The sequence below is a fragment of the Periplaneta americana genome, chromosome 3 (assembly GCF_040183065.1).
Source record: "Periplaneta americana isolate PAMFEO1 chromosome 3, P.americana_PAMFEO1_priV1, whole genome shotgun sequence".
Lineage (NCBI taxonomy): Eukaryota > Metazoa > Arthropoda > Insecta > Blattodea > Blattidae > Periplaneta > Periplaneta americana.
Genome location: NC_091119.1, coordinates 33,645,300 through 33,766,215, shown reverse-complemented (window position 1 = coordinate 33,766,215; position 120,916 = coordinate 33,645,300). Strand labels below are relative to the sequence as shown.

Here is a 120,916-nt window from a genome sequence, read left to right as displayed (position 1 = left end):
AACTTAGAAGAGTGAAGATACACCAGTATGTAGTTATATTATACAGTACTTCTTGAGATAAGAAGAGTTCGTTTTATTATGGAAAATCATCCCATATTAAAAAAAAAATACCCGGAGAAATGTTCGTATTTACATCATATACATTAATTTGAGAATTAAGTACCGGTATGCGCACAATGTGTAACAACCAAATTTCATATTTGTATAGTAATTACATTTATTTACAATACACTATTACTCAGCTTCGTACTTACACGTATAACGAGATTCAAGTTTTGTGCAGTTTTAACAAAATGTCTCTGATTCCTATTTAACAGTCCGTGGGTAGCTGTCACATATCAAATAAACCGCGTAACAATCTTTCAAAATCTTATTCATCCTATGACACAGAATACCAAATTAAAATATCACCAAGTAACATCGTAATCCTCTAAATTAAAACAAACTTATTGTGAGTGATAAAATTACTTATGTCTTTGTGCAATTAATGCAATTCATGTAATGAACAGCATATATTTAATAATGTCATTTCAAATAGAGAATATACATTTTAGTTATCTTTTTTTGTTGTGTTGGCTACAATAGGGAATGTTTGACTGCTTTCCATTAGAGCGCTCGGACGGCTTCGGAACATCTGCATTGTGATTCACAGTTCCTTGCAATCTTGCAATTATGTGGCGTCTGGTGACGTCATAATGAAAGTAAACAAATGAATGTTGTTTGTAAACGCAAGGTTCGAAGAGGATTAGTGTTGCATCGCTCATGTGATTATAAGAGGCTGCAATGTTAGAAGAAATTTAAAAATGGTAGTTTGATCAAGAGTAATGTGACTGAAGACAAAAATGTTGATTTCTGCATATTAAGAACCAGTAATTTTCGACGATAATGTTTGACAGTCTACGAGATAAGTTTCAAACCGTTCAAGAAGGGATTACTGCAAGGTTTTTCTTTTATTAAAATTTATTCTCGACGATGACATTATTGTAGTTAAAGTGGGTTGAATTTTTATAAATAAGTGGATTTATTTTCAGACTACGAGACGATGTATATGTAGATACATTGATTTTGGTAAAATTACATGACACAAATGCCCTTTCAGGAGAACTTACACAGTATTATTTATACCAGTATTTCATGTCCTATTTCATCATCACTAGCTACAGGCGTAAATTCAGGTGGAGGATTCACATCTTGGATCTTTTCAGACTTGGTATGTCTTAGGAGTCTAATTACAGATAATATGTATAAAATATTTTGACATCCATTAGCTGTTTGGAAGCAGTAGTAGTGAGATAATGTTTAACCTACATAGGCCTACTGTTGTGATGCCAATAGTGAAATCTTAAGTTTTACCTATGTAATCGAAGTGTACCCCAAAATCCGCGTCCACCGAGTTGTTAAGAAAACGAAATTCCTGAAGTAGCCAGTTGTAACATGATATCCATAATATTAAAAAGAGATTATATCAAATGAAGACTCAGCACATGCCGGTACCGGTTGACGTGGCAATTACTGGATAATTTAGTTGTTGATAGATCATTTATTTTAAAGTGATTGCATTATCATACAGTAGGGAAAAAATTGATACGCCTAATGACAAATAATAAGTCTAAGGTACAGTTCTCAGTAGGGTTGCCAGGATCTCAAATTAAAAATAAGGAACAAACTTAGGACTACTGGTACTGACTAGAGTAGGTGATTACAGATAGTGGAGACTGATGAGGAAATATAGGCTATTTCCTTTAATTAAACACCACAATTAAGTTTATTGCTTCAACAAAACTTGTATTACTTAACTTTTAAGATATAATTTGCCAATTAGGCATAGGCCTACATATGCACACCTCACAGCTTGCAATGACTTGAAACTGATCAGTTGTCATACTTAGGGACCTACTGCTCTTACTAGCCATCTTAACAAAGCTTTATTGGAACCAATAAGTTTTTCTTTGCCAATGAAATCAATAACGGAAATGCATCTTTCAGCAAAGGATTTTGGAATAGACACTGACGCACTTGAACTGCCAACATAGAAAACAAAAAATCACACTCAATCGCTTTCACCTTCATCTTGACGGGATAATAAAAGCCTAAACTAACCTAACCTAAGTGCGTCGGTGTCTATTCCAAAATTGGCGGAAGTCGCTCAACGCTCGTCTAACCAATATTCGTTCAGTGGGCGGTGGATACTCTACATTGACCATAATAACATTTTTAGTATTGTAATATTTTATTTCATAAAAGTTTAACAAAAAGCGTTTTCCTCTAAAATTACACTCCTATTCTCAAATAATTAAAGAAAAAGGAACAAGTGCACAATACCGGAGTGGCGAATTTACTCGGAAATTAAAACGAAATTACAATCCTGTTCTCTTCTCCTCCTCCTCTATCTGTCATATATTATCATCTATTTTAGGTATATCTTATATTACCCAGAAATAAAAAAATTCTGGAATATGCAAAACTTTTTTTGACCAGTGCATTTGAAACTTCGGTTATATTATCATCAGATTTGACTAATAATACAAAAGTTCCCACTTCAATATCCGCAGAGATTAATTCATCTTTTTCCTTGAAAGAAACTACCTGTTGATTCATCAGTGTCTGCACCATGCACTAAAGAATTCTTACAAACAGACTTTGAAGTCGAAGTGATGATACCTATCAAGATAATCATATCTGGCCTCCTTGCTTGAAAAGAAAGGACTAGCAACTTTTCCTTCTTATATGGTAGATTTAATGCAGTGTACTTGTGTTAGGCCTATCCCTTTTATGGTTGTGGCACTTTTAAACGTAGGTATTTAAATTGAGTCTTCCATGAAGCATTGAAGTAATCAAACACAAAGGCAGACGTTAGGTCAAATCTAAAAATTTGCGGTTGACACACATTGTAAGTAATTTTATTGGTACCTAGTTTCCTAGTACCCGGTACTCGTTACATAGGTCGTTTTTATGTTTACACAGTGGCTCCTTTCTGAAAAGAATTTTAATAATTTGTTACTAGATGTGATTCTAGTCAATTTGTACTATTTTTTGGTCCAGGGAAAATATACATCTTTTATGATTATACAACAATGGCTGACTTAACAGCTTATGTAACGAGTACCAGGTACTAGGAAACTTTCATTTTTTATTTTATTTCTTGCTTTCTAATTTCAAGAATTTTAACATCTTAATAAATACAATGTTTACGGAAAATTTCATGGAAATGTCGTAACTAACGCTACAGGTATGCAACTCACGTTACACACTTTCAGATTTTAAAATAGGGTCTTATATAATACTAACAATACATTTTTTTAGTTATGATTGAAGATAAGAATGAGTACTAAGAAGACTAAACAATTTAAGAGATAAATGTGATTATTAACACATGTATGGAAAAAATAGGTTATTTTTGTAACTCACGTTACGCGGCGGATGTATTTTAACTCTCATTATAAAGAAAACAGACACGTAATATTCAAGTCTAAATATGTCATGATTTACCTTAGGTCAATATCTGACTGTTTATAATAATATGTATATAATATAAATCTCCGAACCAGGTAATTTTGCACACTGAAAAATGCTTGTAAACAGGTAACTTACAGCAAATAATCACCAAACTAACTCGCGGGAAAATAAATGAATAACGAATTTCGAGAAGAAAATATATTAATGTTGTGAAAGTTCGCGTCATGCACTTCAAAGAAATATGGAAATTTCAGACAACATGATAATTTTAAAATTCAATGCTTTCGTCCTTAATTTCGTGAAATGACCCATAATAATCCATAATATAATAATTTTGTAGCCATTTTCTTTTCCCTGAGTTTGACTCTGACTTACTGTACCAACGAAGTTTGTTTTGACAAAAACTGGGCAGTAATAAATTATAGTAAAATTGGATATTACTCTAGGAACATTTTTAAGTAATGTGAAAATCATTTATTTTTTCCGATTTTGGGGGGGGGGGGAGAGTCCGGAAAGGGGTAGCTGCTGTATAACAAGGGATAATGTTTGCTTATAGTTACGTAATTAATTTCGTTGTAAATACACAAGCAAAAATAATATTGCTACATAGTTAAGTTTTTTTCCTTTGGTTTTAGTAAACATCCCTATAACCGAATTACCGGTATGTATTTATTTATTAATGGTGAATTAGTGTTGTTATTAAATCTAACAAGTTCATTATGAATCTAACTTTGAATCTATGCAAGGAAATATAGTTCAGTTTAATTATGAAAGGAAGTGAACTTGTCTCAGTACTGTTTACTAGGCCTATATTACAAATAGACAAGTTTGTATTTTGCGATGTAAACAAGCGAATACATTGAAGTAAATTCTCGTATTACTTACTTACTTATGGCTTTTAAGAAATCCGGAGTGTTCATTGCCACCCTCACATAAGTCCGCCATCAGTTCCTATCGTGTGCAAGATTAATCCAATCTCTATCATATCCCACCTCCCACAAATCTGTTTTAATATTATCCTCCCATCTACGTCTCGGCCTCCCCAAAGGTCTCTTTCCCTCCAGCCTCCCAACTAACATTCTATATGCATTTCTGGATTCGCCCATACATTTACATGCTCTGCCCATCTCAAACGTCTGGATTTAATGTTCCTAATTATGTCAAGTGAAGAATACAGTGGGTGCAGTTCTGCGTTGTGTATTGTGTGGTTTCGTAACAAGTTGTTTTTTACAGTGATGGGTTGTTAGCTCTTTGCCCAATCCCCAGCTAGAGGACCACCTCTTATGGGCTGTCCACAACTGCTTATTCAATATATTCGCAGTTATCCTGGAGGCCGTCTTCTCTATCCGCAACCGGACACACCATACCGTGGTGATAGGGACTCACAATACATGGAAATTCTCGTCTAGTGTGAGAAATAATTCTTAAAGAATATACTGCAAATAATATGATATTCAGTAGAATAAGGCTTCTTGCATTATTGATATCAAACACACTTACTTCTTAGGCTATTAACTATCGAGATTCAGTATCAAATTCTCATCTTATATAGTTCCTCGTCTCTAGTTTCTTACTTTGTGGACAGCAGATGCCTCATATTTCTTGGCAGCAGTTTCTTGATGTTCCCTGCATATTTCTCTTATGCAGAAACCTCTGACAAAGTAGGAATCGAAATGTAGAATATGGAGGCAAGTACATTAAGTTGGTAGTTTGCAGTGTCCAGTTACTATTTAACATATAAATTAGTTCGATAAAGCTATCAGTAATGTACCATTTAATGATTAAAATTGAATAACGTTTTCCCATAACTCCAGTGGTAAATTTTTGTGACATTTCTTTTGAATGCAGTTTCAGAGGCCTATCTGTAGCTGATCCTCCAAGACGGACACAAGTTGATAGCAGCACAGTAAATTACAATGCTGGAGCAGATATCCTGCACAAATATCAAACACAGTGGAGTGAACTTCACAAACTGGCTGAAGAAAATGCTCTTCGAGCCCAGGTAATAAAGTATAATGGGGAAGGAGAAGGAAGTTACAAGAGATTAATCTGCATGTACTTTAATCTTTCATTTGTATGGATATATTGATAGGGTTAGGAAGTCAATACTCTAAAAAGGTCCTTTAATATGCATGGATGGAGTTATGCCCTTAAAATGTGCAAACATGCACTAAGAATTGAAGCGTCGGCTGGAACAACGTTGTACAAAGTTACATTTGGTAAAATTTACAGGAGCTGAAAAAATATTTGTGAATTCTGCATCTAGGATTCAGCTATTTCAAACTATGGCACCTAATACTGCATTTCTCCTGAACTTGTTTTAACCCATTGGGTACAACGTTGTTCCAGGATAGCAAACTTTTGGGTGGACAGATCTCACGTATTGCATTGATGGACAGTTGCAAGCCAAGGTGTATAGCAAGGTAACATGACATACACATGGAAACACGCCGAATGAAAATTTTGTAACTTACAATGTTGTTCGAGCTGACACTTCAATTAATTAAATGTAGTATTGGATCTATGTAAACTTATTTATTGTTGAGAATTGCTTGCTTCTGTCTAAAATATGTGGAATGAATTGCAATTTACGACTAAAAAAAAAAGTGCCATATACTCTCTATGGTAAATTGTGCTTTACTCTTTCAAGATATTCTTGTAATGAGAAAAACTCCTTTCGACATCATAGGATGGTACTTAAAAATGATAATTACTAATTACTCCTTAGAAAGAAGGGAACCTTAGGTATGTCCAAAGATTTTTCTTAGACAATATCTCGTAGATATTCAGGATTATTTGGATTATTTTTTCTTTTGTTTCCTATCCTGCACTATCCAGAATGAATATTAAACTGGATATAATATTAAAAAATATATATTGATTTAATGAATGGTTCAAGGAAAGACCTGGTGTTTCAAGTGTTGTTTGTAATGGCTGCAGGCAGAGAGAAAAATGTACCTTTATAAAGCGAAGATATCCTTAAAATTCTTCATTTGATAGAATATTTTGAGCTATTTCAATTAACACAGCATCACTTGAGTCCATAAATTAATTACCAGGGAAAGGATTTATATGTAAATACATATTTACTTATAAAGCTAATATAATTTATATTTTGCATTATCTTTATGTTTCACAATGTGTAGGGTTGAAAAATCCTACTTTTATTTTCCATATTTTTCCATATTTTAGAGTTTAGTACATATTTTCGTTAATTTCCATATATTTTCCATATTTCATATAAAACAGTCCATATTATATTAGGTTTAACAATAAAACAAAACAAAATTCCATTAACTTTTAAAAATACATTTCAACAATAGAGATTTAAACACATGTTCAGTAATCCCTTTAACATCAGAGTTATTTGAAAATTAGCAGTCCTATCAACAATGGGAAAGTAAGTTACAAAACTGTATTAATTTAATTTAAAATTTTTAACAGACTTCAGTTGTGCAGCTCAACAGTTAAATGCCAGTCAGAGTACACATAGGTTCAGTTTTGTAAATCATACTATAAAGACGGTAAATATGCCAAAAGTACGTCATTCAGTCAATTTAAAATCAAAACTAACAAGTTACATTTCAGAATTTAAAGAAGATGGTTTATCAACTGACAATAAAATATTATTTTGTAATTTGTGTCAGTGTGCAGTATCATCTACACAAAAGTTCCTGGTGCAACAACACATTACAACTAGTAAACATCAGGCCAACAAACAACTAAATTCCAAGCAGAGACAATTGTTTTTAACACAACCAACAACATCGAATGTAAGATCTGAGTTTAACATCGACCTGTGCCGTTCTCTCATCTCTGCTGATATTCCTCTCTACAAACTAAAGAATAAGGTCTTCAGGGAATTCCTTGAAAAATATACTCAACATACAATCCCGGATGAGTCAACACTTAGGAAGACGTATGCTCCATCCATCTACGATGAGACAATACAGAAGATAAGAGATGAAATTAAAGATAGTTCAATTTGGGTTTCCATTGATGAGACTCCCGACAAAGAAGGTAGACTTGTTGGTAATGTAGTTATCGGTTTGTTAAGTGAACAATATTCTGAACGAATTCTTTTACATTGTGATGTTCTAGAAAAGTGCAATAACAAAACTATAGTTAAACTGTTCAACGAAGCTATGGGTATCCTGTGGCCAAAGGGTATTATGTACGATAATGTGTTATTCTTTATTAGCGATGCTGCCCCTTATATGGTCAAAGCTGGACAAGCATTATCTGTTGTATATCCTAAATTGACTCATTTTACTTGTGTGGCGCATGCATTTCATCGTGTGGCAGAAGTGGTCAGAGACAATTTCCCTAAAGTAGATTTGTTGATTTCATCAGTGAAAAAAGTATTTCTCAAAGCTCCCAGTAGAGTTAACGTGTTGAAAGAAATGTACCCTGAAATTCCATTGCCACCAAAGCCAATTTTAACTAGATGGGGTACATGGCTAGAAGCAGTTGAATATTATGCCGAACATATAGACTCTATTAACAATGTTCTCCTTGCATTGGACTCTGAAGATGCAGTCTCAATTGATACTGCGAAAACAGTTACCTGTGACATAAGTGTGAAGAATGACTTAGCTCACATTCAGCATACATTTTCATGCATCATAAAAACGCTCAAAAGTCTCCAAAATAGGCACCTTTCACTATCTGAAAGTTTTGAAATTATAAATAGTACTGTGGAACAACTGAATCGTGGTAGAGGTAAAGTTGCAGATGCAGTAAGAGCTAAGGTGGACACTGTACTTTCAAAAAACCCTGGATATGAAGAACTACAAAAGGTTGTTGCTGTGATGAGTGGTGAATCAACAGTGAAGATTAACTTGGACTTATCCCCAGCAGACATTGTGAAATTGAATTATGTACCAGTTACTTCTTGTGACGTCGAACGCTCTTTTAGTCAGTATAAATCTATCCTCAGAGACAATAGAAGAAGATTCACTTTTCAGCACTTGAAAGAAATGTTTGTAACCTATTGTTATGGTAACAGACAATAAAAATTGTGTTTTGTTGAAACTACATTGGAAGATAAGGTACGTCCATTATATTTTTTGTTTAGTTTGATTAAAATGTACCAATATTTAACGTACATAGTCATTTTTTTATAATTTTAAGTCCATATTTAATTCCATATTTTGGTAAAAATCCATATTTAATTCCATATTTTGGTAAAAATAACTACATATATATTTACATATTTCATATATTTTTAGTCCATATAAATCCGTTCCCTGTTAATTACATTCCGAACTAACTGCAGCTGGTTAGCATAATCCAGTGCAGCTGTTAACCATGACCCCCAATGGGTTAAAACAAGTTCAGGAGAAATGCAGTATTAGGTGCCATAGTTTGGAACAGCTGAATCCTAGATGCAGATTTTCACAAATATTTTCTTTAATAACATGGATACTAACTTATCTACTGTAGGAAAAAATAGTCTCATTGTTTCCACATTGTGATGGAGAGCATGAAGAAGGCATGCTAAATGAATACTATGAGGGAAAATCATCTGGTGTATGACAGTACATTAGTGAGAAGGGAAGCTCATTAAGTAAACAATACATTCCAGGATCTGATCCTATGTAAAATCATAGCATGGAAATCAACAATCTGAAATGAAGACAACGTGATTTTATTTTTTTATTTTCATGCTGCAAAATGACAGTGTTAGAAACTCATGAAAACATAGTCTTTGTGACTGTTTGATATATTTATTTCTAGTTTTTGTTTCCTGTTTCATAAATAAGGTGTAAACCAACCTAAAGTCTCATTTTTGATATTATAAAACTTTCATTTGTTTATCAGTATATTATGATCAACACAGTAAAATGCTGTAGCCAGTTCACAAAACATTCCTCCAAAATTAATTTCAAAATTAAATAATTCAGTACTTCATACACCAATTGAAGGGCTTCATTCTCTCTTTATTTTATTTGTTTTTTTTTTTTAAGTCCAAACTGCTCAAAAGTAATATGTTTTTGTATTTCAAATAATAATATAATTTATTATAGGCCTATGCAACATTCTTTAACACTTTTGAAAATGTTAATAGTGATATGGGTTTGTAACTAGCAATGTTACATTTATCTCCCATTTTGTACGACATTGGTTATTCTATTGCGTTTTTGAGTCTTTCTGGGGAAATAGCACAGTGTATTGACAAATTACATAAGGAGCTTAAAGGAGAAGAAATTATTTCAGAACAGCCTTTCAGGACTTTCTTGGTATTTCGTCATATCCAGATACGTTTTTTGCTTTTATACGTTTAAATAACTACTGACAATCTGCATAATCTTGAATGTTTAAGTTACTATAAATTGAGAGTTTAAAACGTTCTTAGTGTGTTATTGTAAATGTATTCCATCAGTTTGAATTGAAATATCGTTATTTGTATTTGTCATTGAGAATAACTGATAAACTGGGTTTTTCCAGACATATGTTGAATGACTTTTTTCTTTGTTTTGGTGTGGAGCACTCATTCCCAAAGTTTGTTCCAAGTATTTTTGTTACTTGTCCACTTGTGCGTGTCTCTCTCTCTCTCCCTCCCCACCCTCTCCTCTCTACCATTTAATTCCTAGTATTGTGACAAGAAGCGCTCCCAGCGGCAAAGCCAACTGTCTGCAGTGCCACTATTCTGTGGCTGTGGCTACGATTGAAGACCCCATTTATATCTATTATTCAGAAGCAGCAGCACTTCTAAAAGTGGCCTCATCTGATCCCAGTACGAAAATGAGTCGACTGAAAGTAGTGTCAGTTGTCAGTGGAACACACTATATATATATATATATATATATATATTCAGCCAATTCACAATAAATTTGTTGCAGGAGTTGGACAATGTGATTGGCTGCCTGCATCAGAAGTTCGAGAAACAGTGGACCGATGTGGGTAACATTGGGTCAACCCTAGCATCTGTCCCACAGCTGCTTTCCAGTGTGCAGCAGTTGATGGAACAGATAGGTATATTCCAAACTAACTATTATACACATTTCGTCGGTTTCTTGGTAAAAGTGACCAAGTCCAAAATTGAAAATTGTTGGGAAAAGGCATGTAAAGGTTTAATGATCCATCCAAAGATAACTATTCTTCTTTAGATGTTAGTAACAAGTTATTTTGAAGGTAAATGTGCTATATTATTAGTTTTTAATATATAATTATGTCTTAAATTTTCATAAAGGTTGGATGCCTTGGAATGTGACTTGGTCACTTTTACCAAGAAACCGACGATTTGTCTGCTACTTTGGAAAATGAACATAATAAGTTCACTATCAATCTTAAATAGTGTATATTTATAATTCCTTCAAGGTACATCATCATAGCCACCGGCGTGGGTTCGATCCCCGCTTGGGCTGATTACCTGGTTGGGTTTTTTCCGAGGTTTTCCCCAACCGTAATGTTGTTGTTGTTGTTGTTTTCTAATGCCAAGCGTTTGACAATAAAGTCATTTGACCTCATGCACTCCAATATTTTTCAAAGATATTATCATGGCCAGCCAGTTACAGACAAACATATCGAGGTCTACCTCAGGGCGCTGTCCTCAGCACAACTTTATTCAATATTTATATAAATGACTTACCCTCCCTCCTAGAGGAATCAAACATGAAAACAGCACTATTTGCAGATGATATAGTTTTGTGGACTTCTGGATCTTACAGACATAGAGACAAAATTCAAAATTCTGCTCTTAAAGCTCTAAATCAACTATATGAATGGAATACATCAAATTTGATGACACTCAATTTAAGCAAAAGTAACTACCAAATATTTTCACTTGGTAAAAAAGAAAGAGAATTCAATATCCAATACAATGGCCAACACCTTCCTAGGACTTATGAATCCAAATATCTTGGAGTTATTTTCGATAGTAAGTTAACATGGAGCAACCATTTGAAATACATTTCTGAAAAAGCTCGTAAAAGATTCTCCCTTCTAAAAAGACTAGCAGGAAAGAAATGGGGATGCTCTAGGAATACTTTGAATACTACATACAAAATGTTTATACAGCCAGTGCTGACATACTGCGGAGAAATTTTAATTACTTCACCTTTCATAAACGAAATAGAATATGTTCAAAACCAAGCTCTCAGACTCATTACTGGTAGAATCAAAACAACTCCAATAGATTCTATGAGATTCCTCACTAATATTAACAGCATCAAAATGACAATAGAAGAAAAAGCACTGATTCAATATGAAAAACTTATTAGATTACCAGGAAACAATTGGCATTCATACAGTCCTCTCTGTAGATTGAAAACTCAAAAAAGTTTCATATCCATTGTTCAAGAATTAAAACAGAAAATCAATATCCCGAATTTAAAAGAAAACCTACAAATTAAACCAAACCCTTTAACTCTATTAAATATGGAATATAATCTAAATTTAACAGAAGAAATATTGAAATCAGAAGTAAACACTGAAATACTAAAACAATTGTCTTTAGAGACAATTAATATTAGATACCCTCCACAAAACTGGCTTCATTTATACACTGACGGATCCTTGATCTCCAGAGAACAAGGTGCCGGTGCAGGTGTTACGTGCTGTCTCTTCTCACTTTATAGATCTCTTGGGTATGGAACAACAAGTTTTGATGGAGAAATCATTGCAATAAGTGAAAGTCTCAGGAATCTTCTATGCCACATCAGTAAATTTAGGAATGCAGTTATATTGTCAGACTCCAAAGCAGCTATTCTATCAATAGTCTCTAAACACACACCTTCATCTCAAACAGCAGAAATAACTAAAATGCTCTCTCAATTAATATCACTCAATAAAAGAATTGTATTCCAATGGATACCATCCCATTGTGGAATCCTGGGAAACGAGAATGCGGATGCTTTAGCAAAGGGCAGCACTGCTACTTACAGACCTGTTACTAAATCTACGTATTACTCTGTAAAAAGATTTATTAAATCTACATACTTAGACTTCAACAAACAAAATTTGATAACACAATCCCAAGGGAAAAAATGGAACTCTCTGCATCAAAATCCACAGTTAATTCCCGATTTACCACGAAAATCGTCTGTAGCTGCATTTAGATTGGCAACAGGCCATGATTGTTTGGCCAAACACCTGCATAGAATTGGAATATATCAGTCCCCTAACTGTCCATTGTGCAACCCAACCGTAATGTGAATGCCAGGTAATCTATGGCAAATCCTCGGCCTCATCTCGCCAAATATCATCTCGCTATCACTAATCTCATCGATGCTAAATAACCTAGTAGTTGATATAGCATCGTTAAATAACCAACTAAAATAAAAAAAATACATTATCATTTGTTGAATAACTACAATATTGATTTTCCATGCCAGAGACTTAGGTTCAATTTCTGATACCTCCAAATGAAATTTGTTAGAGTTGTGGTAGTTTTTGAGGGTCACTCCCATTTCTCCATAATAAACCATATTGTTATTGTAATATTCCCACAGATATGACGAACAGCAACATGCATCATTTATACAGCCATGAAGTTTCCCTTCTTCCTGTCCCTAAGGCTCCATTTCATGGAAGCAGTTATTGATCTTGTAAAGGTTGAGTTAGGAACAGGCACGACCCTCTATTTCACGACCAACGTTTCAAAGAAAGAAAAAATACTACTGCCATGTTATGTATTTTGTGGTGTGCATTTAAAGTGTAACATATACCAATATTATTTATATCATCACTGTTACACTTGCACAAGAACCTTGTCCAATGTGGTGAAAAGAGTTCGCACCTGCATTTATGCTGGAGGTAGATATTTCCAGCACCTCTTGTGAAAGATATTGTATTTGATTGCAATATTACAATCATTTTCGTATTTAATTATATGAATAATTAATTCTGATGTACGCTTTTCAAGTAATTTCTTTAAATAACCTTTATAATACTTTTCTCGTAAACTGGAATTTGTGAATAGCATGAGCAATTTTTTTTTTTTTTTTTACAATATGTGATATTCTTTGAATTAACTTCTTCATGCAGCTTAAATCAAGCCTCATCTGGGAACATCAAGAGCTGAGAATTCTTGAACAGTGAATTTCTCTGAAGTCATTTGCAATACTACAGTTTCACAAACGTGTATAGAATGCACAGTACTTATTTATACAGTTTAAATTTCAATAATTTTGTTACTGTGAGCTGCTGATTTGCTAATGATCATTTCCTGCGATAGAAAACTAAGGGACTTCCTTGGTGAACAAACATTCCAGTGCAGCTGGACATGTCGAGATTTCTTCTTCTTCTTCTGATCTAATATTGAGCCTATAGTTCTCAAATCGTCCACATACCTGTGAACAATAACACCACAGTCTAGTATATACAGCTCAATACGTAGTAAATATGCATCCATAATAGTTGCTAACCACTGGGATCGCCTCATTACAGACAAAGCCACCGGTGTGGCTCAGTCGGCTAAGGCGCTTGCCTGCCAGTCTGAAGTTGCGTTTGGGCGTGTGTTCGATCCCCGCTTGGGCTGATTACCTGGTTGGGTTTTTTCCGAGGTTTTCCCCAACCGTAAAGTGAATGCCAGGCAATCTATGGTGAATCCTCGGCCTCATGTCGCCAAATACCATCTCACTATCACCAATCTCATCAACGCTAAATAACCTAGTAGTTGATACAGCGTCATTAAATAACCAACTTAAAAAAAGAATTACAGACAATGCGAAATAGTACCTGCACAGTCTATTGTTCCTAGCACCCTCACAACTCAAGCTTCGTGACTGTATATACTTGACTGTGATAACACTATGTAACACAACTACCCACAGAAACTTTATTCTGAATTTTCTTTGCACTTTTCTTACATATTTTTTTCTAACGTTTATGTCATAGATAAAAACATGTTGAGTAACTGAATAAATCACCATTCCTATTGTCTTCGGGATTATTGAAACTAAGTTAAACTGTACATAGGAAATAAAGCAGAAAACAGGTCAACCTCATTAAGACAAGACAAAACACGATTAGAAGAGCAGTCCTGGACCCTCAGTTTATCTTCACACTTATGACTCTTTCACTGAGCACGCAAAGTCTGCTTTACAGTTAGGCCTGTGTAGTACAGGCTCATTTTCATATGCGAACACTAGCCAAAGCAACAGTTGTTATCCTGCTGTCCATGTATTCTATCTTGTCAATTATTATAATGTGGACTCTGCCTTCAGTTAAATCTTAATAATATTATGCTCTGGAAAATTACAGGTGCTCTTCAAGGATTATTTGAGGACGTAGAAGGGGCTTTGTTTCAACTAGAAGACATGGTAGAGACACAAGACTTACAAGAAAGGCAGCTGGATCATAGGTTCCAATTCGCTTTATACAAAGAGAAGAAACTGAGTGAACTTGAAGCTGTGAGAGGTACAGTAAACCATAATAATTCTGCCAGATATAATATACAGTACTTTATGTGGTGAATACTCTCTTGTATTGTCTTTTTCTCTCATACAGAGAATTCCTTAACTGAGAAAATATACGTTATTATTCTAATGCCTAAACATTTAGCGATATAGCCAATAGTTTTCTTGCACTCCAGTATTTTTGAGAGGTGATGTCATGCTAGAACAAAGTTGTGCATCTCTTGAGATGGTCTGCAGTATATTCATTACTATACTTCATTTCAATTGCAAGAATACAGTTTAGTGTGTCCCATTTTGAGCTATGTTGTAGATCATTTACTATTAACCATAGTGCACCACGAGATACATACTCTAGCAAAAATACTGTAAAGCCTCTGTAAAGAAATTGTAATCCAGTGGATATCCCCACACTGTCAAATTGCAAGAAATGAAACGGCTTTCTTGGAAAAAAAAATTTAACGAACATTACAAAAACTACCAACCATAACTTGAGTAGCTTAATATCAAAGACGGACATCTGTCGTCTCCATAGTTTTGATCTAGAGGCAATTTTTTAGTTCACAGTGTTCTTTGTAATATTTAACACAATTTATTTTACAAATGTAGTGTTAGAGTTTGCATATGGTTTCACTATAACTGGAAAGAGCATGAAAAATTGTATAAAAAACCGCGGCTATCTAAATTTCGATTGAGGTCAGATGTCCGTCTTTGATATTAAGCTCCTCACTTGTCCTTTTATAATACGAAAATCTGGATCAGACTTAAGTGAAACCCCTACAATGAAAGTGACTTCACCAAATGTATATTATTATCTTTCAGTCAGTTCATATTCTCTTTGCAACAGTGAGTGCTGCCTTGCAAAAATGTGTAACAGTAAGCATTTTAATTATCGCTTGTGTTTATTTGACAAGGCAACAATGAGTGTGGATCTAACGTTATTTTTCTTTCAGTTTTCATTGCGACATTGTTGTACCTAGCTAAATATTTCATATCGCAACATATCAGTACAACCAAACACAAAAATGCACTTTCCAAGGCTACTGGGAAGAAGATTTCTTTGCTTCCAACAGTAATTACAACATTGAGTCGAAAATCTCAATTTGCATTCGACTTATGTACAGCTTTTCTTGCTGTCGAAATCCCTTTGTAGAAAGTGCAAGGTTGTGGGTCTAGTGCAAGGTTTTTGTAATTGCCTTTTATTGCGTATTTTAACTGTTTATAATGCCTTTTTGCCTGCCTATTTTAGCTATTTATGATGCCTTTTTGCCTGCGTATTTTAATGATTTATAATGGCTAAACTTCCGGTCTCTGGTGATGATAATGGTAGTATGATAATTAAATTGGTATTATTCCTTTTGTGTAAATTTTATATTGAAAATTTCAGCCAATTTAGCAACTGAGCATGCAGACAAGGTAGTTCAGCATGAACTGAGGCAACAGAAATTGCTGAGAGAAAGACAAGATGCGTTTGGACAAGCCTTCCAGCAGGATGTAAAGGAGTTCAAGCTCTCTGGCTCTCTGCCTAGTAAGTACACACTTGTATGTAAATAAGTGGCTTATTATTCATAGTAATCATACTCCCGTTTACACTTTATATACAGCGAACATACGAATTATTAAATAAGCGTTATTTTTAGAATATAGAGAAAAGAAAAAAATAAAGGAGTTAGTTTATAAGCAGATGAGATGCATGAGAGATAGAACTTTCGTACTTTCTGTTTGTCATCCACACAGCAGAGTTTCGATGTGTTTGATCTAAATGTTGTTTTCTAATGCCAGGCATTTGGCAATAAAGTCATTTGACCTCTTGCACTCCAATATTTTTCAAAGATATTGTCATGGTCAGCCATTGAAGCACAGACTTTGAGGTGTTCCGAATCCATTTCTTGATTAGAGTTGCACAATGGACAGTTAGGGGACTGATATATTCCAATTCTATGCAGGTGCTTGGCCAGTCATGGTCTGTTGCTAATCTAAATGCAGCTACAGATGATTTGCGTGATAAATCGGGAATTAACTGTGGATTATGATACAGAAAGTTCCCTTTTTTCCCTGGAGATTGTGTTATCAAATTTTGTTTGTTGAAGTCTAAGTATGTAGATTTAATAAATCTTTTCATATAGTAATATGTAGATTTAGTAACAGGTCTGTAAGTAGCAGTACTGCCCTTCTTTGCTTAAGCATCTGCATTCTCGTTTCCCAGGAGGTGAACTATGCCACTGCTTGATTTGTTAGGAAGGAGGTGACTGGCCATTACTAATAGAAAGACATTAAACTTACTTACTGGCTTTTAAGGAATCCGGAGGTTCATTGCCGCCCTCACATAAGCCCGCCATTGGTCCCTATCCTGAGCAAGATTAATCCAGTCTCTACCATCATATCCCACCTCCCTCAAATCCATTTTAATATTATCTTCCCACCTACATCTTGGCCTCCCCAGAGGTCTTTTTCGCTCCGGCCTCCCAACTAACACTCTATATGCATTTCTGGATTCGCCCATACGTGCTACATGTCCTGCCCATCTCAAACGTCTGGATTTAATGTTCCTAATTATGTCAGGTGAAGAATAGAATGCGTGCAGAGACATTAAACTTACTCCTCAATAATCACATTATTTGTAGCATACTTCTCCTAATATGACAGTATAGTGTTTAGCCTGTGTACTTCAGGATTAATGCCCTTTTTCTCTTTATATGAATGTGACCTCTGGTAGTTGTAGGGTGAGAAAGTGAAATTATAATCTGTATTTGTGTATTTCAATGGATTTTACATATGAAGAGTTTGCGGGAAAAACGATGAATGTCACATTTCTGTTAAGGATTAGATAATGATCTAAATGAGTCTATAACTGCAAGATGTAGTGCTTTTCTATAGAAAATAAAGGAAAGGATTACTGTATTCTTGGTGATAATTCTCCTTTTTACCATTTTTAATAGGAACAACATTAAATTTCGCAGTGATCCATTGAATTAGATAATGACATCAACCTTAAGAAAACTGTGACATTCATCGTTTTTCCCGTGAACTCTTCATATCTGAATTTTTTTTTTTTTTTAGGTGTTGGGTGAGGTGTAAATTTATTTCTTAAAACTCTGCGGAAAAAGCCTAAATGTCTTTTCAGCATAGGAGAAACAAGATTTCAAAGAATTCTAGCATTGTGTGTTATTTTCAATTAATGTTTCAGATAAGAAAAAGCCCGGAGTTGATAGAGGCCCTTCTTTAGAGGAAGTGACATTGGAGCCAGCAGACACAGAGGAACTGGACAAATTTCTGAATGATTCTGAATAATGATGCTGTGCAACAGATTGATGCCAGTGCCCAGAAAGAAGCAAAGTGAATTTATTCGTGTTGACACTCTTGTTCATATCTAGAGAATTTATAAAAATGTACAAATGGCTATTTCATTCTTGTATTGAGACTTTATAGTAATAAAGTTAAGCTCTAAGCATCATGTTAATTAAAGTTCATGAGTTTTTCTCTTCTCCTCCTTTCTTCTTTTTTCTCTTGTTTGGGAGGGGAGAGGTTCAATGTATGACATCAACACCAGCAAAGAATGATCACTAGCGACGAGAATTTCATGCACTATAAAATCCCAAAATATGCATGCATTCATGCACTATCAAACTATAAAACATGCATGATCAAGCGAAAAATACATTAAAATATGCACTTTCATTTTTGTTCCAAATTTATTATTTCAATCCATTTCACTTTTTTTTTTGCGCAGTTAACAACTAACATCATTTCTAAATTTGTTTCTATGAGGCTCCTGTGTTTATCAGTATGTTTTTGTAGGCAGAGAATGACCTAGCTACATCACAAGTTACGGGTGCAAACTTGAATGAACCTTTTTCTGTTATTTAGTTTTTTTTTTCTTTCCCTTCTTCAATCCTGATAACTTTAGCTAAAGTAAGGGACATAAAAATCGAAAAACTGATATGTACACTCAAAACCATTAAAACATGCATTTAAACTGAATATAATGTATATTATATGCATAATTAAGCTAAAAATTGCTCAAATATGCATTATGCATGTTTTTATCCCCAAAAAGGTCAAAACATGCAAATATGCACGGGAAAAGTACACATATTTGGAACCGGAAAATAATGAAATGGATAAGTACTAAGGCCATGTCTCAAAGCTCAAGTCCATACTACACACTAGTGACCAGCAACTAGATGACTTGTAAACTACACACTAGGCAGCTTTGGACATGTATGCTTGAAAAATGGCCTTCTTCATAGACTATTTTTCTAAAATCCATGACATCACGGTGCAGCGCTGAATTAAGAAGGCAGTGTCCTAATGCAGTTTCGTTTCGAGTTATGTGGAAAAGATAAGGGCTTAATATATTACAATAATGTTTAAAACATTGTACAGAAGGTACTAACAATGTCAGTGTTCAAAGTTAACGTGTTATTCTACATTATTTCACTTCCAAAGCATTTTCAGATTTCATAACCCCAATTGCTGATGAGGTATCCATGTTTGTTTAGTGAACAAATCTGCAATTAAGCAAGCATTTTCGTTTACTACCTACTACGGACTTGATTGCTATGCACTATGCAGCTTTGGATCATGACTTCTGACGTCACATCCGGCTATTTAGTCAACAATCTAGTTCACTTCAGCTGAAAATGTAGCTTTGAGACACGGACTAAGTTTGAGCTATGTGCTATGTTCCTATAAAAACATGCATTTGCATGGAATTCTCGTCTCTAATGATCACGGTGTCTACTGGGAACGAAAGTAACAAAATGTAACTCATTTAAGCAATATTGTTAACGAAAGCAATGAATTTAAGTACTGTGGACTGTCTGCTAGACTGCTCCCTGTTTTCCCTCTTCTCTATTTATCATATTCAAGCCAATTCCTCCATTGCTTTGGTTATCTTTCAGTTTTGACGAGACCTGCATCACGAGAAGGTCACACGGGTTATCTCAATTTTTTCTCAAGTGATATTCAGTTCAGTTGGTTTGAAGCGGTCTCACAGACGTACTATAGCAGTTGCGTGCGTGTATTTCACATATTTTCGTTATTTCTTTTAATTTTTCGGAATGTTGTGTGGTATAACTATGATCTCTACATGTAAACAAGACAGAAAACCAGGACCTTCTAGGCAACGTGGTTTCCACGTTTGAAGAGAAAAACAAATATCCAGGCTCTCAATTGGAGTTCCTATTGGCTTGGAGTGCTCCAGGAAAATTTGTGTGTTTGCACAAAGAGCATCATGATGCACTTGGGAAGCTATGATAGGTAGCAAAATCCTATCCGGTTGCGAATACCAGCTATAATGGCTGGGGGGATCATCGTGCTAACCACACGATACCTCCATTCTGGTCGGATGATCGTCCACCTCAGCTTCGGCATGTGGGCGTGAGGCCAGCAGCCGGCTGGTCTGTCTAGGCCCTTCATGGGCTGTAGTGCCACATTATTATTATTATTATTATTATTATTATTATTATTATTATTATTTGGACAAAGATTGAGTGGTCCTTCGAAGCAGTGCAGTGTTATAAAAAATGTTGTGTGCTTTAATTTTTTAAAAACTGCAGAGTGAAAAGTATATTTTTTATACAATAAGCATTTTCTGTTCCAGAAAATTGAACAAAATTATTTCACTGACATGTTTAAATGTAGTAAATATTAGCATTACATTCTGAATTATTATTCTGATAATATAAAAACATGATAATCGTTTAATAAGTTTAAAAATGAAAATGTTGGGAAAAGAGCAAGTAATGCATCTGGCAGCTTGTTTTCTGCAAGTTTCTTCTTAAAGCATACTTCTTGTGATGTCATCTTGATCTTCTGGGTCAGAAGTGATTCCAGTGTTGATGTGCCTGCACTGTCTGATGTTTTTTTCACAACAATGAAGAAGAGTCACTGTGAGACTACTTAAAACACAAATTTACTTTAATATTTTATACTTTGTTTGCCCACTTTCATTATAGAAGTCTGCAATTTCGGCCCAATTTCCATGTATTCTTGATCCCTTTATAATGTAGTCCAATTCATAACTAAATTTGGAAATCTCTGATTAAAATATTCAAGAAATGAATATAAAACATTTTTGTGTGAAATATCTACAACATTTGAATGGTTAAGAAATTCATCTCCAATTGAATATTTGTTTATATGTTTTTTTCTCTTTTTTTTTTCGGAAGATATATAACATGTTTTTTTTTTTTTTTTGCCGTGATAACTTTGCTTATCCATAATAATTTTCCCTTTGGTAGTAATGTCATAATAGCGAGAGGAAATCCGTAATAATTATGGACAATCTGTAAGAGAAAACAAAAGAGCTGATGAGCTAGCGAAAGCAGCAGCCTCCAGAAGCGAAACTCCGACCTACACTTTACAACCGATATCATTTATCAAGAAACAAATACAACAGACTCATCAAAACTGGAATACTAGATGGACGACAAGCACAACTGGATCATTAACAAGAGACACGTACTTCCCAACAATCCACAACCGACTCAAAAGCCATCACTTCAAACCTACTTTCGTATCAATGCAGTTTCTTTCGGGACATGGGAAATTTGGAACTTACTTTGACAGATTCAACATTCCAGCAGACATCGACTCTACTTGTTCCTGCCGTGAAGACCTTCATAGTGTGAAACACCTTCAGTTTCACTGCCCCATTATTGAAGCAAAGAGATATGAACTAAAGGTACATCTCCTGGACTGTAACACCGAGTACAAGACACCACTATGTGAAGTGATCAAAAAACCCTGTTGCTACAGAGAATTTATAGATTTGTTAAACTTCATCTTTAAAAGACTGTAGAGCTATTTTTCATCATTATATGTTTACATAAAATAAGTAGTAGGCTATATATACATAGTATACCATATAACCAAACTAAAACCCTAGCATACCGCTTGGTAAATTAGGGTTCTATTGCACGGATATTTAATAATAATAATAATCCGTAATAGATGGCAACTCTGAATTATAATCTTCTAGCAGAAGAAACTTTGTTAGCAGAAGAAATGTTGTATTTGTTCCAAAATAGTACATTATGCAACGAGCCTATAATGAAGGTAATTAAGAAGTGAGTATGGATATTTATGAAACGAGCGCAAGCGAGTTTCATAATTTTCATACGAGCTTCTTAATTACCATTATAGGCGAGTTTCATACGACTTTTTATGCTCGACCATATTTCTAACTTGATATTATTAATTTTATTGTATCTGACCTGGAGCAATGTTCTGTATGTTGTGAGATGTGCGCAGACACGAAAGTATTGATTTTTTCCGAGGAACAGATGTCCACATTGACCTTGCTAGGCCATAAGAACCTACAGAGATAGCATTGAAATTAAATTAGACATTGAAAAACGAGATGACAAATTGAATTTATTTGAATATTATTTACAATTAACGCTAATTATTATAGTAACAGAACATAACCTTCTGCGACAGTATTGGATTTCCAGCCTCCGTGACTTTTCGCTAATTCTCTTTTGATTGCATATCCGAGAATAATCGATACTTGCGGTTTTATAACGGTAGAAAGCTGACCTGTCATTGGCTGAACAGTTGTAACCTGAGTCGTCATTGGCTGAAAGACCTGACTTTTAATGAGTAGGTGTACTTTAATGACATGCATTAAAGGTCTGCTACCAGGTGTATAATTACTACATTTCGGCATGGTCGAGCATAAATACATAAAAGATACACAGAACTTAAGTAAAATTGTTAAAAAAAATTTGGTACTGTATTGAGATATTTTTTACAAATTTTAATACACATAAAATTTCTAACAAGACATAGTCCCTTCCATATATTAAAAAAAAGTAACTTGCAAGGGAACAACACTGTCTATTTATTTCATGTGCTAACTAACAAGAATTCTCGTCTTGTAATCAGTTAGAAGAGAGTTATGTTGAATTTAATGAGATTTTTTTTCTTTGGGTCATTAAACATGCAAAGTTAGTCTGTAGCCATTCATTTTGGTTTTCTGAACTTTCCACCACCACCTCCAGTTTTCGCCTTCTTATTAGCTGCTTTCTTGTCCTCTACCTGAAAGAAAATGTGACGTGCTTCTGTTAGATATGCTATTTTACAAATATAGCAACCCAAGAATTATTTTGTAATAAGTACTTGTGATGTTGACTAATCTGTTTCAAAAATATCCTCATTTAGAAATGGTTAGGTATGCATTTTGTACTTAATAATTTGGCTCTGAGTACTGATAAGAATATGCCATTTTCTTTGAAATAAGACGATAATGTTAATATCCTGGACTTGAAACACGCAAATGCCAGATTCGATCTAATTTTCATTACAAAAGATCCAATAGATGGCAGCAATCCAATGTAACACTCTAAACATAGTCAGCGGTCACAAAATTACTTTGAATTTAAAGAGACTATAAATAAAACCTAACTTTAAAACAATATAATATTAAGTGTAACTAAATTAACCTTACAAATTATATTCACACAATATCACACTAGCCTCAATCATAAATATAAAATAGTTTATTGAAGTTCAGAAGAAGAAAAAAAAAACAAGTGACATAAACTTTCTTGGTATAGGTTTTAGGAGTTCTGCAACAAGTAGTTTATCATGCTTCACCAGAATCTAGTATATACAGTAACGAAGCTCAATACGTAGTAAATATGCATCCATAGACAGTTGCTGACCACTAGGATTGCCTCATTACAGACAGTGCGAAATAGTACCGGCACAGTCTATTGTTCCTAGTACCCTCACAACTCAAGCTTCGTGACTGTATATACTATAGATTGACAAATCGAACGGAAACCCTGACCGAGTTACTACATGAGTGCTGGCTGTCTTGGGGAGGAGCAAGTGAGAAAGCATGGGGGGAAGGGAGAGAGCGCTATGCACTGTACTTGCAGGTCCACTCACAGTTTGTCAAACCTACTAACAAAAGCATTAAAAGATTGACTAGTTGCCTGCAATGCTAGCATAATGGAACCTTCCTAGCCGACAGTCGAGGCAAAAATGAAGAATCCGTTATTGTGGTAATACTGGAGAGTGGTTCTTCTATTGGTCGCGATGCCCACACACACCCTCTCAGATATTTACGTGGTGATTGGTGACTGAATGACGAGGAGCGAGGGAGAGAGAAGAAAGAAAGAGAGAGATTCCAGAAGTTGGCGTGTTTTACAGGGTTTCACTTGAAGTTGTCAAACTATAGACTGTGCTATCACATTTATTTCTGTTTGTATTTGAATTTTTTTTAAATTAAAATACCGTATATACGCGAATTCTCCACACCATCGAATCTGCACACCCTAATTTTAGGAGAGAGAGGAAAAAAAATTAGCTGTAATTTGTGTTTTATTTACAAGAAACTAATCCTACATAATGAATAGGGATCCAATGTTTGAAGCAAAGTGGTACCAATAATATTTCAAATAATGCATGTACTCCAGTTTTTCTTCACTAAATTCCAGAAAAACTATGTGCGAAGTATTCACATACCGTATATACGGTATATCTACAAATAATGTCATTTATTATCCACTATTATCATTATCCCACTCGCTGGTATCATAAAAAAAATGAGGACATAATGCAAGAACTTCAAATAGAACCCATTCTGCACTTCATCAGCAAATATCAACTTCAGTGGAAGGGTCATCTCGAAAGAATGGATCGATGCAGAATTCCAAAAGCACTGTTTCATTACCATCTGCATGGCAAAAGATCTCTAGGTCGTCCGAAGAAAAGATAGACTGAAAATTCTAGTTTGAGATCGTAACAGGCCACTCAGCCTAATACTTGTTAGGAAGACGACGATTATCCACTAAAATAGAAAGATACACTCTCATTTTAACAATTTTGTGATTTGTAACACCATTATCACTTTTATACTTACTTTTACAAGTTTCGTATTTTAACACCTTTGAAATAGGGGCAGTGAATAGAATATTTTGGTCAAAATAGATCACCAAAAGACGAAAAAGAACTATTTACAACACAATGGTCAAAATCATACTAACATATTGCGCTCAAATATGGTTAACAGAGACAAAAAAACAGATATGGATGCATTAAGATGATCTATAGGAATATCAGTGTATAAGATGTAGAATGTAAAATGTTTTATTTTTGCTGACAGAGTTAAGGTCATAGTAGGGATCCCATTCATCCCGTTTTACTCGGGACAGTCCCGTTACAAAAAGTCCCACCGTCCCAAAAACATTTTTCGGGATTGGAAAATGTCCCACTTTTTTTCGAGCTCAAAACCGGACTTACTTGTGAGTATCCTACCGAATATTAGAGACAGATTACAATGTTCAATCGCGATTGTGTCTGAGCATCACATATTATCGATTCTTCGTACAAATATGGATATGGCAATGATAGCATCCTGACCGATATGTTCTAGTATCTGTGATGTAGTATGTAAAAACCAATTTTAGTATCGTAAGTTAATGTGTGTTGAATTTTTCAATGTAATGTTGAAAAAGTCCAAACTTCTTGAACAAATCACAGTTCTTGTAAATATAATATTCATTGTGAATCTACTGCAGCAGAAAAAAAATGACTGTGCATCGACTTCAGCAGAACGTTCAACATAATATCTGTATGTGAAAAAAAAAAAAAAAAGGCAAGTAAAAATTACTATGCTGTGATGAAAATAAAAGACAATTAATTAGTTCAGTAGTACAGGTACTTCAGTTTAATAATTAAACTTTAATTAATTAATAATGCTGAGATATTTTCCTTTTTTTGTGTGTCCCGCTTTTTTACAAAATGTCCCATGTTTTTAGGTATTTTTCAGATGTCACGGTTTTCAAATAAAATGTTGTTATTTTCTAATGCCAGGCGTTTGACAATAAAGTCATTTGACCTCTTGCACTCCAATATTTTTCAAAGATATTATCATGACCAGCCAATGAAGCACAGATTTTGAGGTTGTTATACCACCAGCATTCCATTGTAAGATGTTTAGTTGATTCTGTACCATTAAAGTAGTCCCCGCCCGACGATCTGATTGGGGGACTATTTTACCTCCGGATAATTTTACCTTAATGGTACTCATTTCATATTGGAGCAGTTAAATGACAAGTTGTAGCTGATTTAAGTGAACACCATATTTTAACGTTTTGGTGGCTACTTCATTCACACACAACCCCCAGAATGTCTGGAGGACCACACCTGCTGTTGGTCGACGGGTCTATTGGACCTAGCTGGGAGATCTTGTTGATCACCAGCTTTCCCTCCTTAAGCCACTGGAGGACGATTTTAGTGCCATAGCAGGTCAGCACTAGGAACAGAAAAGTAGAAAGAGGAGGAAGGAAAGGGAAATGAACCCCTAGGCCTCGAATGCTCTAATCCGTCGGGGTCGAAGAAAGTAAGAGTTCAGTCAGAGGACTGGATAGGAAAGGGTAAAGAGGGAATTAGGTATTGGATAGAGGAAAATTATACCAAATTCAGTCATTAAATCATCAAGCTGACCAGTGCTAATGGATGAGTAGCCCCTCCCTTTAGTTCAGCTTGTAAAACTATGCTTACTAACAGCTGCACCTCGGGAAGGTAGGGATGGCACATTGAGTATTTGTCCAGGTTGGTTACTTAAAGCCTTCAATGGGAAGGATTAATGGCTCTCCCCCCTGTATCCGACAGATACCCTTTTGCAGCCTTTTCAAATAAAATAAAATGGGAACCCTAGGTCATAGAGCCTCTCTTCCACTCAACCAGCCTTAATCAATACAATAGTGACATACATCCCATGCATCCCATTTGAGATATATTTTCAGAGAAAAAAAGTGCAATATTATATGCCAGCAAATACAATATTTAATGAAGATAGGTAACAAAGTTTATTTCAAAAGATACTGTAAAATTAGCAAATGGAAATAAAAATGTTGTACAACTCATATTACCTTTCTTTTGCTGGCTGCGTTATTGGTGTTAGGTAGAACTTTAAAGAAAGTGTCAAGCCGTCCCTGGGTAGTTCCACTTCGAGCCTTGGCTAGCTTCTTTGATCCGTTTCTCACTCTGTCCTCATTGAAAGCCTTGTCTCCACACAAATATTTAACAAGGCCCTCCTCATCTGGATCTGACCATTTCAACTGGAATTCAGAATCCGTATCACACAATGGAGTGTAAAAGCAACGATTTTAAAGAAAAAATATAAATAAACACATAGCCTATATACAGTATACAAATTAACCTCAACTTTCTCTGGATCAGTAACTTCTGGTTCTATAAACAGCTGTCGAGCTTCTTTGTACATCCAGTCATCAGCAACAGAATACTTCTTTTTATCGAGATTCTTTAAAATTGTTTCCAAATCTCGGTGTTGTTTAATCAGGTCAATGGCTCTCTTCGGTCCAATGCCCTTTATACTATCACAGTAGTCACACCCCAATAAAATACAAAGATCGATGAACTGTAAATGAAAAATTTTGATAATTATAAAATTCGATTGTAACAAACAATGGACATTCAGTAGAAACAAAAACGTAGAAGATAATAACAGAAGTTCTTTTGTAATAAAGAAACTTCAATAATACACTGTCACACTTTACCTCATTTTGAGAGAGTTCCAATCCTTCAAGAACTTTATTTAAGTGGAATTCCTGAATAGGCATCTTGCGAGCTTCACTGAATGTCATATGACGCAAGAGAACACTCGAGCCAAAAGTCAGGGCGTCCATATCTTCTGTTGCTGTGGCGAACACTTTTCCTGCCTTCACCATTGCAGCACATTGTGCCTCTGCTTCACAAGGAGCCTGAAGAACAAAGCACTCTTTTTTTTTATTTTATTTTTTTTTTATTTCAGATGTTATACACAAGTGGTCTTGGAAAAGGCAACATTGCTTTTGAATGTGTAGTCTCAGTTTAGTTACTAAGTTGATTAAACTAGGAAAGGTTGGTGCTGCTGCGGTCATATACAAACAGGGCTCAGTAATACATAAAGTAAAGAGAAGATTACATGAAGCATGCTCCAACAATCAAGCTGAGCAGTTAGCGATATTAAGTGCATTAAATCTCATCAATAGTGAGCAGATGGAACTTGAGCAGAGGAAGATAGCTATATTCACGGACAGCCAAGTAAAACTGGCTCTTCTAAAAAACTCCTCAAACCATAATAATACGAGGGGGATCCAGGAAATAACGACCGTTTTGTTGTAATAATTAAAAAAAATATATATTTATTTGAAAAAACAAAGTCTGTTACATAACTCAAGCTTCCTTTACTTCTCTACATAATCACCACCTACATTTAAACATTTGTCGTATCTGTTCACTAGCTTTAGAATTCCCGTGTTATACTCCTCTGCCGCCAGTTCATTAAGCCAGGTGTTCACTGTCTTCTTCAACTCTTCATCACTTCCAAAACGCGTACCACCCAGAAAGTCTTTCAGCTTAGTGAAAAGGTGAAAATCGCTAGGAGCAAGGTCTGGAGTATAGGGCGGATGATCAAAGATTTCCCAACCGAATTGATCCAGCAATTCTCGAGTTGAAGCAGCAGTGTGCGGGCGGGCGTTGTCGTGAAGAAGCACAACTCCTCTCGAAAGCATTCCTCGCCTCTTGTTTTGGATGGCTCGCCGTAGTTTTCGTAAAGTCTCACAGTAACGATTTGCATTGATCGTAGTGCATGAAATCCAGCAAAAGAACACCTTTGCGATCCCAAAAGACAGTAGCCATGACTTTTTGTGTTGAGAGAGTCTGTTTGAATTTTCTCGGTTTCTTGGGTGATGAGGGATGATGCCACTGACGTGATTGGCGCTTGGTCTCTGGGGTGTTGTGAGACACCCAGGTCTCATCACCAGTCACAATTTGATCAAGAAAGGCGTCTCCATCTGTGTGATATCGCATCAAGAATGTCAATGCTGAGGCCATTCTCTGAGTTTTGTGTTGGTCACTCAGTTGCCGTGGAACCCATCGTGCACAGATTTTTGTGGTAGCCAAGATGTTGCGACACACTTTCACCAAGCAAAGAACGAGAAATGTCAGGAAAGGCAACATGCAATTCGTCGAGTGATGTGCGCCTGTCTTGCAAGATTCTGTCGTTCACTTTAGTCTTCAGGTCTTCTGTGATGAGTGATGGGCGTCCGGGTCGAGTTTCATCGTGGACATTTGTTCGCCCATTGTTGAACATTTCGCACCATTTTCTCACATTTCTTTCATTCATTACAGTATCACCATACACTTCTTTCAATTGCCAGTAAATTTCTGCAGGTTTCAAATGTCGGGCATTCAAAAATCGAATCACACTCCTCACCTCACAGTCGGCGGGATTATCAATCACGTCGTTCATTTTGAAGTAACACAAAATGCACAATGGCGACTTGTTGCAACCAGTACTCACAACATTATGAGAACACATGTTAAGGAAGCCAGTTGACCTTCAAACAAGGAAGGGGAGTCAGCTGCGTGGCGGGTATGCGCGAACGGTCGTTATTTCCTGGATCCCCCTCATATAATCGAGATAATACGTGAAAACATCAAAAGCCTAAAAGAACAGAACTTCATTATCCACTTCGGATGGGTCAAGGCTCATGCAGGAATAGAGGGCAATGAACTCGCGGATAAAACAGCAAAAGAAGCAACAACAGAAGATGGCCTTGAAGTGGCATACAACAGGAAACCTAAGACCACAATTGTAACGGAAATAGAAGAAGAAGGGTTCAACGAATGGGAGAACGACTGGAAAAACGCACTTAAAGGAGCTATATGTAAGAAGTTCTTCCCGTCTGTACGTCAGAGAATGAAACAAAATATTACGCTGACAGCAGAAGTAACCGCCATGATCTCAGGCCATGGAAAAACCGAGGCATACCTGCACCGTTTCGGGATCAAAGACGACTCAACGTGTTCATGCCTTCAAGATGCACAAACAGTAGATCACCTAATATACTCGTGTGTCAAATTGAATAAACAAAGGGATATAGGCCTACTGAAGCAGGGAATATATATAGAAATCAAGATAGATGGCCAGTGTCACATGAGAAACTATTGTTAAAACACTATAAGGGATTCAGAAACTTTGTTCAATCAATAGATTTCATATCACTGTAAATATTGTAAATAGTGAAAAAACTACTCTACTTAAAATTAGTATTAGTATTCAGTAGTAGTAGTAGTTAGATATTATGTTAAAATAATTATAAGCAATTCACCACCTTTATTAAGTCAATAGACTTCACGGCAGTGTATTATATTGTAAATAGTGAAAATTCTACTCCAGTTAAAATAGTATTAGTATTAATAATTTGAAATAATTCATAAACTCTATTCAGTCAGCTGACTTTACATCCTTGTAAATACTGTAAATAGTTTACTATTAGTTTTTGTTTTAAGTTCCGACAGAATGTAAAAACAGTGTAGCAACAAAAGTGTGTAGTATTGCATTACTGCAATGGAGCATACTGAATAAAAAGGGGACACATTTTAAATAATAAAAAAAAAGTTGATTAACATTACTATGCTACAATAGTTACATAAAAAAATATAAATTTATACAAGCAGCCTGAAAGCAAAGCACCCTTGCACTTCAGGCGACCTTGAAACAGATACGCAGAACTTTATGCATTAAGGTATGTATTTCTAATATAGCAAGTATCAAGTTTGCCCTGATATTACTATAACTATGACAATGGTATAATACAAAATTATAGACGTACAAAACTTGGTGCCATAAGAAATATTATAAAAAGAAAATATGGAAAACACTGCTAAACATTTATAAAGCTTTAACTATCTAGAGTTATTTCACAGACTGTTAGCAAATTCGCATAAAAATAAAAAAATAATGTGGTGATTAAAAGAGTGGCCAATGGAAATTAACTTCTAAAGAGTTAACAGTAACTCGTAAGTTGAAAAAGCAATCAAAGGCTAAAAAAAGAATCTCCATATAGTATAACATGATATGATACACGACAGTGCTGTGATTCCTTCATTTATGCTCCTTGCAAGCCTGCCTCGACTCACTTATTCTCTAGTTCGCCCTCCACATGGTAAATCTTAGAGAGAAGACGTTCACTCTCCCTCTGCCTTCCACCCTTGCCTCTCTTGTTTGAGAAAAGGGAGATCAGCCACCCAATAAGAAGGAACACAAGCTACTGGGCATGCTATTTTTTCCCTGTCGATATTGCATCCCCCTACCAGTTCAATTTAAGTCTGCAGGAGGCGCTGTCATAGATAGTTCCCCCCCCCACTCGACAGCCCGGTGTGACGTCACTAGTCATGTGACTGAGGAGGCACCCTATAAAAACAGTTGTTCGAAGTGAGAGAAGTCAATTGTTTTCACTGTCTGGATGTGCTCACATCTCCTTCCCGATGTTAGCCTCTGTTCCCTACATCTTACCCTTGAAAAATCCCAAATTCATTTCCCCCATGCTCACCCCGACTTGCTCGACTTATGTCGCTCCTTCGAACCCCTCTGCTGTCGAAAAGTCGCTAAGCCAGGCTAGCTGATCCCTCGACAGAAGAGTTACCCATTTCCCCGCTCCTGGTATCGCAAAGTCGCTAAGCAAAATTAGTTAATCCCTCGATTGAGAGAACTCATCTCGAACCCAGTTCCATTTCTGTCTTGTTTTCCTCCTCCTCCCATCATGCCCTCCAGGCAAGCCTAACTCTCCTATTCAAGCACTCCTGTTACCCCTGTCTCCTTACACACAAATTCTACCTCATCGTAACTCTTAACACATCGGCGTCTCAAGACAAATTTCCAAATTATCAATTTCTATCACGACTCTCTCATTTCCCCTACCCTAGAACTAGGGAAAATCATTTAATACTTTTCTTGTTATTTTTCAAGAAACAAATATTGTTAAAACGGTCTTCCTTTTCTTCACTATAACAACATAATATATCACCCTTCCACAAGCTTCAGCCCAGCTTGTCCTGTCACTCCCGTTTCCCCTCTCTCCACCTCGACTATACACCAGAGGGATGTCAATGGAGACCGGCGCACAACAGGATTTGCTAATTTCCTGAGGGATTTCGAAAACATATTCGAAAGCATAATTTCAATAAAGGCTTTATTCAACTTGCTTGTTTTTTCAGACTATTATTCAGTGCACTTCAGTTTAAAAATGTTGATATTTTGTTTTGCAATAATAAAATAACGGAGTTTCAACAACAGCTGCAAAAGAAAAGGAGAATTTCGAATCATTGTGGTTTTCTATTCATGGTGCAGTAGAACAGTAAGAGATGATTCAAATAAAAAGGAGGCAACTAAACAATGATTTACAGAAAGACCTCTTGATAGATTTTATTTCAAAATCATTGATCATATCAGCAATCAGATAACAATTAGATTCGCATTATTTGAAACGTTGCAATATTTTGATTTGCTAATCAAACAAATTGGCTTACTTTGCTAAGAGAAAAAAGCTTTCCTCATGATCTATTAAAAAATTGCAGAAAATTTATGGCAGTCTTTTTAATTTGAACAAACTTCAAAATGAACTACAGTATATGTATGATATGCTTCCAATGAAGGATCAGACACAACACCAATTCAGATTGTAAATTACCTAATGTACACAAATCTGTGAACAGATTTATTGAAATATATGGGTACAAATTAACTATGTTTATCGCAACAATTCCTTCTACAACAGATATCCTTCTCGTCATTGAAGAGGATCCACTTACTCTGCCGTGCTACTCAAAACTCAGAAACACATTATTAATTCAAGCCACATCTCCAATGAGAAAGAATTACTTTCTAAGATGCGTGAAAAGAATAAATCCAAATTCTTGAAGGCAGTGAACAACGTATTAGGAGAAAATCCACAAACGATTAGGGAAAACACGGGAATTTTACTTGAAGCAAGTAAAGAGATAGGTTTGGAAGTAAATCCCGAAAAGACAAAGTATATGATTATGTCTCGTGACGAGAATATTGTACGACATGGCAATATAAAAATTGGAAATTTTTCTCTTGAAGAGGTGGAAAAATTCAAACACCTGGGCGCAACAGTAACAAATATAAATGATACTCGGGAGGAAATTAAACACAGAATAAATATGGAAAATGCCTGTTATTATTCGGTTGAGAAGCTTTTATCATCCAGTCTGCTGTCAAAAAATCTGAAGTTAGAATTTATAAAACAGTTATATCACCGGTTGTTCTTTATGGTTGTGAAACTTGGACTCTCACTTTGAGAGAGGAACATAGGTTAAGGGTGTTTGAGAATAAGATGTTTAGGAAAATATTTGGGCCTAAGAGAGATGAAGTTACGGGAGAATGGATAAAGTTCCACAACACAGAACTGCACACATTGTATTCTTCACCTGACATAATTAGAAACATTAAATCCAGACATTTGAGATAGGCAGGGCATGTAGCACGTATGGGCGAATCCAGAAATGCATACAGAGTGTTAGTTGGGAAGCTGGAGGGAAAAAAACCTTTGGGGAGGCCACATAGATGGGAAGATAATATTAAAATGGATTTGAGGGAGGTGGGATATGATGATAGAGACTGGATTAATCTTGCTCAGGATAGGGACCAATGGTGGGCTTATGTGAGGGCAGCAATGAACCTCCGGGTTCCTTAAAAGCCAGTAAGTAAGTGATCAACGTATTTATCCGTGATAAAAGAAGAATAGAGATTGAATTCACAACCGTTATCTTGCCCAATCACAATTCAATTCCCAGGGATAACGTAAGAAGGTGATGAATTGTTATTGGGCAAGATAATGCTGAGTCTCCACACATGTGAGTTCGCCAATGCAGTGTCAATCACAACCTTATATCTCTCTTACTACAGAACTAATTCCCTTGGAATAACCTACCATCCACAAAGTTTTGTTTGTGTTTGAATTACCTGGTATATGGCTCAAATGAATCTACTTCCTCATATAAAACTTCTATCTACTATCCATAAAATGGTGTCTATTTTTGAGTCACCTGGTAATTGGCTCAGATGAATCCACTTCCTCATACAAAACTTACCTCTATGTATGGAATCCCCATCAAAGTAAGTAGCTGCTTGCATTCATCAGCATGGTGTTTGGTCACTTTAACCAAACGTCGATTGAATTTGTCTACTTGCTCCACATCACCTATAAAGAGAGAGAATTAACACTGAAAAGAGTCGAGTACATAACTATCTGAATGATAATTTATTTTAATCAGTACCAGTTGCAGAAGACACAGTCCTGCAGTATACTGCGTGTTCAGTTCAAAGTGTGTCATGGCTTGCTGTATGCCGTCATGTGGCTAGTCGTTGAGCCTAGAGAATTCAATCTTCCTACACTTCCGCAGAGATGTATTACGTATGTGCCAGAGAAGTTGCCTAGCAAGTACGGTGTTCATTCTGAAGAGTACTTACCAATACGTACGGGAACACCTGTAGTGGCAGGAATGTGAACTATTTGGAAACATGTACTGAGGTGAGTTTTTTCTTACTGTCGGGATATGTGGAGAGGGTTAAGACGATTACTTACATATTTGTTGACATTAATTTCGACGGTCAACATGGACACGGAGCATTTGATTTGTGTTGTGGAATGTTGCCGTACGCAACCGATGATAACAAATACCCTGCATACGACTTGCCTGCGCAAAACACAGTTTGAAAGAGGTTATGGTAGCACACAGACTTTACAGACCGCCATCTATTGCTACGACGTTCAAGTTATACCGTACACATTCTCAAGTTCAGATTGAACTCCTTGATTAATAGGCAACTTCTCTGACATAAAAGCTGAAACTCGCTTCAAATCGCTGACTCACAACAGTGACGTCATGACACACTTTGAAATGAACACCCAGTATATTGACTACACCCCAACTCTGGCTACTAGCAACAGGCATCTATAATGAACACCGATCAAAATATCTCTCATTTCTCGTGAAAAACAACAACTGAATAGACTACAATGGACTTTATGTTGTCGGCAAGCAGCTGGATACATTAAGAAGATTGACTGATAATTTATTTTAGTGTTACAAAACATAACATTTTAAAAAATAGTCTGTTTTGGAATAAAAAGCTTTTGGCCTATTATAGAGCACTATGACTTATATGCCTAAAATCCAGGTAATAGGCCAATGATACAAAGGAGGAGAGTTCAGTCGGCACCGTAAATCGGGTCTCGGCATAGCTCAGATGGAAAGAGCACTCAGCGCGGAAAAACTGAAAGGTCCTGGGTTTGATTCCCAGTGCCGGAACGAATTTTTCCCCAATAATAGGTACCTATCTACATGTTGACTACATATAGTCTTGATTATTCAATGAGGATGGTGAGGCCTCATACATGGATATATATTTACAACAAGAGTTTTTGATTGAGAACAATGCAGGGACGTCAATCTTGTCTAAACGTTTTGGACTTCAACTGAGTTTGGCATGCCCCAGCTAACCTAATCGTCTATACAAGGCATAGGCCTACAGGTAACTGTAGTGTGCAACTATAGATCAGTATGTACAACAGTGACTCAAATCGATAGGGTTGATGCACCAATAGTTGACCATTTAGTGAAAGTATATATACAATATAATTTTAATTAAAGGATATTTACAAATAAGAATTGAAATTATCAGTAATGATTCCCTTAAGGTCACACAAATGAATGGTACTGGAAAATGTAGGATACATATTAAATGGTTTGAGAAAAAAAAAAAAACATTCTTGAAGCAATGCGTTAACTCACCAGTAGCTGACCACTGCATCCCAGTTGTTGAACAGTAATGTTCCAGTACTTGACCAGAATACATATTTGAAGATTACATAACAATTTAAGACATTATAAAGCAACTAATTAATTCAGTCACTATCACTAGGTTACAAAACCTTTCAGTCACACAAAACAACAGTATATAATACAAAAATTTGCTTAGACATGAAGGGCTTATTTTTCTTTCACATCAATTTTACTTGGGAAACGGTAACGAATTCTGTCCTGTGTATTTTCAGTCATAGGTTGTGGTAGAACAGTTATAACATCATCATAACCTGCTACAAAAATATCATCTAACTGTAATTGGAAAACAACAAGTTCAGAACTTACAGATTTACAACCCATAACACTCAACTCAGATTTATTTTTCATTTCTTGAACAATGCAGACATATCTAAGGGATGGTATTTCTTTTTCCAGACATGACTCTGACCAATACAAAAGCTCCTGGAATTACATTTTTCTTTGTAGCTGGATTACCAATATACACATTGCTTGCCTCATCATCACTAGTTGTAAATACACTGTCATCTGAGGTATCTTGCAGTTCCATAATACCATCTTCATCGGAAGTTTCATTCTCGTCACATTTTTTCCTCTTGTTTTTGTTACTGGTGTAGGCTTATCTTGGTTTAATTTCATCTTCAGTGTTCTTGCTTTCTTTGCCTTTTCCTTTTGTTACTTCTCATCTTCCTTGTCCTTCCAGTATTTCAACCATTCCGAAGAGGTCGCAGCATGAGGTAGTCGTAGTTTCTTTCTTGTGGTTTTGAATTTTTGTGGTGATTCTGTTGGCCAAATAATGGTGTTCGCAAATGCAGGACTAATACCTTCTTTTGTTTTGGTTGCTGTTGAAACTGGTGTTGTAGTAGGCCTAGATGGTGTTGAAGGAGGAGTTTTTGAAGTAGATGGCATTGAAGGAGGCATTTTTGAAGTGGGTGGTGCTGAAGTATCATTTAAGTCACAGCTGTCAGATATCCCATTTCCATTTTTTTCCTTTTGAATTTTATTTGCATCGGAGTTGTTCATATCAGAGTGGTTTGCCTGCTGCATAACTCTCTTCCGAAGTTTAAGCCCTAGATTGAACAGTTCCCGTGCGGATTCTTCACCATTCCAAGTTCCTTCTCCTTCAGCTTCCCTGAACTCTTCTGCCCTTCCTGACTTCATTGCTGATTCGAAATATAGAAGGTGCTCAACAGAAAATATGGTAGGTTTGCAGGCAATAATTCCTCTTGCACCATCAGAATGCCGAGATTCATGAGTCACACATCTTTCATAATCCACAGCATCTGGAGAGAATAGGTATAGACCACATTTTTGGAAACCATTTCTTATGGTATCTGCACTGGCTCTCTCTTCTAATGCCTTCTCCAGTAATGGTCCAAACAGTGCTCAGGTGATATAGTTAGGCCGTGTCTCAAAGCTACATTTTCAACTGAAGTGAACTAGATTGTTGACTAAATAGCCGGATGTGACGTCAGAAGTTACGATCTAAAGCTATGTAGTGCATAGCAATCAAATCCGTAGTAGCTAGTAAACGAAAATGCTTGCTTGATTGTTGACTTGTTCACTAAACAAACATGGATACCTCATCAACAATTAGGGTTATTAAATCTGAAAATGCTTTGGAATTGAAATAATGTAAATATAATTTAGAATAACACGTTAACTTTGAACACTGGCATTGTTAATATCTTCTGTACAATGTTTTAAACATTACTGTAATACATTAAGTCCTTATCTTTTTCCACATAATTCATAATGAAACTGCATTAGGACACTGCCTTCTTAATTTAGTGCTGCACAGTGATGTCATGGTTTTTAGAAAAATAATCTATGAAGAAGGCCATGTTTCAAGCATACATGTCCGAAGCTCCCTAGTGTGTAGTTTATAAGTCACCTAGTTGCTAGTCACTAGTGTGTAGTTTGGACTTGAGCTTTGAGACACGGCCTTATTATTTGTTTTCCACTTCCATTCTGCTACTATGTTTGACCAACCTGCTTTTAGACTTCGAAAGACAGACACATCTGCAGGCTGTAGTAGATGAGTTGTGTTAGGCAGGTTCTCCTCTGCTTCAGTCAGAATGGAGGAAGGGCCCATCTTCTTCTCTTCGGGAACTTTTCCTTTTATTTTATTAATTAGAGTGGAATGTGGCACACCATACAATCTTGTTGCCTTCCTTATACCCTCCCCCTCTCGCACAGCCATGGTCCCTTCTGGATACTTCAAAATTTTCTGTGGTGCCATGGTTTGTTTGTAAGGATAGAATAAACTGATCTAAACAATTACCAATATGGACAACAACTGGTACATCAAGCAGTCCCAGTGCTTGACCACTGCTGGTCAGCTTATGGTAACATGCTAATAAATCCTGTACCAGTACTTGTACACATAACCTATAACACTTAAAATAAATAAAATTGATATTCTTGAAAATTTAGGCACTTCTGGAAACTATTAACTTATATTTAGCACAACAAGCAAAACAATACTTACATTTTTTTCTGCGGCTGAAGCTTGATATTATAACCTTGTGCTCGACCATGTGCTAACTACAGCAGCTCTCAGTACAGTACACTCTACATTTAAACTTCCTGTATGAATGGAGATGTCACTTCTTGTTATTGGGTGCATTTAATACATTCAAAGCTATGTTCAGAAAAATGATTCCTGAAGGAACAGGTACCTAAGACATCTGGATACTTAGTTAAAATGGAATATATATAACATTGGTCAGCTACTGGTGCACCAACCTATACGGATTCTAAACTTAACCCAAATCATGCTTAAGACTATTAGATATTGAACCTACGAGTCTTGTAAAGTTACGTACCCGCTTCTTCAGCTTTCTCTAGAGCTTTCTGTGCTTCTTCTCGTCTTTCTGCTCGTTTGGAAAGTTCTCCAGACTTCATTTCCGGTGGTTTGCCATCAAACACATACACTGGCTTAATACCGTTCTCCACAAGTCGTATTGTTCGATAAAATGTTCCCATCAAGTGACTAGAGAGAAATTGCAATGAATATATCACTTCAGTGTAATATACAAGCCCGGAAGACTTTTACAGGTTACTGGTATTTACACTAAACTCACCTTGTTGTTTCTCCATCTGCTGATGTGAGCTGAGCTCCTTCGTTTCTGACAGCAATGAGAAATTGATATAAACTCATAGAAGCATCAATTGCTACTTTTCGACCTGAAATAATAAACTAGGCCTAAGTTACAAAGGACCATAGTTAATAAATTTCATACATACTGTCACTATTTACATCTATTTATACATACCAAAATAGTGTTTTATTTCGCTTTCTTTCACTGCTGTAGGTGCAATGTCTGCAATTAGCTTAGAAAGTCCCAAAATACCCATTCTCCTTGTTATAAAACACAAAATCCTTTTAATAACAACAGACACAAAAACAACAATTTCCCGCGGTTTATCGCATTGAACATTGACGGAAATCACGTATCTCGATCCATAATCAGTGCATGAAACAATTGTATCAGAATATCCCACGAATGTAATAATTTATGAAAACAATAGTGATATACGGACAATAATGCTAAACAAGTGATGCTATGTATTCAATATCTTCTTTTGTCTCTTTCTAACTTTATGTGGAGTATTGTCATACTTGTTTTGAATTATGACTGTTCACATCATAGACAAACACATCAGTTCATCACACAATGACAGCATAAAATACCAATCGTTATTGTCGATTATTAAAGTTATTATTACTGAAAGAGCTATAAAATTAGAGTTATTGTTTTTAATAAATTAGATGTATTAATAATTAATTAATTTTTTTACATTGAGGGAATGTTTGCTAAATATGGGAAAATTTATTTCTCTTAGCGTAAATTTTCATCTCGAAAGGTTGACGATCAAATGATTGCGGCCAATTTCAAAGTTTAAAATCATTCGAATATTTCGAATCGTGGGTTTTTAACAAGTCTATTATTTGAATGATGTTAATCATAGAACATATTTGTAAGCATGATTTAAGTTATAGGTTTTATTTATTCCTCAACTACAGAATTATAAAAACTATAAAATGGTTGAAAAAGAGGTTGACAGTACTAATAGGAAAACAAATCTCAGTGTGGAGGAAGTATCCTTATTATGTACTCAAGAGAAAAATAAACTTGCATCTTGGGGGCTTCCAGAAGGAATATTGAAGGTATAGTTACTTTTTTTCAAGTTTTATATCTATAAATATGGCCGAACTGTATGTAAACCAAGCTACATAGGTGGACCAAGAAAAAAATACATAAATACAACTTGTTACAACATTCCCATTTCGAATTGGTCTGTTAAGGGAGTACTTTTTGGAGCACGAGACCTTGTTACCAAGTTTACCTTTGATTTGATGAAATTAAATTTCTAGTTTCGACATAAATAAAATTCTGATGCATATAATTTACTCAAAGATTCTGTACAAATAGTAGGCCTACAGTACCATTTACTGGTACTGGTACTGGTAGTCTTTGTAATTAATTTCATATTTCTTTTATATGTCTGCTTTTGTTATTTTATTATTATTCATTCTGCTATTTGTTATTCTTTTCATGTTCTACTTATGCGTTCCTGTGTTTAAATGATTTTGCTCTACTTTCTGGATCGCCTTGGTCAACCTTAGTCGAGGACAGAGGATTTCAATAAATCAGTATAGCAAATATAATTTTAGGCCTAATAGACATGCCTTAGCAGGATAATTGGCCTAACGTACTCTTATGTTGTTCATGCTCTTAACACTCGTGCATAGCCTAGGCTTTTTTGTTTATATTTGTCACTAGCTGTTTCCCCTTCTATCTACTCTACCCACTCTACTGCTCCACAGACTTAAGTAACTAATAACAGTGATTTATTAAGTGTTGAAATTATTTTGTAATATATTGGTAGGGTTACCAGATGAAAAAAATTAGTGAAAATCAGGACAATTTCTGAAAAAGCAGGATTTTCCATAAGAAAGCATGATTTGATAACGTGGCACTTATTTTCAGTATTTTATATAAAGTAGATTATTAATCTTAGTATAACGTTGATACAAAACTGCTAATAATGATTAATTAATGTAACTATTTAACTGAACTTATGTTACAGATTATAAATAAGCTTATAGGCCTACCTTGTTTAATTTCCTGATTGTTGATAATTCTTTGATGACCCAATTTGTTTGAACAACGAATGTTGTCTTTAGAAATTCACATAAGATAGATATCTTAAATTAAATTGTACAAATATAATTTCTCCAACGGACTCCAGACATAGACAGTTTCTCTCTTTGGTTCACTGAGAATTAACGAGAGAGAAAAGTTGGACAATTTTTTATTTTCTACAAAGCACACTGCCTGGCTGGACATAGGACACACATCTAAAAAACAGGACATGTCTGGTGAAATCCGTACAGTACAGCTGATAGCCCGATATATTGGTATTAATTACACTGGCAATTTGAGCAGTTCTGAAAATAAACGTTGAATTTTTTTTTAATTAAGAAAATTTTAATTTCATAATCAGTGGAGTTATGCCGTATTTTCAGTATGTTAGCTAAAAATTTTAACCCAGTGTCGTGGCATCAAGGTCTAAGGCATCATGCCTAGGACTCGCATTAAGGAATGCGCACTATTTCGAGTCCTCATAGAGGAAGAAATTTTCTCTTGAAATTTCGGTTATTGTATGGGACTGGTGCCCACCCAACATTGTGATGCATTTGGAGAGCTACAATAGGTAACGAAATCCAGTTACGACAACCAGCTGTAACAACTGGGAGGATCATTGTGCAAACCACACAATAGGCCTACCTCTGTTCTGATTGGATGATCTTTCACCTCTGTGAAAGCATGTAGACGTGAGGTCAGCAGTCGGCTGGTCAGCCTTGGCTGTAGTGCCACAGATTAATTAATTAACTTAAAATTTTAACAGTCTTCTTTTGGGGGAACTATTTAATTATGCAGAAAATAAAACTCTAAAACTATTTCATAATTATAACTACTGGTATAGTAGACACAATCATATGGCATTAAGGTGATGAGATTAATGAGGATTGTAACATATTGTGAGTAACATGCATTTACAAATAAGGTACATGAGTTTTAATGTAAGGTATGAGTGAAATTTGGATCAAATTTGATCGAAAATTCAATTTTTTGTGTTAAGTTTAAAAAAAATATCACATACACTAACACCAGGAAATGTCTAAAAAAAGAAAAGAACAAGAAAGTCTGAGAGAGTAACATATGGAGTTGAACAATTTGAAACATGTATTAACTTATAGTTAAGCTTACGTGAATATTTTTTTTTCCTTATTTAAAAAAAATTCTGCTTATTGCATCATAGCCTATAAAAAGTTCCAGGTAGTCCTTTTGAGACAAAATTTTGCAAGTAAGTTAAGAAAAGTATAAGGACAAGAATAGTCATTGTGTTTTGATGCAAATGTTACGGAAGTCCACATTTTAGATGTTTAATTACAAATTATGATTAATTATATTTAATTCGATTATGAAAAGTCAGATAAGAAAAGAAAATTCTACATGCCAAACTAATCAAGATACATAAAAAATTGATATGGGACTGGATCCAGGGCTGGGGCTGAGGTTTTAAAAATATTACTCCATAATATTGTGATAGTATATCACAAATCCAGATGAGATGTTATAATTTTGTTATAATAAGCTTTTTAAGATCCAAAATTTTTAATTCCTTACATTTTATCCAACAGCGTTATGAAGCATCTGGAATTGTGAACATGTTTCCATGGCAGGTTGAATGTCTTTGTAATCCGAGAGTTCTTGAAGGTGGAAACTTAATTTATTCAGCACCAACATCTGCAGGTATGTTACCAGTCTTACATCATGTCCCAATGGAAATAGGCGTATTATTTAGCATATATTAATTTTGATAATGACACTTTTTTTTAAACACATGAAGTTAAGAAGCAAGCAACAGGTTTTCATTGTACATAACCATTATTAATAGTAATAATAATAATAGTAATAATAATAATAATAATAATAATAATGTGCGTAGGATTTTGTCACTATCACAGGTGATGTCATTATGTATCTTGTAAGCTCTCAGTGATTTTGTTCTTTGCTGACATCACACATTTATGATATTTATTACATATTTCATTATAGCGTTCACAGTTACGTTTTCGTCCTGTTGATGATAATCTTTTCGGGAGCAAATTGTCTGGTGGAGGAATTTATATATGTACTGCTGTTGTGGTCTTAACCTGCCTTAGCTCGTAGTCTCATGGCATTGGTAACAGTAGTAGATTAGTCTATGATGCAATCTTTTATTAGAATTATTTCTGTATGAGAATATTCTATCTTTAACTTCAACATAGGATAGCATGGTTTCAAAATTTTTGGGAACCTCCGCAGTAGTAGATTAATTAGTCTATAATGGACTCTCTTATTTGAATTATTTCTGTATGAGAATATTTTATCTCTAACTTCAACATAGTTTAATTCCTATCGCATAATTATTTAATTGTTTACAGGTAAAACACTGGTTGCTGAGATTCTTACTATTAAAACTGTTCTGGAGAAGAAGAAGAAAGTTATTGTTATTCTTCCATTTGTGTCGGTTGTACGAGAAAAAATGTTCTACTTTCAGGTACGTGTTGATATATATATATATATATATATATATATATATTACAACTTTGTAATGGAGATTCTGAGTATTACATCAATTACTTGTGAAATAATTCTAAATTGATTAATAAAATTATGTAGTAAAGGTGATGAACAGTCATTGAATATGTATTTTTGTGTGTGTGTGTGCGTGCGCACTTCACTTATGTGATTCGAGTTCTGCATATTGCGAATAGATGGCAGAAGTGACCCATTTTGAAGTTGTACACCACATTGGTGGTCCATGCTATGCATGATGTGTATCTGGGGACATTTATGTCGTGTACTAGGGTGAGTGTATGTGTAAGCACAGTCGACTCTACTAGAAGGTCTGGAGTCTCAACTTGGCAACACTGTGTTGTCTGCTCTTGTCAGTCATACTGCTGTCATACTTCACCAAGTGAACCAAAGAATTTTAAAGTTAATATCAGACAAAAACAGTTAAAAAGTTAATCATACGTTGTACAAGAAATCTGTATAATACATTACTAATTATAGATAGATAATCCGAAAGTTAGAATTTATAAAACAGTTATATTACCGGTTGTCCTGTATGGTTGTGAAACTTGGACTTTCACTTTGAGAGAGGAACAGAGATTAAGGGTGTTTGAGAATAAGGTTCTTAGGAAAATATTTACAGCTAAGAGGGATGAAGTTACAGGAGAATGGAGAAAGTTACACAACGCAAAACTGCACACATTGTATTCTTCACCTGACATAATTAGGAACATTAAATCCAGACGTTTGAGATGGGCAGGGCATGTAGCATGTATGGGCAAATCAAGAAATGCATATAGAGTGTTAGTTGGGAGACCGGAGGGAAAAAGACCTTTGGGAAGGCCGAGACGTAGATGGGAGGATAATATTAAAATGGATTTGAGGGAGGTAGGATATGATGATAGAGATTGGATTAATCTTGCACAGGATAGGGACCGATGGCGGGCTTATGTGAGAGTGGCAATGAACCTCCGGGTTCCTTAAAAGCCATTTATAAGTAAGTAATATACTCGTACATTTGCAACAAAGTAAAGTAATCCTTTTATATATTTTTAAAATCTTGAATAATGTCAATTCGTAAAAGAATGGCTGTATTTTAATGCAAGGATTCGTAGGAGGTATGTAAGAGAAATGGAAATTACTTGTAAAAATGGTCACTACTCAAAATCTTTACTGGTTTCCAAGTTATGGCGAGTTAAACAAAGGAACGTCTTCACTTGGTGGACTACTCACGAATCAACTTTTTATCTGTTGAAATCTCAACGAAAAATTCTTTCTGAGTCTTCTTGTACTTCGACTTGAATAATTTACCCATCTTGAGCTGTTGTAAGTAGATGCATATCATCCACAGTGGTAAATCTCAAACGAGATACCATGTTTTAACACCGAATTATGCCTATGGTAAATTTCATTCACATCTACATTATTCTGCTAGAGATAACGGGTGCACGATTGAAATAATGTGAGGGTGAATGGCTCTGATTGGCTCTTTCATCAGTGACGTCAACATAGCATTAACGTTTAGCATACAGTGAGAGTGCAAAAACTCTCTAATGTAATGTATTATTAAAAACCGTAATAAAGATAATACCGTAAACTGGGGTTACTTTGAACACAGAGGAAACTTTGACCATTTTTTCAGAAAATCATATTTAGGTTTCTACATGCTGCAGTTGTTATAGATGGAGGTAAATTTGGTCTGAGAATGGTTTATGATAATTTACCTCCATCTATAACAAATGCAGCATTTAGGTTTCTACATGCTGCACTTGTTATAGATAGAGGTAAATTTGGTCTGAGAATGATTTTGATAATTTACCTCCATCTATAACAAATGCAGCATGTAGAAACCTAAATATGATTTTCTGAAAAAATGATCAAAGTTTCCTCTGTGTTCAAAGTAACCCCAGTTTAGGTAATGGATCATGCCTCGAGCTGCCAGGCGGAAGCTTATGTACAGGATGATTCACAAAGATCGTGCAATACTCTGGGATCTGGTTTCTGGCATTATTTCAGATCACTCTGTATGTGTGTATATGTATTTGTTTATTTATTTGAGCGTTAAATGTACCTTAATTTATTGGCTATGATGCTGTTACAGAAATTAAGGTTACATACATTTTTGTGACACTCTTCCAACCACTGCACTAATATTTTTCGTAGGAACGTAAATGAAAATGTAAATACAGTGCATAAAATTTTTTTATGGGGTTTACAGGACTTGTTGTCAAGTAGTGGTGTGCGAGTGGCAGGATTGATGGGCAGTCACAGTCTTCCTGGAGGCTTCAAGAGTGTCGACATTGCCATCTGCACTATTGAAAAAGCAAACAGTCTTGTTAACAGGTAATGCTCTAGAACTGTGCTAGGCATTGGTTCTGAGATTTGTAGGTGCAAAGGGCATCGATTTTAAAGGATAATACAATTCTTAGCATGATTTCCTTGGAGAGGGACGTAAAATGGGTAGATCTGTGTCGTAAATTATTTATGACATGTAAATAAAGGAACCAAAGCAAAATTCGTCATTCATCTCTTGTCCACATTGAATTTCGACACTGAAATAGTTCAGCTCAAATAAAATAGAAAACTTCATTTATTAGATTGGTCAAAGAGTAGATAATACTTTTTGTTGTAATAACTGTGATTATGTTGCAGGTTGCTAGAGGAAGGCTCTCTTTATAAAGTTGGGGCAGTGGTGGTTGATGAGCTCCATCTCTTAGGTGATCCATTTCGAGGTTACCTATTAGAGCTACTTCTTACCAAAATCCTCTACATGTGTTCCATGTGAGTGTTATACATATTTGATCTTATGTAAGCTTATCTCTGATATAAGATATAAAGAGGAGTTTGAAGGTTATGCCAGATGGAACCTCATGGAGTGAAAACTATGATTTGTGTATTGGTATATATCTCACTCTCTAGTGTTGTGGTGTAAGGCATCATGCCTGGATTTGCGTACTGGAATGAGCTCTGGTTCGAGTCCTCATGAGAAAGTAATTTTATCATGAAATTTCGGCCATTGTATGAGACTCATAATTGTGATCAATTTTGGGAGGTACAGTACCGATATGTGGCAAAATTCTATTTCGAAAATAGAACACGGGCACTAGAAAAAAGGCGAGTGGGGATAAAAAGAGAAACCAAGAGTCAGGAAGTGATAGGGAAGAAAGTAGTGAAAAGAATAAGGGTGCGAGCGTAAGTGGAAATCTAGTTAGTATATGAAAGGGAAAGTGCCCGGAGGGGGGGGGGGGAATAAAAGAGGAATAGAAGAAGAAATAAATAGAAAGCCAGAGATAGAAATGAGGCAGAGACGAACAGTAAAGAAAGATCAGAACCTGCGACAGCTGAGGATATGGCAGAGTTATTAAATATGATTAAAAAATGTGGGGATGTGATCAAAAAGTGCTAGTAAAGTGGAACGGTTAAAGATCGAGAAGTATAGGGAGAGAGGACGTGTATAATTAGAGGTATAGAGATAAAATATAAGTATTTATAGGAAGTGAGAATAGTGAAAGAATTAAGTGTAAGTGGAATAGTGAGGAAGAATTAAGTGTAAGTGGAATAGTGAGAAAATGAAAGTGAGCACAAATAGGAACGAGTGAAAATAGTGAAAAAGGGTTAAGAAAAGTGAACAAGTGACAGCATAAACGTTGGAACAGGAAATGAATCTAAGAGAAAGATAGGAGAAAAGGTCAAAGAACAAATAGGACAAATAATTCAGTATGATAATTTATAGAGAAAAAGTGAAATTGAGATTTTAGTGAACAGTACTTAGGGAGAGGAATAAATTGTAATAAAATTGTGAACTTGATAAGTGCACCTAGAGGTGCAGTATTTTATTTAACGACTCTTTCAACTGCAGAAGTTAATTCAACATCTAAGTTTAACATGGCAGAAAAATGGTCGGCATATTTTGCCTTGGACCATATGATATGGGACCGACAGATTTACTAGAGGAAGCTATGTAACAATATTCTCGCCCTTACAAACCCATCATCTTCTGCCAGGTTTGAACCCATCTCAGATCCACTGGCTAACATGATAATTAAAGCGTCGGCTGGAACAACGTTGTAAGTTACAACATTTTCATTCGGCGTGTTTCCGTGTAATAATGTTGTATGTCATGTTACCTTGCTATACTCTTTGGCTTGCAACTGTCCATCAATGCAGTACGTGAAATTTGTCCACTCAAAAGTTTGCTGTCCTATAAGAACAACGTTGTACGTGTACACATTTTTGCAGCTCCTGTAAATTTTACCAAATGTAACTTATAACGTTGTTCCAGCCGACGCTTCAATTATCCTAGAGATGTCACACACATTTGTATACATGCTCTACACCCTCAAGTTATGTGTACTTCAGACTTTGTTTTTATTTATATTTTGGAGCAGAACAAAAGTATAAGAATTTGGTTCGAAAATGTTTCAGTTTATTAGTATTGGTTTCTGTTAATGAAGGAAGAAAAGTGTGAAGATTCAAGTCGTGGGTATGTCAGCTACTCTCCCCAATTTGTCACTCTTGGCCACATGGCTTGGTGCTGATCTCTACCGAACAGACTTCCGTCCAATTCCTTTGAAGGAGTTTCTGAAAGTTGGTCCTACTGTGTATGACAATCAAATGAAGAAACTCTATGATATGAAGCCATCCAAATTTATTCAGGTAAGTTGAGAGATATACTTGTTTGAAATTTCTTTTTATTTCCTTCTTATTCTTCTTTCTCTTTATCTCCTCTCATTTTCTTCTTCTTTTCTTCTTCTAATGTTGAGACAGAGAATTTATTATTATACTTTTTATGCATTTTAACTTCTCCTCATCTGTGATCCAAGTGATGGGATAGTAGGCTACAAATTCAAGGGAACCAGGTTGAATTCCTGGAAGAGAAAAGAAATCGAAAATCTGTATATTTTTTCACAAATGTGACATGATCCAAGAAACAGACGAAGTGTATGCTAGTTCAGAGAATTCTGTTGTGAAGTGTACAATTCATTGTGCTTACTATTGGCTGAAAGGTGAAAAAATGTTGGAATGTAGAAAAACAGAAGGAACTACATAGAAGAATTTTTTTTGTAAATGTATTAAATATTTTCTGTAGTGTGTGGTCTTTGTTTTGAACTATAAAAGTTGGAGATTTATACTTCGAAGAGGTGAAAAAATTCAAATATCTTTGAGCAACAGTAACAAATATAAATGACACTCGGGAGGAAATTAAACGCAGAATAAATATGGGAAATGCCTGTTATTATTCGGTTGAGAAGCTTTTGTCATCTAGTCTTCTGTCAAAAAATCTGAAAGTTAGAATTTATAAAACAGTTATATTACCGGTTGTTCTGTATGGCTGTGAAACTTGGACTCTCACTTTCAGAGAGGAGCAGCGTTTGAGGGTTTTTGAGAATAAGGTTCTTAGGAAAATATTTGGGCTAAAAGGGATGAAGTTACAGGAGAATAGAGAAAGTTACACAACGCAGAGCTGCACGCATTTTATTCTTCACCTGACATAATTAGGAACATTAAAGCCAGACGTTTGAGATGGGCAGGGCATGTAGCACATATGGACGAATCCAGAAATGCATATAGAGTGTAAGTTGGGAGGCCAGAGGGGAAAAGACCTTTGGGGAGGCGAGACGTAGATGGTAAGATACTATTAAAATGGATTTGAGGGAGGTGGGAGATGATGATAGAGACTGGATTAATCTTGCTCAGGATAGGGACCAATGGCAGGCTTATGTGAGGGCGGCAATGAACCTCTGGGTTCCTTAAAAGCCAATAAGTAAGTAAGTAATAATAATAATAAAATAATAATAACAAGGAGTATCCTAAATTAATGAAGCATGGTCACTTAAAATAATGTTTAAAGTAAATCTAATTTGTATCTTAACCCTAAGTTCGAACTAAGACCCACGAGTGTGACAGGTTCATACCTGCACAAGTACCTTTCGGCACTACACTTATTTCGCTGTCAACTCACTCACTGCACTGATTCTACCTGATTTCACTAACACTTCTAACCATTTCACTGTTCAAATACTTTGCACAGCCACTTCATTGACACCAACACACTTCACTTACACAAAAGACTTCACTGACACAAAACACTTCCTCACTGATAGAACACTTCAAATAACAAGATATCAATTACACCCTTTAAGTAGTGTGTATGATATACTACCGTCTATTAGTAAAGTCCTTAAGCCTATTTTTAAATACATTTTTGGTTATTGGTAAAGCCTTTAGTAAGTCTGCAGGTAAAGCATTCCAGTCCCTGATAGTACGATTGAGAAAAGAAAATTTCCATTATCCGTCCTCTGTCTTCTTTCCCTCAATTTATATGAGTGGTCGTTCCTTGAAGAGTAATTTGGTGGCTGCAACCTATTTTTTATTTCTCTCCAGGCAGGCTCACCTCTGTATGTTTTGAACATTGCGCATAATCGAATTCGCGTGAAGAGAGGTCTGAGATGAGTGGGTCATGAATGAATCATGAGACAGTAAATTTGCATGTTGGTTCCCCATTAGAGCTGGTGACACCTTACTACCAGAGAGTGTGCTACAACAGCAACTGTTAGAACTGTTTTTTTCTTTTAGTAACAGTACAATAAACTAGATTAGTTGTGTTTTTTTTCTGTATTGATAGGATGACCCAGACCATGTAGTGCAGTTGTGTCTAGACACGTTACTGCACGGCCACTCAGTGTTAGTTTTCTGTGCCACCAAGCAGTGGTGTGAGAAGTTGGCACAGCACATTGCACAGGTGTTTAGGAAGATTGGTAAGTTATGTCATCAGTTATTACTGGATGCAAATAGTAATTAATACTTCTTACTTAAAGTTAAGGCTGGTTCACAATAAACCGGAAACGAGAATTGGAACGAAAACGAAAACTGTAAAATTGTTAAAATATGTATATTTAAATCTGAGCATTCACAATTAACGAAAAGCTTGCCGGAGCCTGAGATCGGGAACGGAGAGTTGGCCAAGTTTCAACTTTGGCGTTCACGTTCCCGATCACAGCCCACTAGATTCATTCTAATGCCATCTAAAAGCTATTTTGTCGTATATTTTGTAGCAAGAAGTCCGTGATATAACCTATGCATTATTTTGTTCTGTGCTATGCATCATGGAGCAAGTTTTATTTGATGAGATTCTAATATTGAGTGTTGAGGAAAATCCTCACGTTTACGATAAGCAGCGCGCCTCATATAAAGATGAGAAAATGAAGGAGAATACGTGGCTTTCAATAGCTGTGTCTTTGAACACCGATCGGAAGCGAATCATATTTTATTACTGTATTAGTTGTATTACACACTACATATTCATGCTTCAATTCAATAACTACTGTTGTGTTCATTTTTGTTCTATTACAAATGTTTCTTCTCTAATTATTTTACGTTATGGTAGACTTAAAATAGGTTGTGATAATAAAGATGCATGGGCATATTTATAGTACCGTACCTAATGAAATGTTTCAGTTGAAATTTCGAAGTTGGTTAACCTGTGTTTATGCTGGCTGCCTTGTACTCATGAGAGAACGCCATTGGTCAATATACACAAATAACATCAGAATGCGTAATATCGACTTTACATATCGTTATTGACATACATATCGATATGCATAGTCGTCTACGTTCTCGGTTTATTGTGAATAAAAAATTTTCATATTCACGTCCTCTGCTTCTCGTTTTCATTCTGGTTCTCGTTCCCGGTTTATTCTGAACCAGTCTTTAGCATGAAAACGTGTTTAATTAATTATTGAATCTTAATCTTAATGTATTTTTTTATTATTTCTTACTTGTTTATTAATGTTCTTATTTTCTTATATGAATTTTCGAAGTGAAGATGAGCGTTGTCATGAAGGAGGATGTTATCATTAGACAATTTTCCACATCTTTTGAACATTAATTACATATTTCATTGTACTTTTCAAAATGCAACTATAGTATGCTGTATTCATTGTCTGTTGATCTAAGAGAAGATTGATCAATAACGGCCTCAAAACCATACCAATCATCTTTTTAAATGTGTCTTTCAAATGGCTACTAGACTGTGCTTCATTAATTAAAATTGATTAATGTCGGCCCTTCTGCATCTAAAAAGCCATAGTCATTGTATTTTTGCTGAAATTATTTTACTTTAACCATTTTTAATGTTGGCAAATCTGAATGTTTTCATTCCTTACTTGCAGTCTTGGTTTCAAGAGTGTAGTGGCATAACCAAAGCTCATTGATTGTCATAGTTCCACGCGGGAACTCGTGATCCTCTTGGCTGTAACACTGGAAATGTTGGGAACGAAATTGTTTTCATTAGTCAGATTTCTTGGCAACCATCTTGCACACACTTCTGAAAAACTTTAGATGTTAGTGAATATTTGCTTAGTGCTACTGATGCTTATATTTATTTTCTTGGCCAATCCATAGTCACTTACTCTTGCTCGGTTGAATCTTTTGTTCATTGAGTTGTAGCATATCATCATCATCATCATCATCATCATCATCATCATCATCATCATCATCATCATCATCATCATCATCATCATCATAAGTTATGATCTCAGTGGAGAATTTTCCTTCCATCTTTTTCTTGATCGACCTAATTATTTTTTACCAGCTGGTTGGTATAGTACATGACCTGGTATTCTATTCGAGGATATTTGATGCAAGTGGTTGAACGATTTGATCTGATTGCTTGCTGGAACAAACCTAATATTGTCATATAATTTCTCTCAATATACCATGAAGTTGAAGTGTGACTGTAAATAAAAAATTATTACTGCTGAATGTTTGTGGTATATCAGGTTTTTCAGGTAGTGAGATGAGTTCACAGATACGTGAACAGTTAAACTCTGATGCAATAGCTGAAGCTCTGGAGCTGCTGAAAAGATGTCCAGTTGGTCTTGATAAGGTCTTGCAATGCACAGTGGCATTTGGAGTGGCATTTCACCATGCAGGTAAATACAAAACATTGTGACTTACAAGTTCCATAATGAGCATATTCAAATAACACGCTAGAAATTCCACTTCACACATCATCTCTGTATTCCTCATCTTTCATTGTTACTACCTCTCGTCACTGGAACTCTCTGCTGCCTGAAGTCAAGGGCTGCTGAACATTGAAATCTTTCAAATCCAACTTAGAAAATTATCTTATGACGAGTTGCCAAACTAACTTACTATTATGACAAGTGTTGTATTGCATGTTTCCACGTATTCACAATTTTTTTTTATGTTCTAGTGATATTTAACTTATTTTATATTTTTGTTTTCGTATTTCCCGATAATGGTATATCTATAATGTGATAACTTGAGCTATATTTAATCATAATTTTCCTTACTGTGTGTACCAAAAAATATTGTATTCATTGTACACTTTGTACTGCACTATTTTATTACTGCTGCTGCTGCTGCCGCCACCACCAATAATTGTCTTATTTTTTTTTTTATACTTTGTAAGTCTAATTTATTTTGACTGCTGTTCACATTCTATTATGCTTTTTCCTTTCTTTCTATATGTTATATATTATGTCTGCTTTTCTACTCACTTGTTTACATTATATTATTATTATCTTATTCAGTTTTGTGTGTAAAATTGTAGTGTACTTTGTAGATTTGTATTGTTTTGTGTAACGCACTTTTACTCCTGGTTGAGTGTTAGAGAAGGCTGTATTATGGCCTTAACTCTGCAAGGTTAAATAAACCATTATTATTATTATTATTATTATTATTATTATTATTATTATTATTATTATTATTATTATTATTATTACTATTATTAAATAAACGTGGCACCAGGAAGGAAGAGAAAATGAAAAATAAAGTTCTTGAAACAGACACAAAAAATGTTAAATTTTGAACTGTTGTATTAAGAAGTGTCCAGTGCTAGTGTTGCTCAGAAACTGTGAGGTTTGCAGATTCAAATCTGTTCTTGAGCACTGGATTTTAGAGGGAGGTAAAATACTCAGCATGACTACCTCAGGGAGGGAAGTAAAGGTGGGAGGTCTGTGTTATAGATTTATGGCACATAAAAGAACACTGCCCCTGATACGAGAGCTACAAACAAAATTTGTCACAATTTCTCACCACGTTGAATCTCAATACTGAATGAATCTCTGCAGTTGAAAGTACCATTAAATAAAATACTATTACTACATTCAGAAACCAAATTGTCCTTGCTGATTGAGTTGTTGGTTATTATGCTGGTTATGTTATGTTGGTTATTATTAGACCTATGGTTCATGAGTTCAAACATAATCAAAGACAATACATTTTCAAATGCAATAAAAATCCTTAACATGACTTCCATTGGAAGTGATCCAGTAAACATGAACAACATAACATTTGCAAATGCACAAGGTATATTCAGTTGGTTGCCATAGTGATGACATATCTCGGAAATGGATGGTTTCGAACCTATCTTTATTAGGACTTTTTTCCTCATTTCATTGTCCTCTAGTAACTCCTATAGTTTGTACCTATAATTATGAAACATCCTGTATAACAAGAAGTTTATTATAGCAATGACCCTAATTGTATTAAGTTTTTGGTATTAACAAAACCAGGTGTTTATTAAAGTTGCTTGTGTTTGCAGGTCTAACTCTTGACGAACGTGACATTATAGAGGGTTGCTTTCGTAGTGGAACTCTGAGGGTCTTGGTTGCCACATCTACTCTAAGCTCAGGCGTGAACCTTCCTGCCCGTCGTGTCATTGTGCGTTCACCCGTGTTCCATGGAAAGTCTCTCGACCCTCAGACGTACAGACAGATGATCGGTCGGGCAGGCCGAATGGGGAGGGATACTGCAGGAGAAAGCTTTCTTTTGTGCCATAAAGGAGAGGGACATATTGGAGAGAAACTCGTCGGAGCTGATTTGAAGCCCATTGAGAGTTGTTTGGGGCATGGGGAACTGGCAGCCAGTTTGAAAAGAGCCATATTAGAAGTAAGTATAGCAGAAGAAATATTGAATTAGGAATTGGAACAGTGAAGTTAGTAGAGGTTTTAAAAGTCTTGGCTAGAGCAAACATGAGAGCCATGAAACCAGAAGGACTTTTTTACAGAGTTATGCCTCAACAAGAACTGAATGAATATTGTGATTATTGAAACTATTGTACTGCCTGTGAGTGTTGGACTGTCATTGAGTGGTAGAAGCTACAGAAACAGGAATGGATTTTTTTTAGATATTTATGTGAACCACCAACTTGTACCAACGAAGGAATACATACATTAAAACATATATGGAAGTCAATAAATCTTCGTCTCCTTTTTCTACATTTCTTGGCATAAGCAGTCTGTTCCCTCACAGCATATCCTTTCATCTCGTTTCTGTTTGTCTGGCTATATGCTGTGTTGAAGTTTGACATTAAAATAAAAAATAGCCAAATGACAGTAGCAGCCAAAAGTGACGATTTCGATAAAATCTCTATAAGGTAACGTAGGTTTGAAAGAAATGAAATCATTATAGGAGAAGTAATAACTTCGTTAAAAATTTTCAATACAATATTTGAAGAAATATAGTAATAATTCGTCCCATGAAGTACAATTCAGTTCTTCAGTAAGAAAACTTCTTAGTTTTAAGAAAACAGAATCAATAAACAATATAATTCCTAGACGAGAATGACATGTTCTAACAGAAGAAAAGCTTGATGAAATTGGACAGTCATTAGATTCTTTAAAGAAAACTCTATATCGTGTTTCACTACAATTAGAAAGATATTGTGGCAACCCTGCTAGAAACTTCTCGTTGCCTCGGAATTCGAACGCACGCCCTGAGGAAGGTGGCGCGGGAGATGAGGCGAGCTCCGTGGAGCACTGGGGGGCGACGCACGGCATAGAGAGGAGAGGAGAGATGATAACACGCTGGGCTGCGGCAGAGAGGGGGAAGAAACGAAGCAGCGAGAACAGAAGTCTCTAGAAGCAGAAACTTCGAGGGTCGAAGGTTCGCGAAGTGTGGTTCAACTAATAAAAAGCGAGCAGCCTTCGAAGAGAGCGAGTTTAGTTTGAACAGCAAGCCACTTCAGTTTAGAACAGCGAGTCAGTCTTGTGAAGCAGCAGTGAACGTCAAGGAAGCCAGCCTTCGAGATCTGGGTTCGACTTGAGTGAGTTTGTGAGGCAGCAGTGAGCGACCAGGCGAGTGTGGCGTATCCGGAAGTCTTGAGTTCGAGTGCAGTGGACTGTCTCTGGAAGTCTTGGGTTCGATATACTGTGAACTTGAGTGAATGAGCTAGAAGAACTAGCAAGGCAACGAACCTGTAAACTGAGAACTGACAGTTCTGTGTTGTAAATAGTGATTTGTGAACATTAGTTGAGATTAGCAATTACATTGTTGTTCTCAATAATCCAAGTGAATTGTCATTGTCGTCTGTGGAGTGCAATAACGAATACTGTGTTGCTGTGTGGAGTGAAATACCCATTGTTGACGTGAGTGTTTAAATTCATTTATAGAAAGTCATTATTGTTGTGAATAAAAGCAACATTATTGTGTTGAATTAAAAGTCACAATATGTTGTTAGATGTAGCCCTTGTTTTGGAAGATTCTATTGAAATATTAAACAACCATTTATACAGTATGAACTGAAGACCAAATTATATAGTCCTGTTATCATGATTTTTCTTATATTATCATGTATAACAAATTGATCCTTTGTTACTGTTACATTATTGTATCAAGAAATTTAAATTTGTATAGTATTCTTTGTCATTTAGGCAGTCTGCTATGGCAGAAAGAATGTTAGAGCATAGAGACAGGTGATGTGTCTGAAACAACGTTTTTACTATCAGGGGTTTTCAGTGGGTTTTATGAAAATCTCGAAATCGATATCTTGTTTCTCACAATTTTTCCGTATAATGAGAAAGGAAACGGAGATCTAAGAATTCAATACAATTACAGGTGATTGCGAGCGGTGTAGCCAGCACTCCTGAAGAAGTCACTCAGTACACCAACTGCACACTGCTCAGCACAAACAAGTCAAGTCTGCAGAATCCTGTGTCGTCTTGCGTTAAGTTTCTTGAAGATAATGAGCTTATTCGACTGCAGAAAGAAGACAATGGTGAAGGACACAAATATATTCCCACACCTTTAGGTCTTGCATGCCTTGCTGCGTCACTGCCCCCTGATGATGGACTTCTTCTGTTTGACGAACTTCAGAGAGCTCGACAGTGCTTTGTTCTGGACACCGAGCTTCATGTCATTTACGAGGTAATACATGATGTTAATTTATATTGTTAGAGTTGCCATACAAAACATGGGATAAATCGTGATACAGTGAACGCCAGTAGGGGAAGTTATCCCCAACTTCGCCACTCGGCACCTCGCTCGCCTGCTCTCTCTCTACTATCTGTCCCGCTTCGGTGGATCACTGCCTACCGCCTCGCACGTATTTCATATTTTACAACACCAAATTAGGGCACGTTAGACAACAGCCATATGTAATGTGGGTTTTTCATAAAACAACACTCACCTGTTTACTTTGCACTGTCCTCGAAGTAACACAATAGTCACCAGAGCCTCGTCTGCTATAATCCATGCTCCTCACAGTACCTTATAGTATCCGCCTTCAAATTCTCCCTGCACAATTTGAGGAAGAAGTATATGTCTTCGGTACGGCTCATCACTACACGTGGTTCCGTCTGTACACGAAGCTGGACACGGACACAATGAAGCTCTACCAGCGCACGTTAACACTTATGCCATCCCCGCAGTCAACCCCTACCAAGCTAAAGTCACAAGCCCGCCACTTTCTACTGATGCTATTCGGTCATTGTCCCCCGCACCATTCCATCATTGTCTCCTGCTATGAATCCTTGCACCAATCGTATTTCTGCAATACGTTACGGCAGTTCCCTTGAACATAAATAGATTCATTTTCCCTCCTACCACCAACTCGTCTCAGTAGCCGAGAGGTCTAAAGCATGACCAAAAAGCGTGTGAGCGTTTCGTTAGGAAGATATCCGGATCGAATCCTATCCACTGCGAAGTCATAAGAAAAAAAAAAGAGAGAGAGACATGAAGCAAGGAACAGAGAAGGAGAGGTTGGAGAGAGAGGGACAGAGGGTGGCAGGACGAAGTTCCTCTTTTGCTTTGTAGATGCCGCATTCACTCTTTTTGTTCCACTTTCCTCCAGTAGATGTCACACCCATCCTAAACCACTATTTCCACTCTTTCCCGCTAGAGTGTGTTGGGAGCTTGTAGGGGAAAAGTGGAAAGGGGTCTTGGGCAGAGCTTAGCTTTCGCTGTTTTACGATTAGCCCAAAACATGTTTAAGTATTACTTTTATTCATCCTGTTAATATGTCTCAATTCTTTACAGCTGTATATTAGGGCTGGTATGCATTTTGGATCTCTCAGGACTGCGCTGAATTTTGTTTCTTGAAGTTTTGTCGGAACTGAAAATATTTCCTCTTTTAAAGTGAATATATTCATTGCTTTAAAATTAATAACTTATCTTTGAAAGAGGTTAATAATGTGTTATTTTAATACCATTTCGGCACCATGATTTTTTGCATAAAAACAGTCCCATGAAAACTGTACTCATAATTCTAGGCTAGCCTTTTTCAATCATTAAAGAAGTTTATTATGGACGAGAGTCAGGTGCTTTGTTAAGAAAGGGAGAACTATTAATATTTATTCTTTTCGTGGCCTCCAACAAGTCATAAAACCTTTCATGCTTTAAGACTTGATCGCAACTCTGTTATATTTGAGAGAAAAAAAAAACAATAGTTTGCTCAGTCAATCAGACTATACTCCAACAAAAGGATATACTCTAATGTAGTTCGTGCAACAATGTAGTGAAACTTCCTATCAGACCACTTTGCATGTCAGCAGTCAGTTTATGTAATTTTAAATGTTTACTGGTATTTCTGTTATATTAAAACTTTCCATAATTGTATTTTAAATATAATGTTGGCAACTTAAGTTGCTTAAACTTTATATCCTATATCCTGAGTCATTATATGATAGTAAATTCTTGACTGTTGGCAGCAACGCATTGCTTTTAGCTTAGTCATTTCAAAGACTGAAAACAAACATATTTTTTTATATACAGTAACTTTGATTTTTTTCTGCAGGTAACACCGTACAGTGTATGTTCACAGTGGGGAAACTTGGACTGGTTACACGTAAGTATGTCAATATATATATGTCGAACTTGGAGTCAGGCCACAAAGGGAAAAAAACACTAGAGGAGAGGGATTCGATCCGGTGCTGTGGATTGAACTTCGGCGTAGCTCAGTGGTTAGAGCACTTGGTGCGTAGAACCAAGGACCCGGGTTCGATCCCCGATGCTGAAGCGAATATTTCTCCTCTAATAACCATTGTTACCATAACAGATATATTCTGTAGAACCAAAAATTCATCTTTACATAGATTCTTTGCCCAACAATGCATATTACTGTGGAATCCCGGCCACCAAGTCACTCAATCAAGTGCTCTCCTTGTATAATGGCAGTTGACTTAATATATGTCAATATATATATATATATATATCGAACTTGAAGTCAGACCACAAAAGGAAAAAAATACTAGAGGAGAGGGATTCGATCCGGTGCTGTGGATTGAACTTCGGCGTAGCTCAGTGGTTAGAGCACTTGGTGCGTAGAACCAAGGACCCGGTTCGATCCCCAACGCTGAAGCGAATTTTTCTCCTCTAATAACCATTGTTACCATAACATATATATTCTGTAGAACCAAAAATTCATCTTTACGTAGATTCTTTGCCCAACAATGCATATTACTGTGGAATCCCGGCCACCAAGTCACTCAAACGAGTGCACTCCTTGTATAATGGCAGTTGACTTAATATATGTCAATGTACAGGGCATATCAAAAGTTCGGTAACACTTTCAATATTTTATTACACAAAAACTACTAATGATAGCACTTTCAAACACACGTCAGTTTAAAGTCAAACTCTCAAAGTTCGTTTTACACCTTACAGAGATTCAATGTGTGAACCACGAGTGACTCGGCAGATGTCCAAACGATAATCAAACTCTTCCCATACCCTTTTCAATATATCCTCTGTGACCGTGGCGGCAACTTCTCGAATTCTGATTTTTAGTTCCTCTAAATCACGTGGCAAAGGCGGTACAAACACACGGTCCTTTAGGTAGCCCCATAGAAAAAAGTCACATGCAGTCATATCGGGTGACCTTGGTGGCCATGTTATGAAACATCTGTCCCTTACTCCAGCACGTCCTATCCAATGATCAGACATCTCCGTATTCAGGTAAGCACGAACTGCATTGTGGAAATGTGGCGAAGCCCCATCTTGCTGAAAGATGAAATCGTCATCGAGATCTTGTCTAAGTTGAGGCACCAACCATTGCTCCAACATGTCCAGATATGAATGTCCAGTCACAGTAGCCTCAATGAAGAAGAAAGGTCCGTACAGTTTTCGTTGTGACAACGCGCAGAAAACATTCACCTTTGGTGAATCACGCTCATGTTCAATGATTCTGTGAGGTTTCTGTGTACCCCAAACACGACAGTTGTGCTTGTTAATTTTCCCACTCGTATGGAATCTCGCTTTGTCGCTGAAAATTAGGCGGCTGAATAACTTTGAGAGTTTGACTTTAAACTGACGTGTGTTTGAAAGTGCTATCATTAGTAGTTTTTGTGTAATAAAATATTGAAAGTGTTACCGGACTTTTGATATGCCCTGTATATATCGAACTTGGAGTCAGACCACAAAAGGAAAAAACACTAGAGGAGAGGGATTCGATCCGGTGGTGTGGATTGAACTTTGGCGTAGCTCAGTGATTAGAGCACTTGGTGCGTAGAACCAAGGACCTGGGTTCCATCTCAGGTGCCGAAGCAAATTTTTCTCTTCTAATAACTATTGTTACCATAACAGATATATTCTGTAGAACAAAAAATTCATCTTTACATACATTCTAAAATGAGCTATCTTCTATTGCGATGACCACAGTAATTAAAATTTATTCATCAGCTTGTTAATTATTAACTTTTTGCAGGTGTTAAACCTGTGGGAGCAACTGCCTGCAGCTATGCGAAGGGTAGGAGAATTGGTGGGAGTAGAGGAGCGTTTTATGGTTAGAGCTATGCGCGGCACTCTTTCTCTCAACACAGGCAAACAGGTAAACTTGTTTTGTATAGTGTTTCATTTATTTTGTGCAACTTAAAGGAAATGAATTTGTTCAATCAGATGATCCCAAAATTGAGTCAGCTTTTAATAGGAAATTTTGTTATTGTTGTTATTATTATTATTATTATTATTATTATTATTATTATTAATATCATCATCATCATTATGGCTTTAGGAAGGGAAAAGGTACAAGAGATGCAATTGGATTGCTATGGACAATTGGCGAAAGAGAAGAATAAAGAAGTGTATGTAGTATTTGTGGACCTAGAAAAGGCTTTTGACAGACTGGATTGGAATAAACTGATGGGGATTCTAAAGAAAATTGGCGTGAATTGGAAAGACAGAAGACTGTTCAGTAATCTTTATACGAAAAGAGTGAAAGTCAGAATAGGAGAAGAAATATTAGAAGGAAGTGATATTGGGAGAGGAGTACGTCAAGAATGTCCTTTATCACCTACCCTGCTCAACATCTACTTGGAGGATTTAGTAAAGAACTTTTCAGAATAGTAGGAGGATGAAGAATAAATTGCATAAGATTTGCTGATGATATGATGTTTTTAGCAGAAGAGGAAACAATACTGAAGGATATGCTACTGGAGCTAAATGACAGCTGTGAGCAGTACGGGATGAAGATAAATGCAAATAAGACGAAGAAAAATACAGAAGATAAATTTGCAAATTCTAAATGAGGCAGTAGAGCAAGTGGACAGCTTCAAATATTTGGGATGTATTATAAGCAGTAACATGAGCTGCTGCCAGGAAGTCAAAAGGAGGATAGCAATAGTCAAGGATCCTTTTAATAGAAAAATGAGCATCTTCTGCGTACCTCTGGAAAAAGAACTAGGGAAGGGACTAGTGAAGTGCTTTGTATGGAGTGTGGCATTGTATGGGGCAGAAACGTGGACATTACGACGAAGTGAAGAGAAGCGAATAGAAGCATTTGAAATGTGGATATGACGAAGAATGGAACATGTGAAGTGGACAGACAGAATAAGGAGTGAAACTGTGCTGGAAAGATTGGATAAAGAAACTGATCAGGAAGGGGAAAAGGAATTGGTTGAGTCACTGGTTGAGAAGAAACTGCCTACTGAAGGATGCACTGGAAGGAATGGTGAAAGGGAGAAGAGTTCGGGGCAGAAGAAGATATCAGATGATAGACGACATTAAGATATATGGATATGAGGAAACAAAGAAGAAGGCAGGAAATGGGAGAGACTGGAGGAAGCTGGGTTTGCAGTGAATGACCTGCGCTTGGACAGAACACTAAATTAATGAATTAATGAATTGTCATAATTATTATCATCAGCATTATCCTGTTACAATCTCAGGAGTCTGGGGAGACCAAGACATAGATGGGAGAATAATATTAAGTGGATTTGAGGGAGGTGGGATGTGATGGTAGGGACTGGATTAATCTTGCTCAGGATAGGGACAGATGGCGGGCTTATGTGAGGGCGGCAATGAACCTCCGGGTTCTCTGAAAGCCATTTGTAAGTAAGTAATGATATTAATAATAATAATTTTTTTTTTATTCAATGCAGTGGCACTTGACTAGAGTCATTAATAATAATAATAATAATAATAATAATAATAACTAATAGCACAAGCCCTTAGAAAAAGATCCTTCAAGGTCCATGAAGAGGTGCACTGTGTTGTGTCTGAAGGCGGCGTAATTAGAAGAGCGGACATCGTGGCTCTAGACAAGACTAATAGTAAAGGCTTTATACTGGCTCCAACTGTTAGATTTGAGAAATTGTCAACACTGGTAAATGAAAAAGCTTTACTGTATTTAAAGATTATATAAGGATTGCTTGCTTACACAAACTTCATTTTGTTCAGATAAAGAAGATGTCAATCCATCGCCGCTTCTACACTGCACTTGCTCTGCATGACCTGGTTAACGAAGTTCCTCTGGCTGATGTTGCAAAGAAATTCGGTTGTTCAAGAGGCATGCTGCAGTCTCTCCAACAGTCAGCTGCTACTTTCGCAGGTGATATGGGATTACATTTTTTTAATACTTATTACATATACTTGAGCTGTGCATTTATAAATGTGCCCAAAGTTGCAGATGGAAAATATGTCGTAAAGTATTGTTTTGTATAAGGTACTACAGATACATGTGCCTAAAATAGAGTATTTAAGACAATACTGTCAAACTGCATGTGTATTGTGAAGTGCTGTTGTTGCTGACTTGTCTTACAAGTAACACCACCTCTCTCGTCTTCTGTTCTCTGTCTTATTTAGAGTTGTCTGTATTTCATCGTTTATATCTTTAACTGAGTTCAGTATTGCCAACCTGTAAGATATTTCTACGATAATTTTGTTAGACTGCCTCCGTGATCTGTTGGTCAGGATGCTGGCTTCCAGATCTGGAGGTCCCGGGTTCGACTTCTGGGCTCGACTCTCAGTGAATTTTTTTCAAGAAAAAAAATTACCTGGGTATCTAGAGTTTGGAAATTTGTATGAATGTGAGTGTGATTGAAAGTGTGCCAGGTTAATATTAATTAGCCAATCTTCAAAACTATAATTAAAATACAATATATCAGGACTGTTGCTGGGCAGTAACCTGAACACAAGTTTGAACATCACGTTGTTGATAAGTAACTCCATCAGTTAGCACAACCATAAAGCAGTAATTGATGCTATAGAGTTACCAACAACGAAAAAAAAGAAAATAATTTTGTTAATCAGACATTTAGCTGTGTTCTTATTGAGAAGTAGTTGGCCTCTATTCTGCTAAAATACAGTCGACAAACTTTAATATTGTGCACTTGCATTGCAAGATAGTCACTTGATTTCTCCACTTGTAGTTCCATGGCTCTGTTATTCTTCTGCAAGAACGAGCTTATTTACCCACGTGGATATATTAGTCGTTTGATATATGAATGCACTTTTCTGAGAAAGGTGCTTATAGTCTGTTCCTATGCGACCAAATACTGTCATGCATAGCAGTGGTCTAATTGAAGGACTCCCTCGAAAAAGGGTGTAACATCAAATTAATGAAAAATGTGACTTCGGTGGAAAAAGTAATTTTGAAGCATTAATTTATAACAATAAATAAATGTAACCATTCCTAATAAATATAAGTCTAAAGAAATATACCCATGACATTATTTTTTTTCTCCTGAAAAGTGTGTTATAGATTTGTTGGTTACACCCTTATTCGAGGGAGGTCTTCAATTCCAGAAACATCTGCACCCACATATCGTATTTACTCTCGTAATGGACGCCCCAGCATAATGGATGGACTCCAATTTTTCGCGTTAAAATTTAAAAAAATTCCCCGCATAATAGATACATCTTATTTTAAACAAAGATTGTTTTAATAATATCGAAAGTCGTAAGATTGGGTGCACTACTTATATTTAAATTCAATTTTTTAAACAATAATGCATGGTACTACTGCAATCGTGATTGGTTCTTTTTTTTTGCACGCAAAATATAGGTACTCTCCAATATGTTGTTGTTGTTTTCTAATGCCAGGCGTTTGACAATAAAGTCATTTGACCTCTTGCACTCCAATATTTTTCAAAGATATTATCATGACTAGCCACTGAAGCACAGATTTTGAAGTGTTCCGAATCCATTTCTTGGTTTGAGTTGCACAATGGGCAGTTAGGGGACTGATATATTCCAATTCTATGCAGGTGTTTGGCCAAACAATCATGGCCTGTTGCCAATCTAAATGCAGCTACAGACGATTTTCGTGGTAAATCGGGAATTAACTGTGGATTTTGATGCAGAGAGTTCCATTTTTTCCCTTGGGATTGAGTTATCAAATTTTGTTTGTTGAAGTCTAAGTATGTAGATTTAATAAATCTCTTCACAACTCTCCAATATATAATGCAGTATTCTTAGGACATCTGCAGTGATGCTGAACCTGTCAGTGAATGAGGTAAAGCTGGTGTTAATAATAACAATAAAGTATCTTGTCTTATTGTCGCTGTATTCATTGTTATAAGTTATCATCTGTTTATACAACTGCTGCTATAACTATCGATCGTCTTAAGTGCGATGCAATCGGCCCATATATCATTACATATTCTATAGATTATTTCAGCATTCGAGCTGGTGCACCTGTAATGCATGTTCTTTTTTTTCCACAAAAATTTTTTTCCTCACATAAAGGACGCACACAAGTTTTTTGTTATAAAAATCGAAAAAAAAAAAGTGCGTCTATTACACAGGTAAATACGGTATATATTAAATGAATATTACGTTTCTGACTCTGGTATGGCACTTACTTCTTGCAGGCATGGTAACAGCATTCTGCCGCCGTCTTGGCTGGTCCAGTGTGGAGCTGCTAGTGTCCCAGTTTCAAGATCGTCTTCAGTTTGGTGTCCAGCGAGAACTCATTGACTTGATGAGGCTGGACACATTGAACGGACCAAGAGCACGGGCTCTGTTTGATGAGGGCATTACATCCCTTGCTGACCTCGCAGCTGCTGATGTCTGTACTGTGGAAAATACACTGCACACAGCTGTGCCTTTTCAAAGGTTTTTTTTCTTTTCTTCTTTTTTCATGACCAATCTAGATTAGACCTGGTTGGCAACAGATTTAAATTCTCTATCCAAATAGTACTGACTTTATGTTATCCTGTTTGTATTGCATTCCAATACAATTTTATAAAACTGACCACATTAGGGTGGAGTGAAATAGGGCAACTTTTTATTTTATAATATTCACAATAACTGCCTTCTGCTTAGATAAGTATCTCTACAAAAGCTGATCTTGATCAAGTTTCATCTTCAGGTGGCGCCACAGAGGTAAAATTAATACATATATTGAAAAAAAAGTAATAAAAGTAATAAACAAAAAATAAATTTTTTTTCTTAATTTATGATGTCGTAACTTAGAAACTAAAACTCTAAGTTCAATGCTCATTGCTCACTATTTAATATCAATAAATTTAATTCTCGTCGAAATTCTGCTAATTGTCATTCTTGCTGGATCATGTCCTGGTAAATTTTTCCTGAATGACTAATATTTGGTCAATCCCAAACATCTGTTTACACTATAATGGTTTCGTGGGCTATCAGCCGAATGAAGACGTGGAAATGTTCCAAGTTTTCGGCTGCTGACTTTGCAGCCATTTTCAGGGTTACTGATAGTCGTGGTCAGAAAGTCGTCTATTTTTATAGTCGGGTTGTGTCAGGTGATCTGGGATTGGCTAGCAGTTCAACCAATCCGGTGCTGGGAAATATGTGTTTTCATGCTGTTTTCCACTTCGCCGTGTAATGTTTGGTGGGTGGTGAGCTGTGTTCCGCCGCTTGAAATAGGTGGCCGGTCTTGATCCATGATTTTCATTTTTCCACGGGGTTGTATGTGTGCGAGGTTTTGAGCTGGGTTCGATTCCCAGTAGGGTCAGAAATTTTCATATAAAATTTCTACCTTGGGACTAGGAGAAATGGCAGTGCACAACTTCTAATCACTAGATTGTGTACAAATATGCCTAGATTAAATCCCAAATCTGTCCGCAGTGCATATGAAGAGAAGGCATATGTTACTGTTGACAATGATTCGTCCGTCAGACCGGGACATTAAGCCTGACGGCCCTCTGGGTGCTATTTGACTGGAGTAGGCTATGTGCCAGCACTGGATTTCCTCTTCTCCCTTATACTCTTCATCATCATTCTCACACATTTCCTACATTATACTTACATGAACACATACACATGCACTCACCCTAGTACATGACATAACTCTCCACAGATATTCATCATGTACATCGTAGCCCACTGAAGTGGTGTGCAACTTGAAAAATGAGTCATATTCCTGTCATCTATCCGCAATATGTGGAACCCGAATCACACAAGTGAAGTGGGTAGGCATTAGATACTTCATACATATTAAAGTTTAAAACAGAATGTTTAGATTGAGGAAAAGGTAAGCACCATGGAGAGCTGTATCAGTTAAGCACGTGTATTCCAAAAGTTTGATGAAAAGACTTCTCTTAAGTTATTTTTAAGATGTGTTTTATGTCTTATGCTTCATATTCGAGCTAACGTCTAGTATTTAACTTTTTCTTACCTGTATACATCATTTCAAAGGGGTTTCGAAGTAAAGATTTTGGAAGGTTTTTCTTGTTTGTTTTTTTCTTCTTGTGGCTACACTTTTTAAATTGTTAGTCACATTAAAGTATTTTCTTTTGTTTCAGTTGCAAAGAGCTGAATGGTGAAACGTCTTTTGATACAAAACAGCGCAATAAACTGAGAAACGTATGGATTACTGGACGTCAGGGTATAACAGAAAGAGAAGCTGCGTCTATGTTAATATCTGATGCACGTTCCTTCCTTCAGAAAGAATTAGGTTTGGTGGATGCAAAATGGGATTGCCAAGAGAGTGATTCATCAGGTTATGAGAGCCCATCTCTGTCAGTACAAAACAGTGTTTCAGAAATCCATCCCATGCAGAAATCCAAGAAAGAAATTCCACCCCCCAATCAATTACCCTCATATATTCAGTCAAAACCAATGGATTCAAGTCCTGACCACATAAACTTTGAAAACAAGTGTTCAAGTCATTCTACTCCATCGGAAGATAAAGAAAAAAAGCTTACCAAACGGAGGTCATCCCTTATAAGCGATGAAGATTGCCTCTCATCTTCACCAATTTCAAGTTTTATCAACACCAAAACTTCACACAAAGACAAAAGTCGGCGAATTCGTTCTAGGTTAGGCAAGAAAAAGCAATCGAAAAGAGGTAATATGAATGGTAGGGTTAGGAAAACGAAACAAAGAGCTGTATTAAAGAAATCTGAAAGTCTTACAACTGATGAATCACCTGACATTGTTTGTAATAAAACAAAAAATTCTCAGTATGAAACTACAAACTGTAGTCATTCAAAGAAAGTCGTCAGTCTGCCCCAAGATGAAAGTAACATTTCTGAAACTTCAATATGTGAGGAACAAAATAAAGGAGACCAGAATATTCTCAGTTTATCACCTGCACTCCTTGAAACATCTAGTAATGTGACTTGTTCAGAGAGTACAACAAAAGACCTGACTATGGATTATTTTGGTTCTCCTATTGAAATATCAGACAGTAAGATACATGAAAAAACACAAAGGCTTGAAAATATCACTAATGCTATCATAAGCAAAGAGGAGATAGGGGAAAATTCTACTGGAAGAGAAGCTACCTCAAATATAAACGATAGCAAGAACCAATTTCGAAAAAATTTCTTATCATCTCTTATAATGCCAGAAAGTACATCAAAAGAAGGAAATGAACAAATAGACATTATTGATAATGTTAATGTTAACATTTCACAGTGTAATGTCAATAATATGCAAAAGGATATCTTGAGAGAATGTGGTAATGATTCTAACAAGAATACAAATACACCACCAAAAATATGTCAAAATACGCAAAACATGGCTCAAGAAACTGTAGACACGTGTACAAACAAAAGACAGTATGATGTAGTAGACTTAGTTTCTACTCCTTCAGAAGAAAAATGTACAGAAATTAATAGCCAGAGCCAAAATTTATTTGGTGAAAGCTTAGTAGTAGATACACAACTTGACAAAGTCTTGGGTGTCTGTTATGACACAAATGAAACAAGAGAAAAAGGTAAAAATATTCCCCAATTTCCAATTGAAAATGATTTTATAGATAAACATATAAGCCCATCTGATCAGCAGAGTTATGAGGAAAACTATAATGGCAAAATATCACATGTCATTGCTGAAAACGGGACTTCTAAATTAGTTACACACAATTCATTGTGTTTCAAAAGTAGTGAGTCAATATTAGAATGTATGAAAAATGAAGCCAAAGGAAATAGTACAGAGATTACAGAAGAAGGAAATGTGTCATTTATGAATCATAAACTTCTGCATGATTTTCCAGTGGGTATAGTCACTGCTCGTGATGTTATGAAATGGGAGAGCAATAGAAAATTAGATTCTCTTCATTTGAAAGCAGGTAAAGCTTTCGATTCTGATTCTATGCGCAAATCAGAAGGTTTGAGTTACGATTCCATTGGGAATGAGTTTTCGGTTGATCACAGTGTTAATTCAGAAGAAATTATTTTTCATTCTTTTGCTGAGCAAACTACCATGCCATGTATTGAATCCAGTTTTGAAATAAAAAAGGGCCTGATATCTCCACCAATTTACAACTTAAAGAGCAGTTTACTTCTAAAATCACAAAAGAGTAAAAAAAGTACTGGAAAAAGTCTAAATAAAAAAAGAAAAATATCTGTAACAAGTGACTCGAGTTATTCTGAAAATAGATTTAGAAACTGTAAACGAAAAAGAGTTTCTAACGAAATTTCTACGAACATGATTGAAGATGAAGGTAGTTTTGAGGACAAAACTGAATCTTCGGATTTTAAAATGGTAAACGAAAATAAGTCCATAATGAAATTGCATGTAAATAAAGATTCTGAACTTCCAGGTGATTGTAATTATTCTGAAAATAAATTTATAAGTGCCAAACGAAAAAGAGTAGCTGATCTTACTCCTGCAAACTTGGTTGTTCAAGAGGGAGCTAGTTTTGAAGACAAAATTAAGTGTCCGGATATAAAAGTGGAAAACATTGGCATTATTTTCAATAAGGAGTCTCCTAAGGAACTGTGTGTAAATAATTATAAACTTCCAAGTGATTCTAATTATTCTGAAAATGAATTTATAAATAGTAAAGAGAAAAGAATATCCAATGAAATTTTTACAGACACAATTGTTGAAGGTGAAACCAATTTCGAAGACAAGATGGAATCTAGAGATTTACAAATAGAAAGCAATGAAATTGTTCCTAGTAAAAGCAAGAGACTAAAAAAATTGAGTGCAGATAAGAATGGTGAATTTCAGAATGAGAAGTTGAGAGTAATTGGCATTGATCAACTGCATATGGAGGAACCTGAAATTAATGACAAACCAGTTGATGAAAATGATGAAGTTATGACAGATTCCTTTTTTGAAAAAGCTTTTAATACGTATTGGGAGTTGAGTTCTGATAGTGAAGAAAACCATGATAAAAAAGACAAACAAAACGTAGATGCTAACTCTAGTCATATTGAAAATATTCTGCCAATTGCATCTGAGGTTGCTGTTAAATGTGATAAATCAAATTCTAGAGAAGTTAAACTTGAAGATGATCAGGAATTGACAAAGAATGCTGGAGATGTACAGTCTCCCTGTTTGTTCAGTGATTCACTTCTTGAAGGTGCATTCAACTCTTGCTGGGAAGAAGAACCAGGATGCAAGTCATCAACAGCAGATGCAGAGGAGAAGCAGAGTCCAAATAATAACCTGAGAGACAAACTGTCAGTAGTGGATGTTAATGGAGATGGTGATACTAATAGCACAATAGATGGAAAGGTATTGCCATCATTAACAACGTCCTCAAATTGCAGGAGAAAATCTCCACGACTTCTGGCAGCTCAACAAAATAAAGAAAACAAGGATTCTCAAAGAAACTTGTCTGAGGTTTGTAAAGTTATATGCTGTATTTGTGTATATAAGTCACACCCATGCACTAAACAATTAAGATGAAAAATGTGAAATAAATCTCGTGTATACCTAAACCACAATGCTCTGTGTATACTACAAAAAAATCTTGAGTAGGCATTCAGAAGAACTACTTTTCTTGGAAGTGTCGATAAAGTGGTTAGGGGTATGATATGATATGGTATGGATCAGGGATGGAGGGTGCGACAAACCCACACTAATTTAGACTACTAATATGAGCTCCTTGTGCTACCTTCATATTTCGATGTTGGCCAATCTTCTGTCAGGAACAGGGTTCTTTTACGTGCTGTATTCTACAACACAGGACCTCCCAGCTTTATTTATTTTCCAAAGAATGTTATACTCATTAATATTCATAGTGTTCTGCTCAAGGGCAGGTTTTTCACTGCAAACCCATCTTTCTCCAATCTTTCATATTTTCTGCCTTCCTCTTTGTCTCCGAATATGATCTATATATCTTAATGTCGTCTACCATCTGATATCTTCTTCTGTCCTGAACTCTTCTCCCATTCACCATTTCTTCCAGTGCATCCTTCAGTAGACAATTTCTTTTCATCCAGTGACCAACCAATTACTTTTTCTCCTCCAGATCAGTTTCAGCATCATTCTTTTTTCACCCACTTTTTTCAACACAGCTTCATTTCTTATTCTGTCTGTCCATTTCACACGTTCCATTCTTCTCCATATCCACATTTCAAATGCTTCTATTCACTTCTCTTCATTTCGTCGTAATGTTCATGTTTCTGCCCCATACAATGCCACACTCCACACAAAGCACTTCACTAGTCTCTTCCTTAGTTCTTTTTTCATACTTACGCAGAAGATGCTCCTTTTTCTATTAAAAGCTTCCTTGGCTATTGCTATCCTCCTTTTGACTTCCTGGCAGCAGCTCATGTTACTGCTTATAGTACACCCCAAGTATCACTTACTCTTCTCCTCATTTAGAATTCGCAAGTTCGCTTCTTTACTTTTCTTCCTATGATCATGGTCTTCGTCTTATTTGCATTTATCTTCATCTCATACTCCTCACAGTTGCCATTTAGCTCCACTAGCATATCCCTTAGTATCGTTTCCTCTTCTGCTAGCAATGCCATATCATCAGCAAATCTTATGCAATTTATTCTTCTTCCTCCTACTATCACTCCTCTCGTGTTCTGAAAACAGTTCTTCACTAAATCCTCCAAGTAGATGTTGAACAGAGTAGGTGATAAAGGGCTTCCTTGTCGTACTCCTCTCCCTATTTCACTTCCTTCTGACATTTCTTCTCCTATCCTGACTTTGACTCGTATAATATAAAGGTTACTGAACAGCCTTCTCTCTTTCCAATCCACACCAATTTTCTTAGGGATCCCCATCAGTTGATTCCAATCCATTGTTGAACAATTTCACAGGGAGCTTTACCCGAAAGCCAGATTTGCCAATCCACTCTGTCAAAAATCTTTTCTAGATCCACAAATACTACATACATTTCTTTATTCTTCTTTAGGTATCTTTCGCTGATTTTTCGTAGCAGTCCAATTGCATCTCTCGTACCTTTTCTCTTCCTGAAGCCAAACTGCTCTTCTTCCAGCTATCCTTCCACGTTACAATATAAACGCCTATTCAGTATTTGCAGGAGAATCTTCGCAGAATGTGATATCAGGCTAACAGAATTGCCATACTAAGGGTTCTTATTTCCCTCGGCCAGGTTTATGCTGCAAACTTCGTATCCAATGGAAAGTAAGATAATCACTGAAGCACCGAAGTGATTGGGTGTAGATGCCACTCATAGTGAATGACTTTTAATATTTTTAGATTCACCAACTTTGATTACACTATTTCGGGGACACAATGTGAAGCAAAGTACAACAAAGCAAAATTATACTATTAACAAAACAATTTTTGTGAATAGAGGAAAGCCGTGACTGTTGAGTGGTAGAAAGTTAGAAATGCCATGTTACTTCACTCCATGAAATAGAAACGTGACATAAGAATAATGTTAGGATAGTGTGTCTTACCATAAGGCATTACAGTAAAGAAAGAAACAATGCATTTCTCTCTTTTTTATTTTCAGTATGTGAAAAATACCTCCATAAATAAGTTACAACATAATTTAAAACGTAATGCAACATCAGAATGAAATGGGGGGAGGGGGGGAAAGAATGATCATACTAAACAAAACAGGTTTCAGTCTTATCATTTAAAAATTAATTTTCTATTTCATAATTTCATAAACTTGTGTCTTTCCAACATTAAATTTATATGCAGAAGTTGATGTAAACTATACTATACTTTGTACTTCTTCACTATTTGCTTATTATTCTTTTGACTTCATCTGCTTTTCCACAACACTTATGATCAACACTATGTTTAGATGCCTTAGTCCAGAACAAATGTTTTACTCCATTAAAGGCACTCAAAAGAATAATTCACTAACAACTCACAGTATAAAGCAATGCAAAATACAGGTTTGTTTATGTAGAATTATGCTGGTAAATCCACTCTGTTTTAAAAAAATCTCTCCATGGAGTATTTTCTAACCTTCAAGTTGTGTACTTATGTGTAATAATAATAATAATAATAATAATTCTTTATTTATACTGTACATGTATATGTAATTCTTATGTAAATTAAATTAATTGAAATTTAATTTGTTATCTTCTTGCAGGTAACTACTAGAAGACAAACTTCGAAAGTTTTGTCTGAAAATGTTTCTGTCATTTCTGGTGAGAATTCTAAAGTAAAGGCAAGGCCTGTTATAACTTCGAAGAATCTAAGACTAGAACCAACAGTTCCTTCACATCTTGCTAATAGATGTGATCAGTCTCCCTCAAAAGGACAAAGGGAAAGACTAATGGAAGTTAAGGAAAAGATTTCTCCATTTTGCTCCAATGCAAAAACTCCATTTCTTAAAGAAAGTAATACAAACAGTTCAACTGTGTCCAAGGCAACAAGAGCTAACAAAATCTTACAATTTGCCAGTGACAGCTCAGATGAGGAAGCAGAGGACGATCTAATTACGTCATCACAAGGTGATGATGAAACAGGAAAGAAACGGTATACCATTTTTAATTTTTTAGACCCAACTTCACAAATGAAGGCAAAAACATTAGTGGGTGACATTTCATTCGCCAGGAAGTAGCACCAATATGAAAAGTAAATTACTGATATTGATAGCATTAGTAGCAAAAATGTTGTTGAGTACACAATGTAAGTCTGATAGCATTACAGCAACAAGTCTCTCTTGTCTCTCCTGTGCGCGAGTTTTCGCCTTCATTTATTTGGTTGGTGGTGGTGGGGGGAGGAATGGTGGCAGTGGCGGTAGCAGTGTTGGGTGTGACAGTAATGAGGTCGGGGTTGGTAGTATAAAAATAGCAAATTGATACACAAGGTGCCCTTATACCACCTTGATCATTGCTGTTGTGTCTCTTTGTTAATTTTATAAGACTAACGGTTAAGAATCTGTTAAGCCAAACTGGTGTTGAACAAATGGAAAAACTGTATTTAACAAACTGTTGAAGTTTTAACAGCCGTTAAGTGTTCTAACAATACTTGGACAAACCGGCCATAAGTGACTTAAGTTCAAAACAGTGTTGGCTACCAGGCTTATCAGGCTGCACACCCTTCTCCATCTTTTTATGCAATTGTAACATATTCGAAAAAGTGGAACTCAGTAGGACTAGAAGTACTAGATCGCAATTTGTAAGTTACCTGAAAAGAAAATTAGATTCTTAGAAGTGTTGATAATAGTGTGTTATTAAAAAGAACTCTTTTGTACACGTAAAATTAATGCATATAAACTTACAGAAATGACTGGTATTACCTATGACAATATTGTGTGTTTACATGGATTGTAGCACACTAGAAGGAGTGAGAATGAGGTTATCTGAGAGAGACCTGAGAAGTGCATCGAGGAGTCCAACTCATTCCCACCAGAAGAAAAATGTTCCTACCAAAAATACGAGAAACAATGAAGACAAGAAGAAGAAGAAGAACAAAGATACTGCCAAGAGATCCATGTAAGTAATGACTTTGTGCTCATAAAATTGATCTTGTTATCTAATTAAAGTAAGAAATGTAAAAATTTACTCCAATATAGTAATTTTCAGATTGCTTTAATGTTTGTTTAATATTTTCTTTTTAGAATAATACTTACTTACTTACAAATGGCTTTTAAGGAACCCGAAGGTTCATTGCCGCCCTCACATAAGCCCACCATCGGTCCCTATCCTGTGCAAGATTAATCCAGTCTCTATCATCATATCCCACCTCCCTCAAATCCATTTTAATATTATCCTCCCATCTACGTCTCGGCCTCCCCAAAGGTCTTTTTCCCTCCGGTCTCCCAACTAACAATATATATGCATTTCTGGATTCGCCCATACGTGCTACATGTCCTGCCCATCTCAAACGTCTGGATTTAATGTTCCTAATTATGTCAGGTGAAGAATACAATGCGTGCAGTTCTGCGTTGCGTAACCTTCTCCATTCTCCTGTAACTTCATCCCGCTTAGCCCCAAATATTTTCCTAAACACCTTATTCTCAAACACCCTTAACCTATGTTCCTCTCTCAGAGTGAGAGTCCAAGTTTCACAACCATACAGAACAACCAGTAATATAACTGTTTTATAAATTCTAACTTTCAGATTTTTTGACAGCAGACTAGATGATAAAAGCTTCTCAGCTGAATAATAACACACATTTCCCATATTTATTCTGCGTTTAATTTCCTCCCGAGTGTCATTTATATTTGTTACTGTTGCTCCAAGATATTTGAATTTTTCCACCCCTTCGAAGGATAAATCTCCAATTTTTATATTTCCATTTCGTACAATATTCTGGTCACGAGACATAATCATATAATTTGTCTTTTCGGGATTTACTTCCAAACCGATCGCTTTACTTGCTTCCAGTAAAATTCCCGTGTTTTCCTTAATCGTTTGTGGATTTTCTCCTAACATATTCACATCATCCGCATAGACAAGAAGCTGATGTAACCCGTTCAATTCTAAACCCTGCCTGTTATCCTGAACTTTCCTAATGGCATATTCTAAAGCGAAGTTAAAAAGTAAAGGTGATAGTGCATCTCCCTGCTTTAGCCCGCAGTGAATTGGAAAAGCATCAGATAGAAACTGACCTATACGGACTCTGCTGTATGTTTGAGACACATTTTAATTAATCGAACTAGTTTCTTGGAAATACCAAATTCAATAAGAATATCATATAATACTTCCCTCTTAACCGAGTCATATGCCTTTTTGAAATCTATGAATAACTGATGTATTTTAGAATAATAACTTAATTAATTATAAGTATACAGTAGAATCAATGATTTTGCGGGACATCTGCAACTAGTGATACATACCTGTATTCATAAAAAAAAGGCACATTATAGTACGTATTGAGTTGCTCTTTTATCACTTTTTTTTCCCTCTTGTACGGTGGAGGGACCCTAAAGGTACGGTCACACGTCGCTACTTTTGCTGCGCAACTTTTGTACTGCAGCTGCAAAAGTTGCATGTCGTGTTCACATGTAAGGCAAAAGTAGCATGCTGCATGCTGCTTTTCGTGCTGCGTAACCCGAGTGCAGCAAAAGTTGCAACTGGAGATTGCGAGTCTGTTCACACACAAGGCACTACTTTTGCAGCTGCAGTCATGCTGCAGGTTTCCATCTCCGTGTTGACTTCTCAATATACATATTGTGGTTATGTTCGCATTATTAATAAACTCATGCGAAAGCTTACTTATCTATTATTTGCTTTTCTGTCCTAACTAGTATCCAGAAATTGGCATTATTTTTACTATAAAGCTTTTAAAAACGCCTATATACTTAAATGATAACCAACAGCATATTCATGTAATCAATGTTGGCAACCCTCCTGTTTGAAACTACTCAACAGAAAATTAAAAAAGTGAATTATATCGTCAGCAAATATGCTCAGACTGTGTTGTGCATTTAATAACTGTTACAAATAATTTATTTTCATCACATCTAACATTAAAATACATCCAAACAATAAAAGTATAATTGGCACATTTGGGTGGCAACACTGGTCGCAACCTCAGCAAAAGTTTCAACAAAACCGATATCAAAAATGCTGCGGCTGCAACCCTGAGAACCCTGTTCACACGTCGCTACTTTTAAGCTGCGCGCAGCATGGAAAAGTAGTGCGCAGCAGGTTCGGCAGCCGCTACTTTTCAGGTTGCACCGTTGTTCACACGTCGCAGTACGAGAGTTGCGCAGTTTTTTGTACTGCAGCGCTGCAAAAGTAGTGACGTGTGACCGTACCTTAAGGCTTACACTGCAGCTGAGGCTTATTGTGCTTACCACTCCTATTCTGTGAATGATTGGGTAGCCAAACGGCTGCGCTCTTGTACAAGTACAGCACACTGCACCATGAACTTAACCCAGGTTATTGTATGGATGATGATGATATGTGAATTAATGATGGCGAAATAGTCCGAGGTCCAATGCCGAAAGTTACCTAGCAATTCTGTTTCAATTGGTTGAGGGAAACCCCCGGAAAAAAACTCCAACCAGGTAACTTGTCCCAACCAGGATTTGAATGCAGGCCCGCTCGTTTCCTAGCCAGACTTGCTGACCATTACTCCACAGTGGTGGACTTTGTCACTGTTACTGGTAATTGATCTTCGTCATTAACTCCATCTCTCTCGTTCAGATCATTAATTTTCCCAAAACATGCGAATATTCAGAAGAATACACAAACATTATGTAATGACATAGGCTTAAAACGATGCATAATTTTATTTTCACGTGACCTAACTAATCTAACTAAACTCTCTTGCTTGATACAAGAAAAAAACTCATTTTTTCTAAGTTTTTCCATGAAATGTTTAAAATACCTGATAAAACGTATGTATTGTAGTGTAGGCTTTCACGGCCGGAGTCTATAGATCTAGATACATTTTCTGGGCTGAGAGGCCGTGGTCTGTTGGTTGGTTTTCTACCAGACGTTTCGTCTGCAACTGTGGCAGACATCTTCAGTGGAGTGGTATCCGAGGTCGCAAAACTCTTCTTGGGATACCTGAGGCAACTGATCCTGTGGCTGGTTGTGCGGGTGTATTTATAGTGCAACTAGCGGGCCGAGGCCTGTTGTCGCTGCGGTCTGCGCCACTTTGTTCACTGCTCCTGTTCTGGGTTCCGTCCTTTTGTTGTAGTGGCTTCTTATCTGTTCTGTTTAGGACCGGGTACCAACACATGAAGTGGAAACGACCTTCCTGCCGACTAAGCAAATCCGGAGCATGCTGAGGTCATCCAAGGACAAACGAGATAAGCAGCTGTCTGCCGGAGTTTACAGGATTCCGTGTTTGTGTGGGAAGGTCTACATCAGTACTACACAGCAGAGCGTCAGGACGAGACTGACAGAACACAATAGGAATTGCCGCCTAGGACAGATCGACAAATCAGCAGTGGCAGCACATGCCTATCAAGAGGGCGATCACAACATACGATTCAAGGACACGGACATCTTGAGCACGACGACGCACTTCTTCCCCCGTCTACATAGAGAAGCGATCGAAATCTATAAACATGACAACAACTTTAATCGCAAGGAAGAAGGCATAAAGCTAAGCAAGTGTTGCTACCCGGTCCTAAACAGAACAGATAAGAAGCCACTACAACAAAAGGACGGAACCCAGAACAGGAGCAGCGAACAAAGCGGCGCGGACCGCAGCGACAACAGGCCTCGGCCCGCTAGTTGCACTATAAATACGCCCACACAACCAGCCACAGGATCAGTTGCCTCAGATACGCCGAGAAGAGTTTTGCGACCTCGGATACCACTCCACTGAAGATGTCTGCCGCAGTTTCAGACAAAACGTCTGGTAGAAAACCAACCAACAGACCACGGCCTCTCAGCCCAGAAAATGAATCTAGATCTAAAATGTATGTGTTTTACTAGAAGCAAGTAATGAGATAGGTTTGGAAGTAAACCAGAACAGAGTACGAAATGGAAATATAAAAATTGGAAATTTATGCTTTGAAGAGGTGGAAAAATTCAAATATATTGGAGCAACAGTAACAAATATAAATGACACTAGAGAGGAAATTAAATGCAGAATAAATATGGGAAATGCCTGTTATTATTCAGTTGAGAAGCTGGATCCTGGACTCACTTTGCTGACATTATCACCTTCATTTCACTCGATGCTAGATAACCATCACAGTAGATAAAGCGATATTAGGTTTATTATCTATGGCTGTTATGGACAGTAGATTTCCTAGCTGAATTATTTTTCCTACTGCTTTAATAATTTGTTTACCTTTCTCGTATATTTTACAATATATTACGTAGTGTGTCAGTCAGTATAATCAGATATTCATTAATAAATATATAGGAATTTAATAATTATAGTTTATCACAGTGATTGTGGCTCTGAACCTGCAACAAGTAAGGTACCGGTAACGTTTCTTCAGCAGCAAAAAGAAGTCTACAATACTTGTAAGATGATGATGATGATAATAATAATAATAATAATAATAATAATAATAATAATAATAATAATAATAATAATAATTAGGGGGCGGATGTTGATGACCTACAAATCTACTTAAAATGATCATTAAAATGCCCTTAAACTAATGGAAAAATTATATAAAATTAAAAGAAAATGACATTTAAATATTATTCAAAGTACCGCACCACAACTTCTTAAAAATTAGTCACCTTGTTTCAATGACTGCCTTGCACATCTCGGAGAGAGGAGGCAATTTCCTGGAATTTGGCTAAGATAAAGGGAGAGAACATGCAACAAAATGAAAGTTTAAGGGAAAACAATAGATTTTAATGAGGGTTTACAATGTGTTTCAATCAGAGGTGGTCCATGTCAATGCTTTCATTCTCAGTCTCCTTCTCCTTCCACGCTTCACTTTTGTTACCAGATCTTCCAGATGAGGGAGTGTGAATGACAAAACAAATTGTGGGTGCAGTGTGTATTCTTGCAATCTTTGTGTTAAAAATACTGTCTACTACAGTAACATCCCTTCTGAACCATGTTGAGGACACAACGTCCTGTCCAGGACTGGTGAAAGTTTCCCCCCCTTCCAAATATAAATTCTAAAGACACCCTCATACCGACAAAAGAACAGTAATGGTCATAGTCTTCACTTATACTAAGCTGCTGTCAAGCATTTTATATTACTTCTGTTGTGTGAAGTTCATTGGAATGAGGGATGGACTTTAGAGTCTGTTCCAAACTATAAAACTCAAACTGTACTGTTATTCACTTAATCAGTAGGTAATTATTACTGACCTATTTGGTTAGAAAATGATTTAACAGACCTATTGGTACTCCAAATGATCTAAAAGTTCTTCAAAGTATTAAAAATGACCAAAAAATACCGAAGAAAATATAAAAATGACCTGTTAGTTCAAAAACGTCAAAAAATGCAATGTAAGAAATTACTTTTTTATGTTGATATTAATATAGAAATGATTTCTATATTAATAGTCATTGTCCTAATGTGAAAAATAAGAAGATGACTTTTCATCAACATCCGCCTCCTAATTATTATTATTATTATTATTATTATTATTATTATTATTATTATTATTATTACTATTATTATTATTATTATTATTATTATTATTATTATTATTAATGACAACAACACCAATAATTTTAAAGTCTTGTGCTCTTAGAGTGTTGTTCATTGTAGGATGATTGTATTTCCTCCTTTCATTCCCTCCAAAAATATCTTCAACGTGCACTTCCTTGAAATATGAGTTATGATTTTCCCTTTGAATTGTAGGACCTGGGATAGCATTAACATAGTGGACGTTTGTGGACACGAAAGAGTATGGACATCATTCCAGTCAGAACTGAAGAGTGCTTGTTCGTCGAAAATGGCCTTAGCTGTAGCCTGTGAACAATTCAGTTCGTCCGGTGCCTCTGGAAGCACTAATAAGCCGAGCATTGGAGCCAGGATAATTGGTATAAAAGCAAAGAAATCTGAGAACACTGTTAAGGAAAAAGTTATGCACTATGGACAGCAACTTGTGTCAGGAGTTGCCCTCTGCTTTGGTGGAAGAGATGTTTTCTACATCAGTCTGAAAAATGGTATGATTTCTCATTACGGTACTGTTAAATTCACAGTTATTTTTAAAACAAAATACTTTGTTACTTGGTATGGTTTGAGACGTTTCTGTCTTGTTAAAAATTAACAGTCATTTGTTAAACATTTTATATTATAAATTTTTTTCGTTTATATAAAATTGACAGTCTTTTAAAAAATGTGATTTGTTTAATAAAGTATGTTGACTTACTTACAAAATTTAAAATTGATTAATTTGGAAACAAAAAAAGTAATTTCTCGAATAAAGTTTGTTGTTTTCCTTATTTGAATGAAAATTAACAGTTGTTTTTAAACATTGTGCAATATCCATTTCATGCATGTTTAGTTTTATGGTGGGATCAGGTATGCGCACTAAGAGAAGTTGATATGTGGATCAGCTTAGCACAACTTGTATATTTTCATTATGCGAATGACGATTTTATTAAATAGACAAAGACAGTTCGATAATTTTTAATGTTACATACTTACAATATTTGTTTTATAGTACAGTTTGACCTAAAAGTTTTCTTCCAGATAAAACATAAAAAATTACTTTACTAAAGATTATTATTTTTGTAGTTCTGCAGAATATATCTGTTATGGTAACAATTAATATTAGAGGAGAAAAATTCGCTCCGGCGCCGGGAATCGAACCTGAGTCTTTGGTTCTACGTACCAAGCGCTCTCACAATTGAGCTACGCCAAAGTCCAATCCACAGCACTGGATCGAACTCCCCTCCTCCAGTGTTTTTCCCTTTGTGGCCTGACTACAAGTTGGGCACGTATGTTGACATTTTATTAAGTCAACTGCCATTATACAAGGAGCACACTCAGTTGAGTGACTTGGTGCCTGGGATTCCACAGTTAAAAAATTAACTTATTTAAATTCTTCATTTGTCAGTCAAAAGAATAAGGAAGAGTCATGACCACTGCCTGCTGGATCACATCCTATGGCTGCTTACATTGCCTGCACAATCAAGTGCTTATGCACGAGTAAACACTAGGTGGCAGGTAGTGACTTTGCATATACTGGTAATGTTAATAGCGGTGGGCACTGTCTGCCACCCAGCGGCAAAATAATTTTGATTGAGCAGGCAGTTTACACAGCTAAGGATGCGATATAGCAGACAGTGGTCATGACATACAATATCAAATTTGTTTGGTTTTAAATTCAATTACCAATACTGTGTATGTGTGTTCTATTACTTGTAGATATCTATGAAACGAGTGTATATCTAATTTTCACTCTATTTAATGTGTCTGGTAATACATTGTAGATAGAAGAATTAATTTTAGGTTATTATTAAGTCTGTGGAGAGAGAATACATTAAGAAGGAAGTAAATGCAGTGATTATAAATCAAATAACTTTCCCATTATTTATTATTATTATTATTATTATTATTATTATTATTATTATCATTATTATTACTTAGTTTCATATTCATTTGTATAGAGTTATCAGACTTTCTTCTGGATAGCAGTATTGTGGGTTGAATCCTAACTGTTAGCTATCACTTTTATGTACCATGAAAGTGCTTGGAGGGGAGGGGGCATGGAGTTAGAGCTCCTGCTTTCACAACCTCGACATTACAATGAGGTGATGTGGTCAGCACCATAGACAAATAAATGCTCCAACTGCCTTTTACTCCTGGGAAAGACCTGGTACTGAGTTTGATAGGAGGCTGAGTGAACCTTGTGACCATTGTAGAAGTTTCTGGAACGAGAAAAATCCCACCATCACCCAGAATTGAATGTGGGACCTTCCAGTCCATAACCAGTTACTCTACAACTGAGCTGCCTGGCTGCCTGGATTGTAATTGAGGGCTTACTTACTTACTTACTTATTGGCTTTTAAGGAACCCGGAGGTTCATTGCCGCCCTCACATAAGCCCGCCATTGGTCCCTATCCTGAGCAAGATTAATCCAGTCTCTACCATCATATCCCACCTCCCTCAAATCCATTTTAATATTATCTTCCCATCTACGTCTCGACCTCCCTAAAGGTCTTTCTCCCTCCGGCCTCCCAATTAACACTCTATATGCATTTCTGGATTCGCCCATACGTGCTACATGCCCTGCCCATCTCAAAAGTCTGGATTTTATGTTCCTAATTATGTCAGGTGAAGAATACAATGCATGCAGCTCTCTGTTGTGTAACTTTCTCCATTCTCCTGTAACTTCATCCCTCTTAGCCCCAAATATTTTCCTAAGAACCTGCCAAGGTTGTATCAGTAATTGAGGGCTATAAAATTTTAATCTAAGAAAATTCTAACTGTGGATTGCGGTGAATGAAGAAGTAATGCTATTGCCCCATCTAGTAGATATACTACCCATATATATATAATTTCTCTTTGTTCATGAATACAGTAGAACCTCGATTATCCATCTCTCGATTAACCAATCAGACCACGGCCCTTTAGCACAGATAACACCAATCCCAGTGGAATGTTGGCAGGGGAAACAGGAATACCACACGAGAGACTGTCCTGAATACCATCTTCGTTTACTAAAATTTGTTGGGCTGGATAGTACAGTCGGTATAGCGTTGGCCTTCTGTGCTCGAGGTTGCAGGTTCAATCCCACCCCAGGTCAATGGCATTTAAGTGTACTTAAATGCGACAGTCTCATGTCAGTAGATTTATTGGCATGTAAAAAGAACTCCTGCGGGACAAAATTCTGGCACACCAGCAATGCTGATATAACCTTGGCAGTTGCGAGTGTCGTTAAATAAACCATAATTTAACTTTACTAAAATTTCCATTTAAGCCCACAAGGTTTTAAACTTCGGTATATGGCATGTAGAGTCTATGTTGTCACTGTTCTGCTAATAATTCCTGTATGTATTTAATTATAAATTACTTTGCTTTCAATTACCTATATATTTATTTCAGATGACCGGAGTTGTGTAAATGTGCAATGCAAACTTAGTCTGATCCAAGACTTGCTGGATGGGAAACAACTTGTGTGTGCATTTGATCTTAAGGAACACTTGAAAGCTCTAGCTCGATGTTGTGGCATTAGAGTAAATCTCAGCACAGGGCACGATCCAAAAGTTGCTGATTGGCTTATGGAACCAGAGGGCAGAGAGAAGAACCTTCATGCAATGGTAGGAAAAATAATTTATCTGCTGGTACTTCAGATGCTAAAGTATAGATAAAATTATGTGTAATCTTCTTAACTAGAGTAATTAAAAGAAGTCCGTAACGATTTTAATTGGAATATGCATTTAAGAGAAGTGATAATCTTAAGGCTGGTTCACAATAAACTGGAAACGAGAATCGGAACGAAAACGAAAACGGTAAAATTGTTAAAATGTGTACAATTAAATGTGAGCATTTACAATTAACGAAAAGCTTGCCAGAGCCCGGAATCGGGAACGGAGAGTTGGCCAAGTTTCAACTTTGGCGTTCACGTTTCCGATCACAGCCCACTGGATTCATTCTATTGCCATCTAAAAACTATTTTGTCGTCGTATATTTTGTAGTAAGAAGACCGTGACATAACCTATGCAGTATTTTGTTCTGTGCTGTGCATCATGGAGCAAGTTTTATTTGATTTGATTATAATATTGCGTGTTGAGGAAAATCCTCACGTTTACGATAAGCGGCGCGCCTCGTATAAAGATGAGAAAATGAAGGAGAATACGTGGCTTTCAATAGCTGCATCTTTGAACATAAGTGAATCATATTTTATTACTGTATTGGTTGTATTACACACTACATATTCATGCTTCAATTCAATAACTACTGTTGTGTTCATTTTTGTTCTGTTACAAATGTTTCTTCTCTAATTATTTTACCTTATGGTAGACTTAAAATAGGTTGTGATAATAAAGATGCATGGGCATATTTATAGTACCGTACGACAGTCTACTATATACAGTCACGAAGCTTGAGTTCTGAGGGTGCTAGAAACAATAGACTGTGACGGTTCTATTTTGCATTGCCTGTAATGAGGCGATATTAGCGATCCTAGTGGTGAGCAACTATCTAATGTTTGCATATTTACTACGTATTGAGCTTCGCGACTGTATATACTAGACTGTGACCGTACCTAATGAAATGTTTCAGTTGAAATTTCGAAGTTGTTAACCTGTGTTTATGTTCGCTGTCTTGTACTCATGAGAGAACGCCATTGGTCAATTATATACAAATGACATCAGAATGCGTAATATCGACTTTACATATCGTTATTGACATGCATATCGATATGCATAGTCGTCTACGTTCTCGGTTTATTGTGAATCAAAAGTGTTCATATTCACGTCCTCTGCTTCTCGTTTTCATTCTGGTTCTCGTTCCCGGTTTATTGTGAACCAGTCTTTATACGTTTTCAGTTACTTCAACAGTAGTGAAAATATTTTCATGCTAAGTTTCATCTTGAATTATTTCAATTTTCTGTAGTTATTGTGTATGTTGCAGTTCAAATAATTATTGGAAGTACCATTATCTTCTTCCACTGTCATTCGCTTTATATTAATGTACATTTTTTATTTTGGCTGCGAAAGGGTATCTGTTGGATACAGGGGGGAGAGCCATTAATCCTTCCCATTGAAGGCCTTAAGGAACAACCTGGACAAATACCCAATGTCCCATCCCTACCTTCCTGTGGTTCAGCTGTTAGTAAGCATAACTTTACAAGCTGAACTAAAGGGAGGGGCTACTCATCAATTAGCAATGGTCACTTGATGAGTTAATGACTGAATTTGGTATAATTTTCCTCTATTCAATACCTAATTCTCTCTTTGCCCTTTCCTATCCATTCCTCTGACTGAACTCTTACTTTCTTCGATCCCAATGGCATTAGAGCATTCGAGGCCTAGGGGTTCATTTCACTTTCCTTCCTCCTCTTTCTACTTTTCTGTTCCTAGTGCTGACCTGCTATGGCACTAAAATCGTCCTCCAGTGGCTTAAGGAGGGAAAGCTGGTGATCAACAAGATCTCCCAGCTAGGTCCAATGGACCTGTCGACCAACAGCAGGTGTGGTCCTCCAGACATTCTGGCGGTTGTGTGTGAATGAAGTAGCCACCAAAACATTAAAATATGGTGTTCACTTAAATCGGCTACAACTTGCCACTTTCAAATATTGGAGTGCAAGAGGTCAAATGACTTTATTGTCAAACGCCTGGCATTAGAAAACAACAACAACATTTTTTTATTTCTTTAAATCATTCAACCCACTCTCTTCTTTTATTATACCAACCCATTTTTTACTAGAAGTGAAAATACGAATTTGTTACTCTTCACTAGCATAAAGGAAGGAGTCTGTGACCAATTTGCTTTGCACTGTACTGTAATATCCTGCAATATTTATCATGTTTATTATAAATGAGTCCACTGCAAGAATGATGGATGTCACTTTCTTGTCGAAAATGAACCAAGACTGTCAGTGCATAGCTTAAGACATATAGAATGTACATAGAGAGTTATATGGCATTAACACTGATAGTCGTTGTCCAGTAATGATCGGAAAATCACAGTTAAGCTTTGAGTGCTAAGCATTTCAAACTTTCAATTGCTTCTCCTGCAAAATGTATTCCAAATGACATCCATCATTCTTGCAGTGGACTCTTCAAATGAAAAAAATGATATTAAGAATAATTATACTATATGAATGGTTGTTCTATGTGAATGTTTGAACAATGAATGAGAAATCTACATAAGCTGTACAATATTTATACTTTGTCAAATATATTATTTTTCAGAATTATAAAAATACCTTTCTTGTGCAGTCCAGAAAATGAAAGTTTGTTTGCTTTGAGGTATATATTAAATTATTTAATTTATTTTAATATTTTTTAAATTACATTCCAAGAAGAAAACTATAAATGATGTCATTCACAATTGAAGTATTGCAAAACAGATAAAATGTATGAGAAAATCTGAGTTATTTTCGTGACATCAACTTTTTATTTAACGTTTCTTTGATGTGGGAATGCCAAAGAAAACTGAAGCAATAGGAAAATATCTGCCCCACATTCTCTTTCTTCACCTCAAAGTCACAGAATCTGATAGGGATTGAATTCGGTCCTTTTGATGAGAAGCTGCATCATGGTTGTATATGTTTCACTGAAAAATTAATTACAATTTACTTTCACAGGCATTGACTTACGGTGGCAATGAAGCTAGCAAATTGGCAGACTTAGCAGGAAGTGGTTGGGGAACTGGTAGCACTGCTTTAGATTGGAGGAGTACAACATCATCCCGCTTAAGAGCTTGTACTGAAGCAGTTCTTACATGGCATGTTGTAGAAGCTTGTTGTGTGTGTTTGGAACAGAAGGAGCTCTATCACATTTACTCAGGTACTTTGTAATAAAGGTGCAAATACTCAGAAGTAGTCTGTCTGGTATTCCACCATGTCCTGGAAACATCTCCACCATTTCAGAACTACATACAGGTTCTCCCATCAGGGCATATAGGCACAGACTGAAGAGTCACCTATTCTGTTAAGTCCATTTTGTCTGGTTGCTCCAAACAACTGGCAATGTATTCAATTCAATTTATTAAGCCATTAAACATACAGTGATAGGCTTCGTCAAAAAAAACATACATTTGAAGATACACATATAATTGAAAACAGTAAAGTTTAATTAGAATGAAAACACAAAACATTTTGAAACTCTAAAATTAATGAGAACACTTCACTCTTAATGTAATAATTGTAACTAAATGTAAATAACTTTATTTATTAAAAAACAATTTCGTATGAATTTATGTTAAGAAACTCATCTACAGAGTAGAAAGGATTAATTAAAAGCCAATTACAAAATCTAGTTTTGAAACTATTGATTGGTAACTTATAATATTGACTGGGAAGCTTATTATATAATTTCATCCCCATGACAGAAAAATTTGTACTAGTTTTATGTAATCTACAGTATGGGATATTAATTTCTTCACTATTTCTAATTTCATGATCATGTATATTGGCTATTAATGAGTAATTGTCTATATTTTGTCGAGTGTAAAGGACTAGGTCGTGTGTGTATATATATATATATATATATATATATATATATATATATATATATATATAAATTTATGACAGTTAATATCTGTGACATTAAATTTAGAAATTTACCATAATTGGATGTAAAAGAGAACTCACAGTGACACCATCTGTCTATTCTTAAACAATTCAGTTAAAAGAGAAAAATAGAATTAGAATATGGTGAAACAATTGTATTATATTGTGATCGAAAATACAAGGTTCATTTCATAAGTCATGGCAACTATGTTATAATTTCCGAATAACCGAAAATGTGATTAGTTCAGTATATATGTTTGAAAACCTGTTGTGCACTGTATGAGATGCCACTGCCAGATTGTGTCTGTGTGCATTGATGGCTAGTTGACAGCACACACAGATGTTAGTATGTTAGATACTGTGCTCCAAGTTGGATGTAAGTAAAGTTGAACAGCAGTGGGGTTGGGAGGTCTTGGAACATCCTCCCTACTTGCCTGATCTCAGTCCATGCGACTTTGATCTCATTCCGCAATTGAAGAAGCCGCTGCATAGGAAGCAGTTTGCAAACAGGGAGAACATCTTAACAGCGTTTCAATGAGAGGTGGTACACACAGCTGATGGTATTCAACGCCTGCATCATTGTTGATAAAGATGTGTGGAAGCCTTGGGGGATTATTTTGAAGGGTGTTAGCTGTGAGTAATGTACTTCGTTTCGTTTTATGCATAATAAAATAATGATTTATTTACGTATCTTTCAATTTTCCTTACCCATTGCCTTCTGTACCTGAACTCAATTTGGGACTAGCATTGCAAAGCACTTCCAGTGACCTTCAATCGCATATAGTGAATTTCTATTCCTGCAGCTTTATTGGCTGATACAATATAGTTGCCATGACTTATGAAATGACCCTCGTATTTTCTAGTAAATTTATAGTTTCTTCTAAATATATTTTGCTAAATAATGAGATAACGCCGAAACAAACCAACAGAGCGGATTGTTTCTGTTTATTTAAATTCTCAATGTAAGATAGTGAATTTCTCACGTAATATGGCAAATATTTCATGTGATCTTTGAGCTTATATAATAGAAATCTCGCTGTCATAAGATGGGAATTGTGTGAAATTCACAGTGATTTAAGTTGTTTGCAGTAGCCGGACATATAGACAATGCCACCAATTTTTATATTTGTCCTTCACCTTGGAAACCATTGTGCGAGCTGTGCTAGTCCTGTTATTGTATTTCAAACGTTCCCCATAGTTTTGAGGGAAAAAACAGCTGTTCGGTTTTATTTTATGTCTGCCTGGACCACAATGCACAGTCTATTGATATTGCATTCAGACATGTATCGCTACTTGTGTCAGTTGATTATGAACTTGTATGATTTCTGCAACCATACGTCCTATTGCTTGAAAATGTTACATAGCCAGAGCCGGGAAATTTAATGTAATTTAATTATTTGGGATAAAGCACAAACTTTCCTTACTCATTTATTCTTCTTATACATGACTTTATAAAAGAAGACGCAATAATAAATAAATAAAAGAATAAAATAAAATAAAGAAACCTTTTCAGCAACATTTTGCAAAGAAATGTAGAGAGCTAACAACAAAGCAAACAGCATGCCAGTTCAATTTGATGAATATAAATTATGTAACTTGAAGATTTCAAGTTACTATCCGCAACTTATATGTACAAGAGTGTTCTGTGTCGATTATAAAGAGATTGTTAGTTATCAATTGAGAAATGCTGGAAAAATTAAATTTCAGTTGCAAAATGCAAAAACTCCATCAGAAGTTACAGGAACCTGGGTAGTTAAGTGATATTTGTCTTATTCCTTCTTCAGATGTAGAGATGCCCACATTGTTGTGCCTCACTAGAATGGAACTGAATGGTATTGGCTTCAGTAGGGATGAGGCTGAAAAACTACGAGACTTGTTGGAGAAGCAATTGTCAGCATTAGAACAGTATGCCTATAAACTTGCCGGGCATACTTTTTCATTAACATCATCTGCAGATGTTGGCAAGGTAAAGTTTACTTACTTACAAATGGATTAAATTTTAGGGAACCCGGAGGTTCATTGCTGCCCTTACATATGCCTGCCGTCAGTCCCTATCCTGAACAAGATTAATCCAGTCCCTAACATATCCCTTCTCCCTCAAATTCATTTTAATATTATCTCCCATCCACGTCTCGGCCTCCCCAAAGGTCTTTTATCTTCAAGTCTCCCAATTGACATGCGTGCAGTTCTGGGTTGTGTAACTCTCCATTCCCCTGTAACTTCATTCCTCTTAGCCTCAAATATTTTCCTAAGTATCTTATTTTCGAACACCCTTAACCTCAGTTCCTCTCTCAAAATGAGGGTCCAAGTTTCGCAACTATACAGAACAACCGGTAATATAACTGTTTTATAAATTCCGACCTTCAGTTTCTTTGAAAGCAGACTACATGATGCAAGCTTTTCAGCCAAATAATATCAGACATTACCCATATTTATTCTGCATTTCATTTCCCTCCTGAGTGTCATTTATATTTGTTACTGTTGCTTCAAGCTATTTGAATTTTTCACCTCTTCAAAGGATAAATTTCAAATTTTTATATTTCCATTGATACAATCATATAATTTGTCTTTTCGGGATTTACGTCCAAACCTATCTCATTACTTGCTTCAAGTAAAATTCCCGTGTTTTTCCTAATTGTTTGTTGATTTTCTCCTTACATATTCACGTCATCTGCATAAACAAGCAGCTGATGTAACCCGTTCAGTTCTAAACTCTCTCTGTTTTCCTGGACTATCCTAATGGCAAAGTTAAAAAGTAAAGGTGATAGTGCATCTTCCTGCTTTAGCCCGCAGTGAATTGGAAAAGTGTCAGACAGAAACTGGCCTATACGGACTCTGCTGTATGTTTCACTGAGATACATGTTAATGACTTTGTTTTGAATGAATTCCAACATATTCAAGAGTTAACATTAAAACAAAATACTGTTAAGATACTAGGAAGGAGACAGAAAGAAATAACATTTTTTTGAATATAAACAAACAACAAAATATTTTTTAAAATACGTCATGTTATTTTCAGTTGTTGATTTCTTCTCCTTCATTTCTTCTTTTAATTGCATTATTCTCGTTTAAAATGTCAGTATTTATTTTCATCTCTCTTCTCCTTTCTGTTTACTTTACTCCTTTCCTTTCCCCTCCTGTTCATCACCTTTCACCTGGTTTCTCTACTTTCATTTCGCCTCCTGTCTACTCTCTTTTTGCCTCCTCTGTATTCTCCCTTTTTGGTTTGTTTTATATCCCGTTTTTTGTCCCCTCTCTACTTTTTTCACCGCCTTTCTACTCCTTTCTCTCATCCCCTTTATCACATTTTAGCCTTTTCTATATATTCCCTTTTTCACCTCCTTTCTGTTAAATTTTTCGTCTTCTCTCTATTCCTTTTTGGTATTACCTTTTGACTTCCTTTATCTACTTACTTTTTTGTCTCCTCTCTCTTCTCTTTTGCCTCTTCTGTCTACTCTCTTTTTCATCTCTCTTATCCCTTTTCGCATCCTCTCAATTCTTTTTTGACCTGCTCTTCCTCTTTCCCTATTTTAGTTTTCTTCATTCCTCTTCCGCTAACTCTGTCCTCATTTTCTGCTTCCTTTTTCACTCCCTCTTATATTTCTCACAAACTCGCCTCCTCTCCACTCCCTCTATCTCTGCATTTTCTTTTACACTCTTCCTCCCTCTTTCTTGTTCTCTCCTTATCTTTCTTCTTGTTGATAGATAGATACATTTATTCGTTCCATAATATTCTTACATTTGCTTTATAGGATAGAATAAAGAACATGTCCAATTCTTACGTTTAAATATAAATGCAATACATATAAAATGCAAATATGAAATATGTACAAAATTAATACCGGTACCTTAATAATGTATAATATTTTATACAATGTACCATTTAATAGTATTATAATATTTACACAGTACTGTGAAATGTCAAGAATTCATCTACAGAATAGAAAGTGTGAGATATTAAGTAATTTTTTAGTAATTTATTAAGTAATTTAAATAATGCAGGGTTTTGGCTACAATTCTTAATGTCTTCAGGAAGACTATTGAACATTTTTATCGCCATGTAACGTACTCCCCTTTGAAAGCATGATAAATTTGATGATGGCATATGAAAATCATTCTTTCTGCGGATATTTATACTATGTATGGCTGAATTAGTTGGAAACATTTCTTTATTACATAAGAGGAAATTTATTATAGAGTATATGTATGATTTGTTAAGGTTAGAATCTCTAATTTTTTTTTAAATAATCTACATGATTTTCTAGCCTTTGCTCCAACTATTATTCTAATGGCTCTTTTTTGTAATAAGAATATATTTTTATTATCTGCAGAATTTCCCCAAAATATTATTCTGTAGGACATACTGGAATGAAAATAGGCAAAATATATTGTTTTTAAGATACTGCTGTTTAGAAATTGTTGTAACGACCTAATTGTGAAGCATGCTGAGCTAAGTTTGGGGGTTATTTCTTTGATATGATTTTTCCAATTTATTGTATTATTATTAATATGCAAACCAAGAAATTTGGTTGTTGATGTTTCTAGTAGAGGTATATTGTTGCTGCTGCTGCTTCTCCTCCTTTTCCTCCTCAATATTTACCTCTCAGTTTCCTCTTCTCCGAATTGCCTCTTCCTCTCATACCATCATATATTTTCCCTTTCCCACTACCACACTCCTCAGTCTCATTTTCCATCACCCTTCCTCCGTTACTCTTTAGTGAATTCACTGACGTTACAATACAAGTCAAGCAATTTTAGCACAACTTGGTGTTGTAGGTGTTGTATAGGGAACTAGGGCTAACTGCAGGCAAGCAGAGCTCCAAACAGCGTCGTCCCAGCACCAGCAAGGACGCTCTTCTGAGGATCAAGAGCCAGCACCCACTGCCAGCAGTCATATTGCAGTGGAGGAAGCTGAATGCTATTGTGACTAAGGTAAACCAGCAGAAACCTAGACTAAATATGGCATGAAAGGATATGGGGTGCAGAAGGGTAGAAATAGTCATTTTCTCTAATGATGGGACGAATCCTAAATTTTCTCGAATCCGAATCCTTAAAGGTTCTCGAATCCTTCATATACAATCCAAAAGATTCCGCTAGATGGCATACTGAAAATGTGTGGCACTCATGGTCGCTACAAGGTGATACTGGTGATCCAGGTACCACCGAAATTGTAACGGTCGCCGTTTTTTTGTTAGTGACGCATCTATTGGACGTCAATGGAGTTAAAACTAATTTTTCCAAAGTTTTTACAGTTTTTAGATTAAGATTCGAGTGACGAAAAAGCACGAATTTTCGAATCTCGAATATTTGTAGAACGCGAGGATTCTAGAATTCGAATGTCCTATTCCGATTTTTCCCAATTATTAACTTCTTCCTGTTCGTATTTTTCTTTCTTTTTGTCCTCTTTTTTTTTCTCAGGAATAAAGCGAAACTGAAGGTCACTTTGCTCTTTGATATTGTGCATTATTATTTTTTTAAATTGTGTCTCTTGAACTACAAAATTCATCATATAAACAATAATCATTCACGGCAAAATCAATATTTAGAATAATGATTTTTACCTTATGCAAAAATAAGGGGAAAAAACACTCGAAGAGAAGAAAAATATGGGAGCCGGGAGACTGTTAAAAATTAGGGGAAAATATGGGAGATCCCGGGAAGTACAGGAGGGTTGGCAATTCTAGGCACTAGATATAATTTGTATGTTACATTTGAGCCTTTCTTTCTAGCATGTGTTGTGTCAACACACTACACAGTTTCCTTGATTTCATTAAAATTTGTTCGCTGCAGACATTATTCCCCCTGCTGACGCCTGCTCAATCTACAGCACGAATGTTCACCAGTTCTGTCATCCACACAGCTACAGGGCGCATATCAATGCACGAGCCCAACCTCCAGAACATTCCAAGGGACTTCGATATCATAATAGACAAAACAAGACCTGAGGCTTCTTCTAAGTCTATAAGTATGAGAGTGGCTTTTGTGCCAAGTGCAGGTAATGAAATTTATTAACAGATAACAGTTTTTATACTCACTGGCAAAAAACTGGGCCACGTACATATTCTTTAAAACATTTTTTAAATTGTAGGATTTTTTAAGTAATTGTAGGTGTGCTGAGGTTCATTTAGTCATTCATTTATTTTGTGATACGTAACAATGTAATACTAGAGGAACATAGGTTAAGGGTGTTTAGAATAAGGTGCTTAGGAAAATATTTGGGGCTAAGCGGGATGAAGTTACAGGAGAATGGAGAAAGTTACACAACGCAGAACTGCACGCATTGTATTCTTCACGTGACATAATTAGGAACATTAAATCCAGACATTTGAGATGGGCAGGGCATGTAGCACGTATGGGCGAATCCAGAAATGCATATAGAGTGTTAGTTGGGAGACTGGAGGGAAAAATACCTTTAGGGAGGCCGAGACATAGATGGGAGGAAAATATTAAAATGGATTTGAGGGAGGTGGGATATGATGATAGAGACTGGATTAATCTTGCACAGGATAGGGACCGATGGCGGGCTTATGTGAGGACGGCAATGAACCTTCGGGTTCCTTAAAAGCCATTTGTAAGTAAGTAAGTAAGTAACAGTGTAATACTGAATATGTAATAGCCAACAATGATCTGAAAAGAAGATTCGTTCTTCTTGCAATATTGTGACTAAACTTCTTGGACTCATTTTAAGCCAAACTGAAGAAGTCTACAGACTGGTAAGCTTTTTTGAGGCAGTATTGTATACAAATGTTGCTAAGTCCTACCAATTCAGCAAAAGTGATTGCATTGGTAGAAGCTGGGAATAGTCAGCGTTATGTGGCTGCAGTTCTTGGGATTTCTCGATCGACTGTACAACGGGTGTACCATCGCTTTAGAGAGGCAGGAGGTTATTCCAGGAGACCCGTTCAGGGAGAAAACAAGTAACTTTGGCTCGTGACGACCATTTTATTGTCCTAAACACATTAAGAGATCGCCATTCCACAGCTAATGAGACCAGAAGAGCCCTCCAGGAAATAAGACAAGTTAACAGGAGTGAAAGAACTGTGAGAAGTTGTCTGGATGGATCTGGGCTGAAATCCAGAAGACCAGCTAAAGGCCGAGAATAGCAACATTGTGTTGAACGATTATGTTTTGCTCACAATCATGCTAAATGGAATCTAGGAGAGTGGCGACGAGTGTCCTTCACAGATGAATCGAGATTTAATTTACGTTCTCCAGATGGACGTGAAACAGTGTGGAAAAGAGAAGGAGAATGTTTTTCTCCATGTACCTTCAGTTCACGTGTCAGTTTTCAAGGTGGATCAGTAATGGTATGGGGTCGCATTTTGTATGAAGCTCGCACAGAACTTGTTTTCATTAATGGAGGTGCTTTGACTGTTCCAAAATATACCGAAGAAGTTTTAATTGAACATGTGGTACCATATGCCCCACTTATTGGTGAAGAGTTCCTGTTAATACATGACAATGCCCGCCCTCATGCTGCAAGAATCGTAGATGAGTTCCTTCACGACATTGGATTGAATAGGATGGCATGGCCAGCAAGAAGTCCTGATATAAACCCTATTGAACATGTGTGGGGCATGCTAGGGAAGCGAGTTAGAAGTCATCTACCTCCTCATAGCAACTTACAGCAGCTCCGAAATGTTCTGAGTGAAGAATGGAATAACATCGACCAAGCTGTCATCCAGAATCTGATCGAAGGGTTGAATCGGTGAATGGTAGCAGTCATACAGTCATGGGGAGGCAATACTGCTATTAGCAACATCTGGGTGGCCACAAAAGCAGTTAACATTTGGAAGAAAATTGATACACTTTGTAAGTTTTTACACCTTTTAATTATACCCATTGTTTGGTATTGAAAATAATAACACAAGTCATAATAAAAAAGAGTTTGTTTGCTGGGAAGCAATGTTTTCTTCATTTCATAATGGGTTTTCTGATTCTCACATCATAAAACAGCCCGGTAGCCCGGTTTTTTTGCCATTGAGTGTAGTTGGTAATCTTAGTATCCAAAGTATTACGTTTTCCTGTTAATTAGTTAAATTAAATTCTTATATCGTAATGTAATATGGATCTGAATGGTCACCTGGTTTGTCAGGCAGATGTCTCCCTTTCTTTGTGAGAAATTATTATTATTATTATTATTATTATTATTATTATTATTATTATTGTTGTTGTTGTTGTTATTGTTATTATTATTATTATTATTATTATTATTATTATTATTATTATTATTATTATTATTATTATTATTATTTCTCATTTTGTTAACTCAGAATGCAAATCGAAATTACTATGTTTTCTTAAACATTTTGAAAAGTAAATTAATTTCCAAAATAAAAAATTGCATATAAACAAAAACTGATTGCTCCTTTTTTGACTAATGCTCCTGAAACCTGGACAAGGTGAACAGAAACTGAAATTCTTTAAATGTAAAATTTTGAGGAAAATATTTAGTGCAATATTTGACTCAGTCAGTTTAAAACGAAGGACATTAACGAAGAAAGAAGTTACAGTCTATCCATCATAGTTACAAAAATCAAAGTTAAAGGCTGAAATGGGTAGGATATATAGTAAGATCCTTAGAAGGAAACAAAATTAAGAGAATTTTTAAAGAACCGTCAAATAGGGACATGCCACTGACAATACCAAGACTTCGATATTTAGATAACTTAGAAAAAAAGATGAAGACATTAAAAATTTGTGACTAGAAGAAGTCCTGTACAGATAGAGTACGATGAAATTTTTTTTGTCGTAATTGCTGGGAAATATTTATATCAGCAAACTAACAGACTGTTGTGTTAGTGTAAGCAGGCTAACACTTTGTTGCCATAGTTACAGGGAAGATATTTGTTTTAATTTGTATTAGCAGACTAACAGACTATTTTTATGGTTACAGGTAAGGTGTTTGTATCAGCAGACTACTGTCAGTTGGAACTTCGCCTTCTGGCACACCTGGCAAAGGATGACACTTTGTGTTCAGTTCTTAATGCTGGTGGTGACGTTTTTCGAAAAATTGCCGCTTCCTGGAACTTTGTTTCAGAATCAGAGGTAAATATGTACAAAATTCGTGGACAGGTGGCTGTTTGGCCCTGCTGTGTATTTTTATTTCAGTTTTACTATTTTACATCTCTTAGGGAGTGCTAGTTAAAATTGGAGTGCTAGTTTAGCACAAATGTAACCGCTTTAGATTGAGCACCATCTTTTTCTGCTTTGGCAGTTACTTTGCTCATACACTACCCCCAAAATGTTTGGAGGGCCACAACCGTCGTTGGTTGGCAGGTTCATTCGACCTAGCCGGGAGGATTATCAATGTAAGTCCACCGACCTTTTCCCCTGTTTACCAGCGAGGGGATGCCTCACATGCCATGACAGGTCAGCATGTCAATAATTGTCGTGGTCCTACTGTATGGAGGTGTTGGTCGTCCTCTTCCCACGTTGAGACTATTCTTAGCTTCTCCTCACCTCTTACCAACCAGCAAGTTAGAAATGTCCAACTTTCCTGATTTGGTCGTCTGGTTCATTGGATACTACCCCCCCCCCCCACCGCGGCAAGGTGATAGTCCCTGAGGGGGACTGTTTATGGGGCATGACTGCTTGGCCAAGCATCTCCACAGGATTGGAATATCTCCTTCACCACTCTGCCCCTTATGTGATCTTCAGGAGGAAATGTATCAAAATCATCTTCAACACTGCCCAGCCACTATTAACTTAGCGTCCTTGAGTGAAAAATACTGGAGAGCGAGAGAATTAATGATTTTGTTGTCAGAAATTCAGCATTAGCAAACAACAACAACATGGTTGCAAGCAATGGTTTCACTCAAACAAGTTAGTGCTTAATGAAGAAAAAACCCAGAAACTAATCTTAGACCTCCCCAACACACTAGATAATGAAATATCTAATGTTAAACTGTTAGGTTTTTATTTGGATCCAAAATGAGGATGGCACAAACACAAAAGTATATGTACTAAATTGTCGAGGGTAATTTTTGTTTTTAGGAAGTTAAGGCCATTGGTTTCAACAGAAACTCTCAGACAGGTATATTTTGCACTGTTTGAATCTCACATTAACTATGGAATTCATATATGGGGAAGTGCAACAGGAGTCAATAGCATCTTATTACTACAAAAATGAGCACTGAGGGTAATATTCAATAAAAATACCAAGGAATCATGTAGACCACTATTTCCAGAGTTAAAAATAATGTCAGTTTACAATCTATTCATTTACAGAACCTTGATATTCCTTAAATCCAACATAGATCTTTATCAGACTAGATCAGATATACATTCCTTTAACACTAGAAATAAAGATAAATTAGATTACACAAGGTGCAGATTGAGTGTAAGCTCAAATACCTGCTTTTTTAATGGCATAAATATATTTAATAAGTTACCATTGGAGGCGAGAAAGTTAGGTTTAAGTCCTGCATGCATAGATGGTTGCTGAACAGACCTTTCTATTCAGTGAGTGAATTCATGGAGTGTGATGTAAATATTGTATTTTAGAAATGTAACCCTTTCTTTATATTTCAATTTGTCTCTTTATATTTTAATTATACCTTTTGTCCTTATATAAATGTTTTAACCTATAGCTTACTCTGTTTATCTCTCAGTGTTTATTTTGTTTATTCCTCAGTGTTTGTTTATTTGACTGTGTATGTTTATTTGCTTATAATTATTTGTTTACTTGTCTATATTTATTTGTGCTAAGTTTGTTTGTGCATGTGTGAGTGTATGTGTGCGTGTGTATATTATCGAACGTGACGATGTCATATCCAGGCCTTATACACTGGTTTCTGACAAATATTATTATTGTTGTTATTATTATTATTATTATTATTATTATTATTATTATTATTATTATTATTATCTCTTAGGGATTTTACCACAATAAAACTGTATTTGGCCCTTTCAAAATTCTTTTTACTTTCTCATTGTAAATGATTTGTAAAGAATCTTGTTATACTGCGAAATTTCAATTTCGAGATTTTTTTTTTTTGGAAATACAATTTTTAAGCAACTTTGATACTGGAAGAGTGGTTTTTGATATGCGAAATTATCTGTCTACCAATATACGTCGATGTCTCCTAAACTGTTGGACGAATTTTCTTCTATTCAGTATCTACAGAGTGAGTCAGCCTAGGCTAGACCAGCATCAGCAGAAAAGTTGTGTGCGTAGTAACTACTGCACCATCGCAATGATCAGACCTCTTGCTCGCGTACGTTTCGTGTTTAGTTACGTAAACACTTTCACACAGTGAGGGTTCAGCTGTATACCGTACATTTAGAGTACTACAACTGCTGTTGCTCCTGGTCCTGCTCCTGCCGCCGCCAGAGAAAGGTGGTAGATTGTCATGAAAATTGGAAGAGCCCTGCCTGTCCCAAACACCATCTCTGTCCACCTCTAATTTCACTTAGCCTCACTGGGATTTGAAAATAGATTTCTCATATGGACAGTCAGTGGTTGAGCCATTTGGCTAAGATTACTCCTGAAATGTTTATATTTGAAATGTTTATATTTCCTGTCATAATGTTGATAATTATAGTGACACATATACAAGATAAAAGGACTTGACAGGGTGATTTAGTTTTTTATTGACCCGTTTTCCTGTCCTCCGGACCCTTTACATCCGGAGGTTACATTTGTTATTTAGTATATATATATAAACTTTTTTTTTAACAAACTTGACATTCGGACCTTTTTACATCCGAGTATTTTAGAAGTACGCCAGATAATTTATTTGTGGTAGCATTTGTTTTATTATTTTATTGTCTCTTTTTAAATACTAGTTAAGATCTGAGATTTTTATGATTTTTATGCATCACCCTGTTGAAACTGCATTTGTGTGAACCTCGTTTTAACCTTGACAACGTTTCTTAGTTCTTTTAAGCATTATGATTATTGTATTGTGTCTCTGTTCTGTAAATAATTTTAGATAAGCCGCTGACGTGCCCTTTTTTAAACCCCACTAACTAACTATAAAATAAATATTCACTGACGCTCAAAATTGTTGTTGTTCTCTAATGGCCGCAATTTCGGATCATTTAACCCATTTTGCTTCTTGCTTCCCAATAAAGTTGAGAGAAGTTTTTATTTCGTTGTGCTTCCTTGTTCAGTGCAGTGCATGTGAATAAGTGTTCTCTTCCCATAGATGAACCTGGTAAGTTGCATAAGGGGCATTCTTCAGTATTAAGGATTCCAATTTTCCATTTTGAATCTTGCGTACACCACTTTTAACACTTGATTATAATTAATTGATGAACTAGTGGACTTACTCGTGTTAAATATGTAATATTTGTCCGGCTTACAGCTGTTTCAGTGCTTCACGCACCATCATCAGAGCCTACTAGATCTCGGCGTCATCTCGAACTTCTCTGCCTGTTAGGAGGGTGTGTTTTATTGTTGGAAGGTGTTGAAGTGTGGGGTCGAATAGTGTGTCTGTACTGAAATTGATCTGTGTGTTGAGAATTTGATCGGGGTGTGTTCAGAAAACAGAAATACAACATAACATACAGAACAGAAAACACGCTACAAAGACATCTCAACACACAAAAAACACAAACAAATAAATACGACCACACAGGTGTATACAAACTCAAATGTAATAGTTGCGACAAGTTCTACATAGGACAGACAGGCAGTTCATTCCAAACACGCTACAAAGAACACATTAAAGCTATAACCAGAGGACACAATACATCTACATACGCCGATCACATAACCAATACTAACCATACATACAATAACATAAATGCAGATATGGAAATCCTACACACACAACCCAAGAACCAAAAATTCAACACACTAGAACAATACGAAATATACAAACACACTAAAACAAATCCTTAACACACAGATCAATTTCAGCACACACACACTATTCGACCCCACACTTCAACACCTTCCAACAATAAAACACACCCTCCTAACAGGCAGAGAAGTTCGAGATGACGCCGCGATCTAGTAGGCTCTGATGATGGTGCGTGAAGCACTGAAACAGCTGTAAGCCAGACAAATATTTCATATTTAACACGAGTAAGTCCACTAGTTCATCAATTAATTCCAATTTTGCAGAGATGTGCTGCAAGGCAGTCATGACCAGTGTTCAATCTGAAGGCAGCAACAGCTTCTTGTCTTGGTTTTAAGCTATATGTTTTCCAAAGTTTGTTGATATCTGCCCATTTTTTCGCTTGTAATTGTTGATCAATTTTATGGAGTATTTCTGCTTCTGATTTGGTTTTAATTTTGATGCCTAATGTGTGTGTACTCAAAACTTTGTTTTGTCTGTGTAGTTTTGTGCCTTTTTTTTTTTTTTTTTTTTTTTTTTTTGCTAATTCATCAGTAATTTCATTCCCACTTATGCCAATGTGTGATGGTATCCATTGGAAGTGTATTTTCTTCTGTAAGTTTCATAGTCTTTTTATTAATTTTCGTATTTCATTAATTTTATTTGCAAGAGGCAATTTGTTTGATGCTATAGCTTGTATTGTAGCTTTTGAGTTGACTAGTAAGACAGCATTGTGAAACATTTTCGGTCTACATATTAATTGACGCTCAAAATATTACATTTGTTTTTATGTGTGTCTAGGTAACAGGAGAACAGCGTCAGTGGGCAAAACAAGTATGTTATGGGATGATATATGGCATGGGGGCAAAGGCTCTTGGAGAACAGCTGGAAGTAGAAGAAGAGGATGCTGCAGTATTCATGGATACTTTCAAAAACGCCTATCCAGGTATCCACTCTGAATTGTGTCACTGTAGGAAAAACATTTAACCTGTAAAGGATTTGAGTATTTTCTAAATGCATATTTTTACGAATTTAAGAAATGTAGTCTTTCTGTATTTATTAAAATTGTCCTTTGAAAGTCTTAATAAATGTAAGATAATAATGAATCGATATACTCTTAATACGCATAAATTTTAAAGTATTGTTGTTTAATGTGCTATATTTACTATATTACATTGGATCCATACACTCTGTTGAGGAATTTTTTAGTTGTATCGTTTGTACATCTTGATTACACAACTTTTAACACTGTATCATTTCAGAATATGTATTATATGACTTTCTCGTGTTAAATTCTATCGTGTGGAGTAACGGTTAGCGCGACTGGCCGCGAAACCAGGTGGCCTGTGTTTGAATTCCGGTCAGGGCAAGTTACCTGGTTGAGGTTTTTTCCTGGGTTTTCCCTCAACCCAATATGAGCAAATGCTGGGTAACTTTCGGTGCTGGACCCCGGACTCATTTCACCTTCAACTCATTCAGATGCTAAATAACCTAAGATGTTGATAAAGTGTCGTAAAATAACCTATTAAAATAAAAAAAAAAATTCTATCGTACCTGGTTTACATGTTGCGACCTGTTATTGGTCTTCTTCAGAACTGGTTGTTGCTGGTCTTGGCACCTCCTTTTTTGTTTCCTGTGGGGGTGTGTTTGTGTAGTGTAATGTGAAGTCAAAGAGTGTGTGTGTGTTCTGAAATTGAGTTGTGTGTTGTGAATTTCATTTGGATGTTTTTGTGTGTCTGTATATTTCAAATCAAATCTAACCGCACCTACAGAGACATCAACACAGATATGGAAATTCTACACATCCAACGAATAAGCCAGAAACTAAACACACTAGAACAATATGAAATATATTGTTGTTGTTTTCTAATGCCAGGCGTTTGACAATAAAGTCATTTGACCTCTTGCACTCCAATATTTTTCAAAGATATTATCATGGCCAGCCACTGAAGCACAGATTTTGAGGTGTTCCAAATCCATTTCTTGGTTTGAGTTGCACAATGGGCAGTTAGGGGACTGATATGCGGAACAATATGAAATATACAGACACACAAAAACACACCCTAATGAAATTCTCAACGCACAACTCTATTTCAGAACACACACACTCTTTGACTCCACATTACACTACACAAACACACCCCCACAGGAAACAAAACAAGAGGCGCCAAAACCAGCAATGACCAGTTTTGAAGAAGACCAATAACAGGTCGAAACACGTAAACCAGGTACAATAGAATTTAACACGAGAAAGTCATATAATACATATTCCGATGTATCTTTTGATCTGAATGACTTACCAAAGAATTTGAAAATTTTCTGAAAGACAAATTTTGTTAAAATGTTTGTTATATATTTTTAAAAAATTGTTTTGTGGCAGGTGTGAAGAAGTTCCTGTCAGAGACAGTCTTGCATTGTCGTAAGGAAGGATACATAGAAACGTTGTTTGGTCGAAGAAGATATCTACCCACCATCCATAGCTCACATGCGGCAGTTAGAGGTAATAAATGTTCAGTTAAATAGTAACTGTGGCCAGGATGCGATTTGTAGGGAAGAATGAGAGGATTTCCCATCATTGTTAAAAGTATCAGTATCCATATCTCTGCTCATTCTCTGCCTACACCAGATGGGAATGGTAGTTTCTCTCGAATAATTTGTGAAAATGTGTACTTCCATGGACAGCAACATTTATGACCTTGTTGTGTGTAGCACAAGCGGAGAGGCAGGCTGTCAACTCCACGGTCCAGGGGTCTGCTGCTGACATCGCCAAGCGTGCCATGGTACTGGTGGAGTCGCAGTTACGGGGAGCAGGATTCTCCTGCAGCAATACTGAGCAGACTGCTGTCGCACAGAAAGTTGCGAGTCTTACATTGCACATTCATGACGAGTTGCTCTATGAGGTTAGATAATTTAAGCTGTTATCATCATCCTTTCTTTTCTTTTTTACCATGTTCCTTATCTTATTTCTTCTTTTCACCCTCCTTCCTTCTTCTCTTTCCACTGTTATTTCCTCCTCCTATCAGTCGTTTTCTTTTCTTTTCCATCTCCTCCCCCCTTTTATCTTCATCAACTCCTCTTCCCATTCGTCTTTTATAACTCTATTTGCCTGTTTTGCAATATTATCGACTTTCTCGTTTCCAGGTATACCACAATGACTGGGTATCCATTGAAATGTTATTTCCTTTTGGAGTTCTTTCAGTTTACTTAGTTGTTTCTGAATTGGAATAATTCTATGTGCATATAGGTTTGATACATATTTAATTACATTATATATAGCCCCCTTGGAGTCGATAAGTATGCAAATAGATTTTTCAGAAATTTGAGTAACACACTGAAGAGCAGCATCAATAGCTAGCAATTCAGTGTCAAGACTGGAGGAGGATGAACATGGTATGAAATAACTTTCTTGATATGTTGGAATATAATACCCTGCTCCTGATATCCCATTATTAGGATTTAGAGATCCATCAACTTGCCCAGACATGTTCAAACATTTTTAACAAGAGCCAGAACAGGTCACATTGTCACTCAATTGTACCTACACCGATTTCACATTTCTGATAATCCTACTTGTCTGTGGTGTAATAATCATGATGAAGATCTGGAACACATTCTTCAATAATGTCCGTCCATAAACCACAAAAGAAGTAAATTAAAATCATCAGTACCAGTTGCAGAAGACACAGCCCTGCAGTATATATTGACTACATCCCACTTCTGGCTACTAGCAATAGGCATCTATAATGAACACCGATCAAAATACCCCTCATTTCTTATGAAAAACAACAACTGAAAAGACTACAGTGGACTATAGTGGACTTTATATTGTCAGCAAACAACTGGATACATTAAGAAGATTGATTTTATTACTCTTTATTCCTCTTCTATCATTACCTCCTCTCCTATTCCTCTTTCACCACCACTTCCTCCTCTATTTCCTCGTTCTTATTTCTCTTTCACCACCAGGGGCATACACAAGGGGAGGGTTACCGGGTTTGAATTATATCATTATATCATTGAGTACAAATATATTTTATTTTATGACTAGCGCTTTCACTTATGGCATAATGAAGCACTTGTCATAAAATAACATATATTTGTACTCAGTGATATAATTCATTGTTTATAAAGTGATAAGTGTAGACTGAACAGTAACCTAATATATACCTAATATACCTATGTAATTCTTTGTTTTTATTATCTCTTTTGTAACAGGTGTTTGGTTTGTTTTGATTGTGTTGTATAGAGCTTTTTATTAAAATTAACCAAGAACCACAGTCTAGTATATACAGTCACGAAGCTCAATACGTAGTAAATATGCATCCATAGATAGTTGCTAACTACTAGGATCACTAATATCGCCTCATTACAGACAATGTGAAATAGTACCAGCACAGTCTATTGTTCCTAGCACCCTCACAACTCAAGCTTCATGACTGTATATATTAGACTGTGTAAGAACCATATTTAACTGTCAGTCTCATAATTATTTCAGTACTGAGACATTATGATGTACGAAGTGTAAAAATATTGTTAAATTCTGAATGATTTTCTAGACAAAAACCATAAATTGTGTTGAAAAACTCTGTATAATCAAATTCAAATTAGAATTCTTACTCCATCTCCATCTTTGTTTTTCTCTTTCTCTTCTCTCAGTATACAGCACTAGGTGATAGTGAAGCAGAGTTATTTATAATGCCTGTTTTTATTCTCAGGTGTCACAAAATCATGCAATAGAAGCGGCCGCAATAATAAAATCTGCATTGGAAAATGCTGTGAATCTGTCTGTACAGCTGCCAGTGAAGGTGAAAGTCGGAGAGTCATGGGGAAGTCTGAAGGAAATCACCGAACTCAACACAACTTAAAACCAGAGCAAATAACTTACTGCCAAGTCAGATGTAGTAATTAGTTTTGTATTGAGATTATGTTTTAACTTTTATTTCATTTACTTCACTTCACTTCGCTTCGGGGTTTTCTCTAATTCATTAGAATTAGTACATCATGAACGTCATGTTTGTTGAGAAAAGAAAGGATAGGGAAGGAGTATCATACCTCATTGGGATCGCTACAAACGGCTAAATCCGATTGATTGACGACTGAGAATAGGATGTCAGAAATTATAGGCAAACAGAACATTTAAAGAGGTTTGAAAGTGTGAAAGAAGGAACTAAAAAGAAAAACAAATAAACTGGTACATACTAGATCGTTTGAAAGATAAAATAGAAATAAAATAGGTATTTCTTGCCTTCTGTTCTAAGTCATCAGGTCAGTAAAGTGGATTTAGTAATTTTTACAATCCAAAAAGCAGTGTGCGACTTCTAACATAGAGTTAGGGATTTCTTTCCCTTCTCGCTATCAAAAGTATTCCCATTTCTCCTTATATACAATTTGTCCCTGCCATGAATAATTCCCCACTCTACTGAATTTTCTTGGAAATTAATTTTTGAATACGTAACACTCTCAGTTATTATTATTATTATTATTATTATTATTATTATTATTATTATTACTTACTTACAAATGGCCCCTAAGGAACTCGAAGGTTCACCGCTACCCTCACACAAGCCCGCCATCGGTCCATTCCGAGGCTTATTGTAGGGATTCGTAACAAACTGTTTTTTACGGTGATGGGTTGTTAGCCCTTCGCCCAACTCCCAAGCTGGAGGACCATCCCTTATCGGCTGTCCACGACTGCTTATTCAATGTATTCACAGCTACCCTCCATATCTGGAGGCCGTCTCCTCTATCCGCAACCATTATTATTATTATTATTATTATTATTATTATTATTATTATTATCATTATCATCATCGTCATCATCATCATCATCATCATCATCGTTGTTGTTGTTGTTGTTGTTGTTGCTGTCATCTTATCAAAAGCTTGTTTTTACAAATCTACATATCGTCATTGTTTTTATGAAACCTCCTGTGTGACAGTACAGAGCATAATTTTTCAGGAGGAAAAAATTAATTAAATATCAATAGGCCTTCACTGATATCTTTTATGTTCATCATATTCACCAACGTTTTCAACCGAATTACTTCATATCCTTATGTACGTCCATTGATTTTAATTAATTTTTTCTTCCTCCTGAAAAATTATTTTCTATACTGCCATATAGGAGGCTTCATAAAAATGACAATATGTTACTGTACTTAGGGAAGAAGATAACTTATTACTTATTGATGGGAAGTCTTTTTTCTGATCGATACTTTTAAATAAAATTAATGTAGGTAGCTTTTTTCTAACTGTTGCATAACGCTATAACAAAAAGAATTTCTAAGAAATATACAGTAGTCTTTTCGAAACTAGACAGAAAGGGGGATACACATATAGCGATTAAATTACCAAGGCTTCCCCTCCTGGGAAAATAACATCTTGCACACAGTCAAAGAAGATACTCCCTTTTATCCACCTAAAGCATTATCTCTGTATTGTATTTTTTACTGTCATTGGAGAAAGTCCAATTTAAACTCTTATTTAATATTTTTGAAAGACTAGTGTATTTTTAATATAGTGATAGAAATGTAAGAGAAGGAATGTTGGACAATGGGAAGAGGGAAAGAACATAGTTAGCTTTGGAAAGTACGAGGGTCATTTCATAAATAATGCACAGGTTGGCAGAACTGTGAAGTGGATGACGCAATACCAATGAAAATTACGTCAGCTGCAGTTGAAGGATTGAGAAAGAAGCACGTGTATTCGTTTCATCCATAGCATACTCTGTGTTTAGATAACGAGACCTAGAAATGGAACCTACACATCTTGGGTACTGTGATGATTGAAGATCAAAGATCGAATCTCTTTACGTGGCAAAACTTCCCCACAGAAATCCACACTTCCACAGTGTTTTGAGTGGAGGTTATGGTGAACTTACTTTTGACCGTAATACAGTTTCTCTTTGGGTTACTCGTTTTCATGATGGTCCTGTCAGCAAGTTTGCAATGTCTAGACATTTCTGCTTTTAATATTTGAGGAGAAAAATTCGCTCCAGCGCCGGGGATCGAACCCGGGTCCTTGGTTCCACGTACCAAGCACCCTGACCACTGAGCTACGCCGAATTCAATCCACAGCATAGGCCCGAACCCTCCTCCTTCAATGTTTCCCTGTATGACCCGACTCCAAGTTAGGCATATATGTTGATGTATATGTCCAATGTCAACTGCCATTATACTAGGAGCGCACTCAGCTGAGTGACTTGTTTGGCCGGGACTCCGCAGTTAAGTGCACAGTAATCTGTACAGACATATGCACTGCTAGCTATGAGAATATTATAGATTTATTAATTTGTCATACAGAATAATATCTGTAATATCGACAATTAATATTTGAGGAGAAAAATTCGTTCCGTTTCTGCTTTTGTTCAGCAGCCAAGCAGTGAGGGATCCATCGCACAGAAATTTTTCTCTTCAAATTCTTTGTCAAAATACGGAATACTGAATTTGGTGAAATCCCCGTAGCTTCTGAAAGTTTTCACACGTCGCTCGACGATCTTCTTGAAGAGCATCCGCCATAAGTTTCACACTGTGTTTATGTGTTGATGTTTTTCGGCCTTCCTGATCTTGCATCATCATTTAAGCTGACACAAAAACGAGTAGCCCAACGAGAAATGTACTACGGTTCACTGTAAGCTCACCACAAACTCTGCTGCGTAATGGATTTCTGTGAGGTTTTGCCACATAAAGATTCGATATTTGATTTTCAATCGTCACAGTACCCGAGACACTTGTAAGCTCCATTTCTAGCTCTCGTTACCTAAACACAGAGTATGCTATGGACAAAACGAACACGTGCTTTTTCTTAAGCCCATCAACTGTAACTGACGTAATTTTCATTGGTATTGCATCATTCACTTCACAGTTCTGCCATCCTGTGCATTATTTATGAAATGACCCTCGTATGAAGCAGTAATGAGTGTAAGTGTGTTCATATATGTGAACGTGAGTACATGAAATGCATGTGTTCAGACGGTTTAGTTATTAGGACTGGAGATGCAGAGCAGAGCAAATAATGTAGCATATTTATTCGAATACTTTTTATAAGATTTTTATTGCGCAATAGCCACTGATTAGCTCAGATGGTAGGTGCATTTGCCTGCTGATCTGGAGCTGCACTCGAGCATGGGTTCAATTCCTGCTTCGGCTGATTAATTGGTTAGGTTTTTTCCGAGATTTTCCCTCAACTGTAAGGTGAATGTCAGGTAATTATATAGTGAATTCTTTGCCTCATTTCACGAAATAGAATCTCGCTATCACCAATTCAATTGATGCTAAATAACCTAAGTATTAGTAAAAATTTTATGCTCGACCATGCCGAACTGTAGTAATTATACACCTGGTAGTTGCCCTTTAATGCACCTCATTAAAGTACACCTATTCATTATAATTCAGTTGCTCAGCCAATGAGAAATCACCATTGTACCTTTATAAAACCGCAAGTATCGATTATTCTCGGATATGCAATCGAAAGACAATTAGCAAAAAGTCATGGAGGCTGGAAATCCAATACTGTCGCAGAAGGTTATGTTCTGTTACTATAATAATTAGCGTTAATTGTAAATAATATTCAAATAAATTCAATTTGTCATCTCGTTTTTCAATTCTAAATCAATTTCCAGTTTATATCAAGACTAATAATCTTCATGTTATTCTCTAGATTATATCAAGGTCAATGACATTCGTGCCTCGGAAAAAATCAATACTTTCGCGTCTGCGCACATCTCACAATTCAGGTCAGTTCCGCTCCTCACTTACATAACCATAACATGAATACTTATGAATAATTTCAAGTTAGAAATATGGTCGAGCATAAAAAGTCTATGAAACTTGCCTATAATGGTAATTAAGATGCTCATATGAAAATTATGAAACTCGCTTGCGCTCGTTTCATAAACAAACATACTCGCGTCTTAATTACTACCATTATAGGCTCGTTGGATAATGTAATTACTATTAATTAGTTAACTGGATGCCTTTAATCAATTAATTAACTAGATAATCTAGAACATCTAGATTCAATAAAAATAACTATAGGCAACAGAGCATTTTATGATCCTACATACTAAGTGCAACTTGAAAGAAGCAACTCAACATATCCTCAAATGCTTGAATCTAAATTGTGCGGAACTTGAAGCAAACTCAACAGAATTAATCAAATATACCTACCCATTCATCATCATAAGTTACGATTTGTGCCTTGGTGACCTGTTTTGGTCTCATTCAGTAGTCTTCAAACCTTCTTTTTTGACTACAACATTTTTGTTTGTAATCCTATTTAGAATTCTGTTCTTGCTAATCCTCAAAATATGCTGTGTTCAGATTTGGATTATTTTAATTTTATTTTTTGATTGCATAAATAACTGGGTCTACTTTCAATTTTATTGAAACGTAATCTCATGGAACTAACTTACCAACACAACAGATATATTAAATTTGTAAATATTTTCTGCTATAATGAAATGATGCAAGTATGAGTAAAACAAAAAAATTGTATAAATGGCTTTACCACGGGCATAATCAAACAGTAACTCGGATCAATTCGATATACTGTAATAAAAGAACACCTGGTGTAAGGTTAGAGTACTTTTTTATGATTGAAGCTAAGCTTTTTTTATTTATGTTTTGATTTGCCTTTTTTCACCTGTATATGTAATTAGATACTATTTATTTATTTTTTATGTTCACTTTTATAACATAAAATCTATACTGTAATATTTGAAGCTTTAATTTCGTCTTACATTGTTAATAAAATGTTACGCATTGTCAAATAAGCTTGCATAAATTTAAACTTTGTATACTTTTTATTGGTGCTGTTGTAGTCTTCAATATTTTCGTGGTTTATTAGTCTATTTAAGACTATAAAGTAAATAAAGTAAATTTTAGCAATTGAGGACTGTTTGTATTGGACTGCAACAATATTACTAATAGTATTGTTATGAAAAATGTTATATCTATTTGTATACCACTGTTAACCAGTAATATTACATCCTCACCTTTCAAAGTCGATATAAGAATACAGACTTGCTCCACCTAGACAATATACCAGGCTGAATTCCTTACTAGTGGTAAATTGAACCTTAACCCTGGGTGCTATTCATAGACATTTCGCTAGCCCGCGTTACGAGCATGCTAAACTAGCCCCGGCTATCGACTGATAATTGCACAGGATTCGTATCATAATATGATACGAATTCTGTGCAATTATCAGTCGATATTATATTATCATATCGCTAACACTGGTTTATGAATACGAAAAACGTTAGTTTGCTGATCATCCACCGGAAGCCCACGCTAAGAATGTCTATGAATATGGCTCATAGTGTTTATATTAGGAGGAATATTACTCTATGTTGTAATCACATAAGTTTATTTTGTACCAAAGGACATGCAGGCATGGAACAGAATGAAAGAACTGATCAACTTACAAAATCTCCTGTATTACCTAACACAAAATATACCTGTACAAAATACTCTATTCCTTATATCACAATGAGTTAAAAAGCTTTTGAAATATGTTTTTCAACATTATATAGTCGATTAAACAGTAATGAACCTGGTTTTGTGATAACAAAATTCTTAATTTCGGACATTTCTGTAGATGTTGTTTATTCATGGTGGAATTTGCATTCTTACAGAGAGTACAATGTTGTGAGGGATATATTTAAATATGCTCATGTCAGTAGATTTACTGGCATGTAAAAGAACTCCTGCGAGACAAAATTCCGGCACACCGGCGACACTGATATAACCTCGGCAGTTGCGAGTGTCGTTAAATAAGTCATTAAGCCTTTCACAATTAGTAGACGCCATTTTGCAAAGTCCTCCTGCTGGGCATAAATGCAACTACATATGATGAATTTTAAGCACATCAGAAACTGTAAAACACCTGACAGTAATTTAGGAAAGTCCTGTATGCATGCATACATACAGGGAAGTCAGGGAGAAGTCAGAGGAAGTAAGTTAAAGTTGGTCGTGGATAGCTATGGGTATCGTTCTAATTCTTGAAATATCAGGCAAATTTCCCCAATGATGAAACTTGAGGGGAAAATTTTATGCTCTAACCTTCCATAACCCAGGTTATAGTAGCATTTTCTTTCAGATGAATGCACTCGTACTTCTGCGTCAGTTATGAAATATATATTTTTTTTATTTGTTTCAGGTTTTCATTGGTAAAATTTGAGAAGCAATACCATTATGGTTAAGCAGTGTATATTTTCCAATTATCTTATTTTTAATCTCTTCATTAATGACTACTCCTAAAATTGTCTCGAAACTTTTGTGGTGACATAGTCTCATTTATTTTCTATCATTTTTTAACAGTTTCATGAAAAAGTTACTTATATTGTTATTCTTGGCAGCCATTAACTCTTTGCTATGTTTGCTTTTAATTAAAAAATTGTTTTGTATCTCTCTTTCTGTACAAGATAGGAAAAACATAAATGACCATTTTGTTCAAGACAGACACAAAGATCCACCAACTGCAATAGTAGCAAAGGTATTCTGTATCCGGGGTGAAACTTTTTATGTGGTTAGATTTTAATTTGAAATATGAATTCAATTTAAATTTATATATTTTTTTTTATGAATCACATACAAATGAAAATACTGAGACAAAACACCAAATTTAGTACAGTCGACTTCTAATAATTCGTGTAGGCCTACAGTCAATTTGCTTAGCAATTCGCGATTTTTTTTTTTTGAAGTACCGGTACAGTAATATCATTTCCGTTTTTACTCGATTTACGCTCTCTCCCTCCTCTCAAACTTCTCTCCTTTCCCTCCCCACTCCAACATCTTTTGACCAGAGTTGCTGACTGTGGCTACGCATAGCAGAATTCACGTCTCGTAGCATGAAGCATAACATCCATAGTATAATGCTAAAATATAGCATAATTTCATTGCAGGATTTTCAATGTATACTAGAGCCTGTAATGTGGAAAATTTCGTCAGTGTTTCAAAATGCTTTGCGTTTTTCACATTTTGCACTTGATTTCAAAGTAATTTTAGCAATTAAACCTGTCAGAGTAACTTCTACTCTACTTTAAATAAGAAAAAAATACGAATAATTATAGTCGCGACACTGTTATTCCCAGCGTGACTCCTCCTCTTTGCTTACATCTTAGGAAGTCAAGGCTCTATAAAGTCTAGGTAGGTAGTATTGTTCGCCATTTTTGTTCTTTCGTTGCCGAGCTACCAGACGAGGGATCTATTTGCCACACCGTTAAACATCATGTCATAGCTCCTATTATAATAAATCAAACGTACTGTAATTCAGCAAATAATTGAGTGGCAAATAACGTCCTCATGTGCTTTCTGCGAACGCCAACGAAAGAGCCAAAATGGCGGGCGATTATATTAAGTATTTATCGAACCTTAGGAAATGCACGACGTCTTCATCAGCAAATTACAAAGTGCACACGTTTAAATGTAGCCGACCTGCAATGTACTTGGTGCCGGAAATTAGAGCGATGGGAATGTAGCGATATTTCGTGCAAGTTCGTGCATTAATACCGCGAATTATCGGGAATCGACTGTATTTGTTGTGATGTATTTATTATAAAATCTTATTCAATCAGTTTTTATTTATAAAAATATAACATAAGCAACAAGTAGATATGAATTTTATGTAATTAAACAGTACAGTGAATTTGGTGTCATGCATTTTATAAATATTTGTACAGGGAGATTTAAGGATCAGCAGGTTTGCACGTGTAGTGCATGAGACACTGGTCGTAGCAGCACTTGTCAGAGCCAGCACAATTGTAGTCACTGTTGCAGACAGGAGGAGCCTCGTAGCTTCTGCCTCCAGGCGGAGACCCCCCAACTGGTCCTGGACACATGGGTCGAATTGGTGGGCAGTTTCCAGACTTCACTGGAAAAGTTAAGAATTGATTTTAAAGGATCTGTTAAGACATGTTAAACAGTGGTTTACAAGCTTTTGTTATGGTAATTAAATTTATTATACTTGAGTTTTATATTTATATAATGGTACCGTTATCATACTTGGCAACCATATTTATAATGCAAGAAAGGAGGATAGGATAATATTGAAGTATTTTATATAATTCGGGTTATTTTAATTCAAAATATTAATGTACCAATCGTAAGCTAAGTACTAATTTTTGTGAAAATAGAGACCAAATGATATATAAGACTTGGGCAATGAGAAGCACTTTTGCAGGGAATGTGTGAAATATACCTCTGTGCTTTCAAGAGCCTTGTGCTTTCAATAATTTATAAATTAATATATCAGTAATTAGGCTATATTAATAAATCTACAAAGAATGATTATACATAAATTGTATTTCATAATAAATTCAGAATAGAATGCGTCTAACTGTTGGGAAGAGAATGCAAAATTTTATTTGGGACAAAATTATCCCTATGTATCACCCTGATATATTTCCGGTGTAAATCTTCATCCTTAGAGAATAAAAATACACTGACTGACAAAATTATCCCAATGCATCGCCCTGATATATTTCCAGTGTTCCCCAAATCTTCATCCTTAGGGAATAAAAATACACTGACTTTCGAACCAGTTAAATAATTACCTTTACAGGCAGTAACGCAACATTTGCGTGGGACATTTGTATATTCACATGTAAATATACACAAAGTACATAAACAGAATTCGAATGACAAAATTCTGTTTACTCGCATAAAGTAAATCCCGGTAAGGATCCCACTGGCAGTGTATGCGATGGCTGCGCATGTGCAGTTAGCAATCTCTTAACCTGCTCTTGACCATCTCATATGGTCGATCCTGCCCCGAACCTCTCGTGTATGAAGTAGGTAGCAATATTAAGACAATGTTGCTGTAATACTAAGCTTACTTTTATTAAGAAATAAACTCTAGTACTTAAAATTAAAAAAAAAATATATATTGCAACTCTGAGAACGGCATCTTTTAAATAATTTTTTTGTTTGAGATTTATGAGATACTTTTTTTTTCTTTCTTTGTTTCACAGTTTTCCTATTTCCTTTTTTTTTCTTAAACTGACACGAACATAACACCCATCCCTGAGGCGGGACTCGAACCCACAACCCTTCAGGCCAAGTAGTAGATACATTCTGTGCTTCTACCATTTGTGCTATTCAGGCCGGCTTACTTAGAATGTTGTCACATATTTACCTCTGCCCCCTCTCTGAGCAGTGATAGTGATATCACTAAGACGACATAGTTCAAATTCTGAGCACAGTTATATTTGTCTGGGTTTTCAAGAACTGGTGCTTTAGCAAAAGTAAGTATTTTTACAAAAAAGATATCAAGAAAAAGGGATACATTTTACAGGTTTGAATCAGAGTTTAAAACATCAAAGGTCTAAGGGAAACCTGAATGCATTACAGAGTCAAACATGCTTTTGAGAAATTTTCAGGACTTCCCTTCCTCATGACAATGCTTCATACAGGGCCTCGGAATTCTCAGCAGCATGCCATGGCAACCCTGCACTGCTGCCAGGTCTATATTTCATTTGCCAGAATCTTCACTGTGGACGTGAATAGAGCTGAGCTGTTTGCAACAAGCAAAGTTTACACGATGGTGGCAAATTTTAAGTAAGTTATAACAAACAATAAGGAATACAAAGTCTAACCTAACCTATTTATTATGTTAAGGAAAACCTGTTCCTTCTGTTCAATTGAGAATTCGTCACTGAATCAGATAATGGAATACATATCCATCATGAAATGTCCCAATCAATGCAAACTTGCAAAATATAAATGTATGAATATTTTTACTTATTCTTTTATTTTAATTTTGACGTGTGATTACGTTAATTAGTCCACACCTGTGGAGTAACGGTCAGCGCGTCTGCCGCGAAACCAGGTGGCCCGGGTTCGATTCCCGGTCGGGGCAAGTTACCTGGTTGAGGTTTTTTCCGGGGTTTTCCCTCAACCCAATATGAGCAAATGCTGGGTAACTTTCGGTGCTGGACCCCGGACTCATTTCACCGGCATTATCACCATCTCATTCAGACGCTAAATAACCAAAGATGTTGATAAATCGTCGTAAAATAACCTACTGAAAAAAAATTACGTTAATTATCTATTGTGTTACTATCAGAAACAAAAAAAAAAAAAATAATGCTTCAACCATTTGCTTCTTCATCTGATGCTGTGCACCCACTCTCCATCTATCATTTAGGTGACCACTTTCTTCTTTTCCCATGTAATGGCCGATCTTCTTTAGCTTTAGGATTTAATGATATCTTTAATCTTGTTATTTTCTCTAACTTTTGTATTCTGTTTCTTTGGATACAATTGCTTTAGTTCTTTCTATATCTGGCCTGGTGTCGGCTGCATATGCTAAAATTGATCGAAATGCAGTTTTGTAAATATGAATTTTACTTTTTACTCTCATATGTTTGTTACGCCATTATGATATTCTTCATGCCTCCTGATATTTGCAGTACATCATTTTGTTTCTTCCCTTCTTGTTCTAAATTCTATTTGTTACTTTAACCCTCAAATACGAGTGGTGTTCCATATTGATTTACACTTTTAAATTTACTGCCATCCATGGTCCGCCATTTGGCTTGTCATTACAGTTGCAAGCATGTAGTACGTTGGTCTGCCTGCAGGTGGCAGCATGATACAGAGGAGTATAATTCCTGCAAACTACAGCGCATTTCCCCAACTGCTGTCATTACGTGAGTGGACAGCAGGGAGACGTGGTTTCTGTGGAAAGAAGGTGTAAACACTGCAGATATTCACAGGTGATTGGTGATTGTGTGGTGAGCATGCACTGTCACGAAAAACCGTGTACAATTGGGTGGATGGCTGAGAACGTGACTGCACATAACAGTGAAGGAACCAGATCTGGAAAGAAAGTGACTGTGACAACGCCAGTCAACATCTGTAGAGTGGAGTGGCATATTCTGGAGAACAGGTGCATCACATTCTCGGAACTGGAGATGGGCACAGGACTTGCAGAATCACTCTGCAGGTGGGAAGGTGTCTGCAAGATGGATTCTCAAGTCCCTGACTGCAGCACAAGGACATGAGCAGTGATCTCTTTCACTGCCATCAATTGCCTGTGAATATCTGCATTGTTTACACCCTCTTTCCACAGGCACAATGACGTCCAGCGTTGTCCTTGAAGATCACTTTCCATGCTGTCCACTCACGTAATGATAGCAGTTGGGGAAATGCACTATAGTTTGCAGGTATTACACTCCTCTGTATCGTGCTGCTACCTGCTGCCAGACCAATGTGCTACATGCTTGCAACTGTAATGACAAGCCAAATGGCAGACCATGGATGGTGGGAAATTCAAAAGTGTACATTAATATGAAACGCCTTTTGTAATTAATTTCTCTCTCTACACCATTAGGTAGAAAAGGATCGACTAAGTAAAGTATAATTAATTTCTGATATCTGTTCTATTATTTTTTTTCCTTTCACTTCTAATTTGCACTTTATTGGCTCTTTCGAAACTCATACAACAACAAATTCCACAATTTGGGACATCTGGGCGAAATCTACGGCTGACCACTAGGATCCAGAATACAAAGTAGAGGTTAAATGAAAAATACAATATGATTGCGGAGAGAATACGGAACAATGATAAATTTAAAAATAAAGTACAATTTGATTTCGGAGAAACATGAGATGAAAATACATTGAAGAGTAATGAAATGAAGTGAAAAAAAAAATTACATAGTATTATACAAGTGATTGTGTAAAATGGATAATGAATCTCTCAATACCATTAGACAAATTTTGTTAATGTCCTCATTAGAAAATTTAAGAGAAAGGAGAATGGTTTTGGTTAACTTAAATGAAGTTCCCCTAGCGCCAAAAAGAAGTCCTTTCACTTCCCATGTATTAATATTCATTTTGTATCTCTCACTGAAGTGAGGAATACATGGGTTGTAAATAGACTTCTTTTCATCGTTAACGTTATTGGCTTGTTGATAGTTTTAATTGTATTCATTTCCATGTTATATTTTCTAGCAGTTGTGTTGAATCGGTGTAGTAACATATATATTTCTTATATTATGATTTTAAATGTACAGACTAATGAATTAGCACTGCCTACTGAAGGATGCACTGGAAGGAATGGTGACTGGGAGAAGAGTTCGGGGCAGAAGAAGATATCAGATGATAGACGACATTAGGATATGTGGATCATATGCGGAGACTAAGAGGAAGGCAGAAGATAGGAAAGATCGGAAAATGTTGGGTTTGCAGTGAAAGACCTGCCTATGGGCAGAACACTTATGTATGTATTGAATTAGCACGTCTTATTCTGTGATCAGAGATCATTTCAGATTTATCTTTGTTCTCCAAAACAGCATAACTCTTATTTTGGAGTTCTTACCTTGAGCGTCACAACAGTAGTACTGCACAGGCTGCCATGGATAGGTGCATGGTAATTGACACCACAGTCTGCAGGGGGTCGTTTGAGGTACAGAAGTGCTCGTCTGACTGTTGGTACCGACCATCAACAGTGAGAGCAGAACGATTTCGTATATGAACATGATTTTCTATGAAAGAGACACATGTACATTATCTGTTTGTTGTTTGATAGCCTTTTCTTTAAGTAACTTAAACAGTTGTATAATATGACGTAGAATTTCAATTCCGAACATCAAATGTTTTCAGTAAATAGCTAAGACAGTCCAGCCACAAGCCTTTACAGAGGGGCCAGCAGAAACGGATAGGGTAAACCGGGATGTGACATAACCACTCAGAGGGCAGTACTTCAGTATTACCATTAATTGCTATTAATATACTGCCATATCACTTTTTCTTAATTTGATAATTATTATGTATTTGTATACTGAGTCCTTTTGGGCTACCTTCAGTGGAAGCAGTTTTGTTGATAAATAATTAATAAAACTTACTTACAAATGGCTTTTAAGGAACCCGCAGGTTCATTGCTGCCCTCACATAAGCCCGCCATCGGTCCCTATCCTGTGCAAGATTAATCCATTCTCTATCATCACATCCCACCTCCCTCAAATCCATTTTAATATTATCCTCCCATCTACGTCTCGGCCTTCCCAAAGGTCTTTTTCCCTCCGGTTTCCCAACTAACACACTATATGCATTTCTGGATTCACCCGTACGTGCTACTTGCCCTGCCCATCTCAAATTACAATCACTAATCCTATTACTGCTACTATTAATAGCACTACTATACTAGAATATTACTGCTACTGCCATCATCATCACTATCACTGACATTGCTTTACAATCACACACACACACACAATCCAACAATCTGTGGCGCTACAGCCCGTGAAGGGCCTAGACCGACCAGCCGGCTGCTGGCCTCATGCCCACATGCCGAAGCAGAGGTGGATGATCATCCAACCAGAATGGAGGTATCATGTGGTTAGCACGATGATCCCCCCAGCCATTATAGCTGGTATTCGCTACCTATCGTAGCTCCCCAAGTGCATCACGATGCTGGGTGGGCACCGGTCCCATACACTGGCCGAAATTTCATGAGAAAATTTCTTCCCCCATGAGGAATCAAACCAGCGCACATTCTGTAATGCGAGTCCTGGGCGGGATGCCTTATACCGCGATGCCACGGCACGGGACCACACACACACACACACACACACATACACACACACACACACACAAATAATAAAATAGAGGAAATTCAGTTCTCTGAACTGATACTGCAATAAATGCATACTAATGCAGAAAAAGCAATCACGTCCAACTTACTGTTGAATGAGAACATATCTCTTATCATGTCGAGCATATGTTTTGATGGTGAAGCTGCTTTGTAACAACTAAACCATAAGAGAACAAATATCTCAATTGGAATAGCTGCTAGAGTGTAAAAAATGGCAAGCATATATAATTTTACACACCAATATTAAACTATTATGGAGATAATTTAAAAATCCATACTTACAATTGTTACGTGCATGTAAGTCTTTCACTCTAAATATTTATGTATAAAAAGCTTCTAACATGTTGCAGCAGATGACCTAGATGACACTGATGAACTTTCCATTGATATAAAATTACATAACAAATGTCTAATATAGAAGTACTGTAAACAAATTTAATAAAAAACTGTTTTTAATTATCGAGTTCTTATATATGACAATGTAAGAGTCAAGGCTAATGCCTGAATAATGTACACTGTGCCCTTCTGCCCCAGTTATAGTTATTGGCTGATGCTGTCGTCTCAGGCTGATGTTTATAGTACTATACATAGTAGCTGTAGGACAGATTTATCTCGTACTGCAGTTTCCCTTACTATTGTCATACCACATTTGCTCCATTATCGCCGAATCACGTTAATAATAATATCTAATCTTCCTCAATTTGGTGAGGTTGTCAAAGACAAAGAATGTTAAACAGTAACATTTGAGATGTGACATTAAAAATGTCTTACAAGAAATTTGTTTACAATAAACTGAAATTTACAGTAATGTTTTACTTACTTACTTACTTACTTACTTACTTACTTACTTACAAATGGCTTTTAAGGAACCCGAAGGTTCATTGCCGCCCTCACATAAGCCCGCCAGCGGTCCCTATCCTGTGCAACATTAATCCAGTCTCTATCATCATACCCCACCTCCCTCAAAGCCATTTTAATATTATCCTCCCATCTACGTCTCGGCCTCCCTAAAGGTCTTTTTCCCTCCGGCCTCCCAACTAACACTCTATATGCATTTCTGGATTCGCCCATACGTGCTACATGCCCTGCCCATCTCAAACGTCTGGATTTAATGTTCCTAATTATGTTAGGTGAAGAATACAATGCGTGCAGTTCTGTGTTGTGTAACTTTCTCCATTCTCCTGTAACTTCATCCTGCTTAGCCCCAAATATTTTCCTTAGCACCTTATTCTCAAACACCCTGAACCTATGTTCCTCTCTCAGAGTGAGAGTCCAAGTTTCACAACCATACAGAAGAACCGGTAATATAACTGTTTTATAAACTCTAACTTTCAGATTTTTCGACACAGTAATGTTTTACAGTAATGAAAATTTGCAGTAAAATAAAAAACAGATAAAAAATAAAATAGAATGAGAATTCAACTGTAATTTGAATTGAAGTACAAGTGTCGCTGTAAAATCTGCAGAGAACCCTTCAAAGCTATCATAGAAATTTCCTTAATTGTTGTTGTTGGGACTCCAAATTTATGACAGAATGACACGAATTGTTTTGTTATGGTCCCTCTAGCGACCACCATTAATCTGATAACTTCTATATCCCTGAGTTTATATAATGTTTTGTAATAAGGGATGGGTTGGTTCATAAATTGCTCTTTTCTCTAAATTAACCTCCTCGGGATGATTCTGATGCATCTCGAATCTGATGGTTAGATCCAGAATATAACCTTTTGTCTCTCCAGGTTTAAATGTTATAATATCAATATGCCGAAGACTTCCAGTATCCACTGTTCTTTGGACTTTTTCATAGGTAGTTGATCTGGAGATTACACAGATTACCATTTCAGAGATTTTGACGAAGGATCTTGGCACAAGACATGTGGTGAAAAATTCGTTCTGCAGCTCCTGTCATAAGAGCAAGAGGAATTTTCTGCTGAAATTACACAGGACTTGCTTGGAACCATTAACAGTGACCAAGATTTTCTCAAAACGATCACAGCCATTGATAAATGTTAGACTATTACCACAGTCTACTATATATAGTCGCGAAGCTCAATATGTAGTAAAAATGCAGGGTAGTTGCCCACCACTAGGATTGCTACTATCGTCTCATCATCGCAGATCTCTCTCCTAGCAGACGAGAAAATATGTTACACTTTCGTTGTCGTGTTCTTTTGGAAAAATTAACACCTTCCTTCCATTATTGAAATATTAAATGCATAAAGTTAATTTATTATTTTAATGAAGTATATTAAATTCCACCATAAACTCGAAGATACCTGCAAGAAATAGGTTAATATTATTTTTGTTTGTGCAAAACGAACTGAAATTTACTATAATCGCTTCACTCATTCAAGATTATAGCGATAATTAACTATGAAACCAATAAATATTAATTTGCATTTCCCTTTACAACAATAATAATGGAAATATGAATTAATGGAATTAATGCACCGGTACTTGTAGTGTATGCTTACGTAGTTAACAAAGTGGGATGAGGTTAAGCAATAATAATCACACCAGAATTGGAAATAAAACGTGATCAATAAATTTTATTGTAACAGACTTTTTCTTCGTCTCTAGTAAAGTAACAAATAAAAATAACAACAAAATTAACAGCTATAATTAAAAACATATCCTTTGAAAAAAAAAGTAGGCCTAAGCAATAATAATCCCACCAGAATTGAAAATAAAACGTGTTCAATAAATATCATTAAAACAAACTTAATTTTTCTACGTCTCTAGTAAAATATTATTATTCCAATTATTGTATTTTAGCCAT

At 36.1% G+C, this 120,916-nt stretch overlaps 4 protein-coding genes across 4 annotated transcripts; 2 read left to right on the top strand and 2 right to left on the bottom strand.

Moving 5' to 3' along the window:
• The first annotated feature begins 749 nt into the window (after positions 1–749).
• On the top strand, positions 750–18,281 carry LOC138695908 (dysbindin-like). Its single transcript, XM_069820267.1, has 6 exons — positions 750–941; positions 5,305–5,458; positions 10,302–10,434; positions 14,665–14,820; positions 16,204–16,344; positions 18,004–18,281. The coding sequence occupies exons 1-6, from the start codon at positions 886–888 to the stop codon at positions 18,105–18,107; spliced, it is 744 nt and encodes a 247-aa protein (XP_069676368.1). The 5' UTR covers positions 750–885; the 3' UTR covers positions 18,108–18,281.
• Positions 18,282–22,560: 4,279 nt separating this feature from the next.
• On the bottom strand, positions 22,561–38,924 carry Fen1 (flap endonuclease 1). Its single transcript, XM_069820268.1, has 8 exons — positions 38,753–38,924; positions 38,561–38,663; positions 38,303–38,469; positions 33,741–33,850; positions 27,356–27,559; positions 26,998–27,216; positions 26,708–26,896; positions 22,561–22,862 (listed from the first exon to the last, which is right to left on the bottom strand). Exons 1-8 carry the CDS (start codon positions 38,832–38,834, stop codon positions 22,788–22,790), a joined length of 1,149 nt encoding a protein of 382 aa, XP_069676369.1. The 5' UTR covers positions 38,835–38,924; the 3' UTR covers positions 22,561–22,787.
• A 480-nt stretch (positions 38,925–39,404) lies between these two features.
• On the top strand, positions 39,405–104,794 carry LOC138695907 (DNA polymerase theta-like). Its single transcript, XM_069820266.1, has 28 exons — positions 39,405–39,648; positions 42,190–42,301; positions 42,976–43,091; positions 45,327–45,451; positions 45,761–45,889; positions 47,563–47,764; positions 49,734–49,866; positions 51,889–52,041; positions 53,679–54,025; positions 55,973–56,281; positions 58,149–58,199; positions 60,057–60,179; positions 62,027–62,177; positions 64,441–64,684; positions 66,346–69,622; positions 72,312–72,700; positions 73,501–73,662; positions 79,420–79,727; positions 82,615–82,829; positions 85,823–86,024; positions 88,534–88,715; positions 91,526–91,681; positions 92,540–92,744; positions 95,646–95,797; positions 100,339–100,483; positions 101,918–102,037; positions 102,247–102,437; positions 104,253–104,794. Exons 1-28 carry the CDS (start codon positions 39,523–39,525, stop codon positions 104,400–104,402), a joined length of 8,175 nt encoding a protein of 2,724 aa, XP_069676367.1. The 5' UTR covers positions 39,405–39,522; the 3' UTR covers positions 104,403–104,794.
• A 7,306-nt stretch (positions 104,795–112,100) lies between these two features.
• LOC138695906 (uncharacterized) lies at positions 112,101–118,555 on the bottom strand. Its single transcript, XM_069820265.1, has 3 exons — positions 118,420–118,555; positions 116,863–117,028; positions 112,101–112,410 (listed from the first exon to the last, which is right to left on the bottom strand). Exons 1-3 carry the CDS (start codon positions 118,432–118,434, stop codon positions 112,226–112,228), a joined length of 366 nt encoding a protein of 121 aa, XP_069676366.1. The 5' UTR covers positions 118,435–118,555; the 3' UTR covers positions 112,101–112,225.
• Positions 118,556–120,916: the final 2,361 nt, after the last annotated feature.

What these genes read in the sequence shown, in the direction of transcription:
- LOC138695908 (XM_069820267.1), top strand. Translation starts at nt 886, where the DNA reads ATGTTTGACAGTCTACGAGATAAGTTTCAAACCGTTCAAGAAGGGATT. An exon ending in TGAACTTGAAGCTGTGAGAG is followed by an intron (nt 14,821 to 16,203) that starts GTACAGTAAACC and finishes TGAAAATTTCAG; the next exon opens with CCAATTTAGCAACTGAGCAT. An exon ending in GCTCTCTGGCTCTCTGCCTA is followed by an intron (nt 16,345 to 18,003) that starts GTAAGTACACAC and finishes TTAATGTTTCAG; the next exon opens with ATAAGAAAAAGCCCGGAGTT.
- Fen1 (XM_069820268.1), bottom strand. Translation starts at nt 38,834, where the DNA reads ATGGGTATTTTGGGACTTTCTAAGCTAATTGCAGACATTGCACCTACA. An exon ending in GCAGATGGAGAAACAACAAG is followed by an intron (nt 38,470 to 38,560) that starts GTGAGTTTAGTG and finishes ATTTCTCTCTAG; the next exon opens with TCACTTGATGGGAACATTTT. An exon ending in ACGCAGCCAGCAAAAGAAAG is followed by an intron (nt 22,863 to 26,707) that starts GTAATATGAGTT and finishes ATTTTCTTTCAG; the next exon opens with GTAGAGGACAAGAAAGCAGC.
- LOC138695907 (XM_069820266.1), top strand. Translation starts at nt 39,523, where the DNA reads ATGGTTGAAAAAGAGGTTGACAGTACTAATAGGAAAACAAATCTCAGT. An exon ending in ACAGCTGTGCCTTTTCAAAG is followed by an intron (nt 64,685 to 66,345) that starts GTTTTTTTTCTT and finishes CTTTTGTTTCAG; the next exon opens with TTGCAAAGAGCTGAATGGTG. An exon ending in CATCTGCAGATGTTGGCAAG is followed by an intron (nt 88,716 to 91,525) that starts GTAAAGTTTACT and finishes TTGGTGTTGTAG; the next exon opens with GTGTTGTATAGGGAACTAGG.
- LOC138695906 (XM_069820265.1), bottom strand. An exon ending in CTACTGTTGTGACGCTCAAG is followed by an intron (nt 112,411 to 116,862) that starts GTAAGAACTCCA and finishes TAACTTTTCCAG; the next exon opens with TGAAGTCTGGAAACTGCCCA.